Source organism: Amphiura filiformis, chromosome 17, assembly GCF_039555335.1.
Source record: "Amphiura filiformis chromosome 17, Afil_fr2py, whole genome shotgun sequence".
Taxonomy (NCBI): Eukaryota; Metazoa; Echinodermata; class Ophiuroidea; order Amphilepidida; family Amphiuridae; genus Amphiura; species Amphiura filiformis.
This window is the reverse complement of record NC_092644.1, coordinates 13023952-13137149: the sequence shown is the minus strand read 5'-3', so window position 1 is coordinate 13137149 and position 113198 is coordinate 13023952. Positions and strand designations below refer to the sequence as shown.

The 113198-nt window shown below is 37.1% G+C and overlaps 1 protein-coding gene across 1 annotated transcript; it reads right to left on the bottom strand.

Annotated features, from left to right (window-relative positions):
- Window positions 1-7230: 7230 nt before the first annotated feature.
- LOC140136959 (kinesin-II 95 kDa subunit-like) lies at window positions 7231-112804 on the bottom strand. The gene is given in 19 exon segments (XM_072158622.1): window positions 7231-7516; window positions 7868-8067; window positions 16278-16383; window positions 17267-17383; window positions 22567-22685; window positions 23521-23640; window positions 24359-24556; window positions 25276-25421; window positions 27056-27237; window positions 28698-28918; window positions 29840-29932; window positions 31070-31139; window positions 35143-35222; window positions 56223-56306; window positions 72920-73044; window positions 83426-83550; window positions 87684-87868; window positions 90260-90336; window positions 112717-112804. Coding segments are annotated over 18 exon segments (2253 nt in total). The 5' UTR covers window positions 90263-90336; window positions 112717-112804; the 3' UTR covers window positions 7231-7437.
- Between the last annotated feature and the right edge of the window lie 394 nt (window positions 112805-113198).

Below are 113198 nucleotides of genomic sequence, written 5' to 3'. Positions count from 1 at the left end.
TGACGCTTACACACTTGGTGCATGTGGCCTGGTTTTCTGAATGTTTCCGATGTTGATTTGAAAGGGTCTGTTTTCAGATCACCAACTAGGTAATCAACCAGTCTGGTCATTCCAAGGGTACAAAAGCTTAGCCAAATTGAAAATTGCGCACCTGTTAAGTATTTTTCTTATAGTGGCAATCTACCATTGATGTATATCTATACCAGCAAATATTCCACATTTTTCACTGGTATACCTCACCATACACAAATTTATAGTTTAAGAAGGATGGAATGCTATTATTTAGATAAATTTTTGGTATAGTTTCATTTTTCAATGTTGAAATGTCAAATTCTGAGGGTAACTCTTTCTTTAAAATAAAATTTAAACAGAACTCCTCTATGTTCCAGTGCATGAGCTCTTTCACTGTTTTGAATAATTCAGGTCTATTCCATTTGTCACCAATATGGCAGTGGCGTCAACGCATTGAAGCAGCTGTTTTACTTGCACATTTATGTGACGTCTTTAAGCGCATGCATCTGTACACCAACGCTTTGAGCAAAAGTTATGCGCACCAACATCACTGCCACATCAAGGTCAAAAATGGTATATAGTTTCACATTTTCAGGATTTTTTCCTAACAATTTCAATTTCATTCAATTGGGCCATACTGATTTTAAAAAATAGAGGGTAACAAATAACCTATAGATTGTATGATTCATTACTAGCCATAGAGTTTAGGTCACATGTAACTAATTCGCTGACGTAGTGCATTTAGTATCCATTGGCTACTGGTTCAAGCCTAGGCTCATAGACCTATTCCGAATTATGATGTCATAGGCTTTGTGTTGTGATCATTTCGATCAGTGGTTCACAACAAAGAAAGCATGAGCCAGTTGACCTAGTAACGATCATACTGTAACATGCACTACCACCAGCAAATTGTTGTATCATTTATTGTGCAAAGTACATTTGACACAAATTAAGTATCCAAAAAATTACCATTTGCAATGTTTCTTTTTAAATCAAGGGTACGCGCAACCTTTTTTTTGGAAAATGACCCTGTATCTTAAACATTGACCATCATGAGCCCTGTGTCAAAATTGTATCATGTGTCCGCTTATTTGCCAGCAGTCTTGGCACCTTACATTGTTAACCCCAGCAATGTTCATTCCCCATAGGGTCAGGAACCGCTATTTTAAATAAGGCCAAAAAAAAAAAAAAAAGAGGTTTTATGCAAGACGTTTGTAAAATCGCATGCGATTTGACAAAAAAGAAATGCGGAAATTTTTTATTTAAAAAAAATTTTTTTAGTTTTTCCATGAATTTTTTTCTCAAAATACCATGAAAAAGTCGGGAATAAAAAAAAAATTAAAAAATCGCATTTCGCATTTGTTTTTAAATTTCTCGTGAGCTTTGAGACAAACCTTCTTCTTTTTTTTGCCTAATGTAGATATAAACTGTTTATGCAAGAACAATATTGAGTTCACTAGTAACTGTTGATAAGGCGACGGAAAAAAACAACCATTTTATGGGTGGACGGACAGATTTTTCAAGTAGAGTTGGTCGGTCTGGATTTGATTTATTTTTTCTGGAGGCTGAAATGACCCTAAAATATTCCCGAAAGCTTCAAAAATCTGGTAACAATTTGATGATTTTTCGCAAATATTTTTTTTAAATGTTCTGAATTTTTTCAAAAAATTTCAGTCAAAATCAATCAATATTGGCCATAAAACAGCTGATTTTACATGATTTTAGCACAATTTAAAAAAAATCTTCCAAAACGCAACAGTCACCTGTAAAAGAGGGTTATCATTTTGTTTGTGGCCTAACTGATTGATAAACTTTTCACATCAGTTTGGACCAATTATTGACAGACAAAAATTGGGCTTGGCACGTAGTAACATAATTATTACAACATACTTGGTACAAATGACTCACTGTGGAATAAAGTTTGTAAACATATACACTTTTCTCAGCCAAATTGTTTTGTGGTTACAGGAAATGTTTGCTTAGATATCAAAAGTTCCTCTTCCTTATTTAGCATAACAATAGGGTTGCTGTGAATGCAATTAACATATATACTATCTCCAATAGCCACCTAAACTGCCATAGCCTCCTAATGCATTATACCTCAAATTAAATACATTCTTTTTTGTATACGGTATTTGTTCCATTAACTAATTAAATGAACTCACAAGAGTTTGAGTTGTGGCCAACAGAATACTTAATTGCTTTGTATTTCATCGTTTTCTACAATGTAAAAAAAAAGTTGTACCTTGATACTCCAATTTGATGAACAAGAACGCTAAATGGTAAAATAAAAATTGAGTTCGTATGCCAAACAACTGATTTTGCTTATCTGTGCTACACACAAGGAGGTATAATGAAAGAAAGAGATAAAAAGACTGGTTCGCGTCTGAAATTCTGACAACTAGACAGAAAATGCCGTACTGCAGGTCGGCAACCAATCACGGCGCGCCTTTGCCCTGACGTCAGACGCAAACTAGTCTTTTTATCTGTATTTCATTATAGAACCAAAGCGTACCAACTCATCCATGTTTGAGTGTCGCTCATGAAGAGCAAATAGTGTACCTCCAGATAATTTTGCTATGTGCCCGGCAAACTTGTTGTGTGTGTTGTGCCAAACATTATGCACTAAACACCGAGTGCTCAAACCTTTGAAATGCTCAAGCTTAAAGATGGAAATTATCATTCGAGTTTGGCTCTTGTTGAAAAATGCCAGGAGTTAGACAACGGTATTTGCTCTCCATGAGCGACAAACCAACACAGCAGATTTACCATAGCGTTGCACACTGGGCAGTTGGTACTCTTTGGGTCTATCTCTTTGGCTGCACACAACTACCACTACATGCAATGTTCTTTCATGAATAATAAATGTAGGCATTTATATCACATCAAATGGCTACCAGCTATAACCGCACCACGCAGATCAAGCATGACAAAATATCTTGCCAAAGGATATAATACAATGTCCCTGATGGGGTTTGAACCCACATCCTTGTGATCATGAGTCAAGTGACCTAACCATTAGGCCACCATCCTCTACGATGTGTAAATATTTCAGCAAATAATAAGGGTTATAAACAAAATGAAACACGGCAGAATTCTATCTACGAGCATATATATATGCATATTTAAACAAGGATTTTTTGACCAAAGAGACGAAAGGTAGACACCCTCCACAAAAACATTATAAGGAATTTGAGCAACTATGTTACTGATACGGGCGACTGTACAAGCAATTATTTTTGTAATGCTGGTTTCATACTTTATTACTGCTCTGTGCTCATTGGCCAAAAATCGTACCCTGTTCTCATACGACAGAGTAGCACCACTCCAAAATTGACTTGAATTTAACTCCTAGCAATCTGTCACTTTGGGCAAAGCGGTGAAGTGATCGATATATCCACTTGCCGCTGGTCAAAGCTAGAGGGATATATATATATATATATATATATATATATATACTTGTAGATGGAATTCTAAAGTATTGTCAAATATGTCGTAGTACTAGCATGCACAAATTCTTTGTCAGAATATGTATTTTTAGCAATTTTGAACATTCCATTTTTGTACTGTGTTGAACTTGATATTTCAGCGTAAACAAGCCATTAAAACTCTGCTTAACAATGCTCTACTAAACAATGCCATGTTAACTTTGACATAAAAAGCTAGACAGAGTTACCATTGAAAACAGTGAATTAAGAAAACAAATTAAACCATTTTTAATGTGAAAATACAGGATTATTTTAACTATTTTCACCAGACACAGTTCTTAGATCATTTTATAAGGCAAATATTTCTGGATATGTAAACTTGGCTCCCATACAAAAAATCCCCCTTCATGACTCAAATAGGTTACTTTTGTGATTTAACCACAAATTGGCATGTTAGAAAGACAATTTCTGGAGCCTCATATCCCCTGGGTATGCAATCTTGCATTGATTTAGGCATACAATTACATTTTAATCTAATTTTTCTATATCATATAAAAAAATGAAATATTGTTTGATGTCCTACTTCTGAGTTGATATTCCAATTCACTGTAAAGGTGGAATTTTTGCGCAAATTTTTTTTGTGCTTTTCATATCCTAAGCTGCTGCCGCGAAAATAACAACAAACCAATTATATTGCATTTGTGTATAGGTCAATGAAAGGAAACTTATAGAATCGTAAATTTAAAAACAAGTGAAATTGTTCAAACTTGGCAAAGCACGAAAAAATTAATCGCACAAAAATTTCCACTTTTACAGCATAAAGTCGTTTCAGATTAATATTATGACACTAAGGATGCTCCATATGTTTGAATTACTCATAACAATACTGTCAACAACACTGTCAACAGCACTGTAATACAGATGACACATACTGACACACACTTTATAATGTGTTATAGTGCCATTGTGTGTTCGGTTAGATAGGATAAAGTTTTAATTGTTTACTTGGAAATGTAACAATGTGATCATAAGTTTAAGAAAAAATCATGAAAGAAAGTCTTCTCGTATCACTAATATCACTAGACCTATAATAGCCAAACAACTCTGAATTTGAATGCCTGTATTCAAATCTATTCAATTTTGGTCAATTTTCAAAATCAGCTGCACAATGTCAAGTGCCAGATGTTGTGGTTTAAGATAGGTCACTGATGAACCCCATTTCAACCATAACTATTATGGGGTAAAAATTAACAGAAATAACACTAAACAATTTGTTGCTGCTTTACGTATGGGTCCAAGGATGAAAAATAATTTCTCTTTCATGAAGGTTTAACACAATAAGACAACAATAAGTCAATTGAATGTGTAATAAATACACTAATTGCATGCCAGTCTTAGGTCATTCACTGATCACATCACTATTTCTACATGAAGTAAAATCTGGGGCCTTCACAGACAAGGTAGCATCTTTGTAAAATGCTACACAAGGCTGAAATAAACCTAAACATTCAAGACAATTTAGGCATTGTTCAATGTATGCTAGTCTGAACTCATAGTTACCATATCAAAATAAAATTTAACAAATAGAAAGAATAATAAGGGGTCTATTTAAATGAAAAAAAGATTGATGAAAATGACAAAACAATAGAGTCTGAATAACTAAATTCAGAGGGTTCACAGACCTTCTCAGGGCCACAGGATGATGTTTTAAGCAGACTCAGTGATTCTGCAGGCATTTTGCCCAAAGGCCCCATAAGTTGAGCAATCACTTGATATATGTTTTATGTTTTGCTCAAGGGCCCAAAAGTTGAGCAATCTTTTGAAATGTTATATATTTTGCCCAATTTATTATTTGAGCAATCATTTGCTATAATGTATATTGTATATATGATATCTTATAATATACCTATATGATCATAGTGGTACAGTTTTAGGATTTGCTCCATATAATATGTATTCCCTAAACACACACTGTTTAACTTACAACATAAATAGCAAATTTTGCTATTATTAATTCAAAATAAATAAATGAATAAATAGATGAAAAAATTACCCTGGTATAGCACAAACCCTGGTACAGCATGATACTGGCCTAAAAGTAGTAATAAATCCACAGAATTAGAGAAGGAGAACCAGGACCTGACCGCCATCTTCATACAGGCATGGAGCAAAAATCGGGTTTCCATCGTAATGCACTCCAGGCAATCGTTGTCATGCAAGCGCGCCATGGATGGTGGGCGGCTGGGCGCATTTGAGAGAGGCACTTGATGGGACCTACATGCGATACAAAGATGCTTAAGATGAGATGCAGAATTGTTTTCGTTCGTCTCCGCAACCGTCGGCAAGGATTGTTTTCGTTCGTCTCCGCACACCGTCGGCAAGGACATAAATACCCCCCATTTTCTCCCCATACCTGACATCGCTATTGTACCTGGTTCTCTGGGAGTCCGGGTTCTCCTTTTATAATTCTGTGAATAAATCTGAACTTGGCAAACACTCTAGAACTGACAATGCAAAGTTATTTGTGATGGTTAAAAATTGACTAAGTTTTTGAAACAAAGAAACACACTTGGCACTTTGTTATCAATTATCATCTGTGACACGATCAAGAGTCAAATGTTGTTAATATTGACTCGGAGTTATTTATCAAAACAGGTGATACATTCTTATATTTTACTCTGTTTTTAAAGTTAGATAATTACTCATTGCTTTGCAACCAGAAGTCCAATTTTAAATGGGGTTTGAACCATAACATGAATCACACTTGTTGACATTACTAGACGCATTGCTCTAGATCGTGTTACATACAATGGTTATGATAACAAACATGTTCCAATATATGGTTAGAATGTGTAATTGGTTGTTCTTTTTTGTTGTTTTTAGTTATTGTGCATTTTAACCCAATTTAATTGTTAAAACTAAATGCTCAATTTAGTTACAATGGCCAAATTCTGATGAACGTTAAACTTTTGATTGACTTGTATTTACAAGCTCAGTATGTCTTGCTCTTTCAGTAAGAATTGAAATATGAGGAAATAAAAATATGTAACATCACCTTTGAGGTTATGAAACTTGAAATGTCACTTTTAATTGGATTTGTTTGAGAACTTTTGAACTATAATGATGAACTTTTGTTTCGTACATTTTTTACCTTTGATGAAAAATCACTAGATGTACTGAAAAAGAAAAGAAAAAAAAAAGAATACAAAATGTTCACCCTTAAGGGCTGGGGTATGAACGTTTGGACAGTATTTATTTTGGGACATCAGAGCACATCAGACATATCGAATTGCATTCTGAATCGAAGAATGTCATTCTGATATCAAATAATTTTGATTTTTGAAATTGCAATTTAATACACCTTTTATGGCAAATCATTAAAAATTGATATTTTTTATATTTAACAGTACTTGAAGTAAACTTTATAAATCTGATGATTTATACTTAAAGTGTATGTAGGTGGGATGAAAAGCCGACGATCAATTGAAAATTTTGACCTTTCGTATTGAAGATATGGATTTTTTTCCCAAAACACCAAAAAAAAATTAGGTCTTTTTGGGAAAAAAATCCATATCTTCAATATGAAAGGTCAAAATTTTCAATTGACCGTCGGCTTTTCCTCCTGCTACATACACTTTAAGAATATATCATTAGATTTATATAATTAACTTCGAGGACTGTTATATATCAAAAATTTGAAAAATATCAAATTTTTATAATTTGTCATAAAATTTGTATTATATTGTGATTTTCAAAAAATGAAAATTATTTGATATCAGATAGACATGCTTCGTATTCAGAATGCAATTTGATAGGTCCGAGGTGCTCTCATGTCCCACAAAAAATACTGTCGAAACGCAATAAACGCTCATTTTAGATCCCTTAACATGAAGAGCATCGTAGCCCATTCCCCAGATTCAATTAAACTTTCTAACAATAACATGATACCAGTTAAATTTAAGCACATTTTGATGCGGGTGGGTTGAATCAGTTGTCGTTATTTTCCTACCAGACCTCTTGCTGTCGGGTATAGCTCCGATTGTATGGCGCTTCTCTTCACTGCAGGTTGTTTTGTTCTGAAATACAACGGAATTTACAATTATTAGCATTATGATTCTTATGGCTAATACAAAAAGTAATTGGGTTTACCTTTTTTCTGCTTGTAAGTTTCCATGGATTTTCATAGTACCATATTCGTCCGAGCATGTTTTTTTCTGTGAAAATTTTTCAAAATTGGGGGTGGGATTATACTTGAATTTAAAAAAAAAAAAAAAATTTAAGTTATTTATTTTTTCGGTTTTGGAGTGTTCCTGGACTTAGACCTATGATGGCATCGCAGGCTATGACACTGCTCAACTAAGATTCGGAAACAGGTTACTTATTCAGGAAATGTCAAAAATATCGATCTTCACACTGCTAACCCTTACCTTGTTTTCATTTTCTCCTTTTTAATTTTGGCTTTAGGTCTGGCACTAAATACGGCTGGTTGCACTTCTAGATCCAAGTCATCTTCGTCTTGTAAGGCTGCGTCTAGTGCTGCCTGCACCCTAGGGGCTACCTGAGGTCCTTCATAATCCCTGGTGGTTCTATTAGGCATGTCCAATTCAACCTGTAATATATTCTCAGCCTGCAAGGTAAACAAACAGGTACAACATAATTATGCGTTATTATTATAGGCAATTGTTAGTTATGAGGCACTGACTTGTACATTGTATAGGACAATAATTTTGAACACAAAATCAAAAAAATAAAAATTAATACTATTACATTATAAAATGTTTCGCTTCTGACATGAGTTTTTATATCAATATGTAGCCACTCGAGAACATTTTGTGAACACATGGGAGAAAAATTAATACAAAATATGGAGCAAAAAAAAAGTGGAAAATTACCCCCATGATGGCAAATTGATTGAAGCTACGTGCACTCCATATGAAATTTGGGTACAATTACTGAATAGGGTGCAACTTGCTAGACTTAAGTCAAGTACTCGTTTACGAAGGTTATGGTTAGGGTTTGGGGTTGGGGTAGGGCAGTCTTGTAATAAGACTAGTAGAGTTGCACCCTATTCGGTATAATTATAATCGCTCCGAAATTTGGGTTAGGCATTGCTATAAACAAAAGTGATACTGTAAGACATTTGATGCTATAATACAAGCACCATGAACTTCTATACCAAGCTGTATGAACCATGAAAACAAACTTGGGTTCTCGTATATGAGTCATCTCCTAGTCCCCAACTTGGTTTACAGGGCCATTCTTTATGAAGCAAGAACAAAAGTTCAAATTTGTTATGAAAACCCTGTATATTACACTTTAACAACACTTGGGTAATGTCATGTGGACCTATCCAGGAAGTCAGCTAGCTGCTGATAAAAGACTCTTACCTAATGAAGACCTTTGAGTGACTGATAAGGAAGCACTTGATCATTTTGAACTTCTTGTATACATTATTAAACTTGACCTAATTTTGAAGGATATCACGGAAACATAAACACTTTTAGTGTAGGTGTATGCATATTTGTGTGCATGTAGGGTTGTTGGGGGTGGGGTGGGTAGCAGTAGGGGTGCACATGCTCCAAATATATATGTGCATTAGTATGGTGATAGAAATTATATAAATTTTCAAGCCCATTTGACAGGCTATAATATGCTGAAAGGTCTTTGACCCGATCCACAGCCGCATCCCCTATTTTTCTTCATCAAAATTAAGATTTTGGTATCAGAAGAAAGCTCACATTTTTCTCATTATCCCAGTGAAATTTAATGACCCAGATATTTTTCATTAAAATGGTGTGAACAAAAACGTAGTGATTTGTGGTAACCATCCTATGGGGCATTGTTATACACATTTTTGCTTCTCATATCAGAACTGCTGGAGCAATACAACTCTAAATGTGGAAACATATATGGTGGGCCTCAATCTAAGATAGAAAACAGAACATGAAAAATCGGACCACACCTCTTGAATAGTCCACTAAAATTAACTTGTGGCTCCTAAAATATGAATGGGGTGGGTGGGTAGGTGAGGTAGGGTGGGTAGATGAGGTAGGGTAGGGTGCATTTGTAAATACCGGCAAACAAAAACACACACAATTCAGTGGTTCCAGGTGGAGAACATCCAGAAGCGTGTTTGTAAGCACATCCAAGGCAGGGAGTACATATCTTACTCCAAATCTCTAGCAGATCTTGAGCTGGATCCACTCCCAGCCGGAGGGAAAAAATATGCAGAGATTTTGCCACAAAGACAACTACCTCTGAGAGGTTCTCCACCTGGTTCCCGCCGGCTGAGTATAGGTCTGTCATGACCCTTAGAAACATGAGAAAATTCAAGAATTTCAAGTGCAAAACAAAAAGATTCCAGGATAGCCCCATGCCATACATGGCTGACCTTTTAAACAAATAATTTGGTGTTTTTGAGTGCAATTGTATAATTGTATTTTTTCAACTCATTTTGCTGCCAGGTTTTTGAATATTATCTTGTTTTTGAATATTATATGATTTGATTTGATTTGAGTTTATTAAGCATATCATCGTAAGAGTCAAATAACATATTGCACAGAACATAAATACAAGAACATAGTTATTATAAAATACAAATTAAAACATAAAAATTGACACGATAATACGCCAAGGATATCCCTTAAAGTCAGAGACTTATTTCCAAGGGGTCCTTATAAATAACAATGAAAATATATATATATTACAACTATTTAAAACATGAAACACCTAAATTACAATATTAAAAACTATATAACCATGTGGTCTAAGAGGATAATTTTAGCATCTTTTTTAAACCTTGATTTTATATTGCACAATTTGACATTTTCGGGAAGTTTGTTCCAATCATGGATTGCATTGTAAAAAAGGAAGCAGAATCTGCTGTTTTGATTTTTGGAACTTGGAAGTTAAAATTGCTACCCCTAGTGTTATAACGATGAAGATGAGATAATTTGACAAAGTTTTCTTTCATATAGCTTGGGCAAACATCATGAAAAATATTAAAAACATGGTTCAAGCGGAGCTGCTCAGCCCTTGTTCTGATATTCGAAATGCCTAAATCCTGAAAGTCAGCTTGGTCAATATGATACATGTGATCTTTTCCCAGGATAAATCTGATAACTTTGTTCTGAGCTCGCTGCAATCTGATTGAATGATATTTAGAAATGGCACAATACCAGGAGGAAATAGAATAATCAAACAGGCACAAAACAAGAGCTGAGCAGACCATTTTTTCACTTTTGATTTAAAAATTTGCTTGTCTGTAGAGGAATTTCAAGCGAGAATTAACTTGTTTCACAATTTTGGTTGCAATTTCCTCACCATCAAGAAACTGATTAAGTTCTAGACCAAGATAAACAACAGTATGCTTAGACTTAATTATTTGACCATTGTTAAGAATGATAGAAAAATCAGAAACATTATTGACCTTACGCTTCGATCCAAAGAGAATCAGTTCAGTTTTACCTGTGTGCAGAGAGAGATTATTTTCTATAAGCCATTTATTGCAGCTCTCCAAGTTATCACGAAGAACATGACTGATTCTCTCTGGATCTTTTGTCGAATATATCAAAGCACTGTCATCAGCATACTGCAACATAATACAATTAATAGAAGTGGACATGTCATTAACATAGCATAGGAATAAAAGAGGACCTAAAATACTGCCTTGGGGAACTCCGCATGTTATGACAAGAGGATCCGACTCAACCCCACCAATTTGAACAATTTGTTTACGATCACAAAGATAAGATTCAAACCAGGCTGTGGACTTAACACCCATGGCAGACAGTTTGTTACACAAGATTTTATGGTCAACACTGTCAAAAGCCTTCTGGATATCTAATAAAATCATCCCAGTATAGAAGCCAGCAGCAGTTTTCTTTCTGATATGATCTTGAAGGTGAATGAGGCAAGTGTCAGTTGAGTATGATCCTCTGAAGCCAGATTGGAGTTCATAAAGAAGTTTATTTTCAACCAGGAATTTGTTCAATTGGAAAAAGACAGCCTTTTCTAAAATTTTGGAGACAACTGGGAGAATGCTAACAGGTCTATAATTACCTGCATCCAGCCTACTCTTCTTTTTGTAGAGAGGGATGACTTTTGCCAATTTCATTTGAGTTGGAACAATGCCAGACCGAAGAGAAAGGTTGATAATGAAAGTGATTGGCCCTTTAATAGCCTCTGCCGCATCTTTGATAAAACGGGCTGGAAGGTTGTCAAGTCCAGTGCTCTTGCTTGTATTAAGACTGTTTAATTCCTCAAAAACAAACTCCTCGCAAACCTCTTGAAGTTCAAAGGAGTCAGCGGAACATTCTTATAAAAATCTTTAAATGTGTCTGTATCAACACTATAATAAAAAGTAGATTGTTTGGGAAGTTTACCAGCCAGATTTGAAGCAATTTCAGTAAAAAATGATTGAAATGATCCATAACATCCCTTTTGTCAAAAAGCTTTTCACCCTCAACATCTAAAACAATACCGTTAGATTCCTTAGTACTTTTCTGATACCCAAGGGTTTTAAGTTGTTTCCACAATTGCTTTGGATTATCCTTGTTTTCCTCAAGTTTATCAACAATATAATTTCGTTTTGCATTTTTGATGTCATATTGTAGTGTTCAGGGTCATGTTTGTCTCTCCGTGATCTACGCAACCAACTATCCCGTTCCCGAATACTCTCAAGAATTTCAGCTGTGATCCAGGGCTCAGAATGATTTTTTATTCTAATATCTTTAAGAGGAGCCACAGAGTCAAGGATAGTGGTGAATAGATCACAGAAAGACATCCATGCCTCATCAACATTGGTACAGTTGTAAACCGAAGACCAATTCTCATTGTTTAAAAATTCAACAAAACTGTCCTTATTGTACTTCCTTGTAGAACGGATTTGAATACATTTGTGAGAAAATGACTTTTGTTTCATACTACTCCTTGTGCAATAGGTTATATAATGATCACTGACACCATACTTGATAACACCATATTTCTTGATTTTTTGCATGTTATTACATATCACATGATCAATTGCTGATTTAGAAGTAGCAGTAACTCTAGTAGGTGTAAAAATGAGCTGTTTAAAACCAGATTGGCTGAGCATTTCTTGATATTTCTTATAATAGGAATCAAAACGAATACTGCACATGTTCATATCGCCAAGAATAATAACATCGTTATCATTTGGAATTTTAGTTATGACATTATCCAACCTATCAGTAAAGTCAAATTCAGAATGTGTCTGTGACCTATAACAAACACCTATGATAACAGGTTTAGACTTGGGGAAAAGAATTTCAACCCATACTGCTTCAAGTTTAGAGTCTTTGAGGTCAGTTCTTTCATTAAAAGCAAGACTGCAATTCACATAAATGCAAACCCCACCACCATCTCTGTTGCGATCATTTTGAATCACAGAAAAACCTGGAATCTCAATTTCAGCAGTTGCTAATTGAGTCATCAAGCCAGCTCTCACTGATGGCAAAAATGCTGGGCTTGATTTCAGAGGACAAAAGTTTGATTTCAGACATTTTGGGAGACATGGATCTTGCATTTAGGTGGATGCAGTGAAAGCCTTTTGTGCGAAAATGATTATAACTGTCGGTATCAATTAAAGTTTGTAAATCTGATTCTGATGCTTCATGATTATTATTTGAAACATGTTCACTTAGGTCGTCATGATCATATGTAGGCTCACTTGATGAGGCTCTGATGTTACGGTTTTCACGATTACGATTCTTCCTACGAGTGAGACGTGTGGCATTTAATTTCAGTTCTTTCACCCTCTGCCAGTCTTCAGTTGACATACGGAGATGGGATGTGTTGAAACTCAAGAGGGCTTCCCTAGTGTATTTAATAGGAAGCTTGCTTTGATCAGATGTTGCAGTACAAGGGGGATAAATAGTTCACTATTATCCAAATGTGGGCCAGGATTTGGATTCACATCGCCAGCAATCAGTAGGCGATATCGAAATGTAGCTGTGGAGTTATGGTAGATGTTAATTCTTTTGCCAACATAACGGGTTTCAGTTATCAGCCAAGGTCTATAAACTTGACTGCTTTTGTATGCCATAGGGCATATGACATGATGATTATCACTATCAGTTCCATTTGAAATACAAAGTCCACTGATGAGGATGAGTTGAATTAATATAAGTACCATGATGATAACAAATCAAAGTCCTTGAAGAGGCTTATGACTGCATGATTGCCCAAGTGATGATGACCTAAAAGAAAGGTCTATACTATAGCTGAAAATGTCAATGGAGTTTATAGCTGTGATTATCTCAATGTAGAAATACAGTGCACTGTGTATGTAGACCAGAGTTCCAAATTCAGGGAGAGGAAATTCATAAAAATGTTAAAAACTCACTAAATGTAGACATTTGAGTCATATAAGTTGTCCTGCAGATGCTAGATGCTTAGGTAGACCACTGGTTAAAAAACAAACACACAACAAACACTATTTCCACTACAATCATGCAATATTGTGAGAGCTTTGCGAGAGCTGTTGTTACACGCTCATCACCACTCCAAATATTGTGTTAATTTGGTTGATCCCCCCTGTTATCAGGTATTCAAAGTTCAAACTTTTTAGCAGCTGGTCTGCTCAGTGCAATTTTGTCTGTGATAGCTATTTCATTTTCATTTTTATCTATTTTTTCCCCCAAATATTTAAATCCAATTTTCTTGCAAGCAGCTGGTCTGCTCATTATGTATCCCCCCTTCCAAATTTAGCCCCTTTTAAAACAGCTGGTCTGTTCTGTGTAATCCCCCATGGTCTAAATTTTTGTTTGGTATTATTAATTACATGTATTTCTAATGTGCAATATTTTATGTTTTTTTTTATATATATTTAAATGTTTCTCGTGTGCAATTATTCTAAATGTAATTTGATGTTTTTACAATTTCTAAATGTGTCTTTAAAATGTTATTTGATGTTTTTATACTATTTAAATCAAATTGTAAAATCCATGTAATTCAGCCATTTGGCTGCAATGTGTTTTAATAAATATACTATACTATAACTATATGTACAGTATTACGAGACCCAAAAATAACATAAAAACACATTGTACACAATAACCACAATTGTTGGTGCTGTCCACCTTTTTTAAAAAATTAAATTAGTATTCCCTATTTTTTCTGCCCCAGTCACCTCCCTCCCCTATGACAGCAATGCAAGTCATTTGTCCAGCAAAATCAATGTTCATTTCTTATTTAAATTCTTGCCAATTTAACAGGCAATTTTAATTTAATTTGCATATTGAATTCAAATTTGACCTTGAGTTTCTGTCATGAATATTTTTATGTGGTGACACACAACAAAATACAACAGGAGGAAGTGAACGCTTCCTTTCGTCTTCAGCCAGAAAACAATTATTTTACTAGACCAAAACATTATTACCATGGGGCAAAAACTATAGTCCGCAAACATTCCTCGAGTCGGTAAACTAAAATCAAATTATGAGATTTGCTCACAAACTGTTCATTTTTGCAGGAATCTGCTATGCCAGTTGGATTCCTTGCATCATTCTCTTTCTGAAAATGCATATTTTTCTATACTTCTCATCATTATATATAGAGATACAATAAAAAACAACATCTAAATTAATGACTCGAGGAAGGTATACAGACTATAATAGTTAGTGAAGAACTCCAATAATGGTAATTTCAAGGTAGGGTTTTCCAAAGTCAAGAACTAGCTAGTTCAGTTCTGTAAGCTATAATGAAAGACAGAGATAAAAAGATTTTATCGCGTCTGACGTCATCTGTCAATCAAACTCTCGAGCACGGTTTGTTTACAAGTGTCGTGATGAATACTGATGATCGGGCGCCTTATTGTTAATGTTGCACCTTCAAACATGCAAACCATCTCAAAAGTTAAGTATTTATAGTAGGAAACTTTCTTTCTAGGCACCATGTCAACAATGCCTAGAAAAGCTGCTTTTTGCCTTGTAAAAGTACGTAATTTTTCGCCATTTGCTGCTATTCCTTTTCTCCGATCGGCACCAGATAAATCGGTCTTCCTTTTACGCGCTATTGACCTGTGTAAACCAATCAAGGATCGTAATTGACAGTGACATCAGACGCGATAAAATCTCTGTCTTTCATTATACCGTAAATGTTCGCCTAATGGCGCACCTGGGTTTCTTTGCCTTGGGGTAAATTTCATGTACAAAATAGAGAGCTCCCTCGTCTAAAACTCCCAACAAGAATTAAGGGTATGTGCCCTTATTTGCTGGTGGGATTTTTATGGGAGGGCACTTTTAGTTTGTGTCTAAAATTCTAGTTATGTCAAGGGAGGCCATAGCGCCATTAGGCGAACGTTTACGGTATAAGACTCATTTATCTTCAGAAGTTAGAACTGAAGACCTGGAAACTATGCTGCTGACTTTTTCTAGTACATTTTTTTCACTTCAACATTAATTGAAAATTCTGAAAAAAACTGACCACATATTTTGAGCAAGGGTTGTAACCACAGGTTGAAAACCCCTGGTCCAAAACCTACCATATTTACTCTATAAAAAACCATATTATCAAAAAATACTACGAAATATTAGATCTGTAAGTACATTTTTATGCAAGAATGAAATTTATTCAGTTATATGAACATTCTACTCTAACATGGCAATGAATTGGATGAAAATGCAAGTAAGAATATGATTTGTCCATGCAATTTTGCGATCATGACATGCCAGTTTTAAGCTTACTTACAATGTTTACATGCTATGGCATGAAAATTTATGCATTTCGGTCACTTTTTCTTTGAAAAAGATGGGGGCACTAATAAAAGGGGGCATTTAATACAGTAAATACGGTATACACCGACAACTTGTTTACCTTATATCTGGGATTGCCACCCATTTGTGCTGCCATGCGTGCATAGTCTGCTATAGGACGTCTGTTACCAACAGCTGATATTGGTCTCTTGGCCATCTGTTGCGGCCTGCAAGGACAGATACATAATATGATTATGTATTAGTGTAGAACAGATCTCCCTTTAACATTACACTGCTTATTAAAACATGTCATCAATACTAATCAACACCTTGTAGATTGATTTATAATTTTCATTATAAATAAAGGCTATACACTTCGGATACAAAAGACATTCCAGGGTGCGATTCAAAGCTTGTGAAATATCCAGAAAGTAGTAGAACATCTTGAAAACAGCATGAAATTAGGCTAAAATGCCCCCCAAATGGGCTGAAAATCAATCAAATAGCGTAAATTTTGGCAAAAAAAACATACCTTGCACTCATTGGATGAAATAACTTGTAACAACATATTGTTTGTAGCCAAGGCTATAATACCACCAGGAGTTGAACTGTGGTTTAATCATCTGAACTGGAAATAATTTGACTACATATTAAGCATTATATAACTCAAACAATGATTCTTGTCGTTTGATTGGCTAATTGCTATTGATTATTTTGCGCACAAGAGCAAGTCAATTTTCCATTGCACTCACGTGAAGTGTGACCCCCTCAAGTCGCTAATTATAGGTGGAAGAAAGTGGAAGAAATTAAGTGGAAGTAAAGGAATTGATGAAATGACTTATTTAAAACAAACATTAAATGTTTTTATTTGTTCAATGGAAGGAATATTTTCATTCAGTGATATACGACCTGCACCACAGCAAAGCCTTGTTGAATGGTACAGTCCACATATCACCTCACAAAAATATTCTAACCATTACACTCATAAGCATTCAATATAATGTAAATGTGCACAAAACTGACAAGTGTAGGGGGATAGTGAGGTTCAGCTTGGCATTGACAGACCTCTGAATATCACTTTCACCTCTCACTTTCTCTGGTGTGTCTTACCCTTCAGCTTTAGCTAGTGGTTTCAAACCCCACAGGTCCGACTCCTCATCATAATCAGCTCGGTTCAGAATCTTGTTCTTTTCCTCCGGTGGGATGAAGTTGTCAATTATTAACATTCTAGATGAGAGAAAATAAAGACATTGTTACTAAGTTTCCACAGTAAATTTAAAAAAATTAAATTTTGGATTTATATAGCGCCTTTTTCTAGATCTTGATGGTTTCAAAGCACTGTAACCAGGAACACATTTGAATTTGTTAATATACCAGTTTTATCTGATAAATTACTTTTTAGAATTCAGCAAACATAACTACAAGTAACTGCAATATCCAGTTACATTTGCCTTGACTGGTACACACTGTAGTATATAATCCATAATGATATTTCCTATCTTTACAACAGATTAGTGTTCAAGGGGGAAAAGCATGACAAACCCAAGGCTTGTTTCACAAAGAATTGCAATTGATTTAACAAGTGAGTCAATTAGAGATGCGCTGGCATCCATTACTGAAAACATTGGACCTGCCTATGACACGATATAGGAGAGTAAAAATAAAAAAATCTTATCCTTTTTTCTCATTCTTAGTCAGTTAAATATTATTTTAAAAATAGCAAAACTTAAGTCACAGTTGTGAAAACTCTTATTCTAAACTGAATGAAACTTGTTTACAAATTCAGTTGCGCAAACTGTTACCATGTGCGCAATACACATGTATTACACACTAGGTGAACGCCTACAACACAATACATATGCATGAATCGACAAGGGTGTTCCATGATGATGCAGTCACTATCTATCACCTGATTGGCGACACCCGGGATCAAATGCCTCATTTCAAATATTTAGTTTTAGTTTTGGTTTTGGTTTTGGTCACATGGTTTCCTATTGTCCTGCCTAACCACTTGAATCACAAGATATCGAACTCATTGTTTGTAAGGGTAAGGTAGAAAAAGAAACAGAGGGGAGAGAGCATTGGAAGTGGGAAGGGAAGGAGGGGGAGAGGGCCTAGGGGAGCTCAAGAGTGGAGTGGAATAATAGGGAAGAGTCGATATCGAGTGTGGGTAGGGGGAGGGAGGAGGTTATATTAGGTGGCGGAGGGAACATAGGTATGGGTTGTGCTTTCCGGAGAATAATCTAATTCATAATCAAATCATCTACATCATCATGCAACAAAAGTGTGAACAACTTCTTGGTGATACAACTACTTACACAAATCTTGGGACTAAAGACCCTACTACCAAATATAAGAAAGAACTTGTGTCTGTGTTACAAGAATTGGAAAATGAAGGTGCGATAAATCGCGATGAATATAGGAAGCTTTACCCTACTACAGAATCACCACCGAAATTCTATGGCTTGCCAAAAGTTCACAAAAAGGACATTCCTCTAAGGCCTATAGTTAGTAGCGTCGGCTCAATTACCTACAACAGTGCCAAATTTATCGCTGACATTCTTTCACCATTGGTTGGCAAAACTACCCATCATATTGCCAACTCGCAAGACTTTTCCGAGCGCATAAAGAACGAAAGGGTAGAGGGACGACGAAGAACTTAGATCCTATGACGTCACTGCTCTGTTCACTTCAGTGCCTATAGAGAAAGCCCTCGATATAATTCGTGATGATCTGATCAGTGACACTACGCTTGATGAAAGAACAAAGCTGTCAGCGGGCCAAGTGGTAAAACTTCTTGAAGTTTGTTTACGGTGTACATATTTTGTTTACAATGGAGTGTTTTATTTACAAATACACGGAGCGGCAATGGGGAGCCCAGTCAGTCCAATTGTCTGCAATCTTTATTTGGAACATTTGGAACAATTAGCCATCTCTACTGCTCCTCATCCTCCATTGTGGTGGTTCAGATATGTTGACGACACCCACACCAAATTAAAGAAACGCTTCACGCCCAGGAATTCACTGATCACTTAAATTCGCCGATCCGGATATCAAATTCACCACAGAGGGTGAAGATAACAGGACTCTGGCCTTCTTGGACACTCTAACAGTTATAAAACCGGACGGCTCACTCAACATCAAGATCTATCACAAACCCACACATACAGACCAGTATCTGAACTTTTCTTCGAATCACCCTTTACAACACAAACTGGGAGTGATACACACGCTTTTCATCGCGCAGAGACAGTTATTTCCGACCCGGTAGATTGTGACGAAGAGAAGTTGCATATCACTGAAGCCCTCTCTAAATGTGGGTACCCCAAGTGGGCATTTGACAGGCTAAACAAACCAAAGGACACAAGTAAACCGCCGAAGGACAGTACGAACACCAACACAGGACAAGTCGTTATCCCTTATGTCAAAGGCATCTCCGACGCCTTAAAACGCATTTACAGCTCATATGGCATAAGAGTGTGTTTTAAGCCAACGCGCACACTGCGTCAACTGTTAGTTGCGCTTAAGGATAAAACGGACAAAAAGGACGTCACGGGTCCCGTATATCTGATTCCTTGTCAGGGTCAGACCACCCGGGGTCCCTGCTCGGAATCATACATAGGAGAGACGGGCAGGTCTCTAAAAACACGGCTCCTTGAGCACAGGCGGCCTAGCTCTACCTCGTCCGAGGTATCTCAGCATATACACATAGAGTCCCCAGGACATCACGTGGACCTAGAGAAAGTGCAGATCCTAGACAGAGAACCTCGGTACTTCGAAAGAGGAGTCAAAGAGGCTATCCACATCCGGGCCAACCAACCCTCTCTGAATAAGGACGGGGGCGCTACAACTTAGCAAGAGTCTACGATCCAGTTCTGACGTCACAAGTCAAGAGTCGTCATATCGATCAACGAACTGGATCATTCTGCTGAAGAAGGTTGTAGTAATAACAACCGAAAATTTCAGGTGAGCAACTTTATGTGTTGTGAACAAAAGTTCAATTCTTCATTTATCACCATGCATCGTTTATATTTCAGACAAATAAACAAAACACCCCCCCCACCCCTCAATATATGCACATGATTTCTACATGTAGGCCTCGTATATATAGAACTCGGGTGTAATTATAAGGTGTCATGAAAGTGTGCCACCTACGGAAGAGAGCAACTGTCGCCAGCGTTGATAGATATCCGATAATGAAAATGTTAGCACAATAGGCTATTATATACGTATGGTTATAGGCCATTATACTTTTGGTTATATATACCCTCTTGTGTCCTCCCAGCACAATAGTGTCATGATTGCAAACCAGTTTATCTCCACATTTTAATCCCTTGATTTTTGGTTTCTGAACAATAGAGAAACCAAAACTATATATTTGAAATGAGGGACTGACATTTAGGATTTTAGCGCTTCTGACACCCAACAGCTTTTATAAGTTCAGTTCAGGGAAAAGGTGAACAATATCCACACAAAAATAGCTTGTGAATGAAGGCACTAAACATTTGATGAAATAAATGGAAATTGATTAAACAAATGGCACAGGGTTGGGATTTTAAGTTTTGGGTGTCAAAATTAAATGACAGCATATCTATTTAAAAGGGCATTTCATGATCCACAGCATCATCCCCACACTTTTCTCAAAAAAGTTGAGATTTTTATATCACTGGAAACCTCTGGCTACATAATGTTTATGTACAAAAGATTTCTTGCAGATTAATTCCTTTAGCAAAGATATCATGAAATTTGAATTTCGTTTTGGTATACCAGAAGGAAATTACAACACATTGTCTATGGAGCATAATCATGCATAACTCGCACATGCAAAATCAGAATCAACTGAAATTTTGGGAATAAGCTTTTTTTCGTGGATATCTACTGAAAAATGTCATAAAAAGAGGATGCTAGGATCACGAAATACTCCTTTAAGTATCTAAATATTGAACAAAATGATATAAATGACTTACTACCTTAGTATGTGACATGTCATGATACTGAATGTACTTACTTGAGTTTAAGATCCCTAGTGAGTTCATTTTGTGTCTGCTCTAGTTCTTGCCTTTCTCTGGCATGCTCCTCAATATAATACGTGTATATATTATGTCATGATACTAGGTGTACTTACTTGAGTTTAAGATCTCTAGTGAGTTCATTTTGTGTCTGCTCTAGTTCTTGCCTTTCTCTGGCATGCTCCTCAATATAATGCGTGTATATATTATGTCATGATACTAGGTGTACTTACTTGAGTTTAAGATCTCTAGTGAGTTCATTTTGTGTCTGCTCTAGTTCTTGCCTTTCTCTGGCATGCTCCTCAATATAATGCGTGTATATATTATGTCATGATACTAGGTGTACTTACTTGAGTTTAAGATCTCTAGTGAGTTCATTTTGTGTCTGCTCTAGTTCTTGCCTTTCTCTGGCATGCTCCTCAATATAATGCGTGTATATATTATGTCATGATACTAGGTGTACTTACTTGAGTTTAAGATCTCTAGTGAGTTCATTTTGTGTCTGCTCTAGTTCTTGCCTTTCTCTGGCATGCTCCTCAATATAATGCGTATATATTATGTCATGATACTAGGTGTACTTACTTGAGTTTAAGATCTCTTGTGAGTTCATTTTGTGTCTGCTCTAGTTCTTGCCTTTCTCTGGCATGCTCCTCAATATAATACGTGTATATATTATGTCATGATACTAGGTGTACTTACTTGAGTTTAAGATCTCTTGTGAGTTCATTTTGTGTCTGCTCTAGTTCTTGCCTTTCTCTGGCATGCTCCTCAATATAATACGTGTATATATTATGTCATGATACTAGGTGTACTTACTTGAGTTTAAGATCTCTAGTGAGTTCATTTTGTGTCTGCTCTAGTTCTTGCCTTTCTCTGGCATGCTCCTCAATATAATGCGTGTATATATTATGTCATGATACTAGGTGTACTTACTTGAGTTTAAGATCTCTAGTGAGTTCATTTTGTGTCTGCTCTAGTTCTTGCCTTTCTCTGGCATGCTCCTCAATATAATGCGTGTATATATTATGTCATGATACTAGGTGTACTTACTTGAGTTTAAGATCTCTTGTGAGTTCATTTTGTGTCTGCTCTAGTTCTTGCCTTTCTCTGGCATGCTCCTCGATATAATACGTGTATATATTATGTCATGATACTAGGTGTACTTACTTGAGTTTAAGATCTCTTGTGAGTTCATTTTGTGTCTGCTCTAGTTCTTGCCTTTCTCTGGCATGCTCCTCAATATAATACGTGTATATATTATGTCATGATACTAGGTGTACTTACTTGAGTTTAAGATCTCTAGTGAGTTCATTTTGTGTCTGTTCTAGTTCTTGCCTTTCTCTGGCATGCTCCTCAATATAATGTGTGTATATATTATGTCATGATACTAGGTGTACTTACTTGAGTTTAAGATCTCTAGTGAGTTCATTTTGTGTCTGTTCTAGTTCTTGCCTTTCTCTGGCATGCTCCTCCTGTAAGTCTTGAATATCACACTTGATTGCTTGCAGTTTGGCAAATAACTAATACAGTAATAGATGAAAATTAAAAATAAATTGTGCAAAAAGTTAGCATAATCTTTAGGCATCCTTACACAACTTTCATTCCTGTACTGTGATTCCAAGTTATGAGTCAAATTGAACCAGTGGTTTGGATATTGTAAGCAAAAACATGTATCATAATGGACCATAAACAATATGGGTGGTATTCCACAATGACTTAAGCATAGAACAATACAAGTGGTATACCACAATGTCCCATAGAACAATACAGGTGGTATACCACAATGGGGAAGATGCTACTTCTTACTACTTTTTTTGTACTCATATCATCAAAATGAATCTTAAGTCCAAAATTTTACTGGGGTTGAGAGAAAAATATGAGGCTTTCTTTAAATGCTAATTATTTTGATTTTGATGGAGAGAATTGGGGAGATGAGACTAACAATCGGGTCACTCTAATATGCATCAAGGGTCTATTTCAAAAATAAAGATAATATTTGTCATATAAATCTGTGTCTTATACAACCAAAGAGATGAGACCCAAAGAGAACAAACTTTGCCATGTTTGCGCGTCGCTCATGATTATTGGCCGGTAAACTTTGATTTGACGTGTGTGCTCGTTTGCGTTGTGAGTAGCGCATTGTGCTGATAACACGCACAGAGTACAATGTGCACACACTTTGTAACACTCAAGCTTAAAAATGCAAATTAAATACCAGAGTACCCTATTTTGGTGGTGTCCATCCATGACATTTCAAGATGGAGAATTTACCATAGCGTTATGCATGGACCAGTTACTTGGTTCTCTTTGGATCTGATTTCTTTGGATGCAACTAAAACTTGGGACATGGCTTACCTTCTTTAATTTCTTTGTTTTAATTTCCACTTCTTGTTGTAATGATGAGAATGTATTCTGTAATTCTAGTGTTGTCTCTTCTTTGCTGTCTACCTTCTGCTTTATCTCACGTTCACGCGCCTGAAATAAGATTGAAATTATGTTTCATTATAAAAGAGATGTCATCAACATGTTTTTGATATCAAATCATAAATATGGGCCTATTCATGGCCTATTGAATGAAAATTTTCTTCTTTTTTAAGATCGTTTGCCTCGACCATTATACTTGATTTCGTCTGTTATGAAAAAAATGTAGATGTGAAGCAACCAATCTCTTAACCCCATGAGAACTACCTGCCGATTGGCCAAAAAGAAGTTTTCATTATCAATTGAACCAATCAGCAACATTGTTAGAATAATTTCACCACACACAAAAATTGGGGTGAATTATTTGCAAAGCTCCATTCTGATTGGTGATTTAAGTGAAGATATCATGTAATTGACCAATCAGAGGCAATGTTAGATCGGCAGGTAGTGCTCAGGGGGTTAAGAGCTGATAAAATTGCATTTATGAAGAGCTGTCATTTTATACAATCAAGTATAGGGGTTGCGTTCGTACTGTGGAACTTCACTTCACTAATGCAATGAGCAATTCCAGTTGAAATTCATACACCTCGAAGAAAGATATGGCTTTAATCTCCTTCACATGGGGTGTAGATTTCAAATGGAGTCACCCATCATGTAACCCCATTTGAAATTCATACTCCCTGTGTGGCAGATTAAGGTCATGTCTTAGACAGGGGGTGTATGGATTTCAAGTGGAATATCCCAATAATGCTGTGCACTGGTCTTAACCTACCTGCTCTTCAGCCAGTTTTAACCTCCTTTTCTCCAGCTCCCTTTCCTGATCATTGGTGTGATCAATAATGCTTTTACCGCCAATCAGTAGCTTGCTTTCCATGGCACGGATCTTGGCGTTGAGGGCCTCCTGTTCCCGTTGTTTTTTCTTCAGTTCTCCCTGTCTCTGTTGAAGCTCTGTCACCATCTTCTCTTTCTCCTAATAGTTTGGAAAGGTAAACAAAGAAAACAATTTACTAAAATTAGTATTTGGATCACAACAATATGCATTTGTTATTTGACCACCCTTAGTTTGCTGACTGTTGTGGTTTACTTGCCAGGGTACAAATGTGTAAGGGATCTCTGTATTTTAGTTCAGATAAGTGAGGTTAGTGTAAAACTTCTCATTCATAATGGAGTAAGGTATGTTAACTAACAATTTAGTTTGTGGTCTGGAATAATATTGAAGAAAGTGTACTGACTTAAAAAAAATCATTCATATTTGAAATTAAAAAGCAGACAAAGATACTTCAAGTTGACAATGGCTGTTATTCTAAGACAACAAACCAAATGTTCAATGAGGTCATACAAAAGAAAGTATTCCATAAGGGGGAGTTGGACAAAAAGTCCAATTTGTAAAAAAAAAAAAAAAGTTAAAATATCAGTCATATCTTTGGGGTTGGAATTTTCAACATGTTATACTTACGTTTCAGAGAGAGGGTATCAGCCTCCTGATGAAAGCACTTATAGACTGTCATCAAATTTTTGTTCCCTAAAATGATTTTAAAATCAGAGTCTTCATGACTTGATCCCTCTTATTAGTGTTACTAAAGTGCTCATTCAACTGGTTACGAGTTACCAGCCGTGTTCTTTCGACAAAGCAAATCATCTTAATGTACTGTCCATCAAAATTATTGCAGTCTTAAGGAATGCACTAACCTCAGCAATCATATTTTGATTGGCCATTATTGCTTGTTTTTCCTGCTCCAACTGAGCTTGGACCTCCTTGTACATCTCCTCCTCGTCAATGTCCTATTCATCTTCATCGTCGTCATCCAGATCTTCCCCATCTGAACCGATGCCATCTATAGATGGGCAAGAACATTGATGCAAGCAGTTAGGATTAACACTAGGTGACAGTGGTCTATATTGTTTGAGATAAGAACATGGTTCCCGCACCTTGAAGCCTTTAAAATTCAAGGACTTCCACAAGCATGATTTTCAAGGACTTAACACAACACAAAAAGTTGCGTATTAACGAAAGTGACAGCTCTTCTCCACTCCCCAAATTTTGGCAAAATAATACTTTAGGTAAAATTCCAATTTTCAAGGACTTTCAAAGGACCTTGTGCAAATTTCTAGGACTTTCAAGGCCTTGGAAAAGGTGTTTTCAAATTCAAGGACTTTCAAGGACCGTGGGAACCCTGAAGAAATCTTAACAAAATGGTTTGCTGAAGGCCAGTGACGTGAACACCAGCATATATTTGATGTCACGTATACCTGATTTTTGGCTGGTTTTTTGCTGTTTTTTTGCTAACCATCATTCATAAACGGTATTAATTATTTATGAGGCAATGAACCAATAGCAGCGGATCTTTGGCAAGCACGTTTCATGCATTGATTTTTGTCAATGCACGGATGCGAACTGCGTGACACACGCACATCCACGCACAGTAGTGGTATTTTTATTTAAATTTTGATTTTGGTAATTTTTTGATGCCTTAATAACAAAATACAACGATGGTTTTATAATGTTTATGAATATGGATAATAACTGATATGATTTTATTGTAGTGCAAATGGAAAAAAATCAACGCACTTGCCCTCCAATTTTTTTTCCATAACAATACACTCCCCCCTTCTGGGTTGTGCATTGTGTTGGTGAAAAAATGAAAGGGCAATGCACTGATTTTTGTCATTTGCACTACAACAAAATCATATTCAGTCACTAACCTCTAATCAAATTTATGTGGTAAGTTTCTATTCTTTAGTGTGTGTAAGGTACATCACTTGTAACTTGGTGTCTTCTTAGCCCAAGATAAAAAGTTGTTGCTTGTCGTCCACTGCCTTGTGGAAGACAGGGTCGATCAGTCAGATTTTTTTAAACGGTCATAGCCAAAATTAACTTAATAAATAAAGACTAAATTGGGATCTTTCATTACTGTATGACTTCATTCATTTTTAAAACAGTTTAGAAGTGTAAAGAAACTGTTTATATATCTTTTCCGGATAGCAAAATTTCTGAAAGGAAAAAAAATTCTTGTAATTTCCAAAATTAGGGTTGGTATCCTTTCGTACAGCAAAAACTTTCTTCCAGATTTTTAAGATTAGGGCAAACCAAAAAACTTTTTTTTGGCCTTATGGCAATGCCCTCCTGAATTGTTTTTAATTTGAGTTGGTTGCTACTGACTGCCAAATGGGCTATTCCATTTAAAATCCACACTACCACTGAGGAAGATTTTGGAAATATCTCCCACAGAGGGAGTATGTGTTTCAAATATAATTGGTCAGACTTGATTAATTTGAAACCCATACTCCCCCTGTATTATGGCTTTACCTTTATCTTCCACAACTGGAGTGAGTATTTCAAATGGAAGCTACCTAATTGTCTATTCTATTCAAAACTCATACTCCCTCTGTGGATGACTTAAGTTAATCTTCCACAGGGGTGGTGTGGATTTTAAATGGAATAGCCAAATAGTAGTCTCGCAGTACTCACTTTCTCCATTTCTTCCTTTCCTCTTTTTCTTTTTCCTCTTGCCTCCTCCGCCTCCACCTCCTTTCTTCTCAAGCTGAGACCGTAACCTGGAGATTTCATCCTGAAATTCTCTTAATAGTGCATCCTTGGGATCCTCGTTAATCTTGGGTTTGTTCTTTATATTCTTAGCACGATTTGCATATCTGTTAATAAGAAAAGGACAAGATGAAAAAACTGGTATTATGTGAGTGAGCAATATGCATCACTATACTGTGTCTCATCTCCAACGCCTTGTTGGATTTCCCAGTGGCAGATTTGAATTAGTGCGTTTACGCAGTTGCGTCGCCAGCATACAGAAAAATCGCCCGTCTACGTGTGTCTATACGGTCTGCGCCATTTGGTCAGTGTGCGATTCAAATCTGCAACTGCAAAATTCAACATGGCGTTACTCTCAACTTGAGACGAGACAGACTATATAAAGCCAAGGACTATTAAAATACATGTAGTTGCAGTTGAATCAGTACCACAAAGGTGAGCCTCATAACAGTGTAAATTGATACTGAACAGCAAAGACACAATGCAAACACAACAGTATAGTGTGTAGATATGCACGACATGCCTATAAGCCCAATTACAGACTATAGCACAGGACAGAATCAAATGGAGAATTTATTGCCAATAGAAGAAGGTGGATTACATGTTAATAAATGCGAATCACTTGTTGAGAGAGAAATTAGGCTCAATAATGCACGAGCACTGAGATGTGGATGCATTAACATTCAGCGCAACTGCATTATTGCATCCAATCTCTTGAGCAATGAAGGATCTGCATTTATTCACCTATTTCATTAAGATAACAAAGTACTAAAAATGTCGTAAAATGTGACCAGCATTAATGATCCCACCTTCAAGCAAAATGAATCAATTCTGCGAGAGGCGAATGCATTCCGCAAAGTATGCAAAACTGTGTGTGAGTGCAATTACAATATTTATGCATTCTGCATATTTTTCTAACAGCTTTTCAGATTGTCTATGTGGTTCTAAGAGTGTATGAACAATGAATACCATGTAGCACACACTGAACAGCAGAGGAAATCTGTCCAAATGTGATGTACAGGGACACACAAAATATGCCATCCATCATTTTTTGGCAAAGGTCAAATCAAACAATTATTGGTACTTCTGGAAAGTATGAAAAGGTTTTTGGATTAACCGCTAAGCATCATCTGCACAAACTGCATTGTCATAAACAAACTTTGTCGAGTTTTCCAAACAAATCCGCAAGCCTCGTCACTTTCCTCCCTCTATAAGCAATTTGCAAACATAACACTACCTGCTCCCAATTTACTCACATGCATACAGAGAAGATATCTTACACTTCCCACAATGCATTCCTCCCATTTCAATTTTCTGTACTGATTTGTTATCTAGTGCAACATAGATCGACAATACCAAAAAGTATCATGAAAAGAGCATATCCAGATCTTGCAAAATTTCTTGATTATTGACCCATGTTTAGCCAGTCTATTCTTAAAACGAAAACAAAGGGAGGTTGTACAAATGAAATGGATGTGTCACTTGATGAAATGAGATATGTACCATGTTGCAAAGGATTCTGGGAAGGGTAAGATATCTTCTCTGGTGTACATACACCCATACATACCTTAAAGTGGTTATAGTCTCATCATAATTATAGCTAGCCGGCCCCATATTAGCCACCATCACCGTCCTTGCATTGCCTCCTAGTGAGTCTTGTAATAATCTAGTTAGCTTTGAGTCTCTGTACGGTATATGTGTGCTCTTGCCGTCTACTAAGGCTGAGATGACGTTACCTAAGGCTGATAAGGACAGGTTGATTTTGGTAGCTTCTTTTAACCGGTCACCCTGTCACATGAGAAAACGGAATATAATCATGGTTTAGTTCTTCTGGGGCAAGTTCAACAAAGGAATTTTGTATTATTTGCGATTTATATTTTGCTAAATATTAACAATAGGTGGCAATTAATTCATAATCTGATCCAACCAGACCTAAGAAGGCTGTTATAAAAACTGAATTATGAACATTTATTATACTAGCCAGTAGCTTGGTTCAGTATTCTTGAAAACAAGTTAACCAGACCAACTGTGTTAAATGCCTAAATTCTAGTTCCTTGTGATACATACGGCCAAAAAGGACTGTTTGCATGTCCATAGACAGTTTTTAGATGGGTAAGTAGGTTGTAAAAGTTATTTTTATTTAATTTTTTTTCTCCAAAGGTGACCAGTATGATAACATTCATGCATTCTCACTTAGGTCTATAACTCGTTAAGGAGGCACAATATGACGCTTCAATTCTTGTAAACAATACTTTTGTTTATTCAAATTTCGTTCCCAAATACACAGATCGAATACATTTGGTCTATTATAAATTGAAACGATGTGATACTGAACTTGAACATAATTTTGATGCGCTGAAAATAGCTTTTGAGTCAAGTAAACAATCTTTTTTGTTTGTGGCCTTATAGAACAACCCAAAATATTGATGAAGTCATATAAACATAACTATTTGATTGCTGATTCCCTCCCTCACCATATAATGAAACCGGAGCAGGTTAAAATATAATCAAAATTTCGAAGAGCTTAGAAAAGAGGTAATAATCATTGGTAACCCCTCCCTCTCTTACAAAACTATTTTCATAGGACTTCACTGAAGTTTGTTTCAAGTACGCTGTAAACTTTTGAAAGTGTACTGTTTTCAGAATTCATTATTTGCTACCCGTCTATATATCATCAGCAAACACCCCTTAAACTTTTGCTGTACTTACCGTTGCACCTGTTTTGGCTTGCCTTTCACTACCTGCCAAATCTACAAGGTTTAATTTACCCACTCGTATATGATTCTCACCATCGGGACCAATCTGGGAAGAGGAACAACAAATAAAAAAAGTTCAATAACAAATCTGGGTTAGAAGTATTTAACTGAAGACTTGTCATGTTTCAACAGAAATGTTTTAATTTTTTAGTATGATTTATAATATGTGACACGATCTGTTCCATGGGGGCCAAAGGCGGCAAATTTGAAACGGAGATAAAGGTAAAAATATGGAGTAAAAAACAAGAAAATACATAAGAAAATAACTTTCGAATCAAGTAGCTAGGCTAGACAGTTGGTGTTTTCAGTAAATGATAGCCTATTGTATGTATAATGTAATAATACCAGTAACTCAATTATCAAAAATGCCTCCTTTGGCCCCCATGGACCAGATCGTGTCACATATTTACTTTATTTTGCTTTCCAACTTTCCAAATATTGATCGGCACAAACACCTCATTTTTTAAATGGTAAGTGCTACCCACATCTTCTGATTTCCCAGCTCAGGTTTTCGGGGTAGAACAAACAGGGCCTCAAGCCAGCCCTAGCCATTATAGGAATAATAGGGGAATAATTTGAATAAAAATATAGGACAGTGGAAGTCAAATATAGTGAGTATCAGAGACCAATGACTAATGCTGAAGAAGAAGCCCTTCCAAAGCAGTTCTTCTAAAGTGAACCAAACCTGCCTGGTTATCAAATTAATCAGTGACAAGGTTATCTCTGAATTTGACAGGTGCTGATTGATGTTTTAATGTTATTGCATCAATCAGCACCTGTCAAATTTAGAGATAACCTTGTCACTAATTAATTAGGTTTGGTTTACCCCAGATGAACTGCTCTGGTAGGGCTTCCTCTCACAGATACTTTCATGTTCGCATAATGTGTGCATCAGTTTGAACTCGTATGTCTATAAATAATATATTGGGCAAAAAAATTATCTGCTGCTGAAAATTTACGACAACTGCGTGAAGTATGTGAAATTATCTAAATTCACATAAAATTCAGTACAGCAAGTGCAAAAAACAAGTGAATTTGCAGAAAATATGGGAATTATAGGACAACATGGGAAAAGTTCAACAATATAGGGCTGCTTTAAGCCCTGAACAAACTTCAATTAATTTTACATAACAAAGTAAAGTAATTAATTTAGTCGGATCACGATTGTCCTATTAATACTCACCTCACTACACTCTATTGTAATAATGAATATTGCATGACTCCTGGAGCTGTGCTCGTTCATATTTGTAGCACTGTGTAAACAAAACAAGAAAAGAAAAAAATGAGAACAAGAGAACTAGATAAATGTATTAGCAATACACACTAACCACGGGAGGATTGGTTTACAAGTATTGAAGTAGTCGTGGCGTATTGAATTTCATATTGATAACTTCAGGGATTTTACCTCTTTTTTCCGATCTACTTTCAAAATTAATAAAAATCAGTGATGTGATTCAAAGCTTGTGAAATATCTTGAAAGTACACAAAAATCCTGAAAAACAGTGTGAAATTGGGACTAAAATACTCCCAAAATGGGCTGAAAATCAATAAACTTACGTAAATTTTGGGCACAAAAACTCCTAAAATCAGGAAAAATCCTGAAGAATAAACTTGCTTGTAGGTCTGATTATGAAAACAACATGCAACTAATGTGGATTACTTTCCCCTTCAAATATGTTTACTACTTAATATGTAATAGATATACAGATGTTTGGGCTCCATTTGCAGTATGGAACCATCACTAATGTATTTAGATATATACTGACATTTGTGTTTTGTTTTGAATAGTTTTGAAAAATCTCAACTCACTATTTGAAAAAAAGAAGAAGAATGTTTTTTTTTAAAATTTTTACTGTATGTTTGTAGATAGGGTTTGTGGCACCCAGGACAAGGACAGGGAATGGCGCCCCTTCCAGCACGGAAAAGCAGCCGACCTGCTCCCCATAGGCCCTAAAGATTCTTCCTGAACATATTGCGCACAGAGGAAGCAACATTTTCCACAAATATTACTCATCTGGTCATAATGAAGGTCTCCATTTAACTATTTGTGATGAAATGTGTGCAAAGCGTACAAAAATTCTGACTTTTGGAGGGGTGCTAAACCAATTGAATTATGTACAGACAGATATCAATTAGTTAATCCGGTGCCCCCTCCAACATGACACCCAGGGCATATGCCCTCATATGCCCATCCTCACTACAGGTGTGGCGTATAATTCAAATATCTCAATATTTCAATATCCAAATGCTCAAGACAACTTTCATTTCATCTTGAAAAATTTCTTTGAAATATAGCAAGTGCACATTCTAAATTCATGATTGGTTTGCACACACCGAAAAAGATGAAAAATGGCTAAACAATACAAAGAGAGCTTTTTTTCATATTTGCAAATGAAAGTTTGCACAAAATTGAGTACACAATAATTTCTCTTGGGATTGATGCTTGTTTGTATGAGCACTGGGCTGACATTAGGATGTAATAATCGAAAACATACAATAATTATCTATAGACACAGTTCATGTATAATTTCTCCTGGGACTCATGCATGTTTGTATGAGCACTGGGCTGACATTAGAATGTAATAATCGAATCAAAAACATACATAAATTATCCATAGACACAGTTCATTAACCCAACAAACAGTTAGTTCAGATCTACGCCATCGCTGCCTTCTGATTTTTTTAAAAATGATATTGATCATCAAATACAGAGGAATAGCACAATAACAGACTTCCCAAAACAAGATGAATACTGTACTCTCTCTAATCATGGAAGAAAGAGATGAGAAGGAACCACAACAACTTCGATCGGCCAAGTTTTAATCCGCTTATCTATTGACGCATGAAAAGAAAAGCTATCAATGGTACCTCCTTTCATGTATGATCCATTTACCGCGATCGATGCTTGGCGAAATCATTACTGGAAAAAAACTATAACAAACCCATCCACGAACAAACAAACGCTACCCAGATGTAAGATTCTGGAATTTCACTGATGCTCTAAACATGTATAGTAGCTTTGTTTTGGGATCTACAGTCAAACTGTTTTCTTGATCGTATTGTGTAGAAAATGTCCTTTAAAACATCGAAAAGGTCATCAAAATCGGCCGTTTTTTGGCTGAGTTTCAGCTTTAGCAAATAAGGTAAGATTTTGGTGACTTTTTCGATGAAAAATAGATGTAAAATGTTCTTAAATAATGCACAATGTTCCAGTTGAGTCCGGTACATAAAACCTGTTTAATTTAATAGTTTATATGTGTATAATCGTAACTAGCTTACTCGTTTCAGTGCCAAAGACTGCCAACACTGAGAAAAAAGTCATCAAAGTTCGGGAAAATTGGGCAAAATGGAAGAAAAAGATGTAGGCCATCAATGACCGATGATCACGTCACCAGAGAAAATCCTATAGGGTGCTTGCACGGAAGGTCATTAGTTCAAATCATCCTTCAGACACACTCCAGAAGACATGCAAATACATGGAGTACAATACCAATCACCTATTTAACACCAAAGTAAATCCTCATGAAAAACAATGTCAATTAAATGTCGGTAAAGGGAGTGGACAAAGTGAATGCGTTCGTTGTGGTTCCTTCTTATCTCTTTCTTCCATGCTCTAATGGACTTAACATTCTTGTGAAAATTTTCAATGAAAAACAAATCACAAAATATGACTACAACAAGCAAAATATGACCTCTGGTTTGAAATACGACATGGCACCGCCCATATATTATTGGAAAATACTGCCAAATTAGATCTGAAAGTGCAATTGTATGCAATAATGTCATTTTATTTTGTGAATTGGATGGAAATTCAAGTTAGAATAGGATTTATCCATACAAGTTTTAAGGTTATTACCATGCTACCATGCAATGGCATGGAAATTTCTTTGAAAACCGATTTATTAGGGGGGCATCAATTAGAGGTTAATAACTGCGCATCGGTTATTTGAGGTATTAGAAAATCTAAACATTTTGCCTTTGGAACCGAGGAATATATCCGAGGTCCAAAGCAAAATGTTTAGATTTTTCACAATGCCCGACATACAATGTATTACCGATACAAAGTTATTAACCTCATTCATAACCGTCACTTTCATCTCTTCACTTTACCAAATAACACAAAATTTTCCTCAAAAAATAAACAATTTTTGCGTTTTGCCTTTCCAAAAATCGATCAGGCTAAAACAGGACGACCAATAACAAAAGTGCGAATAACAATCTGTGCAAATATGGTAGAGCGCAATCCAAATACAGCGGCCAGCGCTCTCGCAATTTGTTCGACGCACAACACGGCGCGCACGGAGGTTACTAATATTTACGCTGATGGCGCGGAGGTCCACTGTTGTTTATTAGTGACCACGTTCAGCGTTTGCGTTTTGGCAAATAAATAAAAATGGTTGGATCGCATGTATCGCATATATTAATGAGGTTATGAATTCAAGAGAATATGGTAGTTTAGTGATTGAAAAAGAATATCCATTAAAAAAGAACTAAGTCCGCAAAATTATTCAAACAAAAACAAACAAATTGAAATATTTAATGCCGAAATTACACAGGGCAGCCTTTTGATGTATCACCTTTTACATAGACCTGAACTCTTCAATTATATAAACATTTTTGTCTAACTCACAACATAAAATCAATATTATTTGTTAATAATTACAATGCGAGTTAATGAACTCTGTCATAAGGTATAAAGTTGTTTTGATAATACTTACATACCCAATTCACTTGTATAAGGCTGTTCCAGTTGAAATCCACACTACCCCTGTGGAAGATATCTTCCATAGAGGGAGCATGTGTTTCAAATGTAATTGGCCATGGTAAATCATTTTGAACCCCATACTCCCCCTGCATATAGCTTTACCTATATCTTCCACAACTGGAGTGAGTATTTTAAATGGAAGTTACCCAATTTGAGGGTTGACAAACAGAAGGCCTTAACTCACTTTTGGCCATTTTGAGATTTTGGTACCAAACTAATCTGTAATACCCACAGATTCTTAAAATCATAAGCCTTAACTCAATTCGACTTCCTATTGCATCTATAGCACAACAATACTTGGTCACATCTCAATGCAAAATATTATTTTACTCATTTTTCTCAAAAAGGCACTTCTTGAGTTAAGGCCTTCTGTTTGTCAACCCTCGAATTGTCTATAATATTCAAAACTCATACTCCCTCTGTGTAAGACTTTAGCTATATCTTTCACAGGGGTAGTGCGGATTTTAAATGGAACGGGCCATAATACTTACCCAACTGATCTATTCGTATTGCCCACAGTCATCACATGTTCTATTTCTTTGACACTCTTAGTTACAAACGATGAAAGATCCTGCGAGCAAACAAAACAATACATAGTTTTCGTTAGTCTATAGTGGGAATTGTTTGAGGCAAATGACACGAAGAGGCTGAATAGGGTAACATTACATCAAACTAATGTAGTAAATATTTAGAGTCGTTTAACCTCTTATTTTTTGGAGTTGAGAATTTTGACTGTGTTTGTAGTTTAGCAGCAAATCATCTTGAATTTATAAAACGCACAAGTATTCAAATAACAGATTAAAGCGATATGTGATTGCTGGTACTGCAGGCACGTTATATTGTTTGGAGTTGAAGAAACTGAGGCTGACTAGGGTAAACAATGGCGGTGCCAGGGGGGACATAGGGGCCAATGCCTCCCCAGTCAGAACTCTTGTAGTCTTGCCTGCAGTCAAAACCAAAAATAAGAAAAAAATCCCCCCTGAAAAAATTCTTGACACCGCCACTAAGGGTAAATATACATCAAAATAATATGGATGTTTGTTTACCTAGTTTAGTAATACATGTAAATTATTCTGAATGTATATGATTGAAATATCAGCTTAGTGATATTTGAGTGATGTCGGCAGGTTTTTATGTTTTTGGGACTGCCTCTCCCGCCCCCATCTCTCAAAATTTGTCTAAAACCACACCCATCTAACACATAGTTGTCACTTGTACGGTTTTGGTCCATATTTGTCCCCCTGAAACAGATCTGAAATCTGTTTACCACAATTGAGAAAAATACATTAATCTGGTTCACATTTTCCTTAAATTGATGGTAAAAAGCATTATAGAAAACTCTCTAGTCTATATGCAAGAAACATAATAAACTTAGTATAACATGCATGTTAGTTCTACGCACAGGCATTAACGCCTAGACGTTGATCCACAAGCCTCAGCACACTTTACAGGTTGTCGCTGACGACTATGGCCCCACATCATTCCATAAACTATTTAACAACAAATCAGGGACTTTGCTGCTTGAAGAGTGCACAACCTAGACAATCCACAAATAACTTTCGCAACCAGGATCAGCTGCCCGAGTTTCATTCGGGTTACAACAAGACAATTAGCAGTAAGTTCCTTGTCCAGGGGAATTTCAAGCTAACTTAATTTTCTATGAGAGCATACTAGGCACCGCCAGGTTTCGAACTCGCAACCTCTCATACCATAGTCGAACGCCTTAACAATTGAGCTAACTTGACTGCTAAAAAATGTTATGAGTCTTGTTTTTTCGTCAATTATAAGCTGATCAAGTAACATGCTAATGCTATTTGTTATTTCTGAGTATAGGCAGACCACGGCTGCATGAGGATGAGTACAAATTCAAATTTATCTCCGAGATGTAGACAATAAGTAGAAAAAGTATTCCACATTGAATGCAAAAGCGCTACATCACAACATTACATGTAAATCAATTGAAAATGGTAACAAGCAAATTTTGTGGGGTTTATTCCTTCCTAGACATTTACACTGATTGGATTTTTAATCCGATTATGCACTGGTAATACAATCTGGTATAACACACACACATTTATTTTTCATTAGTAACAATTAATTTAATCTTTGAGCAATTTGGCATTCATTCTTACTCCCTGCCTCATAATTGGGCTATTCCAGGTGAAATACATACACCCCGTGTAGAAGACATGACCTTAACCTTTAACACAGGGGGTGTGAATTTCAAATTAAATCATTTAAATGGTGTTGCCTGAATGGGTGACTCCATTTGAAAGCTACACCCGCACAATGGGAGATTAACCCTAACAGTACCCATGGTTTTTGGCTATTGGAAGGGACAGAAGAAACGAAAAAGGAGAGAAGATGAACAAAGAAGCCACTTGGCACCTCCGGTATTCGAACTTCAGACCCCCTGCATCCCACCCAGAAGAACACCAGTCTCTAGCCACAAGAGTTACGCTGGCCCAGCCAGCGATTCCCTGGGTATATATGACTTACGGTGATTGCGTCATCGCATCACATGGAATGCATGCACGAGCAGTGGTTTTAATAGTGAGCTTTAGTGAGCTCTGGTTGGGTTAGACGATGTCTTCACTAGGGGGTGTATGGATTTCAGTTGGAATAGCCTAGATTTGCGTATTCTGTCTTCGCATCAATAATTCATTGCTATCAATGTATTCTTATGTTTTATCCTACAGAGCTATTCAAATCTCTAGATGTTTCATATTAACTTGTATATATCACATTATGTACTATCAATTAACTTTCGAGACACTGGCACTGACTAATTTTTTGATTGAATTTTGAATCAACTTTGATTCAACTTTGTGCAGTGCATGACAATTTCTCCAGTGATATCAGTGCTAAGCCAAAGCCGATTTTGTTAATATTTTTTACCAAAAAGCAAGCTTTGCAAGCTCAAATCTCCAATATTGTTAGAGTTCGCTGAATGCTATATTACTTTCTACACTTTGTGATTCCCCCCCCCCCTCCAAAAAAGGAAAGTATGTATCAGACACATTTGGTAAAAAAGCTAAGTGCTATGCTTTTTTTTGTTGATAAAGAGCTTACTTTTAATAATCTTCTATTTGTACAGTTTTTTCTCCAACAATATTTCACTTTCTCCATTACACTACAACTTTGTCTCTCTTTTCTTCTTTCATTCATTTGAAACTTGCCAACTCTGAATCCTGCGCTCTTGATTCTTTGAATCTTGGGTTTTTTTTACCAAAATTGTTTCTTAGAAACTACCTGTCCAGTCTGCCCTTGTCCCATTGTCTTGTTCATGTTTACAGTTTTATCAGCTCATAATCATTGTGAAATGTTAGGCTTTTACCACTACACCGAAAAGTAGACCCACATTAAGATTGATAAAGTTGACCTGTCTGGTCTACATTTTGTGTTTTAAAGAAAGTAAACATAAGTATAGGGCTTTAAGTAATAATTTGTGATGCTTTTTGCGATATGTCACAAGACAATTCTCGAAATAAAATATATTGATAATGATATTAATCCGCAGTGTCACAAGGCCCAGCGATTATGAGCTGATCAATTATACTTTCTGTTAGAAAGCTGTATTTCCTTATTTGTTTGGTAATTTGGTTTTTATAGCGTTTGTTGTATAGAGCCTGTGGCTAGTAAGACTCACTGTGTTTTACCACAACCCATAGCACAATCTTCTCTATTTTTGCTCTGTTTTGCATATTGCTCATACTTGCTGAAATATACTCACAATATACCCTGTATCAGTTACCCATCTTTAAGGCATCAATGATGGTCCAATGCACAGATGAGGGAACAGTCTGCAAATTGTGATTAATATCAGCCTCCCTTAGTTTTCCCTGTATGATAGTGTCATCATTCTGTACCAAGTATGTCATATTAAAAGGTTAGCATCCAGACAAACTGTTCCATATTCACAAAATGCTTATTGGTGGCGAATATAGCTGCTGCTTGCAAAAAGTTTTATAGCACAGCATTTTAAGCTTTGAATCCTGATTGTAAGATTTAACAGTTCAAATGCTGGCTGTGCTATTGTACTGAGATCGATCCTTTACATATACTTCTGGTGTCTTCTGATGGGAATGTAAACCAGGCTCTCTTTGTGTGGGAAGAGAGACAAACCTTTCACAGCAAGTTATACTTGTGAGTCTGGCCCAAACACAAAGGAACCAGAGATTGGTATTTCTGCCACTGAGTGATAATTGCTCCAACATGATTTTTACCATTACCTTAATACATGATTACAATGGTGCTTTCAAAAACTAAGGTTCTTAACCTGGGCCTGGATTGCAAAACTCGGTCGTAAACTAAAAGTTGTACATGTAGGTCTATGTTCTATGCCATGGATGTCCATCACGCGATGTACGTATTAAAATAAGATTAATAGTAGATGCATGCATGACATACGACTGTTGAAGTTTACAAAACAAGTTTCACAAGCCAGGCCCAGGCTCTTTGCAGCAAACCACTTCACTAAGATGGGATCAACATATATCAGGTTTGCGCACAGAAAAGCATTTGCAGTCCAGTTCAATTCGCCCATTACAAAGTTCTGCCATATGCGAGTAGATTGAGTCTCAATCTGGCAACATACATGAATGGGAATTGAACCAGTCATATTGTGTAAAGTTACGTAATTCTTCCTCTCGTCTATTGCCAGTTTGAGGCTCTCTTTGTATGGCGGAACCATATGGGCGAATACTGCTTATCACCTCAAGATTGGTAGCCACTGGTAGTAAATGTCATTCCCAGTTTCTTAATTCTTGTTAAAATGATGCGCTAAACATTATCTAAAGGGAGCCGTTGCAAATATATATTTTCCACTGCATGCATGTCCTCAACTGCAGATTATTTAAAAACTCATTTTCAACTGAGATCGTTAACAGCTGTCAAATGTCGACTTGAATTAAGTTCAATTGCCTTACATGAGTCTACTTGTTTCATATCAATAATTGCACCAGAAACATTCACAGGATTTTACAGGTAAATTATGAGACACAGAGACTTGATAACAACTTAATGTCATATTTCATTTCCTCTGTTTTCATAACATGATATGCACACTCACAGAACATTAGTCTGTCTTGAAATAGATGAGAAAAAGGTTTTTCTTAGGAAAATTTATATAACATACAGTGAGATACTGACATTATAGTGTATTTCGAAGTCCCACTTCATTATGTAATTCTGCTCACTGTTTAGGAATAGAATACACATAAACTTTAATATATATGTTATTTTTTGCACAACCAATGTTATACAAATATGTGACACGATAAAGGGAAATCAAGTCAGATGTCGCTAATATTGATTTTGAGATATTAGCAAAGAAAGTATTAAAATTCTTTTGTTTTATATTGTTTTCAGTGATTGATAAATTGATGTAACTTCACGAAGAAAAGTCATATCAACATGGGATTTTCAGTTTTTGAAAGCTCTAAATGCCCTCTTTATAAATATAATTATGTAAAACTCATTTTCGGCTAGGGTCGACATGTGACTCATTCCCCTTGATCATGTCACATATAATATAAGTGCTTCCAAAACTGTAAAACATCCTCGGCATTGAGCTGATCGAGTGGAATAAGAATTCCCAATTTCTGGACCCAAGGGCTAAGAGCAAAATTGTACAACTAATTTGTTGGGAGTGGCTTTTTTTTCCTTGCTCTTTTTCCTTCATTCTGTTTCTTTCTAGTTTATATATCTTATATCTTTATATCTTTCTTATATATATTAAAGCTTTTGAACTTGGCTTGAGCATTTCGCTTGAGCCTGGTCCCATCATGACCCAAGTGTGTGTCCACCCAACCTGACTGGTCAAAACAAACAAACAAACAAACAAACAAACAAAACGTTTGAAATTCATCTTCTATGTGAAAAGCATGAATATTAATTTAACACAAACATTTCCTATTTCAACATCTCATCCATGTACATGTAAAGCTTGCCTGAGCAATCATCCAATTGTCATCAATATTTTATTAATAAGCAAACGGTTCATTAGACTATGGCATATATTGAAGTCATGCCGCCTGTCTCATGTGTTATCTATTAGGTACAGGGACAGGCTCTAAATGGGCTATTCCATCTGAAATCTATACACCCCCTATGGAAGATATACTCTTAGTCTCACACACCAGGAGTGTAGAATTCAAATGGAGTCGCACATTCAGGCAACTCCATTCGAAATTCATACTCCGTGTGGGAAATTAAGGTCATGTCTTCCATAGGGGGTGTATGAATTTCAAATGGAACAGCCCAATGGTATTTACCATGAAAACGTGACCAACCTGTCAGGGTTATAATTTCAGTATCTGTGAATCGATTCTTGAAAAGATTTTGTAAAAAAAAATATGTGGAAATCAAAATCGATGCTCACAAATGTTCAAAATCGATGCTCACAAATGTTCAAAGTCTACATAAATGCAATAATTCAATAATTCCTGCAAAACTCCAAATAATCCTGCTTGTTGTTGTGTTGACTTACAAAGGGGGGTGTAGGGTGTTGACGTAATACAAAAACAAGTGTTGTGCATAACATGTCGATGGATACCGCATGCGGGCATTTTCATTGCATGTGTGCACAGACAGCAGACTATTTTCAATAATCATCCTTAAAACAGCAGATGTTGACAACATGACCTTGTTAAGTCAAAAATCCAATATTTTTCAATTTAATATGCTGATGTCGTAACTCGTATTTCTAGAATTTTACATTCCAACCATGTTCAGCAGCGAATTTATATTTTCAATGTATTTCACAAATATAACAAGTACACCAAAGATTTTACCACAACTTCTGAGTTTTTCTGTTGAAAATCTTTAAGTAGATCATTATTAAAATGCAAAAATTCTACAGAAATCAAAAATATAGCCTTTTGGCACTTTTGGTGAATTACTGTTCTTCCGTCTACTGAAGATAGCACATTTAATGTGCAGACAAGGAATTTCACAGCCATTATTTTAAACACATATCTATCAGGTTTCACCTTTTCCTGATTGTCCCAATTCTAGAAAAAAACCTCACATGTAACAGTACAACAATAACAACAATAACAACAACAACAACAAGGAGCAACAACAACAAGGAGCAACAATAACAAGGCCTGAATGCAACCAGTCTGAGGCATTTTACTTCAACCACTTGATCCACATTCAACACAGAATCTCAGCAATTCAACTATGTACACACCACAAGCATAATTCTCAAGAATGCCAAACACCTTGCAATACCCATACTAATGAATTTACAAAATCTATCTTTCTTATTTTAGAATTGATTTGTTTAAGACCCATTCTGATATTATTAGTCAAATTTCACATTCATTTTCCACCACGTGAACTGTTTTAAAACTACCGAAATTGCTTAGAATTAAAATCTTCTGTTGCTTTGATTCGATTAATTTTCTTACGTCTACTGATGACAGCAGATGGTGACCGTACAATAAATGTATGTCACCATACACATGGATACTACTTTTTTCCTGATTTGTCCAAATTCTAGATTAAATACTGACCTGCATCATTACAACAACAAGACAACAAAAAGAGGAGCAACAATAACAATGCCTGAATACAATCTGTCAGAGGCATTTTACTCCACCCTCCTGATCCACATCATCCATTTTAGAGGTAAATGAACTATAAAGTACACACCACAAGCAAAATTCACAAGAACTGATGCTATGGATTTACAAATTTCATCTTTCCTATCCAAAAATTGATTCGGTTAAGACCGGTTCTGGTATTACCAGTGGGCATTTTGATTCGTCTTTGTTTCTGCTTATGTGACATGATCAGTGGGAATGAGTCACATGTCGACCCTGGTCGAAAATGAGTTTTACATAAGTTTCTAAAGAGGACATTTAAAGCTTTCAGGAACTGAAAACCCCATGTTGATACAACTTTTCTTTGCCAAGTTACGTCAATTTATCAATCGCTGTAAACAATGTAAAACAAAAGAATTTTAACACTTTCTTTGCCAATATCTCAAAATCAATATTAGCGACATCCGACTCATTCCCTTGATCGTGTCACCAAGGGCGGCGGAACTGGGGCAGGGGCCAGTGGCCCCTCCACTTTTTGACTGGGGGCCTGGCCCCACTTTTAACCCATAATGTGCTGTGTGTAACATGTCCTGGTGAACATAAAAATCAAATCTCTATTCTAGACCCTTAACATGCTTAAAAAGTGTAAAAATGATGCACTAAATGGCTTCAATTGGACCTTCATTTTGCAAAATTCCCCTGTATTACGACACCCAACACTAAAAGCAATAATTTATACAATTATAGTGAAAACTTATTTTCGGATTTTTCAAACAAAAATTGTACACAATGATAGTGCCAGAATGGTCCACCAAATGGCTTCAATTGGGCCTTCAGTTTGCAAAAGTTTTTCACTTCTGAGGGGGGGCACATCCCCTCAGACATTTCTCTGCGTCAGCATAAGCTGACGAGATGAAAGCGCTTCAGCGACCATTATTTAAATTTTTGCATCACCCGAATGGCCCCCACTTTCAAAATCGTTCCGCCGCCCTTGCGTGTCACATATTCTTTCGTACCATTTTACCCGTTTCACCTTGATCTCCATTTCCTCCTGTCAGAAACTGTATCCCCTCTAATACATGTACATGTATATCTGTCCCCTGAAGCTTGTGAAGCAGGGTTTCTTTACTAGGGTGTTTTTCAGGCCAGGACCCAATTCTGACAGATTGTGCAGAGGCATTTCTCTACAAGGGTGTTTATCAGGTTAGGGCCCATGACAAGTTCATTGTAAGTAGTACCTTTACCTATTCTGAATTGCGACAAATATGCGCCATGTTTGGGCATATATAACTTTTTCCACACTATGCCTTAATTCTTGTTGATTAATAAAATATGTTGAAGTATTATATTTCTTTGAACAGAAATAGATTGATATGCCCAATCGCATAAGGCCAAAAAAAAAATTGTTTGTTTGTCCATAGAGGCTTAGGAAAAAGTTGGGTCGGTAGGTCGGATTTTTTTTTTTTTTTTAAATTTGAAGACTAGTAAATAAGTCAAAACACTTTACTGGTTTAACTCTGGAGATGGTTCTGCATGTTATACTGTTCATTTTCTTTTACATTTTCTTTCTTTAAATTTATACTAACCACTGTTTTATACGATGTCCCTTCGATGCCAAAAAAAAAATCAAAAATCAAAAAAGGGTACACGGTCGGTCGGACGTGGACAAACAAACAATTTTTTTTTTTTTTTGCCTAATGGGTCTTTACAATGTTTAACTGTGACTGCCCAATTTAGAACCATTTATTTACCGGTATACATACTCAATAATTCTTCTGTTTTGTTCCCAAATGATGTGTTTGTACGCTTTTGGTACTGTACCTTTAAAACTGGAATACTAGTGAAGGTTATTTACCACAACTAATTCCAATGCCTTTACTGGCTTTGAGAGCTAATTGAGTACTCTGTAGTACCATATTTCATCTAGTCTACAATTGTAGTCAAGATACAGCTAGTACATGGTGTGCAAATACTGGACGACATGCTCATATTGCTTCTGAATACCAATTTCAGTGAAGTAGATAAGGCCTACATTCCATAATGTGTTGTAACATACTGTAGTGAGACCCGTTCCTCTTAAGTCGCTCTGCTTTTTACTTTATGATGACTTTGACCTGTTCAAGACCGTAAGAAAGCCGGTCAGATTCTCAAGTGGCTACACCCTTTACAAAAATCTCATACTAATTTCATCCACAGAATGTTGTCAACATCCGTGGCATGCAGGTCGACGTACGGTTTTGGAATATTAATTTCATTACTTTCCATTCATTACTTCCATTCAATGTGTGTCATAACATGGACCTGTCATCTTAACCCCATGCGAACTACCTGCCGATTGGCCAAAAAGAAGTTTTCATTATCAATTGGACCAATCAGTAACATTGTCAGAATAATTTTACCATGCAAAAAAATTGGGGTGAATTATTTACAAAGCTCCATTCTGATTGGTGATTAAAGTGAAGATATCATGTAAATGACCAATCAGAGACAATGCTAGATCGGCAAGTAGTGCTCAGGGGGTTAAAAGTGCATGGTTCATCACATCAACCAGTTCAGTTTTCTAACTTACAGCAACTGGATCAAGATTTCAGTTGGACATACACTGACATACATGTACTCTAGAATAGTATTTGGTCAACATCCTTGCTGAGGGCCCTCCAATACAACATGCAAATTTTATCCGCTGAATGTTTTCATGGCATTTAATTTGACAGCTCATGACTATTAATTTCATTATGCATATTTAATGAGTGTCACAGTGCACTAAAGGTAATTTATCATCTTAAAATTGTCAGGCTCATTTTTTTCAGTTCACAATTGTTGCAATGTTTGGTGTAACTTGAGAGGTTTTGTTGATTCAAGATTCGGTTCGCCACCCCTTCACTAATTCTATTCTATTCACAAAATGAGTTTTAATATGTGTTAAGGGGGTACTACACCCCTGTCCAATGTTGTGCCTATTTTTGCATTTTTCTCAAACATTGTAGCACATTGGTAACAAGTAAGATATGTATATTATAGGGCAAGGACTACAACTACTGTACTGAAAATTCAGCAACTCAAAGCAAGTAGTTATTGATTTATTGATCAAATATTGGTTTTCCTCATTTTTGACTGTAACTCCACAACTGTTGTCTGTGCTGAAATAAAATTTCCAGTGCAGTAGTTGTAGTCATTGCCCCTATAATATACATATCTTACTTGTCCCCAATGCGCTATAATTTTTGAGAAAAATGCAAAATGGGCATAAAATTGGGCAGGGTGTAGTACCCCTTAATTATGCAGACTGTTGGCTTTTAACATACATAGCATAGTATGTAGGCTAACAGCTTTGGAATAACAAATTTATTAGATAATTGAATGCACACCTGCCTCCTTCACATGAAGAGATTCATTTTCACTTTCAAAATCAACAATAACAGTCTGCTATTTTAGTAACTTCTTCAAGGGCTCGGATATCAACGTTTGCAGAGTACTTACTGTGGGGCCTGAGAGCACATCAGACACACCAAATTGCATTTTGAAAAAAAAATATATAAGGAATATCCTTCTGATATCAAATAATTCTTGATTTTTGAAATTTGCAATATATTATAATACAACATTTTATGACAAATTATTTTAAAAACAATTGTTAAAACAGTAATCTTGATCAATCTAATGATATGTACGGTACTAAGGTGTATGTAGCTGGGATGAAAAGCTGTCTGGCCATCATATTAAAAGTTTGACCTTTCGTACTGAAGATATACATTTTTCATTGTGTCTGATGTGCTCTCAGGCCTCACAAAAAATACTGTGCAAAGGTGGATAATGGACCCCTTAAAATGGTCAAGACACTTAAGCAGACAACTCTGTGTATGTATTACAGCAGACATGACATGGCATGCAGTTTAACAGCGTAAGAATACTAATGATCATTATATTGCATTCAATGCATGTCAACCATTTAACATACTACAGGAAACCCACCTTCTTCTAATTGGTAAGTCTGGCCCTTTTCAGTTCATTTGATGCTGCCGATCTTATTACACCTTTTAATCCAAAGCATTTTGTTCACAATTGCCAGCCAACAGTTCCATTCTCAGCACAAATTGATGTCACCAAATGCGCTTCACACACAATTTGAGGCAAATTTTGGTGCAATTGACAAAATTGCTAATTGTTTTCAATTCACATTTGTTTGTTTGTTTGTTTGTTTGTTTACCCAGGTTGGTTCGTGAGGGACACATGCTAATCCATGGGAAATTCATGGACTGTTCCAAGCTCATACTAATGCATAAACCTGGATAGCCAGTGTAGGCTAATAAAAATGCACATGAATTACTTTGTCGAAATACTAACACCAAATGTCTCTGTTAGTAGTTATAATTCCTTAGATTTTATTTGCAGGGATTAATTAGTCAGTTTATTACTTTATTTCATAACAAATAGAGAAAATATCCAGAAAAAAAAACCAAGTTGCATCGTGATGCATTAAAGCATGTTTTCATCCCACACAACACGACTCCTGTCAAATCAGAACCCCCCACAGGGCTGACAGATGTACTGTTGTACAAGCAGTCATATTTTAAAGGGCATACTTAACAAGGTTGTGAACAGATCACAAAGGTAGAAGTAATTTGAAATCTAAAATGATATTCATAAGAAATTGCGTTTTGAAAGAGGATCAATCAATTGGTGTCATCTCATTTCCATTTTCTGTACTTCTTCCTGTTTTTCCTTCATTTCCTCAGCATAAATTTGCTATCTTGGATATGTTAGAATCAGTGAGGCTAGTGCAAATTATAGTGTCAACAATGAGTTGGAACCACAGAGCATCGACTCTGACATGTTTGCGTGTTGCTCATGTAGGGCAAATAGTGCATCTCTGGATAATTTTGGTATGTGCTTTGCAAACTTCGCTTCTATGTCAAATTATCATTCAATTTTTTTATAATTTTGCCAAAAAAAGCTGAAAGTACACTATTTGCCCTCCATGAGCGACAAACCAAAATGGGAGGATTTATCACTGCTTTACATACGAGGAAATTTTGAGCTGGTACTCATTGGGTGTCAGTGACCTTGTTGAAAAGGACAAAGGTGGAAACAATATAATTGCAAAAAAAAATAACATAAATTGGGAAGACTTCTTTTCTGTCCACCTTGAGAGATTTGGATTAGGGTTAGGTTTAAGAATTAGGTTAGGTTTTACTAGGTTAGGATAAGGGTTAATGTTAGGATTTAGAATTCAAGGTTGGGATTATGTTTAGGTTGGCAACCAACCATGCAAAGGTTACTCCCATAGATTTGTGGAATAGGCAAGCTCAAATCATTTTTACATAGCTTGTGAGACAACAACAAAATGTTTGAAAGCATCACATGATCTCATGGGCTATGCCTTATAGTTAGGGGTACTACACCCCTCGATAAATTTGTGTTTATTTTTGCGTTTTCTCAAAACTAATAACACAGTGGTAACAAAAGTTATGTATATTATAGGGCAAGGAATCCAATTACTACACTGAAATTTCAGTGACCCAAGACAAGTGGTTTGTTATTTATGATAAGAAATAAGGTACAGCTAGCATGTACCTCGTTTCCTATCATTATATACTAAACCGCTTGTCTGGAGTCACTGAAATTTCAGTGTAGTAATTGTATTCCTTGCCCCAATAATATACATAATTTTGATTGCCAGTGTGTTATTATTTTTTGAGAAAAATGCAAAATTAGTCACAAATTTACCACAGGGGTGTAGTACCCCCTTAAGGCCAGTGTAATGGGAGAGAACATGGACCTTTTCGAGCATCATTATTTCTGAATTGTATGTCAAAAGTATATAAAACTATACATTTTTGGAAAGGAAATGAGTCAAGGAATCCCATGGTGACGTCAGATATGTTCAAAAATCTCGAGTTTTTGAAAAATCACAAAATTCACTTTTTACCCCGATTTTTTGTGACAACTTAGAAAAAAATCCGCTCGAGTAAAAAAAAAATTCAGTTAGCTTTTCATAAAGAAGAGACATGATCTTAGGGAAGATTTTTTAATTTTTTTGAAATTCGTCTCTTTTTTCGAAATATTGAAAAAAACATGTGAAAAAAGCAATTTTGTCACTCTATTAACCCTAACCCGCCTGAATACTACAAAATACTACTTGATATATGCGCTGTTAGGTGCATGCATCCCACGTGGTGTGATGACGTTAATCGCCCTAAGTGATATATAGGCATGGTTTCGCTGGCCAGCGAAGCCCAAGACCCGTGGCAAAGTGTCGCCGACCGAGTGCTTGGCATGCGAGGGGTCTCGGGTTCGAATCCCAGCCAGAGCAAACAACTTCTTTCCTTCTTTTCTCTCTTTATTCTTTCCTTCTTTCCCTTCCCGTCGCTGAAAAGCCCTTAGGGGTTAGGGTTAGTTAGTTACCACTATCGAAACTCAGTATAGGCTTCCTTAACCCTAACCCGCCTGAATACTACAAAATACTACTTGATATATGCGCTGTTCGTGCATGCATCCCACGTGGTGTGATGACGCAATCGCCCTAAGTGATATATAGGCACGGTTTAAGCTGGCTGTGAAGCCCAAGACCCGTGGCAAAGTGTCGCCGACCGAGTGCTTGGCATGCGAGGGTCTCGGGTTCGAATCCCAGCCAGAGCAAACAACTTCTTTCCTTCTTTTCTCTCTTTATTCTTTCCTTCTTTCCTTCCGTCGCCGAAAAGCCCTTAGGGATTTAAGATAAAAATAAAAATTGCACAGAATGGTGTATATTTTTGTTTAAAACAAATATTTTGAAAAAATGAGAAAACCTTCCCTAGGCTTTGATGTACTCTAAACGATAGTGCAAAAAGTTTACCTTTTGCTTGCATATTTTTCGAGTTATCTTGTCACAAAAATCGTGCAATATTGTCAAAAGTGAACTCTTGAGAAATCGACGTTTTAGTAAAAAAATGTCAAAATTATGCACAAAACGTCCTTATATTTTAAAACGGTAAAACTTTCACGCTTGTAAAAGCTGTATCTGGTGCATGGTCTAAATATGCATCTTTTTGCACCAATAAATCTATAATGTCTGCTTTCAGTGCGCCAAAATTCAAAATAATTAAAAATCCAATTGGCATTTTGACTGCAAATTTTTGTTTTGTTTACACCACATTTGCTGGCGTGAACAACAAACCGAATCGCGCTTAGACTGCGTTGGACATACGCAAGAGAGTTGCGTCGCGTCACGCTAAGCGAATCAGCGTAATCAAAATATTTCAGATTCGCGCATTTCTGACTCATTATTTCCGCCAATTTACTAAGCTGTCTTGAGCCATGGGACTTTTAGAGTTGAAAAGAGTGAAACAAATCAAGCAAAAATACGAGTAAATATTAGCAAGTTGTATTTTATCAGTTTCAAGTGAAAGAATACATCTTAGTGTTGATAAATATCAAGAAATCTCAAATTCGGGCGTGAACGAGTGTGTCTTCCATTACTCTGGCCTTAAGCTCTCTCCACTAATACTGTCTCTGCCATCTGACCCATGTGCATAGCCACACAGTCAAGCGATTAGGAAACGAGACGCAAACTAAACGACAAGTAGTTTCTAATACTTGAGTACTGTCAAGTAGGAAATCAAGAATACCAACTGTCATTTTAAAAAGTCAACTTAAACCATTACAACCTCAGAAATAGATAGGCAGGGTATCACAAACAATGCATATGATCAGTAATTTGAAATATACAACCATCAAAATTATCCGACTATCTGAGGGATGAAAAAAAGGGCATAGGTTGAAGTAGCCTCTTAGATTATTGAGGGCCTTTGTGGTCATCCTTCAGTGAAGACTCGAGGCCCCATGGGTGGTTGAGGATGTGTTCTCGACCACCCCAGAGAGGAAGAGGATGTGTTCTTGACCATAGGTCAGCGGATGGATTGGTTGGCTAGGATTACCTCTTCAGTTCCTCCTCCTCCTCGCCCAGGTAGTCTTGTCACTTAGACATGCTGGGTATGAACAAGGAGGCATTGGGATTCTTATTTGTACTTGCATGTTTTTATGAGCATTTAATTTGTACTGGATAAGGCAAGCTTCATACAGTTAAGATGATTTCAAAAAAGGAATTTAGAAAAGACTTGAGTGTGCAGTTGATACAGTGATACTGTTAAGTACTGTCACATTCTCATAATCACTGAAATATTGAGGAACATTATGTAATCAGTTCATCATTTTTATGTACAGTTTACATGTACTGTATCACACATTTAAGGCAAAATATAAGCAGGCTCTCAGGCTCTATTTACTCACCAGTTACCATGAAATAGCTCCCAGTTAGCCTTTTGTAAAACATGACCAGGAGCCACTTTTAAATGGAAACTGTCTCCTTGTAAAATCTCATAATCACAGAAATATTGAGGGACATTATGTAACCAGCTCATCATTTTTATGTGATTTACATACATGTACCGTATCACACATATAAGGCAAAACATAGCAAGCTCACAGGCTCTATTTACTCACCAGTTATGAAATAGCTCCCAGTTTAACATGACCAGGAGCTACTTTTAAATGGAAAACTCTCTCCTCGGTAAAAAAAGTCTAAATATCTGATATTTGCATGCCAGAATACACATAGTATTGTGTTTTTTGTTAACTCAGTTGATCGCAAGTAGCTCCCGGTTCATATAAAATCCACCTCAACCAAGCTCTACTCCCAGTTTTTTTCATAAAATTTTCAAACCTGCTATTTTTCCCCTTGTACATTACAATATTGAAGAATCTCAATTTAATACCTTAGCTGGTTTTAACAATCATCATAGTTTAACATTTCACATTGACTATCAAAATAATATTCTATTTTTATAGATAATTTTATAATTTTGTCTGTAATCAAATACCCTGTTCCCCTTGCATTCAGTAACGAGCACATATAGTAACCTCACCCTTCAGACCAATTCCCACATAGTTCACAGAAATCCATCTCGCTAGTAGTTTCCCCCCATTTTCCTGACAACATTGCCCGATTTATGTCAACATAATCATGCAAGCTGTTCTACCTACTCTATTTGTGAAGCATGCTCGCAGGCTGTGTTTAGTCACTTGCACCTGATACTGTGCATACTGCTATTTTTAATTTTTTACAAGGTTTTATTTTCCTGAAATTCTCGAGTCACGGATGTAGAGGTGCGAAAATATCAACACAAAATGTATTTATATATAAATTTAAATATATGCTTGATATGAATTTGCAAAATAAATAACTTGAACAATTACCAAAAACTGAAGCTGCTGAAAAATTCTGTCTTCAAAATTAACTTTGTATACAGTACTTGTTAAAATGCTATTATGTCTCTTTTTTTCTGAGAAATAGTGCAGTAGCACACTCCAGATATGTGTCAAAGTAGTCTTATACCTATCACAAAATATGACCACATTAGTGCTATGTGTGTCAGCAAATGACTGCCTCTTCCAGTTTTTGAAATCCTTGATATAGATTCCCTGATGTAATGGTAATTCCATTTAAAAAAACTCTACCATTAGCACATTAACCAACTCTATTTTGAAACTCACCCTCCCTCTGTAGTCCAGTCAATCTAAACGAATAAGTGGTGTCACTCACCACTAATTGCAACAGAATTTTTTTTCACTTTTATACATTTTAGAGATGTCCCTGAACATCATACCAAAAATATACTAAAATATACTTGGTGGAAAGGTAGTTTTTGGCGGGAAAAGGTCATACAGGGGTCAAATTTTAAAATTGCTTTAATCTTTTTAAAAGCTATACCAAAGCATTCTTCTAGTCATAAGGATTCAGAAAAAGTATAGTTTGTCATATCTGTGATGTACCATTCTCAAGGTATAAGCAAAAAGGTCAAAGGTCAAATTTTGGGCTCCAAGTGGGTCAACTTCGAAAAAAATGCTCGATTTCCTTAAAATGGTCTCAATGTGTGATCCTTTAAAAACACTCCAAAATAAGAATAGTTTGCCATATCTTGGATGTTTTGTTACCTAGGTACCAGGGTAAAAGAGGTCATTGACCATTGAACTCTATTGACCCCGACCTAGTTTTCGATGTTACGCATGTAATAAATAATCTAAACAGTGCAAATATTCTTTAAATGAATTATGTTTGCAAGCCGAACAATTTGAGACCATTTTGGTTAAAATCAGACAATTTTAGTTTTTGACCTCTGTTGAACCCAACATTTGACCTTTGACCTTTTCGGTTATAACTCAAGAACCGTACATCACAGATATGGCAAACTATATTTTTTCTGAATCCTTATGGCTAGAGGAATAATTTGGTATAGTTTTTAAAATGATTGGAGCGATTTTGAAATTTGACCCCTGTATGACCTTTTCGCGCCAAAAACTACCTTTCCACCAAGTATATTTCAGTATACTTTTTGTATGCTGTTCAGGGGACATCTCTGACATTCATAGCAGTGAAAAAAATTCTGTTGCAATTAGTGGTGAGTCAAAACCCACTTTGACTGGACTACTGTGGAAGATTCAAGTTGAATCTTTCTCAGAGGGTGTATGACATAAAATGGAACTGCCTAATGTGGTTATTCCATTTGAAATTCATGCTCCCTCTGTGGAGGATATTTCCAAAATCTTCCACAGGGGTAGTGTGGATTTTAAATGGAATATCCCAATTCAGTAAAAAAAACTGACAGGTGGGTTATATGTAATAATATTTGAAAAAGTAAACTGGTAATATTTGTATTGGAGGCCTTACAGTTCTTGAGGTAATGTTGGGCTCCATTACAACTACTTATAAGCTACTACGCGTTGCATCTAAAACCATACAGAAACATACAGAAACATTTCTGATAATTTAGTCAAATTACATGTACCGTTTCTCTTTGTTACATATATGTCAGTCAATATTTCCTGTTATTCCACAACCTTATGAAATAAAATTGATATTTATTGAAGCAAAAACTGGCATTTTACCCTACCCTAACCAAATATTGGCTACGTAATTTCTGCAGTGCAATGCAGAAGTGCATAATGTGATCGAGTTTGACAACTACATCACTTAATATCAGTGCCTAACATTATACCCAGTAGCAATTATGGTATTTGTCTGAGCTCTTGAATTACTGTTTCAATTCTGATATAAACAGGTCCAGTCTCAACATATTGGGAACAATACACTATGGACCACAATGGCCTCATCCCAATGGCATAGTTCAGTAACATCAATAAAACAATAATAGTGCAAAATTTGACCTCAAGTTGCAGAGTATGAGTTTTTGTACCCAAATTTTCAAAGGTCATTTAATGAATGTAAACATGTATTGGGGTTAATGAATTGTGCCCTGATAGATGAGCGAGTTGTGGATCCTAGTGATATAATATGAAAATGAAAATAGACAGTTTAATAATACATACACAAAATCAATCTGATATTAAGCATCTATAGAATAAGACAACTAAAGAGCAAATTGTTGTTACAATGAATCTTAACCTTCAATTTAACACATAATATTATTCTTATTGCATTTATTCTCGCCTAACAAAAATACTATTGGCTATAAATGTGAATAATTTCTCAGACTTTGCTATAATGCAATCAGTGATGCAAAAGTGAATAATGTGATCAAGTTTGACAGGTACGTCACTTAATATTGGTGCCTAACATTATACCCAATAGTAATTATAGTACTTGTTATGAAAGTGTTTTACCATACTGGTTAAATGTGCAAGCTTTTAAAATAATCTTTTTAAATGTTTATATGAACATGTACGTACATGCAAGTCTCAATAATATTGAACACAATATTGCTCGATAATAAAAATGAAAAATCAACAGAAAAATACATCTGTGAAGTGAGTTTGATATTAGGCTTCTCCAGCAAAAAAAATTGAAGGTTGGTGGATAATTGGGATGTCGCAACAGGCAAATGAGAAAAAATGATTGGAAACGCAGACAACGTAAGAATTCAATTTCAATTCTATTGACTATTTGTCGTTCCATTCTGGTTAATCTGTATCATGGAGATTTCAACATACAGCCTGTTTCAAAAAAAATTGTGCAAGTGAAAAGCGCCCTCTTTGGCGATTAGAAAATACCGTTGTGACATGATGCTTACATCAACGTCAAGGGCACAGTCTTAGCTCTCAAATACCGTTTGTTCTGTTCAATTTGCTCTTTTTAATCTCGAGATATGTTTAGTTAAGAACGAAAGGGTAAAATCATAATTGTGCCACTTTTACTGGGGAATAGGGCTGTACATGTAAATCAATGATAGCTGATGTTGATGCGTCTAATGCACCCCTTCTTCGGGCTTGTGCAATAGACGATCAACATCAGCGCCGGCGTGCATTATTTTGTCTAATTTCATTAATTTGTCAAATTTCATGAACTTGTCAAACCCATAAGTGTGTAATATTAATTTGTTTGTCTTTTAACATATCTTGAATGACAAAAAGAACAGTATTTACCATGGTAAAATCATTGATATGCACATGTATTTAATTTTACAGCAGAATGTGAAATATTTATTTATCGTTTAATTTGTCGTAAGAAGAAAAAGAGAATCATTATACCTTTATCATGATAAAACATTAAAAACAATTTTGTATTGTTGTGTAATTGATGCATTCTTTTGATTTCACGAAGGAACTCTTGATAAACTTGATGCTATCATTGATTTACATGTACAGCCCTCTTCCGTAGTAAAAGTGGCACAATTGTGATTTTACCCTTTCCTTGTTAAGTAAGCATATCTCGAGATTAAAACAAGCAAATTGAACAGACTAAACGGCATTTGAGAGCTAAGACTATGCCCTTGACGTCGATGTAAGCTTTATGTCACAACGGTATTTTCTAATTGCCACAGAGGGCGCTTTTCACTTGCACAATTTTTTTTGAGACAGGCTGTACATGTTGTATGTGACCTGCTCCCACAAAACCAGACATAAATCCCTAATTTTGAAAATTGAGTTTTTGATGTCATCATTTAGTATAGGTCTTCAGCTTTCATTTGATACCAAAATTATGTTTCTTGGACATGTGGTCCTCATTCTACAGTCCTTCAACTGGGAGGGGGGAAGCGACACATAAAGAAAAGGCAAATACACAAAAAATGGCTTTAAAGATGTAAAATGATTAAGGACTGGGTTTGTCTCAGAAAATGCTAGATTTGGGTGCTTAAAAAGTAAAAGAATATTTTGTTTTCAATGGTAGGTTAAAGTAAACATAATAAAAAACTGAAAATCAAAATCTACAAGGTTTTTCACCCCTTTCCCAACTTTGGCTCGCTGTATCTTGAAATGGCTGAGTGCGACTTATGGCGGGTTTCGCCAGAGCAGGTCACATGTAGCAATTGAGGATGATAAAATGGACGGCATGAAAAAAGCAAATTCATTTTGCCCTTCAACTTTAACAAGTAACATGCATGCCGGCAGTGTTGCTGAAAGTGCCATGGCAATTGTACCGCAGTAGCCCAAAAATGATATAAATACACTTTTTAAAATGCACCCATATTCAAATACTGGGTACCAAAAATAAACCAAAGTTATGCAATAAAAGAAGCCATGGAATTATTATTAGTATTACCCATGTGCTCCTCATTTTAGGCAAGTCATGGCAAGGATTCCAACAATGTTCCAAATTATAGCCCAATTTAGCAGCTGAGGACAATGTTGGCATATCGTTGCTTGCTGATGCAGCAGTTGATGGTAAATATTGATTTATAGCTAAAAACAATATCCATGACAAAAAACAAAAGTCAGGGGATAACAAATATTGATTTTAATTGCTTAAATATAGCACTCGGGTATTAAACCGTGGTGTTGATAGAGTGTCCTTATTTTGTGCATCATTTAGAGAACAGCATATTAAAAAGAACAAATACTATATTCTCTATTTCCTGCTCGAAAATTAAATGCAAATATGTTGTAGATCTTGTGTGCAAACTGGCAAGTGTATTTTTACCTATCTTTAATTAACTGCTGTAATTTGAAGAGGCAAAACAACACAATCCAGGGAGGACATTATACACTTTAATACAAATAAATTTGAAGGTACAAGTATGAACACTTACCTTTACATAAACACCAGTATCTGGTCTCTCCTTCAGTTCTAATCTCTTACTTTGGTCCTTTGCTAATAAGTCTCTAATATCTTCCTGTAATACAGAAATGAAACACAAACAAATATAGAATTATATAAAAATATTGATATCTATGATGATATTGATAATAAAAAAAAAAGAGCGCTCTTCATCAAATTCATCTGAAGATTCAAAATACATTAAGAATGGCTAGAAATTTAAAACAAAATCAGGGCGGGGGGGTTATGACCAGCAACAAAATTCAAATTGGTGCTTTTGCTGGTCAAGAACAACAAATAATAGGGATCAATTTTGGAAGGCATAAACAATCTTAATCTTGAAGCTGGTTTCCCCCTTTTTTCTGAAGGAAAAACTCGATTAAGAGGAAGGTAAATGACTATCTATGCCCTATTTTGTACTGCTACTACATGTACCTATAACCCCACACGCATGTATGTAAACACACCCCCACATGTACATGTGCGCGCACACAACACACACACTAAACAGGGAAGATCACATTGCTTAAAATATAGATGAATAGACCTCAATGTTTATCAACAAAGGCAAGGGGCTGGTATATCAATATGATTGAGTGAACCCCATGCCACCACTACACTGTTCAATAGCCTTATTGTGATGTGGCGGGAGTTTTAAAAACATGAGCCCTGAACAAAATATGAAGAACAATGGAAATTGTGATGATGCGTGCGCATACTGCCAGGCATTGACGTCAGTAGTCAACTCATATGAAAACTGAATTATATAAGCCTATATTTAATATCATAACAAAATGTGACCCAATCTGTTCCACTCAGGCTAAAGTCAGAAATTTTGAAAATAGTGTTACTACCATTTAATACCAGTACCTACATTTACTGATACTGAATCCCCATGGTGTATTTGGCAGATGATACTATTAAAATCCACATCAATGTTGAAAAGAGGTGGACACAGAATAATACCAACTATTTCCTGTTAAAGAGGGCGAATCATTCCATGAAATGTGAGACACAAAACGGATATGCACATACTACTTATTTTTACCCTCTTTTGTGAAACGCAAAGGAATGCAGTGCTCTATCGCGTAAATGCGAAGGCACACAATACTGGCATGATTTTGTTAGACACACACAATCAAACAATCGTCCCTTATGAATATGCGAAAATTCACAGCATACATAGCACAGGGACTTTGGCTGTTTGTGTTCTTGAAAAAAATTATTTCAAAAATGGAAATTTGAATGCACAATAAATAGAGAGGTGCATCATACTTTAGAAATTGTGCAATGTTTGTGTTGATGTCTGGAGTTGCAGCTTTTCAAAACATAACATGGTACATTTATGTTTGATAGGTAAATATATTTATTAGTGTTATTCCCTTCCAACAACAGCCCAATTCTCCATGCCAGTTCCTGTTTTCTCTCCAATGAGATGAAATAAACAAATCAAATATTCCTATATCAGATAAGCGAACTCAGGAATAAGTCAGTGGAAAGTGGATCCCCTTAATCCAACTTTGGCCGTTACCCAGATGTGACCTGCTTATATTCATCCTACGTGTATAAAAAGCTTTCATATGTCTGTCCTGGTTAAATTCCACCTTTTATTGCCTTGTAGGAAAATAATATTTATCAACAGTTCTGAGGAGATGATGATAGTGAAAAGTAGATCTCAAGTTTGATCTTATCGTGACCTGAATTCAAATTGGATTTCTTGTGAGGGTTGTATTTGTGACCAGATCTGGTCCAATCAGGCTAAAGTCATCAATAATGAAACTGAGATATAGGCAAGCATGAGGAGTAAAAATACCCCCAAAACAAGAAAATGGATATATGTGACCGTCCCGGTCGAAACGCTCGTAAAGTCGGCCCCTGGTCAAATTTGTTTTCTTCTGTGTTTAGAAAATATATATCATAAGCTTTACAATGATATATCATTTGACTGCAAATGATATCCAGAAGCGGAGTTATAACTTGCTAAACTTTGCTCCTTCAATAAAAGCGTACATTATTTTGGCACTACATTATTTCTCTTATTCCACATTGCTGGTATTTAATATCAAATGGTCATAATTGGCGGTCACTTCAAATCACCCCCAACTCAACGAGGTTCAGGAATGTCCTCTCATTGTTAATTGTTGGTTAACCCACCACTTGAACAGGATTTAGCCAAAGCAAACAAAGACTTAAGCTCTTTACTAATTCTATACATAAGTATAAGCTTATTATCCTCTTCAACAATAGGATTAAAGCTTGGTGTTTGACTGGACTAAAATGAGAAACATGTAGGACAAACATTAGGGACATATGAATACAATCTCTATGCACATTTTGCACTCTAACTCGAAATACAATTTGCCGACTTTAGGAGCGGTTTGAGATGGACGGTCACATATAAAAGGTTCATATTAAAGGGCACTTTAAACATTTTTGAATATTATATCATTTACCCGAAGCTTCATGTGATTACACCAAATTGCTAATTCATTTCAACATTTTAAACTTGATGGCAGCCCAAAAAATACTTTTGAATTATGGAAATTAAAAATCTAGCTAAAGAGATAAATAACATAATTCAGTAAAAAAAAAAAACAATCAGAGACTAACAGATTTCAGTAAAAATACAAAACAATCAAATTTTGATTGCAAATTACAGATACATATCTTGCTCCCAGACGCAACTAAATCCATCAGATGAATTACATTTGATATGCAATATACTGATATACCGAAATGATAAATAATACAACAAGATCCTCCTTGATTAGACATGTATCAATCAATAGTCAGAATTGTAATACAAGACATAGATGCTATGCTCAATATGATTACTTACAGTATCTGAAAACATATTATTTTCTTAATTGAAACGTTATCTTTGGCACTAATGTGTTTTCAATTGTACAGAAATATTTAGCACAGAAAAACTGCAACTCATGTTTCAATTAACTATATTTTGTTCTGCTGTTGATTTCTTCTATTAGAATGTGGTAATTTACAAAAGGATGCACTACATTTCAACATCTTTTACAAGGTTAATCATATAATACATTATATGACGCCAACCATGACTCCACAGTTATGTTATTTGAAATAAATTTGGGGTATTTTTTCAAACTATTTTGTGGAGTATTTTTGAAACAATTGTGTGGGTATGTTTAAAATATAATATGGGGAATATTGACTGGATTCATCAGGTTTGTCAAGCAAAATGGAAAAATGAATATTTTTGGTATTTTTTTTTAGTTTAAATTCTGAATATATTTCAAATGTGAACATGGTGAATTAAATCACTCTTAAACCTGATATGTGACATGATCTGGTCCATGGGGGCCAAAAGAAGCATTTTTGAAATTGAGTTACTGTAATTATTACATTATACATACAATAGGCCATCATTTACTGAAAACACAAAAGGTCTAGCATACTTGGTTCTAAAGTTATGAAGTTTTTGATGTCTATTTTCTTATGTATTTTATTGTTTTTTACTCCATATTTTTACCTTTATCTCAATTTCAAATGTGTCGCCTTTGGCCCCCATGGACCAGATCGTGTCACATACTCAATGTAAATTAGTACTTGCATTCGAACTTGACCATGAGAACATATACATACAAAATTAATGGCATGAGCTTTTGAACCTCCTCACAAATAATTTTACAGAAATGAAAAACCCGACATTGATCAGACTAGAAGATAAACAGTGTTACTATTACATGAATGGAGAATATAAAAACGTCATCATGGTCATTCATAATATCTCCCTAATTAGATACAAATCAATCATGGAGGTTAGTGCATGCATGGCAACAACCAAGAGGGATGAAGATGATGGAGGCAGCTTAATTAAAGGAGCATTGTAGAGACCCTAAATATCATCCTAATCAATTGCTATAATTCAGATAAGTACATCCAGTGTCCTAAATAAGCACTTGTCCCCTTGTACAAAGTAATGTTAATTCAATGCATTGAAATCGAATTGAATTGAAATGAATTTTGGGCGATTTTCATTACAATGCGCTGTGCGTTCACATCTTGCAAGATTGATTTACTTTTTTGGTGGGTGCATTAATATTGGTTTCCAACATATTTCTTATTTTGTTTGCAATAAAAAAATAGCAGAATCTGCAGAAATTCTTTGTCATGTATGAAATAGGTTAATAAATGTAGTTCAAGATATTGGACACACTAATGCACCTTCATGCAGTATTCATTTGATCATACTAAATATAGGAATCCAACTCACCCCTGTGGGGTTCATGCAATGGACGCATCAACATCTTTATAGCGCTTATGCATGAGTCAAATTTCTCTCTCAACAAGTGATACACATTTATTATCCTATAAGTAAACAACTGAGAGTCAAGAATGAAGATGGAGCATCTACTTTGAAGGAGCATCTTCAGATTGCCATTAAGACCCTATTATTGTGCTATATATGGTACTATATCTACCTACAACTGATGGCTCACTACTTCATCAACTACTGATAGCTCACTACTCCATCAACTATCTACTACTGATAGCTCACTACTTCATCCACTATCTACTACTGATAGCTCACTACTTCATCCACTATCTACTACTGATAATTAACTACTCCATCAACTATCTACTACTGATAGCTCACTACTTCATCAACTATCTACTACTGATAGTTAACTACTTCATCAACTATCTACTACTGATAGTTAACTACTTCATCAACTATCTACTACTGATAACTCACTACTTCATCCACTATCTACTACTGATAGCTCACTACTTCATCCACTATCTACTACTGATAGCTCACTACTTCATCCACTATCTACTACTGATAGCTCACTACTTCATCCACTATCTACTACTGATAACTCACTACTTCCGTTGGCTATCTACTACTGATAGCTCACCGCTTCCGTTAGGCTACCTACTACTGATAGCTCACTACTTCATCAACTATCTACTACTGGTAGCTCACTACTTCATCAACTATCTACTACTGATAGCTCACTACTTCATCAACTATCTACTACTGATAGCTCACTACTTCATCAACTATCTACTGCTGATAGAACACTACTTCATCAACTATCTACTACTGATAGCTCACTACTTCATCCACTATCTACTACTGATAGCTCACTACTTCATCAACTATCTACTACTGATAGTTAACTACTTCATCAACTATCTACTACTGATAGTTAACTACTTCATCAACTATCTACTACTGATAACTCACTACTTCATCCACTATCTACTACTGATAGCTCACTACTTCATCCACTATCTACTACTGATAGCTCACTACTTCATCCACTATCTACTACTGATAGCTCACTACTTCATCCACTATCTACTACTGATAACTCACTACTTCCGTTGGCTATCTACTACTGATAGCTCACTACTTCATCAACTATCTACTACTGATAGCTCACTACTTCATCAACTATCTACTACTGATAGCTCACTACTTCATCAACTATCTACTGCTGATAGAACACTACTTCATCAACTATCTACTACTGATAGCTCACTACTTCATCCACTATCTACTACTGATAGCTCACTACTTCATCCACTATCTACTGCTGATAGCTCACTACTTCATCCACTATCTACTACTGGTAGCTCACTACTTCATCAACTATCTACTGCTGATAGAACACTACTTCATCAACTATCTACTACTGATAGCTCACTACTTCATCAATTATCTACTGCTGATAGCTCACTACTTCATCAACTATCTACTGCTGATAGCACACTACTTCAGCAACTATCTCCTGCTGATAGCTCACTACTTCATCTACTATCTACTGCTGATAGCACACTACTTCATCAACTATCTACTGCTGATAGCTCACTACTTCATCAATTATCTACTGCTGATAGCTCACTACTTCATCCACTTTCTACTACTATACTGATAGCTCACTACTTCATCCACCTTCTACTACTGATAGCTCACTACTTCATCCACTATCTACTGCTGATAGCACACGACTTCAGCAACTATCTACTGCTGATAGCTCACTACTTCATCCACTATCTACTGCTGATTGCACACTACTTCATCCACTATCTACTGCTGATAGCACACTACTTCATCAACTATCTACTGCTGATAGCTCACTACTTCATCAATTATCTACTGCTGATAGCTCACTACTTCATCCACTTTCTACTACTGATAGCTCACTACTTCATCCACTTTCTACTACTGATAGCTCACTACTTCATCCACTATCTACTGCTGATTGCACACTACTTCATCCACTATCTACTGCTGATAGCACACTACTTCATCAACTATCTACTGCTGATAGCTCACTACTTCATCAATTATCTACTGCTGATAGCTCACTACTTCATCCACTTTCTACTATTGATAGCTCACTACTTCATCCACTTTCTACTACTGATAGCTCACTACTTCATCCACTATCTACTGGTGATAGCACACGACTTCAGCAACTATCTACTGCTGATAGCACACGACTTCAGCAACTATATACTGCTGATAGCTCACTACTTCATCCACTATCTACTGCTGATTGCACACTACTTCAGCAACTATCTACTGCTGATAGCACACTACTTCATCAACTATCTACTGCTGATAGCTCACTACTTCATCAATTATCTACTGCTGATAGCTCACTACTTCATCGACTATCTACTGCTGATAGCTCACTACTTCATCGACTATCTACTGCTGATACATGTAGCTCACTACTTCCTCAGCTATTCACTACTGATAGCTCACTACTTCATCAACTATTTATGACGTATAGCTCACTACTTTATCAACTATACTACTGATAGCTCACTACTTCATTAACTATTTACTACCGATAGCTCACTACTTCTTCAGCTATCTACTATTATATACCTCATCTAAAGATTCCTGCTATCTGATTGGTTAAAAGAGCGGGCATAGTTTTGACTATGCCCGCAAAAGTAACTATTCCCTGGGCATAGTTCTGCGTGTGCGTTGTTCCCAGCATAAAATGATATTACGCACGCGTTAATGTTGTCGCGCGCTATAATTACGCGGAAATCGCAGATTGTAATCTGTGCCGTTCGCATTGAAACTATTAATTTCTCTTCCCAGAACCGATGCTTTTAACCAAACAGATGACAAGAATCTTAAGATTCGGTATATAAAACAAATATTGACTGCTGAAGATTCGGGGCACAGTTTAAAATTATAGGCCCGAGGTGATGTCAAACCCATGGGTTTGACATCACCTCGGCCTATAATTTTAACTGTGCCCTCATAGCAGTCAATATTTGTACACTGATAGATCACTACTTCATCAACTACATGTATCTACTACTGATAGCTCACTACTTCGTCAACTATCTACTACTGATAGCTCACTACTTCATCCACATTCTACTACTGATAGCTCACTACCTCATCAACTAACATTGCTCTAATTCATATTATCACACCTGTTTATTGACCCTTTCTTTGATTTCAAAATTTAACTTATTTAAAGACAGGTTGAATCATTCAATACACAGTGACAAAGCATTATTCTACCTTCATGCAGTATTCATTTGATCATACTAAATATAGGAATCGCCACTCTTGTGTGTAAATCTATCTAGGGTACTCATCAGAAAATAATCCATGAAACAGGCGAACACTTTTAAAATATTGGAGAGAAATATTTATGAAATGTTCCTTTAAAAAGAAGATCAATTCATGGCACCTGCTGGGAGTTGTGCTAATTTGACTAGGGAAAATCATAATCATGGAAAAAAAATGATGAATTTGATTTCCCCAAAGTAATTTCACGAGTTCTCTTTAATTTCACGAGTTCTCTTTAATTTCACGAGTTCTCTTTAATCCCATATTTTGCGAATGATCACTGAATACATCAGACATTACAAATACTTGCTAGACTGCATTATAGTAAACCATGACTTTAACTTTACGTTTTAAGACTTCAAAAACCAGACTAGTCCTAGACTACAGTACACAGAGTACTGGTATTCATCAATTATGCCAATATTTGATCAAGACAAATTAATAGTCCTCCCAAAAGACAATGTCCTCCTCTCTATTCTGCAAGTTCGGTGTCATTTGACCACATTGGGAAGTGTTTTATGGTGAAATTTAAGCACCTCAATTTATGAAATATGTAAATCATTTACCACATGATTCACATCCAATGATTAATTTTGTTTCCAGGTCACCATGTTTCATTCACGGAGCAGTAAATTCAGATTGATCTCATGATTAATGCAAAGATGAATCTAAATTATAGTTTTAATTCATGGTGATGATAATCATTATAAGAAAAATTCACATTTTAAAACCAAAAGTACAAAAATAGTTTGGCACTTTATATTCTAATCACATATTCATTGTAAAAACCATTACCATTTTCACTTTTTATAAGCACAACGTCAGTATAAATAACCGGTCCGCATTCCAATATATCAACAAAATTGTTGATAAACCAAACATACATATCAGGATGCGACAGCTTGCTGACAGATGAAACATAACATTTGGCGCTCACAAATCAAAGATAAATATCAGGCATCGGATGAAGACCCATCTTCACTTGGGGTATCGCAAGACAACACCAACTATGCTCAATTTGGACTGAAAGGCCTCATGTGATGCCATGCATCATCATTCATGCCACCAAGTAAAAACAGTAACTGTGAGCACTGTCACTTTTAAAGAAACAATCACAGGGTTGTCTGTACCAAATAGGGGTAAGTGGAGGGGTGGGGGCAAGAGGTAGGGGGAAAGAGGGAGGGGGAAAGACGGAAGGTGAAACTGAAAGAGGGAGGGGGGGCAAGAGGGGAAGCAAGACTTCTCACAGAGGGAAGCTTCCCCCTTTTACCCCCTGGCTACCCCACTGTATGTATGGTTTCACAATTTGACAGAATGACAACTTGCATTCAGAATCAACTTTAATTTCATTATATTTTTTATACTATGAGAATAAAAGTATGTTCATACTTTGATCCTAGCTAAGGTTATATGTCAAATGTTAGATTTTGGCTACATTTATATTACTCTCATGTTTACTTATTTGTATCATGGTTTATTAAGGCAATAGAAACAAATTAGTTTGATCATTCGATTGGCCATTGATGCTTGGTCAATCCGTATTATATATGAAATCATGTTGTAACTGACTATTGTTAATTGTGGTAACATAAATCTTTGCCTGTATTGATATCAACCAATATAAATTTAGCATTAATTCTGATTAATTAGTTGATAGTTCATTAATAACAAGCATCAAAGCAGCATTGATGGTTGATCTTAGATCAAACAAATTTGATGCTTGTTACTATGCCAAATCTTATTTTTTACAAATTTACAAATTTTTACAAATTTTACAAGTATCCTTGACCACTTTCAGAATTCGCCCTCTCAGTCACCACTTTACTATCCTGCCCATATGGTCCATACCATAGTCCACATGGACATTTGAAAAATTTGGAAAATGGTAACCTCTTCAAACTGAACATGACTAATGCTTCGAAAATTTTGTTCTTCTTTTTGAGTACAGGGATGAAAATAAGCATTGACATAATTTCCTGAAACTGCTTTAACATTTCCTGAAAATGTGTATTTCCCTATAGATCCAAGGAAAATTTCCGGAAATCAGGAAATTTCCTGAAGATTTACATCCCAGTGAGTATGAAATGATGCATTTTATGCAAACCTCGATGTTGCATAGCCATTTTCCTTCTCTACCATTCTTATGTGCTTAGCACCATAAATACATATGTCACAGCATCTTTCATTCACTTCTCATTTTAGCCTGAGCTCATTCTGTTAAAATTAATGGAAGGAAATAACTCATTTATCTTCACAATATATTGCTGAAACTGCACATCAACCTTCAATGTTCATTCTCATAGACTCCTAATCAAAAATAAGTTTAAGGGGACGCTACAACATTGCCATAATGAAAGTAATCAGGGTTATAGCTACAGTGGGCAGTTTGAGCCCACCACGCAGCTGCAATTTCAGCACTGGAGCCCACCACTCGGAGTCCAAAATTGTAAAATTTTATTGAACTAGTCAAGAATTTGGTAAATTTTGACAAAAAATATTGGATTTTCATCAAATGCCACCCTGCACTGAAAATACCTAGCTACAACCCTGAAAGTAATTATATAGAGGCTTCATATTTATACAAATTTCAATAAAATTTTGAAGTTAATGAGTTGAAACCAAAGACTATACACATTATCAAAATAAAACAAGGAACAAGCATAAAAATTTACTATCAGACCCATGATCATCACAAATTGCAATTTGCATTTTAAAGAAAACCAAACAATCAAATAGCACGCCAAAACCTTGTTAAAAAGACCAGGACACATCGCAGTCAGAGTCGCCTTAAATTGAACTTCCCATTTTCATCGCACACCTAATGAGATTGGACATTTCACACTACTGCACGATGGGTTGAAAGCCTTTTGATGGGCTTTCATGATTAATGACCAATAAGACACTCCAACTTAGTGCATGCATGAATGGCACCAGATGATGAAACAAATCCACGATGACGATTTATGACGGACGTCGTCCCATGTTTCACGGATGAAACGCTTGGTTATATAAACAGTTTAGAACTATAAGGAATGAAGATTGACAAAAAAATTTAACTCTGCAAGTGAATAGCATATCACTATCTCAAGAAGATTGGCCTATGCCACATAAACTTACACATTTCCACTAAAATGGCTTATCCTGTTCAACTGTGTGATTGGATCATATTGGATAATTTTGAGTATTTAAGTACTGAAAAAATATAAGTATATATTTGGATTTATTACACATGACTTGTCAGTCAAGTAGATCTAAAGCTGCTATTTTGGAGGAGGACTATAAGAAGAGGCTGCCCATGGATGATGGAATGAGGTCAAAGTTTAGAAACCAAAGAGAAAAACCAGAGTATGTGAAGAAAAACCTGTGAGGCCAGTCATTATTCATGGATCAGTTATCATCTTATCATGCACACTTGTGCCCCTGTGTGGAATCGAACCCTAGCCTCTGTGGCTAGAGGCGAGTGCTTCGACCACTCCAACAACCCATACTAATGATGCATGTTTTACTTTCCATAATATCACATTTTGAAAAACATGCAACAATTTTGATGCAACTGATTTGTTTTACCATAATCAAATGTAGTCAGTCCATAATCATAATGAAGAGACACAATATAACGAAAACAAAAATTAAAAAATTCATGTGTACATATCCAAATCCATTAATGTCGCGATTCCATAAAAACAATTAATTGGATTTAAGGAGCTATGATTACAATAGTTAAGACAAAAATATTACCCACTTTTAAAAAACACAAAAAGTAGAATAATTTGTATTCCCTACATCTCTATCATTTTTACTTCTCAATATTTCAGTCCTTACTGCTTCATGAAAATAATCAAGCTTTAAAATATCTGTCAATACAAATTATAATAGAATAGAATCATATTCATTTTCTCCCCAATTAAATCAACAAAATAAGAAAATCACCCAAGGCAAAATATTAAACCACACACGCATAAAAAAAAGAGCTTTAACCTGTGGATTTTGTGAATTAGAGTCTGTTCAAGAAAAATGCTAATCTGATATAAATAAAACACATGATAATCTGCAGCTGCCTATGTTTCATGAATCAACACTGATACATATACCACAACTAGGAAATAAATATACATGGGGACAAAAGTGAATAGATTTCCTTTCTTTTTTTTCCTCCAACCTAAGCCTTCTCTTGAAAGCTTTTTTTATTTAATACCAAGCAAACTTAAGCAAAAACTAGCCTTTAGGGCATGAAAATCACGAGCTCCAGTAATTCCGTATTGACCTGGACTGCATAAATGATAGCAGCTAGTATTGATGAGGCACTTATACTCACTATGTTTTACCGGACGACGTATACACAACGTGTTAATGAGTTAAGTGTCCGTCCAAACTAACAAATTGTTTTCATGCGTAATTGTGTAGATGGTCTGTGTGGATAGATGCACAATAATGGACATTATTTCAAACTAAGCAATGTTTGTGTTCGAGTTTTGTCTTATTTTCTTACAATACAATGTACTTCTGCTTTGGAAACAATGTGATTTGCTTAATATATTTGTGGTCAACAGACATATGATTATGAAAATGAAAAAAGACACATTGTTTTTCAACAATACATCAATGCAAAAACCATATGATGGATGCAGCAATAGACGCAAGACATTTTTTTATGCGTAGCATTATCAGCTTGTACTACTTGATTTTTGTTACATTTGCACACTTCACTGTATTTAGTCTGTAGATAGCATAAAATTGCTACACATTTCCAAAATTGTGTAGCAAAGTGATCACAATTGAGTAGCATTTTGCATGATGATACCGGCAATTGCCAATGCTGAATGGATGGGAACCATCAAAATTATGTACAAGACTAAGAAGAACTGCAGTATGTGTAATTCTCAGTGAGCGTGTTTATAGTGGGAGCAGATGTGCGGTACATTGCGGTAGAATTTCTACCAGGTTAGAGATTATCCGGATACTTGCCCACTATAAACACTAGCAGTATATGTATGTACGGTACATCGATATCCTTCTGGCGAGATATTCCCACTATAAACACACCATTATAAATTGTGTGCGGTATTACCGGAAGTAGGAGCTTCTTCATGATGCGAGGATGCGCGCAGGACATTGAACGATTCTCACCCAAGAGTTATCAAAACAGAAGCTACATGTTCACCGCCATGATCATATTGTTGAATGGGCTGTTTATAGGTCGCGCCACAATATTTACACATTCCCAGTGTGACCTCGGGTCATTGCAAATGTACGATAATGTTAGTTGGTATATAATTTGTAGCGGTAACTGTGTCTCACTATAAACAGCAAGGGTATCGGTATATATACAAGGATTATCGTATACGGTATGCTCAAAATGCGGTATATTTACTATAAACACGCTCAGTGATGCATTGGTTGCCCTATTATTTCTGCCAAAACTGACAGAAAAGGAAAAGATCCTCTCAAGGATGTATATTTTTGACAAATCCATCCTTCAATGTCATTTGAGAGGACAAAAATTGTGACCTAATTGCTGATATGCCCTGCAAACCAGAAGCATCAGGCCAATAAATGGCTATTGATTGCCACTAATTCTAAAAATTTCTCTCCACAAGTCATTCATCTTTTAAAGTAAAAGTTCAAAATGTGGATTGCATTTCAAATCCATGTAGCCTGATCTCCAAGCTGACGGATTTCATTCACTTCTGGATCACATGATCAATTTGAAACCAACCTAAAACAACATTAACCTTTTCAGTCCTTCATCCCTTCAGGGTATTTAGCCAATCTACCGACTCGGACAAATTTCCTCGTTTTATCTCCGCTTCTCTCACGCGCTGGAGGGTAAGGTCTTCAGACATTCGCTAAACTGGTTTTGAGAGCAGTATTGATTTTTCGTTCTATGCATACCAGTAGTTCTTTTATTTCTATACTTGTTGGAAATTTAATACTGTGGAATTTATCAATGCCTGCTTGAATATGCATACTTCTGAAAACAGGTGGTGGAGGGCAAATAAATTGGGAGAGACAATTTATCACTTAATCTGTACTGGATATGAGACACACACGATTTTAAATCCGTTTGAAAATTTGATGCGATATAATGATAAACAGCCCAAATAAAGTCTTAGTGTCACTCAATGGTGGTGATAATGCAATCCTTTTATCACATTCTAAAAATATATGATTGAATCACAACTTTGATACTATATATTGGATATTATACTTGACAGTCAAGTAATTGCAAAGATTATGGGTTTGAAAGTCTTCAGTATTCGAGTGAAAATCCTTTAAGGGGGGTCGAAGGGGGATGCTAGCGGTGTTTGCACTCAAAATAAAGCTGACACACAAGAGGAATGGTATGGGTTCCAGGCCGGTCGGTGCTGGACGGGCAGTTGCCGACCGGCACTAAATAAAAATAAGCTTCCATAAGCTTCCTTCTGACCGACACAAAATTGGAGGTATATTGAGTCGTCAAATTGCAGGGAAGAACTGTGGTTCATTTTTTACATTGGGATGTAGGGTTAGGGTTTTAGTTTGGGTTAGGGAAAGGGTTAGGGTTAGGGTTACAGTTATGGTTTAGGGTTAAGGGTTTAGGGTTAAATGACATGCCTTATAAACAACACTATATTTAGGCTGGTGACAACCCTGATGGGTTCGATATTAAAGGCAATCCCTAGGCTTGATATAAGGGGTGTCATTTCCACCCATGTGCATGACTTTCTCAGGAGAAAGGTAAATGCCTAAAACTTTCATTTCGATAAAACTTTCATTTCAATATATTATGGACCTGAACTTAACCACAAGGCCTACTGAAATATAAAAATGATTATTGGCTTCCTTGACTAATTTACTATAATATCAATGTATTTTAAATTTAAGTAAACTGCAGTGTTTTAGTTAAATGGCTAAAACTGGAAAAGTATGGCTCCTGCCATCCCACTGGCCTTGTACTGAGAAAGCAATAGCTAACACTATGGACCACAATGGCCTCATCCCAATGACATAGTTCAATAACCTCTATTATTCAATCATAGTGCAAAATTCGACCTCAAGTTGCAGAATATGAGTTTCTGTACCCAAATTTTCAAAGGTCATTCAATGAATGTACAAATGTATTGGGGTTAAAGAACTGTGGCCCTGATAGATGAGTATGCTGTGGATCATAGTGTAAGGAATTTACTAACTGACAGGGTAGGATGTTCATTGAAATTAGGAAATGCTTTGAGCTGGTTTTAAGATTCATTATGGGTGGGAATGTGCACTGATCAATATGCCATTTGCTTGAAGCAAATTGAACATATCATTTTCATAATACCTCAATTTTTAGTTTCATTGTATTTTATTGATTTCACTGAATAAAACCTTTTAAATTAAAATTGAAAACAATTCAGGGTACCCTCAGAACAAAACAAATTATGCTAATCCATGTAATTTTGTGTAAAGACTACATAAAATAAGCCCATACATGTTCAATTTTATTGGGCAATATCAAAGATCAGAGATACAAAATCTACCATTGTGCACAAAATTATTTGTGCAAAATGGTAGATTTTGTATCTAACGTCTTTGATAATGCACAATAAAATTTAATGTGCATGGGCCGCTTTAGCCAGTTATTACAGATATGATTTCTTGCATGCACATGACAAAGTATAGTTATACATAATACACTGGATGAGGTCAGCAATTGCCAATATCAAACATCCCCATACAAAATCTACCATTGTGCACACAATCATTAGTTCAAAATGGTAGATTTTTTTCGAATGTCTTTGATATTGCACAATAAAATTGAATGTGCATGGGCCGCTTTAGCATGTCATTACAGATATAACTTTCTTGCATGCACAAGTATAGTTATACAAATAATACACAGGAGGGAGGTCAGCAGACAATTCACCCCAGCTATCCCAAGGTACTAGTTTAGCTTTGATGAATTAATGTAAACTAATGAAGTTCTGTACATGTATTTTGTTATTGATCCTGTTAAGAGAAGAGGGACTACACAAATAAACATGTGTTTATTCTACCTCTATGCTGACAGCGCTAAGTATGGATGTTGTTTATGCCAGCGCTAATCAGTTGATTAAGTATATGAGGGGAAATGTATGGGGAGGTAGCATTTTGAGATGGCATAAGAGTTGGGTTATATTTCATTTATCAGCTTACTAATACAATAAACTGGGACTTGTACAATGGCCTCTCCTACACTACTAAAGGTCCATCAAAATATGTGTTAGATGTGAACATTTATTTCTGCTTTTAAAAATTGAGATAAGCAGTAATTATTCCCATTTCAATTGTTTCACACATTTGTTTGGTAAATAAACCATACAATCATTTGAATACAAATTTGGATTGAAAACAAAGTCTATGAAAGATAGCAAAGTGAAAAAGATTTTGGTGATTTTAAGATAATTTCAGACATTAGAAGAAGAAAAAACATTGACTGACCTACCTTTGTTTTTGTCGCCAAATTATAATTTTATATTCTTTACTTCTGAACTACTCCCACAAAATTTTAAATAAATAACTTTCACCAAAATCAATGATTGTACCTAAGTGTCCTGGGTGCTAAATGCAATTACTACATGCATGTAGGGTACTTCAAAACTATTACTGTCACTGAATATCAGACGTCATACTTGATCATGTAAATAGTCACAATTAATGGACCAAAATGACACTCCTCACATTGGATAACACCACAGGAAAAGCGTAATCTACTCCTGGGATGCGGATTGATGTGAATCACTGTGAACTTTATTTGTGCATGCAGACAGCATTGCGTCATGAGCACCATACACATGGTATCATGCCATAAGCTCCCTACACTGCATATGCACCCCAACACACTTACCAGAAACGCACTCACTACATGATCATTTCCTAGATGCGGATCCAAGTGCCTGTGTAGTGTGTATTCAGTTGCTATTATTGAAGAGGATCCCGAGGATCCAAAAAAAACCCAAAATTACGAACATTTCTACTTTTTGCAGCAATTTTGCCCAAAATTTGATTTGCCCCCCAATTCACTTTCTACCCCATGCCATGCCCCCCTCCCCCAATAAAAATTCCTGGCACCGCCACTGTTGGTAATCAAGACTTACCTGGTAAATTTCTAGATATGATGCCCGCACCAAGTACTGTTGGTTTTCTGTTCTTGATATGTGTGTGAATATATGTTCAAAAGAGTTGGGTATCACTCCACGATTTTCCAAATCACCTCTCACACCTAAAACAAGCATATAAGAAACAAACAGAAAAAACAACCCGTTAAATTAAAAATGTTTGTTTTACATATTCCCTTGTATAATGGATACATCTTCAGGCCAAAAAATTAATAGTGTCAGAGCTTGCAAAGAGTTTAATCTCAATTCGGAATGTAGGTTTTTCTCCCTTTCAATTTTTCTTTAATTTTTAATTTTTACCGACTCAAACCCAAGTCAAAATAAGCTTGAGCTACCTGATTACTAACTTAAAAGTGTTAATCACAAATTCTCTCAACAAGTTCTTTTAAAACAGATTTTGACCGATATTAAAAACAAATGCCTTATGTGAATAGAAAAATACATTCGATAAAAAGTTTGCACAGATAAAAATGAACCCAATACCACATAGGATTTCCTAAAAAGATTATGGTGAACTGCTATATTTCAAACTTTTATCACCACCTGAATCAAAATTTCATTTGATAAAATTGGTTGCAATTTTCTGGGATGGGAATACCTCTCACATATTGTATGAGCCAAGATATAAAGTAGAACTTCTCCCTGGGATCCCATTTCAAATTGCACATAAACACCGCTGTAACAACTACTTCAAAAGTGGACATTTTCACGCTACATTTATTTCCGCACTTTTTGAATTCCAAGTAACTGCCGTGAAAATAACAACACACAAATACATTTCTTTTGTGTTTAAGTACATGTAAGGAAGCTTAGAGTTGCAATTTTTTTTTTAATGAAACAGTTAAAAATTGGTAAAGCGTGAAAATAAATCATGTGAAATTTTCCACTTTTACGGTATCATATTACCCCGATTAGATCAATTGGGTCTCAAATCCTATTTCATGCATTCAGTATTAAATAGCATTGTGTGTTATTTCATAATATGTGAATCAACACAACTGAAAGAGATGGATGTCGCAAATGTAAATTTGCTGCAAAGGCCAAAACATTGCCAATACTTTTCGCCAGCCCATCGGGCTGGTACCTATTTCTGGGATGGGGTCAGTTTGCTCAAGAGATTAATTTTTATTGGTATTATTGGAATGACTTTTTGTTAAAACTTTTTGTGGTTGAATTTAAAAAAAAATATTTTAATTATGTGTAAGGAAAAGTAAGTATGTTTTGCCGTTTCAACGAATGAAGACGAGTGAGTATTACCAAAGTTATGTTTGAATTAATATGACTTTAAAAGTTTTAGGTATAGGCCTAAAATGTAACAATAATAGTTAATATACAGCATCATATGGTCAGCAGAAGAAAAGTATGTCATATCAGTGTCTTTGACCCGGGGTCCTTGACCACTGAACAGCGTGATATCATGTTGATAACAGATCTAAGAATCAAAATCTTCATCATATGGACCATATTGATGTCAAAGTAATTATCTATCCTATCCTGTGTCGTTTTATGGATAAAAATGACTCAAAATGCTATTGATGAAATAGTTGCTATCATGAACATCAGTTTTGCCTTTTCAACGGGAAAAATCCGATGCAAAATAAAGTTTTTAGGGCCTAGCTATAATATGGGCATAATTTATGCATGTAGGCCTATAGTATTGAACAATGTACCCATTTGACATGCACTTATAGATAAATAAATTGTCTTACTTTATTAATTTAATAACTTCTATGTTATAAATAAAATGACACATAACGTAAGTGAAGCTACTTTCTATCTTTTTTATTTGATTCATAAACTTACAGTCAAAACACACAAGAGTGAAGATTGCAGTGAGTAATCAGTCCTTTATAGATGTTCTTGCCACCATCTATCATATAGTAAACTATACATTGCGAATTAATATCAAATTATTTTAAAATAAAATATGTACATGTAAGGTGAGTTTATATTATGTTATATGGTGAATTAAAGGAGTATTTCGTGATCCTAGCATCCTCTTTTTATGACATTTTTCAGTAGATATCCACAAAAAAAGCTTATTCTAAAAAATTTCAGTTGATTCCGATTTTGCCTTTACGAGTTATGCATGGTTATGTGTAGATAATGTGTTGCAATTTTGTTCTGGTATACCAGAACGAAATTCAAATTTCACGATTACTTTGCTAAACGAATTAATCTGCAAGAAATATTTTGTACATAAACATTATGTAGCCAGAGGTTTCTAGTGATATAAAAATCTCAACTTTTTTTTGAGAAAAGTTAGGGATGATGCTGTGGATCACGAAATGCCCTTTTAACTAAAACCTGCAGTCAGTGCAGTGTAGTATTTGTGACGTGGTATATCGAAAAGCAGACACTTTTGGGCAGGATCAGAATGGAGAAATAGCCAAAAATCTACCCGGGTGATTTTTTCACGATTTGGGTTTATGATGTTATTAATGTTTAAAATATTGTCTGATCGTTTCAGACCAGAATATAACTGGCATGTTGTATTTTTGAGACATTTTTCAAGGTAATTCCTACTCTCAACATTGTCAATAATATTTTTAAAGGCAGCTTATCTATTATTAGGTATGTCACAGTGGCTGCACAATAATTCTGCTACACTGTGCATGCAAGCATAACAGTGAATTGAAAAGGCGCGCTTCAAATTTGGCCAATTTTAGAAAACATCCATGTCGATAAATGAATTTCTTCATATGCTTCATTTATCCTAATTGTTTAAATTTTTAATATATGGTGTGTGAAGCCTTTCCGAGGCTAACATCGGGTCCTTAAATAAAAATATTGTTTTGTTTAAGAGCTACTGCCTGTTTTTATGGATTTTTGAAGATCGCTCATAAATCAGTAAATATAGGCCTATTGAAGTAAAGGAACTACCACCATTTAGCTGAAATACTAATCTTTCTTAGCATGTAAATTAATTTCGTCGACAACGAATGAAACACTTCCCTAAAACTAGTTGAAGCAAAACATTAATCAATGATATTTTTAGGGAGTAATTTTCCAAACCACAATAGCTCTAAGCCATTGTGTGTGTCCAAGGCCATACTATTTTTGTATACGTGTACAGTAAAATAGCTTTTGCTTTTACCGATTATCCTCCCATGTTAATCCAGATGACAAAATGTTAATTTAAAGTCTCATTGCAACTGAATTTTAATTTTTACTTTTCGGACTTGGCTTTGAGTAATGGTGACACATACCATGTTTACAGTAAAAATGAAAATTATATTCCAGACACCGTCAAAATGTCAAACTTTTTATTTTTTTGTATTGTGTTTAAATAATTAACTGCAGTTCATTTATTCAACCTCATAACAGGATCATACTTAAAAAATTTATGATGAATGAACAGACGTTCATTAAATATTGAAAAAAAACCTAAAATTACTCATGCCTAATTTGCATAATAATATCATAAATACATAATTAGCTGTAATTACCTAATTTGCATAATTAATTACTTTTTGTGTATTTTTTGTTATCAATTGAAAGAACTTTGAATACATATGTGTGCAAAAAAACCGCACCTTTATATCATGTACGGTTTTCTATTGGCATCAATTTTGCATATTAATTAGCTGAACTTAGTCATTTTTGAGATTTATTTTGTCTGCAGATTGGCGAAATTGCTAAAATAGTATATTTGGTTAATTTATTATAATTATTCAATGATAGATTTTTAAATTTTGTTTTCTGTAACGAAGTCAGGAAAGATATGCATTTAACATGTGATATTTAAATTTACGCTGCTTTTTCAAGCAAGCGTCCAAATATACCTTCAAAATCTTAAAATGTGCCAATTTTGTCATTACAGCCATTTGTGGCAGGATTTCATTCCATCTACGAGCATCTTTAAATTGACACTACGTCACAATGCATTGACCGATTTCAATTCTGTTTTTGATTTTGATGCTTTAATAAAGCTCAATAATGTAGGAACATTAAATAACATGTTTCTGCTGCGATTATTTTTGAGGTGATATGCCTACTATTATTAATATTAAAGGCCCATTCAGTGATTTGCTCATCCAGACGATCGTAAAAATCATCAAAATTTTGGTACCGTACCTTTGTTATTACATAGATGTGCTAAGTCTGCGAATGGTTCAGCCAAAAGCCATAGGCCTATTTAAGACAAAATAAGACATTTTACACGAATCTGTATTTTTAGATACTGACAGTATCTAAAATTAGCTACAAGTATTTGAATGGCGGGGCTTGAACTTCGTCAGTACTGCTGTTTTCTTCATTTTTTTGCCAAATTTGGCATTTCAAAAATACCAAATGACAATTTGAATGACTTAGGCCTATCCTTCTCTTTTAAGCAATTTATAAACAATTTTAATTTTTTTACTCTTGCGCTGGGATCACTGAATGGGTCTTTAAGAAATGTGGCGTATCATGTCAAAAACAGACATCTTTTGGACAGCTTATAAATTTGGAGGCTTTCACATAAAGAGCTATTTTGCTCCACAGCGCTGCTTTTCCCCAATAAAATCGGACATTCCTAAGCGAAGAAATTGAGTTCGTAAGTTACGGTATTAAAAATTGGAAATTGAAATATCGTGGGTAAAAAGCTGAAAAGACAAATAAAACCAGAACAGAACAATTTAGAGAACAATAATGAATTAATAATAATGAACAATAATGAATTAAAGAGTTGACAGGAGATTAGGAGTTAATGTGTTCTGCAGTTTCAGTGTACATCTTCTCACCGTTGATGGTTTGGTGGACTGTCATGTAACATGGATGTAGTAAGCCGTGATCCTAAAAATGCCTTTCACATTGACCAAAACTAATTACAAGACCTCTTCTACATTGAGGCTGGCTTTCCCTTTTAAAGGGCATTTTTATTACTGCAACAACTCAATGAACTCACACCTTGATGTCTCTTCTTTCACACGATTAACTTAAAGGTGAACCTCATTGAAAATAAAGTTATATATCAATGGAAACCTTATGATGCCAGGAAGCAGAAAAGAATATTTTTTATTTGCCTAACGCACCAGGATAGACATAATCTCCATGCAAAGATTGGATATTGGCACCCCCCTAAATTACAAAACGAAATCGCTCAAATTGGGCGCTTTCGATGATGACGCAACACGGGACACACAGTTACTTCCGGTTTGATTGTAAACACAATGTCCATGCATTACAGTTAACTGTGGCATGCATCGGGCCAATGCACGAACTCAGTCATTGCCAACTTACTTTACATGAAAAATATCTTCAATAAAATAAGAATAACATGAAGGAAACATCATGATCAAATCAAGAATGAAGTTCCTGAATAAAGTGTGTGGATTAAAAATGGGAAAAGTGCTGGTCGGGTGATTTGGGATAGGCCAAGCCATCCACGATATGCAGGGAATATTACAGGAAAGCAGTAAGAGCGAAGATTCGCCGAGGATCCGGTATGTACACAGAATGCAAAAAATAACTGCTAGTGCTACCAGTTCAGATCGTCACACCAAGTTGAGATGAACTTATCACAATGAGAAAATGAAGGAATAGAATAAAGTACATGTACGGGATTTTTTAATTATGTCTTAACTTTACAACCGGTCATGTATGATAGGCTAACTCGTAGATACATACGGGCGGGTGAACTCACTCAGTCGCTGAGTGTTCCGTATCCGCGACTGTACGTACTGTACTTGCAGACAAAATGACCGATTTGATATTCACATTCTGATATTTCCAACTTATTGCTACTTCATCAGCAAAATTTATTCCTGTAGATATAAGGGAACGATTGATCAAATCTGCTGAAATACGGCCGCAACTTGAACTTGTGCTACCGGAGAGACAAGCGAGTCGCTGTGTTTGCCCACCTTGATCATGCGGCTGCCTGTAATTTCTTCAGCATAAAAGCAGCAATTTACGATCGTGTTCGGTAATCCATAAAACATGAATGTTTCACTTTTTCAGTACACTGATGGTAGTATCATTAAAAGAATCGTGACACAAGTGACAATATTTTAATTTTATTCAGATTTCAGAATTCCATCAAATAACGGTCTACTAAGCCTAAATTGAATTTATTTTATAACAAAGTATCTGTTTCTTTCAATCGTGATTGTGTGGAAAGAATGTACCGGGAGAATGTATTACCGCAATTAGTGATGTGGTCGGCACCGTTTTTTATTGTCGACATGTCGATATAATTCGTATACCGACGTCGACAGCGTGTCGACATAAAAAAAATTCTAAAAAAAAAAAAAAAAAAAAAAATTTTTTTTTTTAATTTTCAAAAATATTTTTCGCCAGAAAATCAAGTTATAGGCCCAAACTGACTTGTTATTCAAGGTTGAAAACCAGAGAAATACTGCTACTAAAAAAAAAAATGCCAATTTTTTTTTACAAAGTTGAAAAAGTTGTACATTTGAATTACTTTTGTTTCTATTGAACAGCTAGCAATGCATACTAATTCAATGTGTCCCTGACTGTTCAATAGAAGCAAAGGTAATCAAAATGTACAAGTTCATCCAACTTTGTAAAAAAATATTGGCATTTTTTTTTTTTTTTTTTAGTAGCAGTATTTCTCTGGTTTCCAACCTTGAATAACAAGTCAGTTTGGGCCTATAACTTGCTTTTCTGGCCAAAAATATTTTTTGAAAACTAAAAAAAAAAAAAAAAATTTTTTTTTGTCGACATGATTTTTTGATGTCTACATGTCGGCATACGTGCCGACGTCGACATTATGTCGACATAAGGCATGTCGACCACATCACTAACCGCAATGCACTATAATATGAAAACCTTTATGGGCTGGATTTGATGAAATCGGCGTTTTTTTAATTAATTTTTTGATTACTACAAGACGATATCATTTTAAAAATCAGATATTTTTAAATGAATCAAGAATAGGGAATGTCACAAACAAGTTCTTTAATTTGTTATTCGATCATGTTTATTCAGTCCATGACATGAACGGTATACGGTAGCAGCAATCATTTGCGCATGGAATTGATCCCAGCGAAATTCAAACTCAATTACCCAGTTATACCCAGCCAGTTATGACTGATTTTGTCAAAATTTACGGAACATTTTCGTGTTGACAATAATTCTATTATTTCTAATATATATAGAAGGAATCAGCAACTTGAAGATTCTTCTCATTTCAAGCTTTATTGTGAAAATCAGACTTGCCGGGCAGCTTGCAAAGTACAGGAAGCAAGTCTTGTTTACATGTTTCCAAGTAGGATCTCGTGACTGCGAACCCTGAGCTTACGTCACGAGCATTCTCAAGGTCAAAGACGATTGATTTGGGTGCTTTTTGGGCGCCTTTAAAAAGACCAAAAATTCATTCATTTTTTAATTTTTCAGCTTTATTGGCCATCAAAAAATCGGAAAAATTATTTTTAATATCCTGATATCATAAGCTTTCCATTGATATATAACTTTATTTTCAATGAGGTTCACCTTTAAATCTCGATTTAACAAAATGCAAACTTTATGCAATTAACTTCATTTTATCTCCTCTCCATTACAGATTGGTGCATTTATTGTTAGCGGAGTTGAAAATGATTTATAGTTTTCAGGAATGATATAGAATGTGGGCAGGAACAACTTTACCTGCCCAGTTCTCCTTATATTATATATTTCAGCGTCAATGTGTTGACCTGCCATAGTTTATAACTGTAAACCCTACAGACATGATTGAGGTCATATTTGACTTCCCCATCACATTGCAGTGATGAAAAAAAAATCCCCATTTTCGAATTTGCCGACATCGATCTCGTTTCATCTTGGCACTCATATCAGTTATACTCACTGGAGGCTTTAGCACTGCAGGTTGGGATTTGAGCTGTCTTGCATTATCAATCATTTAAACAATCAGATATTTATTTGTATTGTCGGTCTACACAACTATTTCAGGTGTATGGTGTTCAATATTAGATGTGGATTGAAATACACAAAAAAGGGCATGGTGAAGAAATTGATGCATTGGGGGTATTGTTCTAATCAATGTTTCAGTAAATAACACAAGATGATGTGCAGATGTGCTCTTATTTAAAATTTCTTATTGGAATCATCTTGCTGGGTTTTATAAATATTGGGCAAGGAAAAAAACAGTGCACTGTGGTTCAAACCGTTTTCCTTTTCTTCCACAGATATGAACGTTTCTTTGAATGAAAATGAAATGCTGAAATTTTGATATTTCTTTTTTTTTATGGCAATTGTCAAAATTTATTTAAATGTTATTGCCAATAAGATATGTGATGCGATCAAGCAAAATCAGTCGGAACTCGGAAATATTAGATTTTCAGTTTCTTATAGGATAGTAAAAGCATCTACAAAGCTGCATTTTGCAGAAAACCCCATTGAAATTGAACAACCAGTTCCAAAGATATGAGCAATTAAAGAGTTTCCAAAACAACAGGAAACAAAAGGAAATGTGTCATTTGTAAATTGTTTGGTTATATCTCAAAATCAATATTTCCGAGTTCCGACTGATTTCGCTTGATCGCATCACATATAAAAAAATCTTGATAATGGTAAAACCACTTATCTCTAGCACAATTGGTTCCAGTTGTGGAGATAATGCCTATGTTCTTATGTTTGTTATTGTTTTTCCATCTTCTCTTTCTTAACTGTCATTACGCTATTCCAGTTAAAATCCACACTACCCCTGTGGAAGAATTTGGAAATATCTTCCACAGGGGGAGTATGATTTTCAAATGTAATTTGTCAGGGTTAATCATTTTGAAACCCATACTCCCCTTGTATTGTGGCTTTACCTATATCTTCCACAACTGGAGTAAGTACTTCAAATGGCAGTTACCCAATTGTGTTTTCTATTCAAAATTGATACTCCCTCTGTGGCAGACTTAAGCTAAATCTTCCACAGGGGTAGTGTGGATTATAAATGGAATAGCCCATTTTCCAATACTGGCTTTGAGTGGATCCGGAAATATGCCATATTCATTTGAATACAAAAGGTAAACATCCTAGTTGAGACATGGCAATCTCTGCATTTCTTTCCTTGACATTTTTCACTTTGTCTTAATGCAAATCAAATGTTCTTCAATTGGTAAAGTGGTTCAGCAAGTTTACGAAAATAGATCAATGGATGATACTTTCTATTTACAGTTAGCAGAGATTTTCAGGGCTTCATTTACATGCAAATCAATTACATAAATGTAAATTGCACTACCAAATCAATCAGCTGCAGTATCTTGTTTCAAAGTGTGACATCACCTACACAAGATATAGCAAAACCAGTTCCACACTTTCATAATATTGTCATACAGAGAGGGTGGTGTCTCAGGAGACTGCACATTTTTAAAATTTACATTTCAGTGCATAATTTCTTTTTTTTCTTTCCCACTTGGCTTTTTTAAAGTCATAAAAAACTAAAATAAATAAGGGGAAGAATACAATAAAAAAATTGTGCACATTTCGCATAGCTTTTTAAACTAAATTAAAAATTGTGCACATTTCGCATAGGGTTTTCAACTAAACCTTTTTACCTTTTTCTGTAATTTCTCCTTCTAAGGTCTACAAGCCTTCTTTGGCTTTGATTTGACATTAGAATTATCTATCATATCAATATGTGGATTTAGGGTTTCTCTAACGAAATCAATTTTTGCGAAATTCCTTCCCATTAGTGCAATATGCGTATTGCATAACAAAGAATATTGATTAACCTCCGAACTGTATCTATTGTTATGCAAAACGCTTATTGCATTATGGGAAGGAATTTCGGCACAAATTGAATTCCGGTAGAGAAACCCTAAATCCGCATATTAGGGGAATGCCAGACAAATGACAATGAATGCTACATCTACACAACTACCTGAAACACAGCTTGGGCAAGGGTAGTTTTAATGGGGCTCATCATTTCTTGGACACACTGTAAAATATTGTTTACATCAGGGACCGTAAAAAACATTTAGCTTCACTTTGTTTTCCTTACAAATGCCCCCAATCCCTTTGATCCAAAAATCCCATTTCATTTAATATAAATACCTCTCTTTATCCAAACTACCTAAATGTCCTAATAACCTATTTTATTTACAATACTTTGACTGCTAAGGCCAAAAATAAAAAACAAGTTTGTTTCCTGTAGCGCACAAGCATTTCGTTTTTGATGTTTTATTGTGCGCATTTGAATTTCTTTTTCACTTACAAAGAAAAAAAAGAAAAAAAAACCTGGAAAAATCGCAAAAAAAAAAATAATATAAAACACTACTGGAGTAAACTTTTACACATTACACAACAAACAAGCATAGTGAAAAACTACTGCAGGTTGAAAGGGGGTCATAAATATTCTTGAATATGAAGAAATATGATTTTTTTTGTGTGTGTGTCGGAGAAACCCACTGTAAATTCCCATTCCAATTTGCAGCGAAAAGGGTATTTTTTTCCATTTCAAGACGTGGATTAAAAAAACATGCATTTCGCATACTTTTTGGACCTGCTACAGGAAACAAACATGCTTTTTTTTGGCCTAGTAAGACAACTTACCTTCCATAGTGTATGTCTTGCCTGTGCCCGTCTGGCCATAGGCAAATATAGTACCATTGAAGCCATTTAATACACTTTCCACCAGCGGCCGGAATGTTTCGTCATATAAATCTATTTGTTTGGAACTGTACAGAAACAATGCAAAAAAGAGATGGATAGAATGAGAGGAAATGCGATCTTGAACTTGTTTCGAGTGACAATGTTTAAAACGTAAAACTTTGAAAAGAGATGCCTTACATTATAAAAACAAGATTTTCTGATATATATTACCAAAACAATAGATTTCAGAAACTTTAACACACTTTTTGCCACTGTTTTGTGGCAAGAAGTTGCTCGGTTTAAGGTTTCAGGCTTAGTACCCCAATTCATGGCAATTAAATTTTGATCTAAAATGCAGACGCTGCTTGAGGTATATTGTCATGCAGTATATGCGTGCATTTTTACATGACTGACAAATTTTGCCTTCAAATACTTTAAAATACATAACATATTTGCAGCCTTTTAAATAGGGATTTCGATTATAATTTTGACAACCATTTAAAAGAAAACCTGTGTAAAGCAAAATTAGTTCCTAGGTGACCCCACCTCTTAAAACCAGAATGTGGAGGACACACAAGAAAAATCTCACTGTATAATCCCTCTGTGTAGCTGGTTATCAACAAACACCCAGACTGTCAACATTCTAGTGTCTTCATAAATTGTTCAAAAGGTAAAAAGTCAAAACAACTGAAAGTATTGCTAAGTGTTTAGGGAGCCACCTTGTAAAAACACTATAGAAAGTCTTCAATGGCATTTCAAGATTCACTTGTGTTGTATACTACACCCTCTTAGCCTACATCTGCTGTTTCCCAAGTTAACAATTGCCACTGATGTTCAGTATCATTAACCCTAACCCTCCTGAATGCTACAAAATACTACTTGATATATGCGCTGTTCAGTGCATGCATCCCACGTGGTGTGATGACGCAATCGCCCTAAGTGATATATAGGCACGGTTTCGCTGGCCAGCGAAGCCCAAGACCCGTGGCAAAGTGTCGCCGACCGAGTGCTTGGCATGCGAGGGGTCTCGGGTTCGAATCCCACCCAGAGCAAACAACTTCTTTCCTTCTTTTCTCTCTTTATTCTTTCCTTCTTTCCCTTCCCGTCGCCAAGAAGCCCCTAGGCCAGGCTTCCTCAAATAGATTTGTTGAAGCGCCACATGAAATAAAAGAAAACTGCAAAGCGCCACTCAAAGGCTGGGAAGCAGCCATCGCGGTTCTTTAGCAGCGCCGGGGGAGTCGGATGGGGGTGTCCCCCCTCTGAAGCTATTGATTTTTTGAAATTTGAGGTGCAAATGACACCATTTGGTGCAACATTTTCTACTATTTTAGCCTGTCTTTACAAGGATAACATGGGGAATGTTGAAATGTAGAATATTGGAGATATTCCTGATGGATGAAGTTTGATCAAAGGGTTTGATTTTATTTTTATTTTATTTATTTTTATTTTTTTTAAATTCTAAACGGCGCCGCACGCCACTCGGGAAGCCACGGCGCGCCACAAGTGGCGCGCGCGCCGCTATTTGCGGACCCCTGCCCTAGGCGGTTAGGGTTAGGTTACCACTATCGAAACTCAGTATAGGCTTCCTTAACCCTAACCCTCCTGAATGCTACAAAATACTACTTGATATATGCGCTGTTCGTGCATGCATCCCACGTGGTGTGATGATGCAATCGCCCTAAGTGATATATAGGCACGGTTTCGCTGGCCAGCGAAGCCCAAGATCCATGGCAAAGTGTCGCCGACTGAGTGCTTGGCATGCGAGGGGTCTCGGGTTCGAATCCCACCCAGAGCAAACAACTTCTTTCCTTCTTTTCTCTCTTTATTCTTTCCTTCTTTCCCTTCCCGTCGCCAAGAAGCCCCTAGGCGGTTAGGGTTAAGGTGACAGCCAGGGATCAAAAAGTATGAGAGCGATGGAGCGATTCATTGTTTTGACTAAATTTAGTCCCATAAAATGAGCAACATTCAATGAACATTCAATGGTTCTTAAAAAAAAATTGATACAAATTTTGTGCAGCCTGGTGACAGCAGATAAGACAATGCTTTGCAGAGAAGCACTGTGTTAACTTCATTTGATTTGCACAAAATTGATTGTTTTACCCCATATTACTGGCATGTACGTCTGCAAATAAAAATTGTGTTACGAGGCTAAAGATCAAACTTTGTTGTTTCAGTGTACATGTATCTTCAACTGCCTTGGATTACTTTGATGACAAATAGGGCATCGCATTTATGAAACCACGGTTTCATTTTCTGAACTACGTGGTTTAAGAAAAATCTACAAAAACCACTTCATGGTAAGTTAAATACTTAAGTATTTTGTAAAACTCAACAAAGATTACTACTTTTCACGTAACTTATTATAAGCTTTGAAGAAACTGTGTTACAAATAATTTGACAAAACTAATAATCCAGTATCATAGTACCCCAAGATACATGTACTTCCTCAGTTGAGCAAAGAGCAAGTATTTTGAGTTCAAAATGAAATGTGCATTGATCTACGGATCTTGTTCCATCTCACCTAGACCACTTAACCAGTAATTCAACCTTGTTCTTGCCATTAACATTTAACTAATGAACAGAAAAGTGACTTTTCCTTCTTATAGGAAACTAATCCTTCCCACGGCAAAGATCCCATGGCTAGCTAGAAGTTGAACAAGATATTTATTACCACTATAATGGTTTGGGTTTTAACATTGACTACAATTCTTTAGTGAAGAGATATAGGGCACTTGTGTGTGAAGATCTATGGAGATGTTGGATCTTGAATTGCCAATTAGAACATGTTGGCATCTACATACATGAATATAATGTTTTTAATGATTGATCATGCAAAAACAATAATCAGAATGAACAAGTTGTTGTTTTGAATGAAATGACAAGAAACAAAAGTCCATACCTGGAAAAGGTGGGGAACCCAAGAATCAAATTATACAGAAATTTTGTCATTTACAGTGGAAAATTTTACAATCTTGGAGTGAAATTTTGATTATGTTAACAGGATGAAGCATTTTTTCCTGAGACAGTTTCTGTTTTACATGTAAACAATAGAAAAGCAGGTAACTTCTTGATGCTCCCAAAACTAGCTAGCATTTTTTGCAATCATTCACATCCATGGAAAGTGTCATGATTTTGAACAGTTAATGGAAATGGGAACCCTTCTGACACTGCCCTTTACATTGCTTTAAACTTGATTAAATTTTCAATCATTTATTCTAAGCAGATGGGCACCAACTAGCAAACTAGTCTGGGTGTAAACACCCTACTCTTTTTGACACTAAGGCTCCAGAACCAAATTTGTTTGATCTTTGGATCGACCTTCGATGCTGATTCGATGATTGTTATTTAAAATGAACTATCTTAATCAGAATTATTGGTAAATTTGTATTACATGCAAAGATTCATATATAATCACTAGTATTAACAATAGTCTAATACTTGATTTCCTAAATAATACCTTGGATTGTCCCAAGCATCGATGGTCAATCTAAAGATCAAACTAATTTGGTTCTATTGCCTTAGGTAAAGGTAAAGGGGGAGGAACCTGTGTTCACAGGCTGGACTGCACAACTCTCATTCAAAGTGATTGGGCAGGACTCCACCATGTAATATTGCTGCAGGGGGGTTGCTACACCTCCTCCACAGTGAGTCTATTACTTTCCTGGTATTGAATAAAGACGGTACCCATTTGTACACTAACTGACTGTGACTACCATATTCGACCTAAAGCAGCACCTCTCACTTAATAAGCGCCCCTACGGCAGCAAAAACTGTAATTGACTGAAGTGCCCTTGGCTAAATTAGGTCAAATACAGTAAACAGGCCTGATTGTGGTCCTAAAAAAAATCTGTTTTGGTTTAAGTTGGCGAACGGAGGGAGCGGAGCGACCGTAGTATCGCCCCTCACGGCGGGGGTCCTGGGTTTTAGCCATATCAGAGGGTAAAAATTGGGTTTCTGAGGCATATAATTGTATGGGTTTTTTCTAAAATTGTTTTTCATTTTTAATGCATGCAACCCCTAAAAAGTTTATAATTAACACTTTCTTAATTTCCCCACTAACAAAAATTTTCTTGCTCTTTTTATGATGAAATATCATCATCCACTTCCGGAAATGTAGAAATTTTTTTTTTTTTTTTTTTTAGTAGAAAAAAAATCGGAAAACCGATTTAAATCGGGGAATAATCAGGCCTGAGTAAAGTACATACATGCAGATACTTACTTCCAATCATATACAGAGTCAAATGTAAATGTTTTCTTTGGGTCCGAAGAACTGTCTCCTTTGTTAATTTCTATCACGCCCCGCTTGACGTCCATTTCTACCACCCTCTTGTGTCCTTGAGCCACCTCCTTGGAGTTCATAGGTCGGCAGCGTACCACCACCTTCACCGCCTCTGCTTTCTTTGACTGTAAATAAATAAATAAAATTCATCTTACTTGGTATGGTTCAAATACAGGGTTGTAGCTGCAGTGGGCGGTGGTAGGCGGCAGAGCCCACCACTCACTTTTGGAGCCCACCACTCAGCTACAATTTTAGCACTGAAGCTCACCACTCAGTCCAAAATTGCACAATTTTATTGAATTAGTCAAGAATTTGATCAATTTTGACAACAAATTGTCAAATATCAAGATTTTCATCACATGTCACCCGGCACTGAAAATATCCTAGCTATAACCCTGTTCAAATATTAGCATTTTTAAAGGTGGATAATCTAAGAACCTCTACCCTAGTCAGGGGCTCAGGAAGATGTTAAATATTGGGGGGGGTGGCAATGGTACCTGGCTCAAATTATTGGGGGGAGGGCAATGGTACTTTTCCATAGCCACCATAGCAGTGACTTCCGGTTCCGGTGTCACTGCTAGTAGAAGAGTGTCAAATTATATGCCGTAATGATTTGAAGCTCTCACAGTTTCACATCTAAATGACTTGGAAAATAGCATATTTTTATAATCAAAATCTTTTCATTTTCAAGATAAAATATCAAATTTGAAATGCCCAATTATGGATTATATGGGCTATGTATATCCAATGCACCTGTACTTTCAATGACGCTCACATGCTCCCCATATGATTTATTAGCACGTCATGTTAAGTACTCAGCTGAAACATGACCAAGATATAAAAAGGTCTGGCTCCATACTAGGTAGGATGAGATTTCTTGTGAGTACAAGAAAGCTTCTTCTCCTAGGGCTGCCTTTTTCATCCAACGTTTATCACGCAAGATGAGTATACTGCTAAAATCAATATAAAAATGTAAAACATTTAGGCCTAGAGTGGCCTGAGCTTTCAATCCTAGCCGAAATCTTAGCAACTGGAGGGCAAACAATTTGTCTTTGATAAATATTCTGCGACATTTGATAAAAAGCCCAGATCATAAATTAAACATTATTTGCAAGCTAATATTGCCGATTGAAGTAGTTTTGTAACCGCTCTTTCTAACTTCAAATCAATATCTAAAGAATTATTGAACTTCTTTCACAGTTCATTCCTGTCGGTGACATGAAGATCTAGTGGTTGATAACCTCAAAGTCCCCCTGGCTGTAATGTTGTATTCACTGGTTACCACTTCCATCAGCAGGTTTAAAGAAAATCCATCAATGTTTACGAATTTGAAATCGGATGACCATACATGTAGATGACCTCTAATGATCTTGAAATTATGTGTGATACATACAGAATTAACTTATGTGCACAAGGTTTCATCATTCTAGGATAAATGCGAAAAATGTCAGGAACTAACTGCAAAAGAATACACATGTATGTATACACCATACACTAGTCACAATATCGCTAAGGAAAGATAAATATACTCATACTGTGTATCTTAGGAACTGGAGGTCCCAATTTTGATGGAACATTTTGGCATATTTGCGCTTTAGCCCCCCGCACTTTGTTAAAAATCATGTAAAATCGGCCGTTTTTTGGCGATTTTAGCCATTAAGCCCCCTGCATAACTCTGAAAGCCCCTCTGAGCCCACCCCTGCAGGAACAGATCCTGGACACGCCGTTGGTAAGCCTCATGAAATGGTGTACTTGATGTTTCAGAAAGCAGCAGCTATCTTTCAAAATATCACCTAGATACAACCACATACAGACAAGAATCACAAGATGAATATTTACTAAGTGCTGTATTCTTTATAAATTATATATAATCTTCCTAAAAAAATCACAGAAGGCAGCCATTCCTGTCCTGTATGACTCTCTTGTGCTAAATGACAATACGATTTCCCATTTTTCCCTGCCTAGGATGACGCAAACGTGAAATGTTAACAGCCATTTTAAAGCCAATATTAAAGACGACAATCTAGAGCTGAAAACAAGTCTAGAATATTTTGCGAGATTTTTATGATGATAAAGAAAGCAACACATAATGAGTACTTTTTTGTAACTGTGACATCTTCATGAATATACATGACTTCATTAATTTTGCATCTGTTTGACACATTGTCAAGACATTTATGGAGCACAACGTGATACTGGCCAGAGGAGTGTGACAGATTTCTCACAAATCATGTTACTATGTTGAGATCAGAAATAATATTCAATGTTAACTTAAAAGCTATTTTACTAAATGGATATGAAATAAAGATAATATAAAAATATATTGCAAAAATGCACATGTCAATTTGCTCTCATTTTCAGTTATTTTAACTCTACAACAAGTACATCCATGATAAATTTATTCCTTGTTAACATTTCAGGTTTTCACAGGCAGTGATGTTTTGTAACATTTTTATTTTCATATATTCTCTTATTTTTTACAGATCTCCATAACATGTAACCAAAGATTTACTTACCATGCTGTCAAGGTTCTTGATTGCTACTATATTGCACTTGAGGTTAGACGGACTTAATTATCCACAAGGGAAAGATTCTGCAAAGAAAAATATCATAATTAAGGATGCATAAATACACAGCTATATATCAATCTCATCTTATTCACATGATCCTTGTAAAAATGTAAACATTGATCTAGCATGCAAGCTGGTGTCAACATGTGCTGAGGAAATTACAGATCAATTTTATAGATGAAATGAGATCAATTTTTAGCCCACTTCTATGTTCGGCAACACTGCTGTTCATATAGTTCACTTGAAAAGAGAGAGAGAGTAGAAAAACAAATCACACATATGAAGAAACATTCAAAAGGTAAATCCGGTCCGGTCATAGAATTTGGTTCACTTCACATTGTATCAATGGAACTGAAAACATCACACATGTCTACCTTGGTGTCACTGGAAAACAGTTGTTGGGAATAGATGGGTTAATTTACAGCTGATGGCAAACTCATTTTCCACACTTCATTCAGTTTATAGATGAGCAAGAAAATATATCTCATAAACACATCATTTTACATCTTTAATATCAATCACTCAGTAGAAACTTGATCATCCGGCACTAGCACTGTTCATCACTGAAAACATAGCTGTACCATCGATGTCAAAAGGTGTCACCGATAATAAACTGGTTAATTTGCGGCAGCAAAGTCATTTTCCTCCTACTCTTGTGTTCAAGCGACACTGGTTTACTTTTCTGACTTCCCCGGGAGAGACGACAGGAAATGCACGTATATGAAGTCTAGATGCCGCGTGTGCACCACTACAGCTGCAGTGATAGCTCTGATATTACGGGATCTCTATGTATGAATTGGATTTAAGCCTGTGTCATAATAATGATGCCAATGTGTGTAATTGTGTTTATGCTTGTACTATGTCCTGCAGTATTTCTAGTGAATAATACTAGAAATAATAGTGACTTTAGTTGAATGATGAAATCAATGCTATACTTTCAATTTTCACTAGATTTGAAAGTATCATCAATTTGGTAAATTTGGTTATTTTGTTAACTTCATAATAATCAATTACACTGTATTCACTCATGCATTTTACTATCAGTTACATGTACACTTTAAAGGTACCTAGTTTTGAAAAGAATCACTGGAATATCCCTGATCCACATACACACCCCTAAGGCTAAACACACACCCCATCAAAGGGGCGTAGTAAGAGCCTCGGGGGCCCATGGACAAGAAACAGTGCGGGCCCTTTAAGCAAGGCCGGATTTACCATTGGGCCAGAGGGGCCCCGAAATTGCCCTGTGCATGTTCCTCTTTATAATGTCCCGACAGACAACACCATGTTTTGGACAAAAATATGGTAAGATTGCATAATTTTGCGCTCTCCACGCATATCATACTACAGATGTAGCCATTTTGGGGCCTCCAAATTTTGGCCTGGCCCAGGTAAATTCGGCCCTGCCTTTTAGCATCTCTAACCAGCGCTTATTTCATTTCTCCTTTGCGTGCTTGGGGCCCCTGAACCCTCGGGCCCATGGACTTTGTCCACCATGTCCCCCCGCTTGCCCGACCCCACTACTCATATAACAGTGTGCAATGTGGTCATACACCACCGCTTTTATTTTTACTCCAGCTTTTATGGCACCCTTCATAGTAAAAATTGTCATACCCCAACCTTTTTAAAATTATCATCTTTTTAAAAACACAAACAAGTTTTTACCATACATTTGCTTCAGGAAATATCTAGTACCAGTATTATCTTGGGCCGTACAAAAATTATTATTTTGTAACCGCCTCAATTTCTGATATTTTTTATTTTTTTTTAGATTTTTCAAAAACATGATTTTTGAATGCTTTAGGAAAATAAGATTATAATAGAACAAGGAAGGACCACTCATGTCTTTTTGTGAGTACTTACTCTTGAGGGTTTTTCCCTCAGAATCTCACATTTGAAAAAAAAGCATTCATGCAAAAGAATATGTAAATGTTTTTTGAAATTTATGTAACTTATTCAATTACACAGTGATTATGATGCTGGTAGTCTACTAGTTCACCACATAAACTTGTATGGCTCAAAATTCGGACCGCTCGCCATTAAGGGCTGGGGACTGGGTATGAACGTTTGGACAGTATTTATTGTGGGACATTAGAGCACATCAGACATATCGAATTGCATTCTGAATACGAAGAATGTCATTCTGATATCAAATAATTTTGATTTTTTGAAATTCGCAATTTAATACACATTTTATGGCAAATCATTAAAAATTGATATTTTTGATATTTAACAGTACTTGAAGTAAACTTTATAAATCTGATGATTTATACTTAAAGTGTATGTAGGTGGTAGGTGGAATGAAAAGCCGACGATCAATTGAAAATTTTGACCTTTCGTATTGAAGATATGGATTTTTTTCCCAAAACACCAAAAAAAATTAGGTCTTTTGGGAAAAAATCCATATCTTCAATATGAAAGGTCAAAATTTTCAATTGACCGTCAGCTTTTCCTCCCTGCTACATACACTTTAAGAATATGTCATTAGATTTATATAATTTACTTCGAGGACTGTTATATATCAAAATTTGAAAAATATCAAATTTTTATAATTTGTCATAAAATTTGTATTATATTGTGATTTTCAAAAATGAAAATTATTTGATATCAGAAAGACATGCTTCAGTATTCAGAATGCAATTCGATAGGTCTGTGGTGCTCTCATGTCCCACAAAAAATACTGTCGAAACGCAATAAACGCTCATTTTAGGTCCCTTAAGTTTACTGCATTCTGTGTTTTGAAATTTGTTGATGTTTTAACGATCCCCGATTCCCGGTCGATTATTTTAGCTGTGTCACGTCACATGCATGACGCTGGTGGGTACCAACCAAACTTCAGAAGAAAAAAAAAACCTTGATCGCCGATAACGATGTGATATGGGACTTACATAGGATTACACAGAGATATTTCTTGCCAAAATTTGACCATTTCTAGGCAAGTTGGCCCTACTTTGTCTGCGTTATGTGTGAAAAAGGACAGTCTTAAGTAAGTATAAGTGCAACGCTTTTGATGTTTTGATGTTTCGGGAGACTGGGAAGGATCATAATAAAAAAATGATGGAGCCTATTCTTGACTGTGTAATATTCCTTCACCACATTGCCGTACGGTAACAGTCTTATACGATGGACAGATAGTATCAGTTTGTGAATGAGGACATCGTATAAGTTCCTTGTACTAGGTAGTCTACATTGTTCCAAACTGGTGACAATTACTGTTGAATTAGTCTCAAATCACACATGGTATATACCATGTGCAGTCAAGACTAATTTGACAGTTTTTCAATGATTGCTCTTGAAATATACTGATTTGGAATGCCTAATTTCAATAATATGCTAATGAGAAAAATATGAGCTTTCACATGAGAAAAATATGAGCTTTCACCTGAAACCAAAATCTGCATTTTGATGGGATAAAGTGAGGGATCAGGCTGTATATCAATCATGTCACCCAAAAACCAAATTTACCTATATGACATTTGACAATACATTATAGTACACTGATGTTCCATGTGCTTAAATTCCTCAAATTCAAAAGCACTAAAGGTTAAGCCGAGTATCAAAATACTTTCGTTTCATATCACTCTGGGCTACATACAATGTATACATCGGTCTGTGACATAAGAAAACAAGCTATAAGCCATCCATTTTGCCTAGGATGCACACTAGAAGTAGCCACTGATGACTGAACCTATCTCTCAGACGTACTCAAGCTAGTTATTGTAAATCTATCCAATTAAAGTTGGTAGATAGCCAGCCCGAGGCTTCCTCCCATCTTCTCCTTCCTCTTTGGTACGACGCTAGGGAACGTGTTTCGGGATGTGTTTACAAAATGTATTTCAATCGACTTTTACCAGGGTTTTATCACAAGGTGTTTTACGATAAGTCCAACTGCATGCACACCATTCTATATCAATACAGCATGTTATGAGTCCCATTTTTTTGGCCAATTATAAAGCATACAATCTTTAGCAGTCATATTTTTGTATGTGCCAACTCCCTGAAATGCTGTCCCTCCACAATATGAAATAGCTGCTGACACCAGGGTCAGAATTTTCGCAAAGTTGATTCTCTCGAACTTTTGAAGTTTACACAGAAGTTGATTTGCAAGAATCAAATGATTCCCGCAAATTTATTCTGCAAGAATCAAGATTAATTCTCGCAGTGAAGTGAAATTTGGACTCTGTTACATTAAATATATCATACATGTACATGTACATGTTAGACCCTTGGAACTCAATTTCCTGTTTCCTGTCACTTTTTTTCAGCTCATACTCATTATGAGGCAACTTTTTCATTATTCATTATTTTGGAGATATCCATTTCTCACAAAATGAACCCTTTTGGCACCAAGGGTTACGCAAACAAGACATTTTAAGCTAGTGAAATGAATAAGGGATCACCGAAGACTGAATTGTTTATTCCCTGCTTCTAAAAAATGCCTTTGCATCGGGGCCTGAGATTGGAATTCCAGTTTCCTTTCTCACGAAGTAAGGGCTAAGAGTAAAATTGTACAATTGTGATTGGGAGTGGCCTTCTCTCTTTCTCTTTTTCCTAGCTATTTTCTTCCATTTCTTGCTTTGTTTATCAAAGCTATCTAGGCCAGCATGCATATATTAGCCTACACTGGCTATCCAGGCTTGTGCATTTGTATGAGCTTGGAACGGTCCATGGTTTTCCATGGATTAGCATGTGTTCCTCACGGACCAACCTGGGTAAACAAACAATATGATTTTGCAGCCTGTTTTCACTTCGAAGAACACCATGAATCATTTGAAAAAAAAAGAATTATTACAATATATGATTAATAAGTACAATTTTATCAAATAATAATTTTTTTTTCGGATTCTTGGTTCACAAACACAGCAAAATTTCATAACATGTGCAGGTGACGGAAAAAGACGTTAATCAAGTTTCAAGGGCCTATTATAAGAGACACCTTTATTTATGTTGATGGGATATTGCAATGTTGAAAATTTCAGTTTTGAGAAATTTGGACAAATTCTCCTATTACGATAAAATTTGTACTTCAAAAGACATATCCCTAATTGCTTTATATTAGCAAGATTCAATAAAATAATCTGAGTTAATCCTTTGTTTTCTATTGTTTATTGATGAAATGACATGTGTACATGTATGGGCTCAATTTCACTCAAAACTACCTTTGCCAACATTATCACCCATTTGTGACTGATGGTCACATTTTAAAATACATATTGCGGCTTATCAACCACTGGTCCACCCAAGTTAAACAAATATTGTCAAATTAGAATTTCCTCGCATACAAAAATATTTAAATAACTGCGAGACACATCGCTACAAACTAGTTCCATCTCCTTTCTCCGATTGCTATCCATTTCAAATTGGCTTTTACTACTTGAAAATTCAGACACTAAATCCAATCAGTACTGTACAAAACACAACATCCACAGGCGAGATTTCCAAATGTGCTTGCTTGGATGCCTGATAATTGCACATTGGGCTATTCCATTTAAAATCCACACTACCCCTGTGGAAGATTTTGGAAATATCTTCCACAGAGGGAGTATGAGTTTCAAATAGAATAGGCAGTTGGGTAACTTCCATTTGAAATACTCACTCCAGTTGTTGAAGATATTATTAAAGGCATAATACAGGGGGAGTATGGGTTTCAAAATGATTAACCCTGACTAATTACAAATTTGAAAAATACTCCCCCTGTGGAAGATATTCCAAAATCTTCCACAGGGGTAGTGTGGTTTTTAAATGGAATAGCCCATTTAATAGCAAAGCTGTGTGTAGGTGCTAGATACCCATTACCATGTTCCACAAATGGAGCCGATGAAGAGAAGTGCAAGCTAATTTGAGAACAGTAAATTGGTGTTGGCTTCTAAAAGCCTTCATGGAAGAATTGCGATCCTGATTTTAAATTTTAAAAAAGGGTCAGATGTCTAGCTTTGATGATATGTAAATCAGGGCCTCAGTTTCATTCCAGTTTGCGAGAATCAAAAACATCTGAATTACTTTACTCACTGCATGATTCAATGAAAGAAGTTGATTATTGCAACAAATTTTACGAGAGTCGATTCTGTGATTCTCATCGAATCCGAGGCCCTGTTAAAACGTAATCACTAAATCAGTAACCAGTTTTCTTCTTGGACATGTACAAATGTAGCACAAATGCCTTGCGCACACCAATTTCATCACTCTATCACTACACACACACCCCTACATTTCAACCTTCTAATAATATTTCACATTTTTAGTAAAATTAAATTCCCCGATCCACTTCAAGATAAATTGATAATTTCCATAAAAAGAAATACTGAATGGACCCAGATGTTATCATCGGTTGATTCAGTTCATGTAATTAGCCTGTTGAATTTAATTAAATTTGTGTGATATGACCTATAACACAGAAAATTCTTAATCAATTCAATTTGTTAGGGAAACAAAATTCACATAATGTGCAATATTGATGATGATGATGATGCAATGATAACCTGTGTGTAGACAGTGTTTATATCATCATAGTACATTCTCATGAAGCAGTTAAGGGGGTACTACACCCCTGCCCAATTTTGTGCCTATTTTTGCATTTTTCTCAAAAATTAGAGCGCATTGGTGACAAGTAAGATATGTATAGGGGCAAGGACTACAACTGCTACACTGGAAATTTCAGCACAGACAACAGTTGTGGAGTTACAGTCAAAAATGAGGGAAAACCAATATTTAATCAATAAATCAATAACTACTTGCCTTGAGTTGCTGAATTTTCAGTGCAGTAGTTGTAGTCCTTGCCCCTATAATATACGGTACATATCTTTCTTGTCACCAATGCGCTATAATTTTTGAGAAAACCGCAAAAATAAGCAAAAAATTTGCTAGGGGTGTAGTACCCCCTTAACTTAACAAAAATGTATTAATTGATGTTATAAATCACTGTAATTTGGCAGCAAAATGATAACAATTTTTAATAAACAGCATTGCAATCACCTTTTACCTAATGTAAATCTATAATCTCTGAAAGTACATGTCACTGTAAGTAACCAGAGATTCACCACTTCACTTTTAAAAGCTCAAATAAATCTCATTACCTTTGTACTTAATTGTCCATGTGTTATAGTGCAGTGTCAATTTTGTTCATGAAATTAAAAAAAACACAAAAATGTGTATAACCATATTTTATTATAACAATGTAATAGGACAGAGTACAAAGCTCCTGTACCTTCAAGTAAACTTGGTTACCATACAATCCGTAAAATTTAAGTTAACTAGAACACCATGCCTCTCTCATGAGAAGAGAAAATCCAATTCTTTGTCGGTCCCATGTATGTGCTTTTAAATTCAAACAATAACTTTCAACAGCTAATTACATGAAACAGATTTTCAAATTTTGACTATTTGGTTTTACATAATTACGTAACTGCCCATGAGACAGGGAATACAAAGCACGTTGGTCACCATACGATCCCTTAAATTTAAGTTAACTTGGACACCATGCCTCTCTCATGAAAAGACAAAATCCAATTATTTGTCGGTCCAACATGTGCTTGATGCTCTAGTTATCAATTAAGGAGCAACTACTAATGTAATTTGGAAATCGACCTTTTGCAGTTTGATTCAATTGAGACTTGGCTGATGAAGGTACAACCATGAATGTCACCGATTGTTTCGGCATATTTAATGATATTTTAATTCAGATGACAACAAGTCAGTAAAGTGCAAAGATCAAAATGTTGTAGGTAATTTGATTTCCCCACAACAAAGATTTGTAAATAACAAATTTTGATTTGAACTTTAAAAAGTTCAATGTAAAATAATACAATTTGTAACATAATAATATGCAAATGAAGTCATATATATGCACAATATGCAAAATTGCAAATAACATCAGAATATGACACAAACTATGATCACACTCTTTCACAAAGTTCATTGGTAAAATATTTTGTATAAAGCTACAGAATGAAGTAAAAAGTAAAATATGCAAATAAAGTAATTAATATTCATAAATATGCAAACAACCTGTCACCCTACTAAGTTTTAAGTTGATCGCTTTAATGCGTTGAAGCTGGCCATGCGTCATAGTTGGTATAAAAAAGGTGGCAATGTTACGACTTTTTGTTTTTGCTTTTAATTGTTGGCCTTGGTGCCCTTTTTTGTCTTTGCCCAGTGTCCTTGAAAGTGGGTGCCCCCATAAATTAAAATTTGAGGCCTGTTGTGGAGAATTTATGCAGTTATAAATAACTTCATAACGTCATTTAAGCACATTTGTCCAATGTCGTTCAATATTAGCTTCATGTTAAAAAGGAAAATAACCAAATTTAAAAGTTCCATTGTTCTATGGAGATAATAAGTAGACAAAACACAATTTATTATTGCCGGTGCTGAATCTTAAACATCCGAATCTTTTATTTTCCTTTGATTTACACAGTTAATAAAAAACCTATTTTAAATGACACAAAGCATTTAAAAAAATCAAGTTTAATTTAGAAACGTGCATCACAGCTGTTTTGCTGTCAAAATTTTCACTCACAAAGCAGTATTACTGTGCATAATATTAATTATTGAAGTAAATTAGGCCATAATTTGGTATTTCAGGGGTTCAGTTGCTTCGAAAATGATGTGCATAATGCAAGTTGAGGAAACTTTTGAGCCTAGTTTTATGACACCTGGATTTACAAAACAACATGTGGGAATTTTTGTTGCGTACGACGGGACGCAATAACTCACTGCTTTTGCAATATTCATGCGTGAGATTCGGGTTTTGGTGGGTCCGGGACGCAAAAACGCAGCCTAGCGCGACCCTTGACGGAGCAACACCATGCCGGTTAAAACACCCTAGCACCTGTGAAAACAACTTGCGCAGATCAATCAAATTTAGGTCACTGGATTGTGCGCCCACTGCACTGCGCATCGCATCCGCAGGCGTTGTTCGAAAATTTCTAACTTTCGTATGAACAACCGATAGCTTGTGATACGAAAGTTAGAACGTGGAAGGATTTGCGCTCATGTAACGTACCTTGTTTGGTACATGTACACGGTTGGCATACAGGCCCCAATATCATGCATATGAATAAAAACTTCTTCCTCAAGTTAATTATTGTCTCAAAAATATGAGGATATTATCCTTGACATATTAGTGACACCATGTGGTATATTCCTTCATCAATTCATCATGACTTTACTCACGAAAAACATCATTTTGTGCCAATTTTTCTCGAGTGATCGCCAGACATCGCACAGTCCGCATTGTAAATAGGTGATCAACACGTGTAGTGCTGGGCTTACATGTTCAAGAACCGGAAGGGTATCACCATCAGTTTGCAATGACAAAATTGACAAGTAAACCTTTGCAAATCGGGAGATGGATTGATTTGCCCAGCACTGGATTTTCTCAAATCTTTAATCACAGACGCAGTTGGCAGTTGTCAAAACATCTTTGATCAAGCAAGGTTGCAGAATTAAACGGACTCATAATATGGTCGGAATTTGTACTTCAGCGCCTGTGTTTAAAAGTAAGCAAACACTTCAGCTAAGATCATGAAGATACATAAATGTTAGCCAAGCTAAATTGAAGCTATGTCTGGTTCCATACAGCAATACACAGTATTGCTGTCTGGTTAGCAGGTACGAATAATTCCGCGTGAATTGAGACGTCGGAGCCGGTCAAACACAGAGGACTAGCCTACATCCCGTATCCTACTATCACTCAAACAAGCAAATCTCTTCACGAATTCACTCACCTTGCGATCCTACATCATCAGTTGAAACAAACATCTAAGTTTCCAAAAACAACTTTGTCATTCCTCAAAACTACAAGTAACTTCACTAATAAAAAATTGAAATCCTACTATTACCCGTTATTGAAAATTTTGTTCGATTTATGTCAACCAAAAGAACGCACGAGTCGAGTTCAGTTGACCAAAATGGTATCTGCTGCCTCCTGTCACCTCAGATATGACGTCAGTATCAAGCTGCTTGATAAAATAGCTGCTTCAATAAAAATTGAAATCCTACTATTACCCGTTATTGAAAATTTTGTTCGATTTATGTCAACCAAAAGAACGCACAAGTCGAGTTCAGTTGACCAAAATGGTATCTGCTGCCTCCTGTCACCTCAGATATGACGTCAGTATCAAGCTGCTTATTAAATATTCACGAAAAGGTCACAATCGGTGGATCGGATTGGTTGAAATCAACGCCACGTTTTTGAACTTACAGGGGTCAGAGATATGCATATTCATGTGGCTCAAAATATGCTAAGGTGTCATATTATAGCCATATATTTTGACATCTTTTTTTTAAAATAATAATTATAGAAATGGAATATTTGCTAGTTTAGTGGCAAGTTTAGGTAGTAAAGACATAGCATACACAATTTAAGTAAAATCCTTTCACTCTAAATAATAAAAAAAATAAAAAATAGCTGTAAAAATAGTCCCAAACAGAAATGTTTGGTAGACTCATAACCGTGCGATCTTACCTTTCCGATGTTGATTAAGATACTTCTTGCATCGATCCCGAGATGCGGAAAAACCAATAGTCATTTTGTCCCACATAAATGAATAAATAACAAAACCCCGATCCCCGGTGGACTCACCCAAAAGGTGACGTCACACCATATGATAAATCCCTTATCCGACTTGGGATCCCCTACTCGGACCAAACTTGTAGGGGTGGCGGGGTCGGGATAATCAACATCGGAAAGGTAAGATCGCGACCGTTATGAGTCTACCAAACATTTCTGTTTGGGACTAGACTCAGTACACCGGTCGATCTTACCGCTTCCGATGTTGATTAAGATACTTCTTGCATCAACATCTGAAAGATCGATCTAGCAAGTAACCGACGGATGGAGGTACAAGATTGGTCAGCATCTGATCAGGGATCGGGAGCGGTAACGATGGTTTTCGCGAGGTCAGAAAATATTTTCCCCAACGGTCGGGGAAAACAAAAAGACCACGCGATCACAGACATAAACCTCCTTACTTAATAAGTTTGGTGGTTAAGAATAGCGACACTGGTTCTTACCATGCTGAGTATTCTGTATAGTCTGAAAACCTGGTACCCGTACACCACCGTATTATGATCGCCGAACAATGTCCCGGTAAACCTCCGCCCGCCTCTGATTACTAACGTAAACGGAAGTATCGTAGAGAAGGGCGAAGGTGGCTTCCGGGACACCGCCTGCTAGATCTCCTCAAGGGACAACCGAACGGTATACCCAAGATGATGAGATAGCTCGGGTGGTCGAGTGGGTCGTGGGACGCGAAACCGTCGCGATCCCCCGGGCTCCACCAACACCTGGACCAGCCATTGCGACAGCGGCTGGACCGAAAGGCTCTGTAAGGGTGATGAATGCGGTCGTGAGTCCCTCGCAAGGCTTGTGTTCGGAAGAAATAGTGCTGCAGCGCCTTATCGGACACCCCAGCCTATCTTTGGCTTCAGCCGAACCTTGCCCAACCCTGGGGATTGGAGAGGGACGAATGTCGGTATGCGCCGCGCCCGTACGTAGTCACAAGAACAGAGCGCCGAAACAGTGTCGCTCCAGTGTTTGTGAACACGGAAGCTAACCTCGAGACCGTGTGCAACTCAGCACCGCCGTCCCGAAGCCAACGCCAAACCGGAAAGCCATCTTGAGAGTTACGATTAAGCGCCGCTTTTGGACGGAAGGTCAAAAGGTGACCCTTAAAGTAATCTAAGACTGTGTTGGGATCCCTTAGAAGGATCACTTTCCTTTTTGGTAGACACTCGTTGAACATACCGTCGAGGCGTAGACTAATAAGCTAACCATCGGCTATGATAGGCGACCCGTCTCGAATCCTCGGTGAATGGAGAGGACAGCTGACTTATAGCTGGCCCCAGTGGCCCGCTGAAGTCTTGCTTGGAACTTTTCTGTCAGAAACTCCGAACTAGCAGCACAGAGGTTTCTAGCGGGAGAGCTATTTGTCTCATTGCACCAAGCGTAGTAGGAGCCAGACTCTGGCTATATCGCACGGAGGGTAGACTTCCGCCAGCCCCGGCGATGAGAAAACAGCTTCTGATGAAAAGTATCCCTCCGCTGCTGCTCCTGGTAAGGGCCATGCAGCTAACTGCAGGTGCTCTAGTGATAGACTGGGTACCTCCGCTCCGTGCATCCGGAGTAGATCTTGTACCTCGGTGTTTGCCAGCGGCCTTGCCGCTAGCAGAGTGACAATGCAGTCTTCCCACCCGATCTTGGCCACCACCCTCATGAGTAGTGAGATCGGAGGGACTGCATAAGCTGTCATCCTCCCCAGTCTATGGACAGAGCGCCCACGGTGAATGCTTGGGGTCCGCGACCCTTGAGCAGTACACCGCAGTGGATGATTGCGATGAGATGCGAACAGATCTTTCGAGGGGTGGTACATCCCTTGAAGATCGCTCTGAGCGACTCTGCGGAGCAAGGGACCATTCTGCTGGTCCCGACACCCTTCCTCGTGACAGATTGTGCGCGAGGATGCTGGTGACGCCCGCGATGTGTATCGCTCTCATCGTAATCTGCCTGAACTTGCACCACCCTATCAGGTGTCGTGCATGCAGGCCCAATCGTGGTGGCCCGGAGTCCCCTTGTCTGTTGGGGTAGGCTACCACGGTTGTGTTATCCGTCAGGACAACGGTATGTGATTCCACGATCAACTCCTCGTAAGCGAGGGAGGTTGATGTGAAACTCTGTCTCTATGGCCCCATAGGCCCGAGACGGAGTCTCGTGGATGTGGACCCCCAGCCCCGCTTTTGACGCTATGGTCGTCACTACGTGACATACCGGGGTGCAGGAAACCTGACACCCTGGGTCAAATTGGGCTGATGGGTCCACCACCAGAGTTCTCTCGCGCGATCTCCGACAACGGAACCGCGAGGGATATTGGTGACGACTGGGCCTGCAAGCAGGCTAGAAGGTGTAGTTGGGTAAGCCTAACGAGAAACGGCAGTACAGTACGAGGTCTACCATACTGGCCATTAGGCCTACCACCTTCATCCATGCCACAGCGGGTTTTGCCCGAGACTCGCCAAGAGTCAGGCACACCGCACCATGTTCGCCACCCGCCGGGTGAGAGCACCGCGAACCCCTCCGTGAGGGTGATCTGGGCCCCTACAAATAGTGGTGTTCTGCGTCGGGACCATGCTGGACTTTTTGAGCTGATCAAAAAATCCAGGGTCCCGCACCCCACGGACTATCAACCCCATGAGACCCGTAGTCTTCAGTGGAGGCGTCCAGATATGAGCCAAACGTCCAGGTAGCAACTGATGTTGACACCCCTGTGCTTCAGGTACGCTGCCACCGCTTCTGACCAAGAGTGTTAAACACCCTGGGAGAGATGGACAGGTCGGATGGCCGGTATCAAAACTGGTAATTTTGATCCTGTACCTAGAAGCGCAGATGCCTCCGATCTTGAGAGGCGATTGGCATATGCAGATAGGCGTCCGAGAGATCTAGCGATGTTGTTCCCATGCCCCTGATGGGGCAGGCTAGCACCGAGGCGAGAGTCCCCATTCTGAACCTCTTGGGCCTGAAGAACGTGTTCAACAGCCTGCGGTTCCGGATGGGGCTCCTGTCGCTGGAAGTCTTCCTTGGAGCCAATGGCTCCAAGATCACCCCAGAGAACGGGGGTAGACCGGGACAATCGCCCGCTTCGGAGAAGCTGTGTGATCCCTGTCAGTAGTGCCCGACGCTGGGGGCCGCCTGACGGCACTACTGTGGACCTCTGAAATGTGCAGACGAATGTGGGGAGACTGGGTTGCCAGTCTGTAACCCCCACTCACCACTGACCATACCCAGGCGCCAAAGAGATGGTTTCCCACCTCTGGGTGAAAGCCATAAGCGGTCGCCCACTGGGAGATCCCCTGTGGAAAAACCGCTGAGCCCCCAGGAATGCTCTGCCTAGCTTCCCTTGGAAGAGCGCTTGCTCTTCTTCGGGCTTGCCAGCTGTTCCTGTGCTACCCTTGCGCCGCCCGGAAATGGGTGCTGCCGAGGTAGTGGGCTCGGGTACTGTTGGTGGTGCACGGCCTGCTGAAGTCGGAGCTCCTACCCATGGTAAGGGCAGTTTCCGACTTCTTCAGAGTGCTCCGCTGGTAGCTTCTTTGCACGGTCCTCCACCGTAGCGCAGAAGCATCCAAAGAGAAAAAGGACCCTGCCTTTCCATCGCTGAGCGATTGGAGTGGCAGGCCCCATCCCCCGGCGCTGAGTGGACACCCTATGGGCTAGGCCCATGGAGCTCTCGTTGAGGCTAGCTGTTAGCACCGCTAATAGGCTCACTCATGAAGAGCTCAGATGTTGTCTGAGCGTGATACGCTTGACGACATCTGGGTCCCTCTCGGATCCCCTCAGGTAGGTCCCGTGGTCCTCCCGCTGCTACTCGCAGAGGAAGCGTGCAAGCACGCGGGCGCCATAGCTCTACTGAGCTCGACAGCCCCACGATATCTACCCGTGAGGTTTGCCGGGAATGAGAGTGCAGGCGCCCCTGTGAGGAAGCAGCAGCTGAGCATCCTACTGAAAGGATCCTGGTCCTCCTCCATGGACTCCCCTTAGGGGGTGTCCGGAGGAAGATCAGTGTTGCTGTTCGCTGGGCAGCGGGGAAGGAGATTGTAGTGATGTCACTACCGGACTCAGCTTCCGACTCTTTTTCCTCGCCCACAGTATCCGTGATCATGCTCCGATGATGACGGTAACTGAGGACGGCATCTGAAAGCGGGTAAGAAGGCATAACCACTGTGTGGCTCGCCGACTACCTGCCAGCAGAAGAGGGAGTACTCCGCAAGACCCTGAGGTATCCGCCATGGCACCACTGGGTCCAAGATGCTCTCGCAGCCGTCGTCCTAGCGCTTAGCAGCACGGGCCTACCCTGATCAAGATCTGGGTTAGCCCCATGCCGGCTGGCTTGGTCAACAGCTGATGTTGGTACTGCGTGGCCATCGCTAGGCGACACTTGCCACGGTGCTAGGCCGTGGAAGAAACACCCTGCGGCGGGTACCACGGGGGCATACCCAGCCGCCGCTGACCCTGAAAGGATCCGCCACCAGGGTAACCCCATGGTACTGCAGTACCAGCACCGCCTCCCCCTTGTTGCCACAGAGACTGTGGCGACTAAGGCGGGTGCTGCGGTACCGGGGCGGTATCAGCATGGGTACCCGTGAGGGTTCCCAACTGTGGACCGCTGTACCCTCGCCACACCGCGCTCCCTGTTTGGGGGATCAAGCTGTGTGCTGGCGCAGTACCGGCGCGCGGTACTAGCATGGGTACCCGTGAGGGTTCCCGGCTGTGTACCGCTGTATGCGTGGTTCCAGCGTAGGTGCCCGTGAGGGCTCCGGCTGTGTACCACTGTACCCATGCCTCACTGCGCTCCCCGCAAGGGGATCAAGCCGCAGTGTATGGGTACTCCCGCCATACCGCTGTCCCTTGGCTAGAGGGAGCTTGCCTAGTACCACGGGTAGCTGAGCTGCAGATACCCCGATCAATCACCTCGCCACCTGAATAGGCAGCGCCAATCAATGGAGCTATGCCCTGTTGATTTGACAGTGATCGATCAAGAGAGGGTAATTGACCCATTGACGATAATGGATCACCCACGCCCGCTGGCTCTCGAGGACATAAGTGGGTTGTTGATCAGCTAGGCTGTTCAAGCTACTTACTGTACCCTCTAGAGCTTCGCCCAAGGTCGCTGTGTGTGGCGGACCACTCACGGCAGCTATGGGCGGGTGCATAGCGGCTACCACTGAAGTCAAGCCGTAGCTCGCCTTTGTAGCTGCCACCGAATCGCACCTGGGTCGCTGTCCCGTGAGAGACTGCGAGCCCAACCCCTGAATAATCGCCAGCCAGTCCCTGTGGACAGCCAGCAGCTATTCTAGGGCCCAGGGTATCACGCGGCGGTCCCGCCATGGAACGCTGCCGTGTGACAACCCCAGTTGGTTCTGCTAAGACTACACCCACAGCGTTAGCCGCGGTATCGTCTCTGTTGAACCCATGCATGCTAGGGTTCAACCCAGGCAAGCCCGGGTACCTTTGCATGCTGCCCGTCGCTGGCTACTACTGTGGCTGTTTGAGCCCGTAGATATGCCTGCAACAGACGGGTGTCCTCCTGCTAAAAACCCGTGAGGATTTTCGCTAGAGGACTGGTATCCTCCTGCTACAAAACCCGCTAGGGTTTTCGCTGGTGGTTACCGCTCTGCTGCCTGCTACTTTGCTCCGACGTATAGTCAGTGCTTTCGCTGGCTGCTGAGCCTTTGGACGCGCTTAGCAGTCCCCGAAGGAACCGCTTGCTTGTCCGGGGACCGGAGCCCCTTAAGCAGACCTGCCATGACCCATAGGGGCTGTCACAGCAGAATCTACCGTGACGACTGGTATCCTCCTGCTGCAAAACCCGCTTAGGGTTTTCGCTGGTGGTTACCGCTCTGCTGCCTGCTACTTTGCTCCGACGATAGTCAGTGCTTTCGCTGGCTGCTGAGCCTTTGGACGCGCTTAGCAGTCCTCGAAGGAACCGCTTGCTTGTCCGGGGACCGGAGCCCCTTAAGCAGACCTGCCATGACCCATAGGGGCTGTCACAGCAGAATCCACCGTGACGACCTTACCAGTGCCCTTGGTAGATTTCTTCTTCGCCTTATGGCGATGACGGAGCCTATCCCAATCGCAAGCTGGAACTCGGAGAGTCCTAAGCAAAAGAAAGACATCTAGAAGATCGTGAGCACTCCCTGTGGGTGAAACAGAGCGGTGTGGGTCCCGCCCGTCACCAGGGAAGGGCAAGCCCGACAGGGCCGAGGCGAAGCGAGGAGAAAAGGGAGGGGGGCACTACCCCCAACACGCCGACTCAAGCCCAGTAAGCAAACCTGAGCACGGAGGCTGGTCGCTAACGTTAGTGGTAAAGTAAGGACTGGCTAACTTTATTACTAAAATGTCAGACGGGTCCCTACCAATCCCCACCGTATGAATATCTGATTAACTCGTCTTTATTGGACGGTAATGAAGACATAACGATAGAGTAATCACCCTAACATAGCAACAATAACCTACCGTACATGAACAGAGCGGGTGTGGGTCCCGCTCCGTCACCAGGGAAGGGCAAGCCCGACAGGGCCGAGGCGAAGCGAGGAGAAAAGGGAGGGGGGGCACTCCCCCCCCCCCCCCAACCCGCGACTCAAGCCCAGTAAGCAAACCTGAGCACGGAGGCTGGTCGCTAACGTTAGTGGTAAAAGTAAGGACTGGCTAACTTTATTACTAAAATGTCAGACGGGTCCCTACCAATCCCCACCGTATGAATATCTGATTAACTCGTCTTGATTGGACGGTAATGAAGACATAACGATAGAGTAATCACCCTAACATAGCAACAATAACCTACCGTACATGAAATACAATGTGTATGTACAAACATCTATTGTAACTTACAGGCTGCAATGGTTGTTTTACGTGGGAAACAAAATGAATGGCGCCAACGAGCGGCCATTTTGAATTGCTCGTGTGTCCCGTATACAAACAGACGCACGATATGTAGCTAAGTTTTGGATCGCTTTTTTGTCACTTTTTCGCCAGAAAATGCCGCCAAAACTATCCTCAGTCGAACAATACCGGTTTGGTTTTACCTAAGGTGTGAAACTACAACCAGATATCTCGCCTTTGGTCGAGAAATTGATACACAGTGCTATGAACAATCGATAGGCACGCCTGTGTCAGTCGGAGACCAAGGAGGATAAGGGACGATCATATGGTGTGACGTCACCTTTTGGGTGAGTCCACCGGGGATCGGGGTTTTTGTTATTTATTCATTTATGTGGGACAAAATGACTATTGGTTTTTCCGCATCTCGGATCGATGCAAGAAGTATCTTAATCAACATCGGAAACGGTAAGATCGACCGGTGTACTGAGTCTGCCTATTTTTACACTTTTATTTGTAACATGCCAAGAGACGCCTTTTTTCAACAGCTTTTAATTTTTTTTATGGATCCTTATAGAAATTCATGTGATCTGTTTCCCAAAATGGTGCAGTAAACCAATCAAAAAAAAACAGAAAGAGGCATTATGAATTATAAGTTAACAGATCAAAAAGGATTTAAAAGTTTGCCTTATGTATGTTACTATTGTCTGTCAAACTTTTGATTGATTTTGAAGTCCCTCAGTTTTTATAAACAAAGACTTGAAGCATAAACTAAAGGGTAAATCTATTGTAAATAACTTCATTTCTCCATATTATAATCAATTTGTAAGTGGCTGCCATCTTTTTTGAACATATAACAATTTTAAAAATTTTCTTGAAATGTCTGTCAAATAGTAACATACGCAAGACGGTGCTGTAATTCCTGCTAAACTAGGGTGATACAGCTAATTATGCTACATGACATAGCATTTAGCTCCACCTAGCTTTGTGGCACTATCACTTTGTGAGAAGAAGCTTTTTTGATGACACAATCCATTGTTAAGTGTTGTCTGTCAAACATTTGTAAGCAAGTAACATACCCTATATTTGTATGTGTCTGTCCAAAGTACCATACGCAATAAGTATAAAAAAATTAAAAATCACTTGATGTTCACATTATGATGATAGTTTAGAGTTTATAAAAGTGTTTTAAAACATGTGATTTATAAACTGCATGTGATCTTTATTCAATTTCCCATCTTGAACTACTGTTTTTGCCAAATTATTATTCTGTATGTTACATTTGACAGACATCTTATGTATGTTATGGCTTGACAGACACACATATTTTATTTATAACAATTTATCCTCCTTATTGTAATATTTGGACACATTTTTTTCCACAATCAGTTGCTGTAGGTCCTACACCTAAATAACCACAAAATACCTTATTTTTATTTGATTGCAGAAAATCATCAAAATTGTGTCTGTCAAATATAACGTACGCAAGGGCTAGAAAATTAAATTTGTGAAGTAAATGGTCTATAACTTATCTTTCTTTTAGTGTATTATGAACGATATATGTGCATACTATAATTTAAACCTGGTTGGAGACCAAAAGAAAAGAGCTGGAAAAATAATTGTGTGTTACACTTTTATGACACCTTAGCTTATTTTGAGCCATGTATGAAAACAGCGATGCGGATATAGTATCATCACCGGGACTGAGAAATGTGAAATTTTCGATGTTTGTACCGGGAATTTCAGACACAGAGACTCATGGAGATTTCTACAAATTCGGTCCAAAGGTACGGTAACCAAAGGGTTGGGGATCGCATTTTTAACTATCACTAAATGTTTCGGAATTGAGGTCGGCTAAAAAGTAGACAGTTTCGGGGACTGTAATTGGTGTAGATGTCACATTTTGAACAGTGAGCGATTAAGTGACCAATTTGACGTTCAGCACAATCTAAAAAATTGTTTTGCTGCGTTTTAAAACTGAAGACGCTACGATGACTGACCGTGTTGTGTTTCCGGTTAAAAGTAAGCAAACACTTCAGCTAAGATCATGAAGATACATAAATGTTAGCCAAGCTAAATTGAAGCCAAACTGGACAATCTAAAAAAATTTTTTGCTGCGTTTTAAAACTGAAGACGCTACGATGACTGACCGTGTTATACTAAAGTTAATTCTTTATTACTTCCGTGGTCCTGGTCCGAGCTCTGCGCCAAGCGTAGACGAGTGTAGGCCTACACACAGAAGAAATAAACAATCACGCTGATTGGCTGATCAACGGACTTGACAACAAGCCGGTTGACCCATTGGTCGTCGGCGCGGTGCGTAGTAGGTGACCTTGTCACTTCTAAGTTCTACGCGATCGCAATTCACCAGTGCGTACCCGGACCACAGAAGTAATAAAAAATTAACTGCAATCTCTATCTTCTATCCACACACAAGGTCAATGCACATTTATATTAACTATCGTATCAGGCCTGAGACACACTGGCGCTAGTTTGAGGACAGTTACAGTGAGTTACAAATGTCATGCAGAAAATGCGTGATGGGTCGCCATTTTGTGACTCGTGCAAGCTAACACAAACAAATTATTGGACTTAATAATCTTTTCAAGTTTTAATAAAACGTGCATCTATCATGATAATATTACATTTTATTATTTTATTATTTGAATTACATAAGCTATGTCAATTTTGTGTCCATGTTAATTTTTATATGGATTTACCTGTGTTGAATTTAAACTGTTGTGAACGTGGAGAAAGAAAGAAGCTAAATGGAAATGCAAGAAGGAACAGGTTTAGAAAAATAAAATTTACCTTTTCAATGATTCTACCTTTTCAGTAATTCCTCCTGTTTTAGTGATCGCTCCCATTTACTCATCTAGCGGGGACCCGCGCGAAGCGGGGGTATCCCGCTAGTTTAAACTGTTGTGAACGTGGAGCTACGCAAACTGGCAGGTGATTACCCACCATGCAATGCGAATACACGGAAACGATCCAGTTTAGGATGCATCGCAGTTCCTATTGTGTAAACCGCCCATCCAACCATCGTGTGCACAGGATTTGTGCTGGAGGCTAGTTAATGCGCACAACCAGTGCGCAGAAGAAGACCTTGATACTAGGCGGAGCTTACGTTTCACAAGAATGATTGACAGCTGTGAGTAGGTGAAATTCTGTTCTGTGATTGGTACAAAAATATGGTTCTCGTGATAAATGAATATATTATCCATGGCTTCAAAATTAGGAACGCTTTCTTCCACAGAGCCCTATATAGGGCTCTATGGTCTCTACTCATCATACACGACAGCCCTCGAATTAAGGATCTGAAGGGGCACGGCAACTTTTTAGGGCAAGTTGATAATTGCCGTGGATTTTCACTGAAAAGGCAAGGCAGCACGGCAATTTGTAATATTTCAAAAGGGCATCAAGGCAACTGTTGAAAATTTGAGAAGGGCACCAAGGCAATTTTTCAAAAGCGAATAGATGTATTACCGTCAGCTGAATTCGACACCAAAGTAAAATTCGACTCTCAACTTTACACTAAAACTAACCTGATTGCTTTAAAAAACTGACTCGAAACAGCGATGAAACAGCTGTAACTTTGGTAATAATATTGATAAAATTCGCCGGGATAAAAACTATTTCGTGCAAAACATATCTGGAGATGGGCTCACATGTACAAGATAAGACGAAACCGGAAGAGTATCGCCATCGGTTTGCAATGGGAAGTCAATGTTTGATAATCGAGAGAACAATTGATTTGCCCAGCGCTCAGATTTTGTTCACAACACGAGGTCGAGGAGTCTTAGTTACTAACAGCGTATCGATTGGTCGATATTACGTTGGATGTATTTCTCTGACCAATCGAGAAAATGAAATCAGAATGTCAGATTTCTAGCAACCAGATAATGTATAAAAGCCGATGTGATTGGCTGAATAAACTTACATACGGGTAATGAATATTAATTCACAACAAACTATTGTGTATACTGTGATTGATAGCTGGGTTACGATGCTCAAAATAGCGATCGTGTTCAAGATTTTCGATTTAACTTTCCACAATTTTGCGGGGATTTAACCAGTACTTGTTAATGATTTTATAATGAAGGGATAGGGCTGGCCGGCTAGGGCACCCACGGCAACTTCATTTAGGGGCACGGCAAGTGACTGCCGTCGGTAAAGGACATATTTTGAGGGCATTGCGGCAATGGGGGCGGGCACCCACGGCAATATGCCGTCGGTGCCGTGGGTTAATTCGAGGGCTGATACACGACTGTAGAAGATCTGGCCAGCGACGACGCTTGTGAATCAGGCTATTTGTACGGCGTGGCCTCTCATCGTTTATTATCTCTGGTCTTGTCACGCTGGTAGATTCGCCCATCTGTGATTACTGACCTGGATCTGACAGAAGATTGTGGAATTTACGATTTTCAGCAGCAGGATTTTATGAAACTGCCAATATTTGCAAGTATTCTGAAGGATCGGTAATAATTAAAATATTTTTCATTGTGTCGGTAGTGCAAGTTGAAGTTAGTGAATTTAAGTTAGTGAATTTGTGGTTTTGTAAGTATGTTATGTGCAAGAGTGTTTTCAGGAAGCGTAAATAGGCAGGCCGTTATGCTAAACTGTCCATCTTATCTGTAAGTTCGGCGATGAACTGGATGTGTCCAGCCTGGATATAGATAGTTATTATTTATAGATAGATTTCTCGATCAACGCGCGCAGGCGTTACACTTTGCGCAGAGTGCGTGCTTGGAATGTTTGTTTTTGAGCTGCAAATTGCCAGAGAAATTTGCTAAAAATAACCAAAGTCCGCTCTCTCCTATAATTATCAGCAGTCATGCAGTGCAAAGTGTCAGCTCATATTGCACTGCAGTCAGTGTATGTACAGTATATAATGTGCATGTGTGCACAGTGTGTGTACGCGAGCCGAGTAGGATTAATTTTTTATTCAAACGCCCGTAGCAAATCCTACGAATCTTTTGAGCCCATAAACATGAATTATAGTTTAACTGTAAATTGCTCTTAATTTATTACTTACCAGAAAAAAGTCACCATAATAATCCGATCAATTTGACAATCATCTGCTTCGACAAAATATTTTTGCGTGCTCCGCCATTTTGTATCCATCGGAATGTGATGTGCGCATGCGCAAATTAAAATGAATTGATAGCCTCATCTACGTGAGATGATCGTCTGTGCAAAAAGAGCCTATTATGGAGAACTTTGCCTTTATACATGAGGCTATGCTATCTGCAATGTTGATTTCTGTCATTCTGTGTTGTTTGCTGTTGTGAAGAGATACTATGCCAACAGAGGGCTTTTTCACTTATAAAATAATGGTTCAAAAATTGCAATAAGCCAAAAATATTCAGGAGTTTTCAGGGATAGATAGAGAGGTGGACCGATTTGGTCCGAAACATTTTCCTTCGGTAAGGAGCTGGTGAATGTCTGATTTAACCCTGATTTTGTTCATGAGAAACCTGAATAGAATATTATGCTTTCTACAGAAGATATCAGTCT